Source organism: Mustelus asterias, chromosome 23 (genome assembly GCF_964213995.1).
Source record: "Mustelus asterias chromosome 23, sMusAst1.hap1.1, whole genome shotgun sequence".
In the NCBI taxonomy this organism is placed as follows: domain Eukaryota; kingdom Metazoa; phylum Chordata; class Chondrichthyes; order Carcharhiniformes; family Triakidae; genus Mustelus; species Mustelus asterias.
In genome coordinates, this window is record NC_135823.1 from 40,431,667 (window position 1) to 40,575,845 (window position 144,179).

General features: G+C 41.2%; 2 protein-coding genes across 7 annotated transcripts in view; one reads left to right on the top strand and one right to left on the bottom strand.

Annotated features, from left to right (window-relative positions):
* Positions 1–1,311: 1,311 nt before the first annotated feature.
* On the bottom strand, positions 1,312–112,855 carry unkl (unk like zinc finger). 4 transcript variants are annotated; one of them, XM_078240365.1, is made up of 17 exons: positions 112,768–112,855; positions 112,277–112,486; positions 69,204–69,380; positions 46,368–46,501; positions 39,809–39,944; positions 37,321–37,438; positions 34,802–34,886; positions 29,375–29,556; positions 28,368–28,407; positions 28,219–28,292; positions 26,511–26,576; positions 25,882–26,047; positions 18,665–18,757; positions 15,849–16,067; positions 13,440–13,642; positions 11,618–11,875; positions 8,561–9,351 (listed from the first exon to the last, which is right to left on the bottom strand). In XM_078240365.1, exons 1-17 carry the CDS (start codon positions 112,830–112,832, stop codon positions 9,196–9,198), a joined length of 2,382 nt encoding a protein of 793 aa, XP_078096491.1. In that variant the 5' UTR covers positions 112,833–112,855; the 3' UTR covers positions 8,561–9,195. The 4 variants fall into 4 exon arrangements, 3 of the variants coding, with proteins under 3 accessions (XP_078096491.1, XP_078096490.1, XP_078096492.1); XM_078240364.1 differs by having other exon boundaries at positions 28,219–28,407; positions 112,768–112,853; XR_013500668.1 differs by lacking the exons at positions 25,882–26,047; positions 26,511–26,576; positions 28,219–28,292; ... (7 more) ...; positions 112,277–112,486; positions 112,768–112,855 and adding exons at positions 1,312–3,312; positions 21,367–21,496 and having other exon boundaries at positions 9,087–9,351.
* Positions 112,856–143,476: 30,621 nt separating this feature from the next.
* The window catches only part of h3f3a (H3 histone, family 3A), a 2,363-nt gene continuing 1,660 nt past the window's right edge, over positions 143,477–144,179 (top strand). Inside the window, exons 1-2 of one of the 3 annotated variants that reach the window (XM_078240367.1) lie at positions 143,477–143,528; positions 144,128–144,179. The exon at positions 144,128–144,179 is cut by the window's right edge and continues 91 nt beyond it. In XM_078240367.1, the coding sequence (XP_078096493.1) occupies positions 144,143–144,179 (37 nt within the window). In that variant the 5' untranslated portion in view covers positions 143,477–143,528; positions 144,128–144,142. The remainder of the gene's footprint in view (positions 143,529–144,127) is intronic. The other 2 variants (XM_078240368.1, XM_078240369.1) reach the window with 2 other exon arrangements.

The window sequence follows — 144,179 nt, forward strand, 5'->3', positions numbered from 1 at the left end:
ATATTTTTCATGGCTATGGGGAAAAAGTCATGATGTGGAGATGCCGGCGTTGGACTGGGGTAAACACAGTAAGGAGTCTAACAACACCAGGTTAAAGTCCAACAGATTTATTTACAGAGGGAGTTAAGATGTGGAATGCGCTGTTTGAAAGGGTAGTGCAAACTAATTCAACAGTGACTTTCAGAGGGGGACTGGATAATTACTTGAAGGAATATTGAAAGGCTCCACTCACATTGTCTGTACCCTTAAGACTTGATTAGCTGTAGAGACTCGCATTCCAATCATTATTCAGTAAATTGAGTTTGTGTCTTTATATGCCCTGTTTGCTGTTTATGAGCAGATCTCCCACTCACCTGACGAAGGAGCAGCGCTCCGAAAGCTAGTGGCGTTTGCTACCAAATAAATCTGTTGGACTTTAACCTGGTGTTGTTAGACTCCTTACTATGGGGAAAAAGAGTAGGTACTAACTGGACAGCTGTTTCGAAAAGCTGCCAGGGGCATCCAGTCGCCTCCTGTGTTGCATTATTATGAAATTTCAATTTTTTGGGGTAATAAAGTACTGCTGCCCCCATGTGGGTGGAGTCAAATTGCACTACAGCCCAATTGAAGGTGTGCACAGGAGTAACTTTCAGATGACTCAGGGTCCAGCTGCCAGTTCAGGTGGACATGGAAAATCTCAAAGGCATTATTCAGGAAAGTTCTTCAAGTGTCCCTTAGCTAACACCAAAACATATGATCTATTCATTCATCTTGTGGAAACTGGTTAGGTTGATTTGCTGAATAAGCAGAATGAAAATGTTTTTTATTGATCTGTTGAGGCAGTGATATTTTATGTAAATGCTTCATTCTTTATATTCCTGCAGCACAATCTAGATCAGGAGCTCTCCATGAGGGAAGAGGTTGCAAGCCTGACTGTAACTTACTTCTTAATACTAATGTCTCAAATTTAGAAAAGGAACCTTTACAGCAGGTCCAACTTTTCATAGCAGTCAAGCCAGGTTGAATGAAACCATTAATGTGTGCCATGGTATGGACCATTTTTGAGTTTGATTTGCATCATTGGAGTCAAGAGGACCATTGTTAACACTCAAACTATCCAATCCTCTTGAGTTTCCAGATTTAACAATTAGTACTCATAAAAACTGGGGCAGCTAGGCAAACCCCAAAATCCAATGCAAGAAACGATAGTTAGAAAAGATAGGGAATCAGAAAGTTGAGATGAAGTGGCACCAAGATTCAGTTTTAAAAGGCTGTAGACGGGAAGAAGGGAAGTCTGGGAGAAAAAAGGCAAGCAAGTAATATAATGGAATATTTTGAGGATCAAAAATTATTTTAATTCCCATATTGATAATAAAAATAATTCCATGAATTCTGTAAACCACTGCATAAATGCTATAGTGTAAAAATTTTAAGTGTTAACAATTTAAACAATGAACTAGAGTAAAATGATTATGCATTTATAAATACCTTCTAAAAGAACATTCCATTCAGATCGCCATTCTGTTTGTGTACACTCACCTAGACCGCATACAACAGGCTTTCATAAATTAATACACAAAAATGAAAAAATTCCCATAATATTCAATTAAGGTCTTGCTTTGACCACACAAAAAAATTAATATATCAAGACAATATTTCAGTAATATTTAAACACTAGTTTAGATATGAGCTATTCCACGTCAATACATAAATCACGGAGTCAGGGATATGTTACTATTGTAATACATTTTTTTGCCAGTAATGTCACTGAATTCTTGCACCTCCCATGATTTTTCTTGAATGTCAAAATTCCCAGGAGTACCCAGTGGATAAAATACTTGGTTAGAGATCTGAAGTAACTTTCGCTGGTTTGGCTGTAAGCTACCCGTGCAATGAAATTTGAAATTAGTCAACTCATTATGCCCTGTGATAAAACAATTGCTGCAAGAGACATTATTATTAATAATAAGAGTAAAATGGGCAGGGGCTAATTAGGTTTTTGTTGTATTTGAACAGGTGATATGCACAGAAACTGGCACAACTACCTGGTTGCTGGATTCTTCCAACAGCTCATCTTTACTGTTGCCCAGTCATAACACTATCCCCCATTGTGAGCTTCCTAGATAAACATATAAAATGCAACTTGGCTTCCACAGAATGCTTTACAAACTCTCATTACAGATTGTTCCTTATACCCTGAGAAAAGTGTTTTTCCTCCTGGTTCATTGCTCTTCCCAGGCTGAGGAACTTGCATATAAAGAATCTGAAAGTGTGTTCACATAGAAACCATCCCCATTAAGAAATTAAGATCTTAAAATCACTTCTTGAAAATAAGTCTTCAATAATTTTATTCCATGCTTTTCCATTAGCAATTTTTGTTTAAGTGCTTTGAAGAAGTTTCTCAGACTCAGTGCCTCAGTCATCAGCCATCACACTCCATCCATTTCTGACAATGATGCACCATTACATGCTGAATCCCAGCAGTAAAACATTACAAACAATAAGATTAAATAAATGCAAAGCTAAAATCTTAAATAATTTGCTGTTGCTTCATGAAGTTAAAAATGAGAATTTGCCCAGGTTCCCAATAGAGTACCAGTGTTGGATGGAAAGCACACTGCCAGAAGTTCTTAATTTCTTGCACATGACCAATGGTGAAACTTAGCATTTTAAGTTTATAAATTTGCTCAGATATAACATCTGTAAATGTCTGTTAATTTAAAAGTGGTGTAGGAGACATCTAAAACACCTCTACCTTGTGCAGAATTTTGCTCCACTCTGGAAACAGACATCTAACACTTTAACTGTCATGCAGGGGAATGGCTTGTATACAAACAAGTTTGCCCTATAATTCATATAGGAAGTAGTTTGGTACGGCAACAGCCACAGAAATATAATACTTTGTTGAACACGGTAACAACATATTCCTGTGGTGAAGCTTTAACTGACGTATTGCAGTAAATGTGCCTTGAAGCACACTCACTGATCAACAATAAACCACGTCACTCAACAAGATTTCAGGTTTATTCATACATTGAAGTGCAGCACCTCTGCTGAAGGCTGTTAGGGCAATCTGAGGATAGGCAATGAATTGTCTAGCAGAGATATGTTGAACTGCACCATACTTGTGTAACTACTCACCAAAAAGGTGCACAACAAAGCACTAGACACATGGGAATGAAAAATATCTACAGATAGGGTTGTGGCATTCAGTATAAATTGGAAAGTTTAACTAAGTCCTTTGTCTTGTAGGTCCACTAAATGTGAACAATCAGCTTGCTAGTGGAAATAAAAACAGAAAATGCTGGATAAACTCAGCAAGTCTGGCAGCATCTGTAGAGAGAGAAACAGAGTTAATGTTTCAAGTTTGTTGCTAGTGAAAAAAGTCATCTGGTAAATTGCACCAGTGAGATTTCACTAAAGCATCTGTAAATGTCCGTTGATTTAAAAAAGAGCCAAGTGGTGATGGACACACCTTCTAAAATACTTCTATCTTGTGGAGAGTTTTGCTCCACTCTGGAATCAGACATCTAACGTTTTACTGTCATGCAGGGGAATAGCTTGTATATAAACACACCTTCAGTAACTTCACACACCTGGGAGAGATTAATTTCAACCTGCTGTACAGCAAATGACAAGCTATTCACTATGAGAATTTCAGCAATTCACTCGTTACCACACTGCATGTAACCGCACCACCTTTCTGATTCTGAATGATTGGTTCTAAAATTTTATTTTAGTCTGCTTATAATAAAGGATACCCAGTAATCTTCAGATATCTCCCTTTGAAATATTTTTGTAATATTGTTGGACTGCTATTACTTTTTAGGGAGGGAGGGGGGGGAAGTATTTGGCATCTAATAGTTTTGAATGATTTTAAGGCAGTTTTGGCACTTGTAAGCTGCTTTCTAAATGCTCTTTGCTGACCATTTACAATTTTGTACTGGTTTGGCACCATTCATGATAACCATTCCCATCAAGTTAGTTATGTGCATATTTCACATTTATTATATCTACTAGGGAGCATGTAGGTTAAGACAAATGAAGTATAATCTATAAACAAATTTACTTTTCACTAACAACACAAAAAAGAGAAACACAGGAAAAAGAAAAATCAATAATTGGTTATTCTTACTTAGGAAGGAAGAAGCTGCACAAGTTGTGGTTAATTATTTTGGAATCTTTTCCAGGATTGTCCACTGCATATTTCTGTTAAGTGCTCTGAAATTGCATGGAGTGGGTTTTTGGATTCTCATTTAAACAGAAGTTAAAATGGTGCCAAGCAGTAGGGCGGTCAGAAGTGCAGTGTTCCTGTGGGACATCATGAGGCAGGGGCTCACGGTGCAGGCTTTCACAACCCCAGATCATTCAATGGCTTATACAGCCATTTTTTAAAAGAAAATCTCCAATAGAGATGTCCACATCCTGTTTCAATTTACTTTTGTTTCTGTAGGAAAAAAAAAGTCGGGGGAGAAGAAGAGCACACAAATGCTGAAAGTTCACAAATTGAGCAAACATTCATTTGGACCTGGGTTTCAATTACACAATGTTTTGTTTATGGTGAATCCTCTTCCTTTAATTTTGACTATCTGCTTCAAAGTTTTATCATAAATTATAAGTGTGAGTGAGAGATAGGCAGAATGAGAGATGAATACTTGGTTGTTGATTTTGGGTGTATCTATACTATTGGATGAACAGAACAGGTTTCTTTGAACACGATGTGGGGATTGACTGCGCTGTGGTAAGGAATCTGCAATTTGTATTCAAAAGCTTCAGCAGCTGGGATTTCTCAAGAGTTCTCTACCAGTGCTTGGACAGTCAGACTGAGCGATCAACTGTTTACACCCTAAGTTTATTGCTGCAGTGAAGATGTCAACACTGGAGTAAAAACATCCTTAAAGAACAAAAAAATTGGGAGTCAGGTAGGATGACTAAGGCTTGTGGCTCAGACAACTGCTCTAGTAGGTAACAGCTATCTCAGCAGGAAAGTTCATGCACACTATTAATAGAAATATAGCCATTTCATTTGCTAGCTCAGGCCGTCTGCATTACTTTGAAGCACAGACAAACAAAAACAGATTCGTTTCAGAATTAAAGATTCGGCACCAAAATATTTTAAATAAACTAACTAGGAGACTTATCAGGGATGCTGTGCATGAGCTTATGATCTGTTAGACTAATGAACCCCAATGTTCAAAGTGAGCAGGGGAGGAAAGCAACAAGATTGCAAACTAACTGACATTTTCAGTTCTGCAAAATATTTACAAGACTTTGGTGTTGGGAGCTAAAGGAGCAGTATTTGGAAAAGAGGTTGCAAATTCCCTCTCTATAATTGAGTTGACTAGATTATGATAACTTTGCCCTAAAGTGACATGAATTCTTAACTTTGTTTTAGCTTAGCTCTCATTTCCAAACACTATTGCCTGGCTGGGTTGCCAGGTTTGTGAAAAGGGTGTTGGGCTTTGACTAACTTATCAAATACACATTTAGTTCTGCACATCATTCAATAGTGCCACATCCCAGTCCACAACTGTGAAGATAAAATGGTGGTTTGTTTTTTTCAAAACCAAAGTTTTTCTACGATGAATGTGGCAGAGTACAGTACATGCAGTAACGAACGAGCTAGTTTTGTTACACAGTTCCTCTTGAATGCCAACAGTAGTGCACAAGCATTAATATGTAATAGGCTTACCATTAACGTGACAAATTTCAATCGAACAAAAAAACCTACAAAATTCTTATAAGCAATTTAACTAAGCATTGATGCATATGGCCACTATATTTCTTAAAAAAAAAAACAAAATACCAAGCAAAATTTAACTTCACAATAATCTTGAACAGATGTAAGTAAACCTTGAATTCTGGACTGCTCTTATGTAATGTTGCTGTTTTCCCAATACAATGTACTTAATAACTGTAGAACTTCATACATTCCACATTCTTCTCAAAGTAATGTTAGCAGTCTGTGATCAAAGAGCATTTCATGTAATAAGCTTCATTTTTATACAAAAAAGTGGAATCTCTTTTCCCTTGCTGAGAACACAATACAGAATTAAAATTTCTAATTTTGGTCACTGTTTCAGTAATTCTGCCTATAACTAGCTACCGTTTAGTATTTACATGTCTTGTTAAAACTACAGATAATAATAAATTGCTATACAGAAAAGTTCTTTGGCAAAGACTACATGTGGCTCAGATGTCCATTATAACTCTTCAGCAAAGTGCAGAATGCTTGTTTTCTTGTGTATGCATCTCAGCAACACAGTTAATATCTCACTGCCTCAGAAAGAGGCCCGGGGATCTGTAAATGCAGATGATGCAGTAAGACTGTATTCACCCACAGACATTTTGTTGGGATATTAAAGTTCATGTGCAAAAGGAGATATGACATCCAAAAGCTCGGAATTTAGCACCCAAACTGCCAAACTTTTGCCATGACGAATGCAATCTGTGTACTCACAATGAAATTGAGCAAATTACTTCATTTACTAGTAATCAAAATGTTTCCTTACAGCACTGGACAATGGCAGTGCGTTTCATTCACTTACTGTGAAGTTGGTCCTTAACCGTTAAATTAACTTCATTATCTGCAGAATTATCAGCATTAGACTTCTCAACAACCATGGCCCCAACCTTTATTAGGTGCCCATAAGCTTAAGATATTAAACATTTGAAACATGCATTTAAAACATATCTGAAACAAGAAATCAGTTCAGATCAGACTAGGGGTTTTGAATTGGTTACATTAATCCAGCAACAATTTTTTTAATTCATTCATGGGATTTGGGCATCTCTGGCTGGGCCAGCATTTATTGCTCATTCCAAATGAGTGGCTTGACATACTATTTCAGAGGACATTTAAGAGTCAACCACTTTGTCATGTGTCTGGACTCGCATGGAAATCAGACCACGTAGGGATGGCAGATTTCCTTCCCTAAATGAACCAGATGAATTTTTATGACAAACGACAATGTTTCACGTTTATCATTGGACTTGTAATTCCAGATTTTTATTGAATTCAAATTTTACCATCTGCCATGATGTGATTTGAACCTGGGTCCCCAAAGTATTACCCTAGGTCACTGGTTAACTATTCCAGTGACAATGCCACTGCCTTTCCATAAATAAGATACTTTGATAAAAAAGTCAAATTATATTTTATAGCCTTACTGAAAATCAAACACATTATGATTATTAAGTGTTGCTATGAACAGAATTTTAAAATTCAGTTCTGTTCTTGCATTAGTTTCTGCTGAGGGAGCAAGTTGGGCTGGTGCAAGTTTAAATAGCTAGATTTATTGTGGTTGCACTGTTTGTGAAAATAACAATTGAATTTTATGTTGAACTGGACATTTCTAATGCAAGACCTCAAATGCTATTTGTATCAAAGAAGTGTTCCAGTTAGGACAAACGATCTTCCTTGTTTGCACATGGACTTTGCAATGGTCAGTGCTCACTATAAACCCCATTTAAAAATCTCACAGGTTTGCACTGATTGGCTAATGATATCACTTACATGATCTATTATTAACAGTTTCATGCACTCCAAATACAGTTTGCAACTCTACGTGAACCAGTCTTTTTCAAATAAACTAGCTTCTTTGAACAGCTGGTATCTTCCCATACCAACCAGCAATTCCACACTTTGATGGAAATAATAATGGACTTCTGATACAGAATGACAAGAAGTGAAGACAAATCATTTCAATTAACACAGTAATAGGTCAATTTTTCATTCTTAATTATAACCTGTACATATTATGCTGTTCAGTCAAGTGAACAGCGTATGTAAAAGAGAGCACAGGTTATGCCCTCTGGTGCTAAGCATACTTTAAATCAGACAGAACAAGAAACGGTGGCAATTTCAACATCTATGTTCAATAAGAGTTCATCCTGAATTTTATGCACTAACTTCTTTACAGTTAGAGAAAGCTGGTCTATGGATTTGCATTAATTATATATTTAAATATATAGATATACATATATAATCAGTGCAAAGATTTCGCATCAAAGTACCTTTGCCTGACAGAAGTTGTCGTTGCAATTTAGGTTTAGGCAAGGCAGAAGGCACTTGGTAACAGTGGCCAGAAATTAGACATTGTCATTTAAAATGCTTACAAGGCTAGGAGTTGCACCAACTGAAGACGGAAAAAAAAACAATTTGTTAAAACTTTCATGATACTAGCTACAAAAATCTCCAACCACATGCTGGTCAATGCAGCTTGTTTCAGAGAAGAAACAAAAAAAGACAGGTTCATTTTATTATATAAAATAGCAAACTTCTCTTCAGACTGCTTGTTTGCTCAGATTAGCATTATGTGCCATTATGAAATTGCTGCTGGTTATCCTTTTAAGCATTAAAAGTTTGCACTTAATTTATAAATTGAAAAATGTAAAAATCCTAGCAAGTTGCACAATACTAATATTTATAATAGTACTTAATTAGAATAGGAAATCTAACAATATTCACTGTACTATGATTTAACAGTAAGAATCTGAATACCAAATATCTATTAACAGGTTTCACAGTACACATACAAAGCTTTATATTATCACATGTTCTGGAAAAAAAACTACAAAGCAGCTTGAAAGCAATTTATTATAACCTCTAAACAAAAAAAAACCCAGGTTAACAAAGTGCGTTACAGGAAATTAAACCTCTTCACATAACCTAGTATTTTTTTTCTTTTTAATTTTATATGTAAAATACTAGAACATAAAAATGCTAAAGCTGCAGTGCTCTGCATGCAATATTCATTGGAAATACACAGCAAGTCGATCCTACACTATGAGTCGGTATCTGAAGTGTCATGAAGTTACTTCAATTTTATTTCTGAATGCATGCGGTAAAGAACCAGTTGTAAACACAGGGCATCTGCAAAATTGATGGAAACGCAGCCACATTGTGAAGCACATCAGTCAGACTAAAGCAAACTGTATGGCTAACGTGCTTAAGAATGGACTGAGTAAGTCACTGATTGACTGGTTTACCAGGATGTGTGTTGCAAGTTTTCCCAGGGGAAAGAAGAGCTTATACGTATTAAAAAATAATTCAGTAAAGAAATACAGACACAAATGCCATATTTTATAGGGTAGGATATACTCACTGCATAATTTAAAATATTTCCGACATGAGGGGGGCACTACAGCTTCGAATTGTTAGAATAGTGTAGTCGTTCTTCAAAAGGCTAGTCCCATGTACCTAGAATATATTCATCACCAATTCATTACTTTTGTTTTGCAATAGGGACATTCAATTTTGTTAGGTGCACAGTGCTCACAGAGGACATAATGCTGGCAAGGCTGAAGTAATATAGAACGGTCCCGCTCCTGGCATACAATGCATTTCTTCGACTGGAGCTGATAAATTACCTGTTTTGAATGGAAACATAAAATGTGATCTGCATATAGTGACTTCTTTGGTAAGCTTATAACATTCCCAACATTTTGTAACCAGATACATTTTTCTTTTCAAAACTAGTCAGATTGAACTTAAGTTATGACTTAAGTTTTTGTTCAGTATGTGTTTAGATTTTGATACTTTCAATGAATGGTCTATTCAATTACAGACTCCCAGGGCTGAATTTTCCCAGCCCCCTGCATGCACGGGAATGTGAGGACAGATCCCCAACGCATTCCTGCCTCTGGTAGACTTTCCTAGGAAGGACTGGAAACTGGGTTGGCTGCCCACTCCACAGAGATGATTAACCAATTTGTTCAATTAAGGTCCTAACTTTGTGACCATTTTGCAGTGATGCTGCTGTATTCTTGCTGTTGGAGTGGCCCTCTGCTGTGTGTGGCGGCCACCAGTTCATTCTGGATAGCTTCCCAGTGACAGGCCAGAGGATCATCAAAGTCAGAGGCTCCATGCCCAATGTCACAGCTGCAGGGTGAAAGGAAGCAACCCTGCCATGAATAGGCCTGCATTGCGGTCCTTTCTATCCTGATGTCCCAACTGGCTTCAGCCTCTTTAGTGATCACTTCTATACGGACAATGGAGGGTGCCCCCATTTGCTTGTCTGCCTTGGCAGTGCCTGCATCTCCCGGTAGGGCTGACAACCTGACATCACAACAGGCCCTCTAATTGGGCCTGCAGCCTAGAAAGACTGCTCACCGCCCTTAATAAGTTGGCGAGCGTAGAGGTAGATAATTGGGAGGCTGTATTTGTTGTGCCGATGAATGCTCTGACAATATGATCGTGCTCAAGATGACATCAGGGTCTTGATGTCCCTTGGAAAATTCAGCCCATACCACCTTAACTCCATTCCCCCATCATCAAGGAGAATACTGATAGCCTGACTGTCTGGTCAAATAACATAGCTGGTGTCTATTACACATTACCTTAGAAAATTAGTCTTTTTTTCCTTCAACAGATTGTTTCCACACAAGGGTGGCACAGTGGTCAGCACTGCTGCCTCCCAGCGCCAGGGACCTGGGTTCAATTCTGGCCTCGGGTCACTGTCTGTGGAGTTTGTACACATTTTCCACTAATTGGATCGTGCGAACCCCAGGCTGCATTCCTTCTCTACCTCAGGGATGAGATGATGAACTGAGTGCTCTTATGCAGAGATCAGCCAATTCAATGCAGAACCGCAATGAAACTGGGAATTTTTTTTTAAAACCCCAGTGACAGTAAAGGAATGACAAGTCAGGATGGTGTGTGAATTGGAGGGGAACTTGCAGGTTAGTGTTACCATGCATCTGCTGCTCTTTTCTTTCTAGGTGGTGAAGGTCACAGGATTGGCAGATGTTATTGAAGAGTGGGCTGCTGCAAGGCACCTGGTAGGTGAGACACACTGCTGCCACACTGCGTTGACAGTGGAAGGAGTGAATGTTGAAGATGAGAATAGGGTGCTAATCAAGTTAACTGCTTTGTTTGGATAATGTCAAGCTCAAGTTGTGTTAGTGCCAATCTCTTCCAGGCACATGGAGGGTATTCCATCACACTCCTGACTTGTGCCTTTGGGGAGTTTGTTGGCGAGTTACTCGCTGCAGAATTTCCAGCCTTTGACCTGCTCCTGTAGACAAGGTATTTATGTGGCTGGTCCAGTTATGTTTCTGACCATTGATAACCCCCAGTAGGTTTTTAGTGGGAGATTCACAATGGTAATACCATTGAATGACATGGGGAGATGATTAGATTCTCTTTTACCAGATACAGCCATCGCCTGGCACTTGTGTGGCACAAATGTCACTTGCCACCCATCAGTCCAATGTTGTTCTGACCTTCCTGGCTTGATGTGGAAATGCCGGCGTTGGACTGGGGTAAACACAGTAAGAAGTTTAACAACACCAGGTTAAAGTCCAACAGGTTTATTTGGTAGCAAAAGCCACACAAGCTTTCGGAGCCTTAAGCCCCTTCTTCAGGTGAGTGTTCCCACTCACCTGAAGAAGGGGCTTAAGGCTCCGAAAGCTTGTGTGGCTTTTGCTATCAAATAAACCTGTTGGACTTTAACCTGGTGTTGTTAAACTTCTTACTTCCTGGCTTGTACAGTGGACAGTGTGTATTTGACACACACACACACACACACACACAACTGTCAAATTCAACAGAATTTTTAAATGGAGAGGAATATGGTGATGGAGCCAAAATTCTCTATCTCTATTTCTTATGTATCAAACTCAAGTTCCAACTCACCCCATCTACAAGGTCCAAGTCTGCACGCAATTGACTTTGTATAGAATGAAGCTTTGGTAGTGGAAGCTTGTCTATATCACCGTAGTTTCGCAGATGGGGAAAATTTGGAGATCGGTATAAAGCATCAAAGTCCTCCTGTAGCTTTTTAAGCTGTTTATCCACTTCTTCTTTCTGTTGTAATACTACTTGCCGGTCAGCATCAGCTACTTTTGCTCTTTCTTTAGCCTCTTGAGCTTCCTTCTGCCATGCATCACATGCCTGGTAACAGAAACAGCACTTGTAAACATGCAAAGGAAGAGGCACACAGTTCTTATGGACATTAATTAATTTATTCCCAGAAGTAAAGCGACCACATGCAACTAGTGCATCATTAAAAAAGCTGCATCCATGACCCAATGTACACGCCTGCTACAATCAATCCCGAGTATGAAACACTGCGAGAGTAAGAATATTGACTAATGCAAAGCAATTATAAAGCAAGGAGATACGAGGTGACGTTCAAAAACTAAATATTAGACTGTTTCAGGTTGACACACTTGTGTAATTAATCAGGCTCAAGTTATCAAGTTATATTGTACATAAAATTTAGTGATGAAAAGCCTTAATTTGTATGCATTGTTGGGATGTCATTAAGTCTTTAAATTGGTGCCAAAATACTACATTGTAGCTTTCAGAAAGAACATGTTGAGTTATAGCAAAGGCACATTTGGGCTCCAGAGAGTCTAATATTAGCACCAAGTAGAAGCCAAGACTGTAAAGTTGGCTTGAGGAATGGCCTGATGGCTAGATGTACCAGGGCCTCCAGTCAAAAAGGTACGAGTTAAGGTTAGTTTGTGTAGGGAAGCCAGAAACACTGTTCCCATTGGTCAAGAATTGCAAATATTTAGTTGGAAGTTATTAGTTGTGTTGACACAGTTGCACAAACTTGGTATTACAAAAGCTGTCTGCGAAAGGGTATAAAAATAAGCAAGCATCACTAGGGTCTCTGCATTTGCCAGGGAATAGCTTTTGTCAGAGGACTCTTGTTGGGGGAATTTATCGGAACAGAAAGTTAGGAGTTAGTAGTAGAGCATTTGCCAGGAAGTTAGCATTTGTGTAGTGCATTACCAATAGATGGGTAATTGTCACAGGTTGAGGATTGCCATAAGAATCCAGTATAAAGATAATTAGAATCCTGTACTAGGCATAAATGTGAGAGAAAATCAATAGTCTTTGTTAGTAAGGTGCTTTTAGCTTGAAAAAGAGAGAAACATACAGGAAGCAATAGTGAAATGTGCAGTTTCAGTAGTTAAGATGGATTTGGAAACTAGAATAAAAGGCATACATAAGTGAAATCAATTTATTTTGTGACTGTAATGTTAGTGGAATGTTTTTGTTTAGCCAATGGTCCATCTCTTGATTTGTTTTAACAGTGGAAACTGAATGTGTCACATGTAATTCGTGTGATGTAATAGGAGCAGCATACATCCAAAATCAACTGTTGGTCAACGACTTAACTGGACTAAGAGAAGAGCTCACTCTTTCCATCAACCCAATCATACAAAGCCGATGAATGGCTACTTCAATTATCAGCTGACCCACTCCACCCAGGATTTCTTACCAACTCCCACTCAAGTCAAACTGACCCATCTGCAAGTTTATAGCCTCAATCTGCTTTTTAGATCAGTACTGATCCAATTTCTTTACAAAGGCAGCATCTGATCCAAAACTTACAATTTTTTCCAGTAATCTGTTTCATATGTCCGCAATCCTGCAGGGATGGGGGAAGAGAGAAAGAATGTAAAGTTTTTTAAAACTGCACATACAGTTCTTTCACACTCACCTGCTTCACTTGCTGCCATGAGTCTTCCCACTGTTTGATCTTCCGCTTAGCCTCCTCAAGTTCTCTTCGCACTCTGGAAAGATCACTACTGCTGGAGCCAGCAGTGGTGGTTGTGGCACTACTACTGAATACTGGAGATGGGCTGGGAGAGAAATTTCCACTAACAAAATGATCCCAGATGCTTCCAGAAACACCATTCAAACCTAATGGGAGGAAAACGGATTAGAGCAGAATGTGATTAAACGGGGAAGATGCGCCTCATATTGTGCCCCATCATCGTATGAAATCTGGCTCCTAAAGCATAATCAATGGCAGCAACAGGTTCTAGAATTCCTGAGATTCTTTCCCTCACTTCTTCCCATTCTAAGCACTGTATTTTTTGTCCTGTTTTCTCACTCCAGCTTTTCTCTTTTAACTCAGTTTCCTATACAACTGAGCATAGGGGAGACAAAAAAAAGAGGATAAAACATATGTATGTATGGCTGGAAAGATGGTGCAGGAGGGAGGGTTTTCGATTCCTGCGACACTGGGACCAGCTCTAAGGGAGATGGAACCTGTACAGGCTGTACCTAAACAGAGCTAATGCCATTGGGGAGAGTTTAAATTAATTTGGCAGGGGTGTGGGAACCAAGAGGTACTACTAGAAGGAAATACTAAGATGCACAGAATACTGGGAAAGACAGATGGCACTAAAATAGGAAGTAGTAAGTTATTAGGTGGGTTCAGAGTAAGGGAAAAAGTAAAAATGTCTAAATTAGTGTTACTGTGCATGCAATGACAAACTAGCTCAGAGAGAGGCTGGAATGGATATTAAATATTCCTGGATATAAGGTGTTCAGGAAAGATAGGAGAAAGAGAGGGGGGATATCCCAGAGAGATCAGGGACAGAATCTATCTGGCTAGAGCTGAGGAATAAAACAGGTGCAATTACATTGCATTGCGGGGCGGCATGGTGGCACAGTGGTTAGCACTGCTGCCTCACAGCTCCAGGAACCTGTGTTCGATTCCTGGCTTGGGCCACTGTGTGGAGTATGCACGTTCTCCCCGTGTCTGCATGGGTTTCCTCCAGGTGCTCTGGTTTCCCCCCCTCAGTCTGAAAGATGAGAGGTTAGGTTGATTGTCCATGTTAAATTGCCCCTTAGTGTCAGGGCGATTGGAGGGTAAATATGTGAGGTTATGGGATAGGGCCTGGGTGGGATTGTGGTCAGTGCAGACTCAATGGGCCAAATGGTCTCCTTCTGCACCGCAGGGATTCTATGCTCAGTGTAGTTCAAAGGCCACCAACTGACGAGAAAGACAGAGGAACAAACTTGCAAAGAAATTACAGAGCTGCAAAACATACCGTTCATAGAGTACATAAGGGAGAAGGAAAGGAGAGGGTGTAGAATATAGTGTTGCAGTTACAGATAGGGAGGGTGTAGAGCAAGATCAGCTTAATATACGCCAGGGAGTTAAGGAAGACAATTGCAGGGTGGTGGGTGTCTGGAACTCTCTGCTTGAAAAGAATGGTAGAGGCAGAAACCATCATCACATTTTAAAAATATTTTGAAATGCACTTGACGTGCTATAAACTTTAGGGCTACAGACCAAAAGCTGGTGAGTGGGATTAAGCTTGATGGTTCTTTTCGACCAGCACAGACAAAATGCTAGTGGCATCCTTCTGAGCCATGAATTTCTTATATTTTCCATGTTTGCAATTCTGAGCATTGTATTTTGGCAAGGATGTCAAGAAATTAAAGAAGGTACAGAGGAGATTTACTGAAATAATACCAGGGACCTGAAACTTCAGTTAAAGAGAGAGACTGGATTAGCTGGGACTGTTCTATTTTGAGCAATGAAGGTTAAGGGAAGATTTACTATTGATATTCAAAGTCTTGAAGGGGTTTTCCTCAACTATAGCGAAACTGTCCCAATGGCAGAAGGGTTGGTGTGCAGAGGACACATATTTAAAGCAATTGGTAAAAGGAACCTGAGCTGCAATGAGGAAAAATTCCTTAATCTCCTAGTTATGACCCTGAAATATGGTGGAACCAAATTCAATAATGACTTTTGAAACGGATACAGGTTAACTAACTCCTTGAAAAAGACAACAAAAACGCAGGGCTCTGGGGAGAAAAGAGGGGAATGCAACTAATCATACAGCTCTTTTAAATATCTCGCAAGGAGAACCTTGCAGGGTTAACTGGGCTGGGTGTACCTTTGTCATGTCATGTTACAAATTGTTCAATATGTTACACAAGATAGCATTATTCAAAAGTCCTTGAAAGATGGAATACAATTACACAAATATTACTACAAAATGCAAGGTCCGTCCGTCCTCAGTTCAGCTGCAAACTTTTAAAAATTACAGCGAAAACTATTCAAGTCAAAATGCATAACACAAATCTGGGAAAGGCTACAGTAACTTACCTAAGGAACTGTGAGAGGAAGCTGAAGTGCCCAGGAGGGCATGCTCAGACTTTGACGGCTGCTGAGATTGCTGTTGTGGAGCCATGCTGGATGACAGGAAAGATTGAGAAAGGGAACCAAGTGGAGAGGCAGATAAGGAAGAAGAAGAATGCAAAGACGAAGACCGAGCAAGTGATCCTGGAATATTTACAGGAGCTGAACTTCCCAATAACCTTTGACCTGTGAAAACAAAATAAAATGATTACCGGAAGATATGTGTTGCCCTGCCAGGATGACGTGACGTGCCACAAAGGTTTATGCTTTTAACGGGAATCTACATTTGGTGCTGGGTTGCAAACAGCTTGGAGTTCAGTTGAAGATCTGAAATCTGTAGGCACCACTGCCCTCTTCTGCATTCTGTACTATTTTGCTGTTCTCAACCTAACTTGCTAGAATGTCAATAGGACAGGGTTTCCTGGAGGAAACAAATCTGCTGCTGGAAGAAGGGCATACACCAGTAGGGTGCAGAGAAAAGAAAACACTTCTGAAAATGCACACAAAGTAAATCAAGGCTATGTGACTTCAAAATTTTCTTAAAGATTATCAGTTCAAGATCCATTCCAGAGACTTTAGCATATAATCCAGGCCATCACTCCAGTGCAGTACTGAAGGGGCACTGCATTGTCAAGGGGGCAGTATTAAGGGATGGATTATTACTGTTTGTGGGATCTTGTTTGCAGATTTCCTTCTGCATTTCCCTACAGAACAGTGATTGCACTTCAAAAGTAATGCATTGTTAAGAAGCACTTTGGAACATCCTAAACACCAGAAAGTTACATAAATACAAGCAATTTCTTAAAAGCTCTTGTTTTGGGATTTAAACTTTTAGTTAGAATGCCATTTTAAGTCTCTCAGAATTTACCAAATAGGTGGCAGTGTGGATGCTACAATTAGCCTCTGCATCCTGGGAGAAGACAGTAAGAAATTTAACAACACCAGGTTAAAGTCCAACAGGTTTATTTGGTAGCAAAAGCCACAAACTTTCGGAGCCTTAAGCCCCTTCTTCAGGTGAGTGGGAATTCTGTTCACAAACAGGGCATATAAAGACACAAACTCAATTTACAGAATAATGGCTGGAATGCGAATACTTACAGCTAATCAAGTCTTTAAGATACAAACAATGTGAGTGGAGAGAGCATTAAGACAGGTTAAAGAGATGTGTATTGTCTCCAGACAGGACAGCCAGTGAGACTCTGCAAGTCCAGGCAAGCTGTGGGGATTACAGATAATGTGACATGAACCCAATATCCCGGTTGAGGCCGTCCTCATGTGTGCGGAACTTGATTATCAGTTTCTGCACAGCGACTCTGCGCCGTCGTGTGTCATGAAGGCCGCCTTGGGGAACGTTTACCCGAATATCAGAGGCCGAATGCCCGTGACCGCTGAAGTGCTCCCCAACAGGAAGAGAACAGTCTTGCCTGGTGATTGTCGAGCGGTGTTCATTTATCCATTGTCGTAGCGTCTGCATGGTTTCCCTAATGTACCATGCCTCGGGACATCCTTTCCTGCAACGTATCAGGTAGACAACGTTAGCCGAGTTGCAAGAGTATGTACCGTGTACCTGGTGGATGGTGTTCTCACGTGAGATTATGGCATCTGTGTCGATGATCCGGCACGTCTTGCAGAGGTTGCTGTGGCAGGGTTGTGTGGTGTTGTGGTCACTGTTCTCCTGAAGGCTGGGTAGCTTGCTGCGGACAAACTACCCAGCCTTCAGGAGAACAGTGACCACGACACCACACAACCCTGCCACAGCAACCTCTGCAAGACGTGCCGGATCATCGACACGGATGCCATCATCTCACGTGAGAACACCATCCACCAGGTACACGGTACATACTCTTGCAACTCGGCCAATGTTGTCTACCTGATACGCTGCAGGAAAGGATGTCCTGAGGCATGGTACATTGGGGAAACCATGCAGACGCTGCAACAAAGGATGAATGAACACCGCTCGACAATCACCAGGCAAGACTGTTCTCTTCCTGTTGGGGAGCACTTCAGCGGTCACGGGCATTCGGCCTCTGATATTCGGGTAAGTGTTCTCCAAGGCGGCCTTCACGACACACGACGGCGCAGAGCAGAAACTGATAGCCAAGTTCCGCACACATGAGGACGGCCTCAACCGGGATATTGGGTTCATGTCACATTATCTGTAATCCCCACAGCTTGCCTGGACCTGCAGAGTTTCACTGGCTGTCCTGTCTGGAGACAATACACATCTCTTTAACCTGTCTTGATGCTCTCTCCACTCACATTGTTTGTATCTTAAAGGCTTGATTAGCTGTAAGTATTCGCATTCCAACCATTATTCTGTAAATTGAGTTTGTGTCTTTATATGCCCTGTTTGTGAACAGAATTCCCACTCACCTGAAGAAGGGGCTTAAGGCTCCGAAAGCTTGAGACTTTTGCTACCAAATAAACCTGTTGGACTTTAACCTGGTGTTGTTAAACTTCTTACTGTGTTTACCCCAGTCCAATGCCGACATCTCCACATCCTGGGGGAAGACCAGAGACCCTGCTGGAAGAGCTGGATACGTAACGTAACGAGCTCAAGGTATCATCTCCCTTACAGTCAGTCAAACGACTTGTGAAATTACACTGCCTGCACTCGCAGGTAAATTCAGGCAAAGTAACAACCCTGTTTCATCTGCGAAACGGAAGCTCAACACTAACCAAAGAGAATAGAGGCACTATAGGTAGTGTACTAGCAGTGAGCTTTAGTCCTGGAATTAGATTATTTTCTCCTTATTGCTGAATTCAGTTGTGTTGTTGATTACCTTTTAATCCTATGTCACCGGTATCTTGATCCTCTAATTCTTTATCAAGAGATGCAACATTTACATCACTAAAATGAAGATCTAGAGCAGAACCTAAAGTAGGAAAATAGACTTTGTTATTCAAAGCAAAATCACATGAATATCTTAAACATATTTGATGCTCCTTCCACTGATCATTCATGTGATGAGCTATCAATTTTAGTCATGAGGTTGGGGGGAAAGTGGTTGGTTATAGCAGGCACTACACTGGGTGTTAGCTGTTTACACACCTTTGTTACCAGGATAATGTGTAACACAGCAAGATCAGGAAATGTAGTTTTTACAGCACGAGACGCAACCTCAAAAAGAAAATGTATCTCCTTTATGATATTCACCGTTAAGAGTCTTGGAAAACTGCACAGGCACAAAAATTTAGCAGTGCATCAGTTACCACTGTGTTCTGCAACTCATTGCAAGCTTTTCAGTACACGAGAGCTACATTTGGAAAAACGGTCACTGAATATGATGCCACTTTGTACTTATGACACTAAAAATAATTTTGTAGATCAATTACTGGCAATAAACTTACAACCATTGCTTTTATTTATATTTTCATGTGTACTGTAAATGGATGTTCAAAAAAAAATGTGAATGGGAAACACCAACTAATAAAGCAGGACTATAGTAGGCTTCCTTGATGGTCCAACTCTGCTATGCCAAAGGGTCCCATTCACTGTTTGTGCTGATTTCACTCAAAACAGCAGGAATGACTGTTACAATTGGGCTCTACTCTCGAGAGAATCAGCTCCTTATCACTAGCCAGTGACCTCTGCACAAATGGATGGTGTGAGCAGATAGGACTAAGTTCAGCTTTGATAGCCTCCCTGGTTAAATAGGCTATGGATACACATTAATTCAGCTGAGTTACGAAAAGTGATAACTCTGGCAAAGAAAATGGAACCACAGAAGCAAAACAGTCAATGTCTTCAGAGGGAAGAGAGCATTTGGAAGGAGAGGTTATAACATAGGAATCAGTATCCAAAATAAATACAAGTCTTAATCTACGCTAACCTTCACAAATTCTGTCTCTTGTTGCTAATTTGTCCATTCTGCCCATCTATTATGAAGGCTATGACTCTTTGACAAGGTACAGCTCCACAGGTCATGTTAACAACTCAGAATCATGCCCTTTTTCATGACAAGTCCCATCTTCATTTTACATCCAGTTTCATGCACTGTCAGTCGAGGGGGAGATCATTGCATAGCGAATCAGGAGCAGAAACCCCCAGCTGTTTACCTCTACCTACCTCAGGAGAGCGGAGGCCAATTACATGAACCTACCAAATTCCTGTTTGAAATAATGAGCTCAGCATAGGACAAGGAACAGAACCAGCACCTTTGTACTTAACCAAACAATAATCACTATTCCTAATTGAACCAACTTGGAAAAAAGATAATTGTTTCAATCAAAATCAAATGAAAATCTTTTATCTTGAACACTTGATTTTGAAGGAAACCTCAACTACAAAAATGAGGTGCTTTCACTGCTACCAATATAAAACAAATGAGGCTAACAGCATTAAATTACAATTTATCAGTCTATGCTATGTCGACGCTATAGGTTAAAAATGCACTTCTATAGCAACCATTATCACAGGACACAGCTGGTCTCTTACCAGGTGTTTTATAAACAGGGAGTACACCAAGCCAATTAGTGCAATGAAAATATGTGAGCAGGGGTACAACTAAGAGCATCTGTTCCATTTATAACCAATAAAGCACAAGATCAAGAACACAACCCTGCATGTTACATAATGGATTGAATGGGCATTACTTCTTAAGTTAATGTCAAGTACAATAATTACTTCTGAAGCCCAATGTCAAGTATAATAATAAACTGCCTTCATTAAGTAATGTACGAGCAACCTCAAGGTTGTTAAAAGTCAAATTTCACTAACACCATAATCACAGGGGTACAGATGCTAGGGTGTTGCCAGCCCTCGAGTGCCTTGCCCATGTGACTAATATTCATGCTCAAGCCTCAGCAGCCAGTGTTGCAGGACATCAAACTACTGAGGATGTCAATTGCCTGCCATTTACAGATATATTTCCGGCACAGACTGTTGTACAGTGACCTGGACTGGGCCTTTCCTTTCCTCCAACCGAGGGAGCACTGAGTCCCGTTGTAGCAACCCAGCAGCATCGACAAATTGGCTGACTCAACAGACAGGAACTTTATTGCCAGTCCATCAAGGGAAGCTGTTGACTCAATAACTGTACATATTTTTAGGGTTTAATATGTAAGTTTATATATTCCAACCCCTTTAACAATTTTTTAATTCAACACTACAACATGTCTGAGCAATAAACTGAGCTAATAATTCTTAAATTTGAAGACTGCACTAAACACAAGCAGGCTTGTATAAAACCATTCTAAATATAAACTGCATATAATACAGAACAAGTCACATTCCTTCTCCAGGCAAACACCTATACTCTGACCTGTTCAAATTGCGATACTGTCACTTGCCGACAAACCAAGAAATTCAGACCAACTTGTGGTTATTTTCCCTACTTTGAGTTTTCTTTCATTACTGTGCAGCTCATTAGAAAATCATACAAAGCAATGCTGGGGGTATAATGAAGCGTTACTGCTAAATAGAGCTTTGCAGAAAGAGGACATAACAAGAAGTTGTGAATTCTCACAGTAAATGTGTTCTCACCTTGGTGGAAAGAGCTGTGCAGTTCAGGACTCGTGCTGGCCTTCTGACTGCTGAGTCACTCTGCACCAGCCTCAATTCCACACCCATTTACAGTTGAACACCCACCTCCCTCTTCACAAACTGACTAATCACAGCAATTTACATCACGTGTTTTCAGCAGCCTAACAGCACTGCCAGAGCAATCTGACACCTCAGATGGAAAAGCTGGCTGAGTTAGTCACCCAACTTCGTTTAACACTATAATCACCTAGTCAGCTCAACATTGCAGCATCACTATGATTCTATATATGATCAAACTCAGTAAGCCTGCTCAACATTGCAGGATCACTACAATACTGAATATACTCCGATAATATAATCAAGCCTGCTCAACAATACAGCATCGCTACCTTCCAAATATACTCAAATATTTCCTGAACAGCCTATTTTGGAGCAGAGGAGAAAAATACGATCATCCCTCCAAAAGATACACAACTCTGAGTGAAGAAAATTCTGCTCATCTTAGTCCTAAATGGCTGACTTATTATCTGAAGATTATGTTCTTAATTCTAGACTTTCCATCCAGGGTAAACAGCCTCTCGGCACCTGCCAAGCCTTAATATATTTCACTGAGATCACCCCCCATCCTCTAAACTCAAGAGCGTATAAGCCCATTGTAGTCAATCTCTCAGGCTGGTTTTCATTTCAAATATAAGCAACAAAAACCAGCTAAAATAAAAGCAAAATAGAACCCTATTCTCTCCCCACAGATGCTGTCAGACCTGCTGAGATTTTCCAGCATTTTCTGTTTTTGTTTCACCTTTACAAAGTATTTAAGTATTGCAGTTAGGAGTTTCAATACACAACTCTCCTCCTTAGTGACTGTTTGAAGCTAAACCAGTGTTCACATTTATGTCATATTTAATCAGAGATGAATTTATGCTATCAATAAGATTGACAATTTCTTTACTTTTGTAACATCTCTCAACTCTGTACCTACTTCGGCTCATCTGCTGCTGAAGTCCTCATTCATACCTTTGCTACCTTGAGACTTGACTATTCCAATATGCTTCTGGTCAGCCTTTCCTTTTTTTTGATCCTCTGCAAACCTGGGCTTATCCAAAACTCTGCTGCCCGTGGCTCAACTTGCATTAAGTCCTGTCCACCCCATCAACTCTGTGCTCATCGACTTACAATGGCTCCTGGTTTCACAACACATCAATTTTTAAAGTTCACCTTTTCCTATCTGTGTAATCTCCAAGAGCCCTACAATCTTCCAAGATAGCTGGACTTCAATTCTGGCCTCTTGAGCATGCCTGATTTTAATCCCCCCCCCAAAAGCAGCCCTACCTTCAGCTGCCATGGCAATAAGCTCTTGAATTTTTCTATATCCACCTCGCTGCCTCTTTAAGATACTCCTTAAAACATACCTTTTTGACCATGCTTTTGAGCATCTGTCCTAACATCTCTATGTGGCTACAACACAAAGAGATGAAGAGCCTTGGGTGCATTACATTAACAGGTGCTGTATAAATGTATATTATTTTTGTTTAATCCGTTCCTTATCAATGTCAACAGGTATATTTGAGGATAGAAGAGTCAAAGATTTACTGCAAAAGTTCTTAAATTAATTGGATATTTTATGTTCATCCTCTAATTCTAAGGTCAGTCAAGATAGCTCTTCAGCCTCTGCTTACATTTATTGTTGAACAGACACTGCGTGACAATCACCAGGCAGGAGTGTTCCCTTCCTGTGGGGGAATACTTCAGCAGTCAAGGGCATTCAGCCTCCGATCTTCGGATAAGCGTTCTCCAAGACAGCCTTCAGAACCATTATCTTGCAATTGTGCCTTTGTCTATATATGCCATGTTTGTGAATCCAACTTTCCACTCACCTGATGAAGGAGCCGCGCTTCGAAAGCTTATGATACCAAATAAACCTGTTGGATTTTAACCTGATGTTGTGAGACTTCTTACTGTGCCCACCTCAGTCCAGCGCCGGCATCTCCACATCATACATTTCTTGTATTCTGGGGATTATCCAAATATCTCCCATCCCCATCCTGCTGTAATGGATATCTCTCTGACCCCTCCTGCTGATTTATGCAATAGAAATATTGATACAACAATCTTCCCTGTCCTGTCCCACTGCCTTATACTGCAATGTGGATATCCCCTTGCTCTGCTGCCTTAAGCTGTGATACATATCTCTCCCCTGTCCTGCTGACCAAAGTACCTCTACATTTTTTTCATAGTGTTAGGTTGATTTGTTGAAGTTAGTGCGTTAGTTTTATTTGGCACGGCTGTGATAAATTAAAGGGGTTGATTTGTGTACAGCTTGCATAGGAACTCCTGGGTTGCTGTAGAAGCAAACTTGCTGCAGACCTATTCTGCAAAACAGATTCCTTCCTCTCCTGCTGCCTTATGCTGTGATATTGCTACAGGTGGTAATGGCCTTCAAGTGTCTTGCTCAAGTGGAGATTTTTCTACCTAGACAGTTGAGTATGAGTAGACTGGAGCAGCAAAGAGAAGATGAATAAAAACGACAGGTGACCTTCAAGCTGATCTTGTCCTCAATGAACATGCTTGCAATCAGGAGCAGGACCTGGATCTCATTTACTTGCGCCCCCACTACATGTCACAGACCAATTATAGTGCCCCTTTTGGCAACCTAAATGGCTTCATACAGCTTTTGCCAAATGATTTCTAACCATAGGCAATGACAACCAAAAAATTAATTTACTTGAGCACAAAAGCTAGAATGAAAAAGACTCCTACTGCTCCTATCACATTTGTGTGAAATCTGTATATCTGCTCCACAACACTCAAAGGAATAACTTATTATGGCTTAATTCTACTGAAACTCTGCACAAAAAAACCCATAAGTAAACAAAAAATCTCTGGCACACATACTCAGGAGAGAAACTTTCCAGAGGCTTACAGAAGTCCTCAGGGTTGGTGTAGAGAAGCTAAGAAGCAGATCAGACAGCCCCAGAAACCATCACCAACCTCTTGGGACTCTTAACTCTTCATATGGAAGGCTGGTATAAGACAACAAAGTGGCGCAAACAAAAAAGAAGCAATTACTATGGAAAATTCTTGGTATTTTTGCTTTGGGTAATCAACCTACCTTAGATGACATTTCATGACCAGAATACACATTAGCTCAGTTGCTCCACACTAATGAGTTTTACTACTAAAAACAAAAGTTAAACCATTCTCCTAATTATAGTGCAAAACAAGCATTTTCAACATTCCTGAACTGTTTAGAAGCCACAACTCAAGATTCCTTGCTCATCAAAAACTCAATCCTTCCCCATCCTCAAACATGCTCTTCTAGCATTTAATTCAAGGGGAGCAAGAAATAAAACAGCGATGGCATCCAGTTCCAAACCAATAGTTTAACAAAGAAACAACTGGTAGCGGGTTCCTTCTTATCCTTCTTACTTTAAAAGAACATTTTCTTCTGTAACCTCAATTCTTGACTTTTCCCTGCATTACTCCTTAGGCTGGCAACCTATTCTGATTCCTCTACTAAGTCATATGTAGGTGCACTACAAGAAGACTGACAGTTGAGTATCAGTGAGTTTCCAGCTCCGAGAACTCATCTGTAGTAACACTGAAAAGAAATTCATTATTACCAATACAGCATAATTTCCCTCAAAGTTCGTCCCAACATGCCTCCTCTTCAGAAAACACTGACTCACACAAAGATATAGTTCTATGAACTGCAGTGACACTTGTAACAAGCATGCCCTGCATGAGATTGATGATGATATCCATTAGACATACGCACATGTACTCCTGATCTTGTCTGATCTCTGAAGGTAAGCAATACTTGGATAGGAGACAATCTATATCAGAATATTTGATCACTAGAGACCAAACAGACTCAGTGCTCAACGAATATCCAATGTAATCACACCCAGCAGAGCTCCTAGGAAGATAAATTACTAGCTACAAATGGTAAGATTCACTGTTGCACCTTGCTACCACCCAAGAGCTGTTAATCAAGCACAGGCAATGCTCTAAGCTAGGTACTTTGCTGGTTCATACAGTTTAGTACCATGACACTAAACCACTGCAACTGACATTTTGGATATATAATTTAAAATATCAGATGCTGACCCAATGATGTTGCTGTGGAACAATGAAGTTTAGAGATTCCAACCAAGTCATTGAATTGGAAGAACAGTTCCAAAGCTTTAATGCAGCTGCAAGTTGTTGGTCTCTCTATGCCCTCTTCTAGCCAAGACTGGAAAAAATGTTTGACAATAGGAACCTATCACAGCTGAACCACTGCTATTCTCAGTTAACATCCATCTCCAGCAGAAATCATTGACATGAACTCTGTGCTTTGATGTCAACACTTTTGAAATTCAGTCAACACCACACCATGATCAGGCAGGAGAGTACAATTTAAGCAGTGTAATCAGAACAAAGACTGTTCTCAACCACTGGGAATCATTTTCAATAATCTAAAAACACAAGCTCTAGTGGTGTCCAAATAGGTCACTGAATTAAATTAACACTTACCAATTACTGATTCTACGGTATTGCTAGCAGGGTAAAATGGAACTGCTTTGGCATTCATTGTTGACAAGGTGGAGGGAGATGAAGTATCAGATCCAATACTAGAAGCCAAACTCGATGTTATACTGGAGGCTAGTGGATTTACCACTGAAAACACATTTAAAAGGTTCTGCAAGGAAGAGAATGGATTTGATTAGAACAAGGGTGTGAGCATACTGGCCAACATGAATTCACTTCTTACTGCATTTATTAAATGCAATCATGGTGAAACACCACTCTGTGAAAAACTAATGAAATCTGATAATTACTGCTCATGCTCTCACAAAACCAGCCACTTAAGGCTAAATATTGGATGGTCACAAACCACGGCAGACCTATGTAGCAAAGTGGGGGGGGGGGGGGTCACAAACCACGGCAGACCTATGTAGCAAGGGGGGGCGGGGGGGGGGTCTTGTGCAAACATTCATACCACTGGATTAAAGTGAAACACAGTTCAAACACAGTTCAAATGCTCAGGTAATTATGACAGTCACTTTTCTGCATCATTGAGCAATGTCAGTGAGGCCTAATTTATCACTAAGTGGTAAAACCATTACAATCAAAATTAATTTTAAATTTCTCCTCTCACTCACCTGTTTACTATCGTGTTCATTTAATTTCTGGTTATTCTCTAGTGTTTGGTTCTTATGTTGCTTTGCCTGAAAGTAATTAAACAGTTGTAAGCACTTCAGTTCCAATTCATCCACTCCAAACACAATAACTTCTCCCCTCACCAGTACTCAATACCAGCTGCAGAGTTATGAAGACGTTTGAGCAGTACTAAGCACGTTTGAAAATACTGCACTGATCTTACCACATCCACATATGCGACTCCACACCTGTGATGGTCAAGGAGAAACTGCCAGCTTCTTTCCCAATTTCTGGCACTGGTAAAAACATATTTTGGCTCAAATTACCCAAACAATTAAATTCACTATGGGTACCTGAATTGCCTTTGATCTTCAACATTATCCACTGAACAGATTTATGCAAGATCTTGTTTTTTTCCCCTGCAAGGTGCAATATCCAGTCACATGCTGCCTGATCTGTTACTGTCCAGATAATTCATTCCACATTCAAGCAAAGATTACATCAAGAAAACGTCTTACATTGGTCATCCTTTCTTTGAACACTGCCAGAAGATTGATCACACTGGATCATGTTGACAGCACATAGTTTGCGGTGGTGACATCTTTCCCCTTAAATCCTAATACCACAGAAATATTTAGATATTGAAGACAGCAACAGTTCATTCAGCCCAGCCAGTCTGTGTTAGTGTGCACCCTCCAATAGCACAGTTACCCACTCTGTTTCCCACACCTCTCCTCCTCTTTTCTTTCAATAAATTAATCTGGAATGTTGACAGTTACTGCCTCAATCACTGATCTTGGAAGTGAATTCCAGTTACACAATTGCATGCACATGAAGATGGTCCTTCTGCCCTCCATTCTACAACTCTCACCATCTTGCACTCACAACTCCTTATTCTTGACCCTCAACCATTAATCCATCTACCCAGTTCCAGCCCTTCACAATTTGAAATATTCCAATCATATCATCCTGTAATCTTTGTTATTCTAAATTTGGGAACATGTTAAGCCAATGCACATTACTTCCACAGATTAAATTTAAGAGGCGATGGTGGGTTGGGGGAATGTGGAGTTTGGTGGAGGTGCAGGAGAGACAGCAACAGACAGAACACCAGTCTGACTTGTACCCTTTCTAACGATGAGTTAGAAAGCTCTGGGAAAGACTTGAATATAGGTCAACCTGATGCTCACATGAGAAATACACAAAAGCATGGAAGAGAGAGTTAAAGTCAGTAAACAGAAGAACAGAAGAGCATGACTGCCCTTCCAAAATGTTCAAAAGTAAACTCAAAATCCTTTGTCTTGGTCTCCGTCAAATAGTGCTCTGAAAATGACTGGTTTCAAATTCAAGACGAGTTCCCCTGCACTGACTTGGAAAAACCAGTACCGTAATCCTGGAACTCTTAATTGGCAGATACCTGAGTCTACTCAGAGACATCAATTAACAAAAGCTGACATCCAAAACAAAAGTGGTCACAACTGGTCCAAACTGCCAAATCACATTAGTGTATAGATGAACCTTACACTGCATACAAAACACAAGTTACAAACACTGGAATTCTCCACATAAAGTATAGGAGTGGAATAGGCTTTGGAGTGGAAGACTTCAAACACAGAATGGGAACTATATATACATTATACTTATGTAAAAAGAAAAAAGAAACAAGCTTTCATTCCCAGTTATAATGAGATAGTTTCGTATGCAAGTTACCTGATCTTCTCGTTCAAACCCCGGTGCTTTTGGATACGTGGATGTCGGCGATGAAACACTGGACGTCGCAGGATCTGAACATAAACCACCATTAGTGAAATATTTGGGCCTACTTATTGGTCCAATAGGAGATAATGAACTGTTACTACCTGAACTTGAAGTAACCGTTGGGCTGCTAGAAGATGAAACCTGAAACAGAATCAAATCATACTCACAATTAAAAATCATGACAAATTAACAGTCAGCTAATTATTATCATTTCTGAATTGTGTAAATATTCTGTACAATTTAAACGCCAGACTCATTAGGGAAACAGCATTTCCTTTGAAGAATGTCCCAGTGTCTCTTGCTGGGATATATTTATATGAACTTTGGAGGCCCACTGACCTGGACATCATTCACAGAAGCCTAGATAATAACTGGTGCCCATCTTCCAACTCACACCAAGTCCCATTAATCTATCAGTCCTGGCTTGTTAACCTACATTGTAGGAACCAGTTCACACAGGTCACCCGATTCCCCAGTGGTTAGAGGGCTGGCAAGCCATTACTATCCAATGACTGATGTGCTGGCAGGTCACCCAACTTCCAATGGTTGGTGGGCTGGCAGGCTTCCAGATTCCCTATCACAATGAGTTTCCAGTGTGGCTTGGGCTAATAGCAGCAAGTTGCTTCCTCAACACAGAACTTATTGACCTCTTTAACTCTATACAAAAAAAATCAGTTGGACAGGCTCCTCAGATCTCTTATACAGTACAAAGCTAGAGTATAATTTGCGTAAATAAAGGGAAGCTGCTTCTTTAAAATTAAGATTGCAAATATATGCAGCAATTCTTTTATAAAGGAAGTAAAAGGAGGAAACCAATGAAGGATTCACACCCAGGACAGGAAACAAGTGCTGGCATGCTTGTAGGACAAGACCCATCTATCCATTACAAAGCCAGTTAGATCAACTAGATGTGAAAACAGCAGTGGTCACATAAAAGTTATTTGTAGGTGCCACAGTGTTGTACTTCCAAATATTAAGAACATTAAAACATAAGAATTAACAAGAGTTCTGTCCAGGGTAGTCAGGTTACTAGTACAAGGACAAGCAGCTTGATGGCACTGAAATAGCAACATGTAATTCGGTTGTAACATGCAACAGGTATACTCACATTTCCTATCTGTCCATTATTGCTGCCTGAGTTAATACTCGTGCCCCAGTCATTTGTAGATCCGAGACTTTCTGTAGAATAAAGCCGAGCACCTTGCTTGGGCTGAGCACCTGCCGCAGCCCCTGCCTGCATAATAGATGCTACCTGATTCATAATCTGCACTTCCTCAGTAGAGGGGATTCCTGCAAAAAGAAATCTAAATTCAGAACAGAAAATTCATGCCTTGCTCAACTTGTGTGCTCTACTTAGTTAGCAAAACAAATAGCAACCAATTATTTAAGAGTTAGAATTTTCAAGCATTAAGGAACAACTTAAGACTCAAACAATGGAAAATAGAAGCACTTCACTTTTTAAATCTCAGCAGCTCACAGCTTCACAAGCTTGACTGTACGCATACCACTGTAAACCAGCTGTCCTGTCACTCAAGGATTTCAGCAATATATTTGAAGACCGTACACTTGCACCATCTCTCTAAAACCATTAACTGCATGATGCAGGATACCAAATCTCCAGGTCTGCAACCCAATGAAGGGACAGGAGACAAAGTGGAAGGAAGACTTGGTGCAGTACTGACATTCTGTCACTGGCTCTCTTCAGTAGAAAGGCATGAAAGCTTTCATGACAGTAAGCATGAACTATGCCAGTTCAGTTCTTAGCCAGAACAAAACATAATTAATCTCTTTGCTTTGCTCTTTCCACATATTCTTTATTTTCCCCCTCTTCTAAAATCACTTTCCCAACCCTTCAGTACTCAAGTATTCCTTGATCTTCTAAATCTATAGTTGCCATCCCAGACTTGGCACCCTCTTAGATAAGCCTGGAGCTTCCCTATATGCCTCCCTTAACACTCTTTGAAAGGTTCATCGAGGAACTTAGTGCTCTCTCATTATGAGAAGTAACTCAACTGCGCCACCCCATTCTTTTGCTAACCTTCCTGTCCAATGTGCCTGGTAGGGCCTAATTTTGCTCATTTCCTCACTATCCAACTCATCCCTCTTACTGCCAACCCTGTGGACTGTCTGTCAGCAGATCAGTTATGACTCCACATATCCCTCCAGAGTGTACATTCAATTGTGCACAAGGCCCTGCCATCCATGGACTTAGTGTTGACGACTGCTATCATCATGGCCATGACATTATCCTAGCTGAGGAGTGATGATGGTTCGGGCACAGTTAGACGGTATGCAGTTTTGGGCTCCCGACCAAAGGAGGAACATTAAAGGGAGGATGAGGCCTAGATGAAAAATTCAAGTAGAGAGACTCAAGACACTATGGATAATTTTCACTAACGCAGAAAAGACAAAGAAGGGATCATTAAAATAATCAAATCCTTTTGTAGATTGAGTAAGAAAAGACTGCCCTTACTTTGGGCAGTCAGTTACCAAGGGCCATCAGTTTTTTTAAAAGTTTATTAGTGTCACAAGTAGGCTTACATTAACACTGCAATGCAGTTACTGTGAAAATCCCTTAGTCGCCACACGTTTAAAATTGTCACTAAATGTAAGTAGGCCGAAGTCAGGAAAAATGTTATTTATGCTGAAAATTGTTGCAGTATTGAATGCTTCACTAAAGTGAGCAGCTGAAGCAAAGACCACTGGTCTTTAAGGGACAACTGAATAAATACAAACAACTTACATTTCGAGCTCCATTGACATACTAGAACATCTCCCAAGGCACTTTACAGGAGGTTTATAAAACAAAATGTAACACCAAGCCACAAAGTTTAAACTATTAATTCGTGTCACAAGTACATTAACACTGCAACAACATTATTGAAAATACCCTAGGCGCCACACTCCAGCGCCTGTTTGGGTACACTGAGGGAGATGTTAGCATGGCCAATGCACCCAACCAGCACGTCTTTCGGACTGTGGGAGAAACCGGAGCACCCGAAGGAAACCCATGCAGACACAGGGAGAAAGTGCAGACTCCACACAGACAGTGACCCAAGCCGGAATCGAACCCAGGTCCTTGGTGCTATGAGGCAGCAGTGCTAACCACTGTACCACTAGAGTCAGCCATTAAGTCAGATAACCAAAAGCTTGGTCAGAGGTAGGATTTAAGGAGTGTTTTAAAGGAGCAAAGCGAGGTAGAGGAAAACAAATGTATCATAGACTCATACAGCGCAGAGGAGACTCTTTGGCCCATTGAGTCCGTACCGACAGATCAGAAACACCTTAACTCCCACCTAACCCCATCTGCCAGCACTTGGCCCATAGTCCTGAATGTTATGTGCCAAGTGCTCATCCAGATATTTTTTTTAAAGGATGAGAGGCAACCCACCTCCACTACTCTCCCAGGCAGCACATTCCAGACTGTCACCACCCTCTGGGTAAGAAAGGTTTTCCTCACAGCCCTCCTAAACCTTCTGCCCCTCACCTTGAACATATGTCCCCTCATGACTGACCCGTCAACTAAAAGGAACAGCTGCTCCTTATCCACTCTGTCCATGTCTCTCATAATCTTGTACACCTCAATCAGGTCGCACCTCAGTCTTCTCCACTCCAATGAAAACAACCCAAGCCTACCCAACCTCTCTTCATAACTTAAATGTTCCATCCCAGGCAGCATCCTGGTGAATTGTCTCTGCACCCACTCCAGTGCAATCACATCCTTCTTATAATGTGGTGACCAGAACTACACACAGTACTCCAGCTGTGACCTCACCAAAGTTCTATACAACTCCAACGTGACTTCCCTGCTTTTGTAAGCTGTGCCTCGATTGACAAAGACAAGTGTTCCATATGCCTTTTTCATCACCCTACTAACATGCCCTTCTGCTTTCAGAGATCTGTGGACAAACACGCCAAGGTCCCTTGTTCCACAGAACTTCCTAGGGTTCTACCATTCATTGAGTACTTTCTTGTCAAATTACTCTTTCCAAAGTGTATCACTTCACACTTTTCCGGGTTAAATTCCATGTGCCACTTATCTGCCCATATGACCATTCCGTCAATATCTTCTTGTAGCCCAAGACACTCCGTCTCACTGTTAACCACCTGGTCAATCTTTGTGTCATCTGCAAACTTCTTAATCCTATCCCCCACATAGTCATCAATATCATTTGTATAAATGATGAATGATAGCGGGCCCAACAGATTCCTGTGGTATGCCACTGGACACTGGCTTCCAGTCACTAAAGCAGCCTTCTGTCATCACCCTCTGTCTCCTACAACTGAGTCAATTTTGAATCCACATTATTAAATTGCCTTGTATCTCATGTGAATTTGCTTTCTTTACAAGTCTCCCATATGGGATCTTGTCAAAGGCTTTGCTGAAATCCATGTAAACTACATCGACTGCACTACCCTTGTCTATACACACGGTCACCTCCTCAAAAAATCCAATCAAATTTGTTAGGCATGACCTCCCTCTGACGAAGCCATGCTAACTATCCCTGATCAAGCTTTGCATCTCCAAGTGGAGATCAATGCTTTCCTTCAGAACTTTCTCTAATAATTTCGCTCCCACTGATGTGAGACTTACTGGTCTGTAGTTCCCTGGTTTCTCCCAACAACACTTCTTAAATAGCAGAACCACATTAGTTGTTCTCCAGTCATCTGGCAGCTCCCCCATGGCCAGAGAGGAATGAAAATTTGGGTCAGAGCCCCTGCAATCTTCTCGCTTGCCTCCCACAGCAACCTAGGACACAATTCATCTGGGTGTAGGGAAGATGTTTCAGTACTTAGGGCCAAGGCAACTGAAGGCGTGACCACCAAAAGTGGAGTGATTAAAATCAGGGGTGCTCAAGATCCAGAGTTAGAGGAGCACAGATAACTCAGATGATTGAGAGGCTGGTGAAGATTAAAGATATATGGAGGGGCTAGGCTGTGGATGGATTTGAAAACAAGGATGATAATTTTAAAATCAAGATGTTGCTTGATCAAGGGCAGCATTTGGATGAAAAATAGGAGAAGTGAAGGATGTATCCTTGGGGGACACCAGAAATAATGGTGTCAGAGCAGGAAGAGAAGCCACTGCAAGTAATTCTCTGCCTAAGATTAGGGAAATAAAAATGGAATCAGTTAAGAGCAGTCCAACCCTGCAGGACCAAGTAGAGAGGGAGAGGGGGGTGATATTGTCAACCATCTCAAATGCTGCCAAAATGTCAAAAGGGATGAGGAGGGAAAGCTTACCTTTGTCACTCTCACATAGGATGTCATTCATGGCTTTGGTAAGACCTTTCTCAGTACAGTGGCAGGAACAGAAACTTGATTCAAAAGTGGAGGTTTGGGAAAGATAGACCTGGATTTGACAGGTGACAACACATTCGTGGACTTTGACAAGAAAGGGCAGTTAGAGATGGGACATTAGTTGGGATCTAGGGTGGTTTATTTAATTGGGATGATGAATACAGATTTAAAGGAGGGACAACACCTGAAGGAAGAGAACTGTGAACAACTAATATGGAGATCAGGAGGGGATGTTGGGTGATCAGCAGTTTAGTGGGAATGGTGTTGAGAGAGTAGGAGGCGGGTCTTATGGAAAAGATGAGTTCAGAAGAGAATGCAGAGAGATAGGGGAGAAACTAGAGAAAGGGGCAGCAGTAGAAGTGGGCTAGTAAAAGAGAGGGATGTAGCAGAATAAGCTGATCGGATTGTCTTGATTTCAGCAACAAAGTCCTTAAGTTCCATGTACTCATTATTAGAAGTAAAGCTAGAGGGGTCAGTGGATAGATGTTCAAAACAATAGTTTGCTGTGGAGAAGACAGGAGTTGAATTCCTTCTGAAAACCGTTATACAATGTATTTACAGTATCCCCTTCATTTATTTTAAGAAAACATAAATAGGTGAAATAAAACTTACATTTTAACCAATCCATGCTGACTGTCCTGGTTTCACCCTGAATTTTATCTAAATTAATCTCAAATTATGGATTTGAAGATTTTGTCGACAACTGACATTGGACAAATACATCTACAACTACTCCATTTAACCTTTCTTGATGCAGAAGTGTCATATTGGTTATTCTCCAACACCCACTTCCCCACAAATTTGTATATCTAAGTGAGACTGAAAGATTGTCATGAGCACCTCAGTTATCTCTTCTCCACGGTCCTTCAGCTTGATTTAAAAAACATTATACTCTGAATGTGGGATGGTTGGATTCACAACATATTAAAACAAGCACCTCAACTGAATGCAATATTTAAAGAACATGGAATAGAAGCTTTTGGATATCTTTCCCTGCCAGTGCCCAAACTTTGCCGTACAAAAGAAAAAGATGGAGCAAGAGTACAAATTTTAGTGAATTTGCAGACAATGATAAAAGTGCTTCCCAATGCATTCTTGACATTTTTGATCAATAGCAGTTGTGTTTCAACATTAACTCTGCACCCACTATGTCAACAACAAACCCATGGCAAAACCAAATAACCTCAGAAAATGGAACATCTCCCAATGTGTGAAACATAGAATGATAACTTACGTTCAACATGTGCAAATGCACAAAAAGGCCCGCGTGGGCAGTATCCCGTCTGTCGCATATCATTACATTTTGTAGACTTGTAGATCTAGAAAGGGAGAAAGAGATTAATGCAAAGAAAAACAATCTACATGCTGAAACTCTCATTAATTGCTCTGTTACCTTTTAGACTCAACTAGTCCAAACCTCTCCTGTCTGGCCTCTCATCCTCTACACCTTACAAAGTTTAACTCATCAAAAACTCCGTTACCGATATTCTATCCGATTTCAAAGCCTGCACAAATCATCATTCCTGCTCTTGTTGACTTACATTAGCCTCAGGTCTTCCCACACCTCAAATTTAAAATTCTCATCCTTGTGTTTAAATATCTTCATGGCCTCGCTCCCCATTGCCACTGCAACCTTTTCCAGCCCCAAGCCCTGAGAATGCTCCAGCCTTTGTGCATCATTCCCATTCCATCTGAAGGATTGGAATGTTTTTCTACATTAAAGTTATCTGAAAACAAATTTATATTAAATATGCATATGTAAAAGCACATGTAAAAAACTGGTATATAAGTTATATACAACTTATATACCAGTTGTATATAAAGGCAACTGGTGTATAAATGAGGGTAATCTGATTTGTAGTATGTTAACCCTCCTCTTCCACATCTTAGCAGGGTGGGGGAGGGTTCAGTAAACTTTCCAATAAGTTTTTCAATTCAACAAAGGAATCCCATTATGTGTACCCAAGTCAGGTAATTTTCTGACTAAAGGTAGTCACAGAACATTCTGTTTGTAGACAAATCTGGCCAATGTTGAAAGAACAGAATGCCAAACAATCTTTCTCAATTGTATCAAACTTCTGCACACAATAAAAAAATAGGATAGGTTACAAATTTACAACATATACCAAAAGTCCTTCAATACTTCAAAGGCTCTTGATTGTCCTTCAGTTTGTTTAAATTGTATCTATAGATGTTCACATACTTTTGTAATGATCATTTTAGTTCTAATAAAGTTTAACACCTCTCACCCTTATTCACAGAAATACCCATGTCCATCAAGAATCACTTTGTGATGTAGCATTCATTTTGTATCAGGGTGGGGAGCAGAAGAAAAATTGGCAGTACTGATCCTTGTTCATGAGACAGTGGACCCTCAGGTCCTGTCACAATTTGGATCACAGCAGCAACAATCAACTTGCAATCCTACATGTGATGACTTTGCAACCTCAGTATGTGTCTATAGTGAGATGTCCACCATGAGGCATTTTTCAAGAGCATGGAGGGAAATTCCTGAATCTTCCCTTGCACCGAGAACTTAGTTGACACACCAAAAAGGAAAATCACAAACATAATCCTTAGTCTTTATTTCCTTTAGCCCAAGAACTAGAGGACTCAACAATTAGCTCAAGTGCAGCTAATTTAATGATTGGAAGCCAGCTCGTATCTTACTTTGTGATTCCTGTTGGAATTGTGGATCAAGCTTGGATCTGATGGAAGGAAGGAGAATGTGCATTTATGATGCTATTTTCTTATTTTCAGGGCATCCAAAAGCACTATACAGCCAACAAATTATTTTTGATGTGCAGTCACCATTGTTTTATATGGAAATGACAGCCAATTTGAAACAGCAAAGTCCTACAAACAGCAATGAGATAATGACCAGTAATCTGTTCTTTGGTTGAAGTAGAAGAACCAAAGCAGAAGAATTCCCCAGCTCTCAGCAGAGTATGCTGTGGGATGCTGGACTCCCCAGCCCAGTAGAGTATGCTGTGGGATGCTGGGCTCCCCAGCCCAGTAGAGCATGCTGTGGGATGCTGGGCTCCCCAGCCCAGTAGAGCATGCTGTGGAATCTTTTACGTTCACTTCAAGAGGCAGACAGAAATCGTCCTACTGCAGAAAGCCTGGCAGTAAAGGATAGAAACAGAGCCAATCTTAATATAATTTTCTAAGTTTTTCATTACTGAGATATGCATTACAGAACTTGCATCTCATAACCCAACAACTTGAGTTTCAGTCTGTTCCTGACTACAGAGGCACAAGTAAATCCTCAGCAAATGCCTATCTGCATACAATAAATATACAATTACAGGCCCCATGTCTCATCTGAAACAGGTGCTCCAATGAAGTCAATTAGCTAAATAATTTCCCAAATATGGTTCTATTTGGGGGCTGGTTAACACAATTGGCTAGATGTCTATCATGTGGTCCAGAATAACACTAACAAGTGCAAGTTTGATTCCAGTTCCAGTTGAGGTAGATTTGAGACCTGCCTCCTGCGATTGGAAGGTAATGGCAAATCATCATTACCAAGAAAACAGTTCAGGATGAAGCACTGGCAGACACAAGCCAAGGACCTGCCTTCAGGCAAAGCATGAATGAATACGGTTATATATGAAGAACGGTTCCTGCAGTGACTAAGAAACTTCACCAGGATTTTGCGCAGCAAAGTTATCTTAGGGTTCAAGCCATTATTTAACACCCTTAATCCGATGACTCTGACTTCTCATAAACCTAAATATTATACAGCCTTACCTCTGGATGGAACTGCTGCTCAGTTCGAGAATGACAGTACTGACAGTTATCTCCACTCTCACATTTTGTGGGCTCTCCCCATTCATCTCCATGTTTGACATTAGGACAAGGCGTTGACCTACAGAATGAAACACAAGGGGAAATTATTCTGTGGTGTAGAGTAATTTAACCCACCCTAAAGAGGGGTTTCATACATTGCAACCTGTGCATATATCCCTCATTCGATGAAGGGTTGACAAAACTAATAACACCTCATGCACAAAATACTTCACTGAAGGAGGATTAATTCACACACCGTTACCCATCACATTTCTTTACAGCTTACCATCTTCAACCAGATGTGTTGAGTGATGATCCATTTCAGCCTTCTCCCGAGGTCCCCAGCATCATAAATGCCAATGTTCAGCCAATTCGATTCACTTCATGTGATAGCAAGAAACGACTGAAAGCACTGGATACTGCAAAGGCTCCAAAACTAGCTGCACCCCGAGCCAAGTTGTTCCAATACAGCTACAACATTGGCACTTATGTGGCGATATGGAAAATTGCCCAGCTATGCCACAACCAATTCAACCCGGCCAATTACCACCCCAAGTCTACTCTCAATCATCAGCAAGGTGATAGGAGGGTCATCAACTGTGCTATCAAATGGTACTTACTCAACCTGCTCAGTGACACTTATTGCAGTAGAGGTTTACTATATTACAAGTGTGAAGAAACACTAGTGAAGTGAGCTGTAACTCGCATGGGATTACAGGTTTCAAGGAACTACAGCCTTGTCAATGATGGGTGAGGTTCATCTATGTGTCCTCAGGAGCTAGGCAAAAATGTTAGGAGCATGGAATGCTTCATTACAGAGTGGCTAAAGCAGAAACCAACACATCTTCTAATAGAAAATTAATGCCCAACTATTTCAAGTGCAGGTAAATGAAGTGCTATGTTGAGATAACAGGGAAATGAGATTGCTCAGTGTCGGCAGAAACATGATATGTCCTCCTTGCATTCTGTAACCTTCCAGGATTTTTTAAGGAAATCAATGTTCCCTTTGCTACATAGCCAAGTGTTGCATTGTCTACACCACCGAAGACATTCTTAATGTACTGTTTCAGAAACTTTCCTCATAATCTGACCTCCAAATACATCACATAATAAATTTAGTTATGAACCCAGCCCAACAATAATGCATGGTAGTGGTCCGCTGGGGCAGGGCAGGGCAGCAGCAACAACACAGGGAATAACATTAGTGCTTCATCTAGTAGGCGTATTCATCCAAGTCACATTACTGAAAAGAAAGACATGTATTTATATAGCACTTTTCATGATGACCAGACAACACAAAATGATTTACTGCTAAAGAGGTACTTTTTCAAGTGGAGTCAATTTTGAAGTGTATGAAATACAGCTAATTTTTGCTCAGCAAACTTCAACAAGCAGCAATGTGATATGGCCGGATAATCTGTTTTTGTGATGTTGATTGAGGATAAATATTGGTCAGGACATCAGTATAACTGCTCTTCTTTGAAATAATGCCATGGGATCCTTTACATCACCAGAGCAGGTAGAGGGCAACATTGTTTAATGTCTCATCCGAAAGATGGCATGTCTGATATTGCAGTGATCCCTCAGTATTGCATTGACATGTCAGCCTTTTGTGCTCAAGCCCTTGGAGTGGGACTTAACCTCAGAAGCTTGTGATTCAGAGACGAGCTTCCTATCAAAAACCACAGCTGACATAAAAGAGAGGCTCGCCCAAGTGAAGGGGATAAAATAATGACGGAGAAAACCACATCACTGTGCTGCTTTTGCATACTTTCAGAAAGCAAGATTTGGGGTAGTTGCACCATCACAGCCATCGGAGATCTAAAAGTGAGGAACAAAAGGGAAAGGAGGGATCAGGCATTACTGTACCGGCTTCCAATCCATTCCTAGCACCGAAACTTACTGATTCCACTCTGTTCTCAGTGTTTCCCTCCCTGTACTGTCTACGGACTATTCTAATCCAGCCTGGAAACATTTCAAGTCCTCATTTCTGTCCTACTCTTTTCAACCATGGTGGCAAGTTGCCCTATGAGATTGACTTCACCTTATTTTATACCGTAGAACCACTACTTTATGTAAGGATCAACCAGGAACCTTTCCACTAAAGTTTAAGCCCAGGAAGTGATTTTGCAGAGGTTGTTCAATTGTCATTGAATAGTTTAATTAAATGCGGAACGTGAGGATAGGCAGTAAAGGATTTTTCCAATCTACTGTTGTCTTCTTATCAAGTTCTTGGACCAGTTGCAGAGTACCTGCAGTTGTACTTTATTTTCATGCATATCCACAATTCTGAGCGCAACTTCAAATATCTTAAAAAATAGATAAACCGTGCACCAAAATATTACAAATATGCATATCGTGGCAGGTGGTAGAGAGAGGTTAATGTTCAAGTGTAAGTCCGTGCTACATGAAAGGAAACAACCCTGCGAGAATGGAATAGATTTTTTACCTGTATTTAAATTTCCTAGGGTTCCTTCTTCTGTCCCGGCTGTTATGATAATGAGGGCAGGCATAGCCTTGTCGACAGAGTCTAGGTGGTTTATTACATTGTTCAGTCTTATAATTTGCTAGCACAAAGTTTGTTTCTGCAACACAAATAGATTTTGTCAAGGCTAAAAAATCCAAAATATCTGCAGTGTATTCTGCACTTAGGAAAATTGAATTTTCAGAAAAACACACTTAAAGCCAATGCTCCCAACACAGACTTCCCTCCCACCCCAATCCATACACATGTTGAAATTCACTCACTATATACACAGATTCACCACTACCTCATATTGGCACATTCACTGCAATATACCAAAGGCCTTATTCTCTCTTAAGCACTTCCATCTGGAACTGAATATCAACATAAAAGTGGACCCCTGAAGTGTTAACTTCAGAGCAAACATTGTGACTCCTTTCATTGGCTATTTTGAGAATTACAACTTCAGGAAAATACAAGCATAAGAAACAGTTCCAGCCAATTTATAAAGGTTTAAAATTGCACGGAAAAATCCCACTATATCGGGCAACCTGCCAGCATGATTTTAAATGTTAACTCTTGCAGCTTAAATCTCAGGGTTTGTATGATCTACATACATGCTTGGAGGAGGAAGTGCAGTTAGAGACTTTACTAACGAGCAACGATCATGGTTATGAATTCTGCATGATCAGTCTGACCAACACACAGAACCATAACCAGTAGTTTTAATTTTCATTCTATATAACGCAGCACAATGAACAAAACAACAGAATCAATAAATATTTAATGCGAAAATGATAATGCATAATCATTTAACTGTGCTTAATAAAATGTTTAACCAAATATGTGGGCAAATGAGGTTCTTAATATAGAGCTCAGTTAAGTTATAAACAATTCAAGAGGAAGCAAAAGTGTCATTCTCCAATCGATTTTAAAATTCTCTCGATTTCAAATTCCTTCCAGAGCCTCGTCCCTCCAGATCTCTAATGTAATGCTATAAGATCACCTCACTCTTCAAATTTTGGCATCTTGTGCATCCCTAATTCCACATCATTCCACTGTTGGTGGTTATATCTTCCATTGACTTGACCCTAAATTCTAATTCTTTCCCTTACCTCTCTGCTTCTCTCCTCCTTTTAAAACTCTGCTTAAAATCTCCCTCTTTGATGAAGCTTTACCTATCTCTTGTGGTTAGGTTTGGTTTTGCTGATTAATTCTTCTGTAAAGTGCCGTAGGACATTATACTCCCATAAAGTTGATATAAAATTGCAAATTGCCATTATGAAAAAGATGAGAACTGGAGAAAGCAAGCCATAGAAAAAACATCAGTCTGAAAGAACAAAGAACAATACAGCACAGGAACAGGCCCTTCGGCCCTCCAAGCCCGCGCCGCTCCCTGGTCCAAACTAGACCATTCTTTTGTATCCCTCCATTCCCACTCCGTTCATATGGCTGTCTAGATAAGTCTTAAACGTTCCCAGTGTGTCCGCCTCCACCACCTTGCCTGGCAGCGCATTCCAGGCCCCCACCACCCTCTGTGCAAAATATGTCCTTCTGATATTAATGTTACCAGAGAGGCAGTGCTGGGTAGACTAATGGGACTGAAGGTGGACAAGTCCCCGGGTCCGGATGGAATGCATCCCAGGGTATTGAAAGAAATGTCAGAGGTAATAGTGGATGCGTTAGTGATTATTTATCAAAACTCGTTGCATTCTGGGGTAGTGCCGGTTGATTGGAAAACGGCTAATGTTACGCCGCTGTTTAAAAAAGGAAGGAGACAAAAGGCGGGTAACTATAGGCCGGTCAGCTTAACGTCTGTAGTAGGGAAAATGCTGGAATCCATTATTAAAGAGGAGATAGCAGGGCATCTGGATAGAAATGGTTCGATCAATCAGACGCAGCATGGATTCTTGAGGGGAAAGTCGTGCTTGACGAACATGTTGGATTTTTATGAAGATGTGACTAGGGCGGTTGATGGAGGAGAACCGGTGGATGCGGTGTTTTTGGATTTCCAAAAGGCGTTTGATAAGGTGCCCCATAAAAGGTTGCTGAAGAAGATTAGGGCACACGGAGTTGGGGGTAGTGTGTTAAAGTGGATTGGGGACTGGCTATCCGACAGGAAGCAAAGAGTCGGAATAAATGGGTGTTTTTCCGGTTGGAGGAAGGTAACTAGTGGCGTGCCGCAGGGATCGGTACTCGGGCCGCAACTGTTTACCATTTATATAGATGATCTGGAGGAGGGGACGGAGTGTAGGGTAACGAAGTTTGCAGACGACACAAAGATAAGTGGAAAAGTGAATCGTGTGGAGGACGGAGAAGATCTGCAGAGAGATTTGGACAGGCTGAGTGAGTGGGCGAGGATATGGCAAATGGAGTATAACGTTGAGAAATGCGAGGTTATACACTTTGGAGGAAATAATAACAAATGGGATTACTATCTCAATGGAAACAAATTAAAACATGCTACCGTGCAAAGGGACCTGGGGGTCCTTGTGCATGAGACGCAAAAGCCCAGTCTGCAGGTACAACAGGTGATCAAGAAGGCAAATGGGATGTTGGCCTATATTGCGAGGGGGGTAGAATATAAAAGCAGGGATGTCTTGATGCACCTGTACAGGGCATTGGTGAGGCCGCAGCTGGAATACTGTGTGCAGTATTGGTCCCCTTATATGAGGAAGGATATATTGGCATTGGAGGGAGTGCAGAGAAGGTTCACCAGGTTGATACCGGAGATGAGGGGTTTGGATTATGAGGAGAGGCTGAGGAGATTGGGTTTGTACTCGTTGGAGTTTAGAAGGATGAGGGGGGATCTTATGGAGACTTATAAGATAATGCGGGGGCTGGATAGGGTGGAGGCGGAGAGATTCTTTCCACTTAGTAAGGAAGTTAAAACTAGAGGACACAGCCTCAAAATAAAGGGGGGTCGGTTTAAGACAGAGTTGAGGAGGAACTTCTTCTCCCAGAGGGTGGTGAATCTCTGGAATTCTCTGCCCACTGAGGTGGTGGAGGCTACCTCGCTGAATATGTTTAAAGCGCGGATGGATGGATTCCTGATCGGTAAGGGAATTAAGGGTTATGGGGATCAGGCGGGAAGTGGTACTGATCCACGTCAGATCAGCCATGATCTTATTGAATGGCGGGGCAGGCTCGAGGGGCTAGATGGCCTACTCCTGCTCCTATTTCTTATGTTCTTATGATATCTGTGTTAAACCTCCCCCGCTTCACCTTGAACCTATGACCCCTCGTGAACGTCACCACCGACCAGGGGAAAAGCTTCCCACCGTTCACCCTATCTATGCCTTTCATAATTTTATACACCTCTATTAAGTCTCCCCTCATCCTCCGTCTTTCCAGGGAGAACAACCCCAGTTTACCTAATCTCTCCTCATAACTAAGCCCCTCCATACCAGGTAACATCCTGGTAAACCTCCTCTGTACTCTCTCCAAAGCCTCCACGTCCTTCTGGTAGTGTGGCGACCAGAACTGGACGCAGTATTCCAGATGCGGCCGAACCAACGTTCTATACATCTGCAACATCAGACCCCAACTTTTATACTCTATGCCCTGTCCTATAAAGGCAAGCATGCCATATGTCTACATGAAACAGTCTACATGAAACACACATGGGACTAATTAATTTCATTGAAAAAAATGCCTTTCCATTGTGTTATACAAATTGAATAAACAAAGTTGTTAGATGACAGTGCCCCTCTATATTATGTGCTATATTAGGACTTACATTCTAGCTCAAATGTCTAAACCCAATTATGATTCTGACACTGGGGTAACAGCAGCTTCACTGTATATGCAGGGAGCCAGAGTCCCAAGATCGCATCTCAGCCAACACAAGTGTGCCTAACATTTTGTTTTAGTGAGGAATTAAGTGGATCTTGATTAATTAATACAGTAACATATATCAATACCCAACAGTAAACTCGAATACTTATTTGCTTTAAAATCAAACTTCCATCTACCACTGAAGCACCATAGGGGTATGCTTAAATCCAAGGTTAATAATTTCAACTGGATGTGTATTCTTTTTTGTGCTGTTTAGTGAAGGTTATATATTACTTCCCACTTGCTAACTTGAAAGTAGAAATTGTCCCTTGTCCTTTACTGTCATGTGATAAACCCCCTCTGCATTAGGCTTACAACATCCATATTTCATCTCTATGAGGGTAGCAATCTGCTTCATAATCCTTCACCAATGCGAAAGAAGACTCATGACAGCATCTCGGGGAGACTCATTTGTCCACAACAAACATATTGTTGGGGTTTCATCTCTTCCTCCTCCTGAAGGTGCTACTGCTGCCTACAGTATGATCCATACGTTCACATACTTTAAAGCTGAGACGAATATATGGGGCAACAATCGTGATGGAGTACCTGAGCGAATTTCTCCTCCACACCTCAGGGGCCTAATTTGGCGGTGCCAAGATCAGTGAATCCATCAGAGGCTGGGAATCAAAGATGGTACTTTCTGTTCTACATAAACTTTTTGATGGATCAGTTGATAAAGGGTAACTCAGTGATGAGCGTAAATCAATATTGCACCACTTGGATCAACTGACCTGTAGTAATTCTTAATAACATTGTAAAGATACCAAGTTTGTTTAATACCCAGAAAGGAAATGGGGAAATAAGAATACTGATCCAAACTCGTCTTGTATACCTTAAAATGGAACACCAGTAAACGATGGGAAATAAGAATACTGGTCCGAGCCGTATTTTCCCGACTGGATATGGAACTATGCTGTTTAGCCATGTCAGCATTCTTGCTGTGGAGATGCCGGCGTTGGACTGGGGTAAGCACAGTAAGTAGTCTCACAACACCAGGTTAAAGTCCAACAGGTTTATTTGGTAGCAAATACCATAAGCTTTCGGAGCGCTGCCCCCTATGGTATTTGCTACCAAATAAACCTGTTGGACTTTAACCTGGTGTTGTGAGACTTCTTACTGAGCATTCTTGCTGAACAGAGCTATCCAGCAGATGGCAGTGTTTACTGAATGCACCATTGGGTACGCAAAGACGCAGCCAAAAAACTTCACATCTCCAGTCTCAACAATCTTTGAAAGGAGCAAAACTGTAATATTTCACCCTAAATAAATATTCTATCCATGACATCAAATCTCAAATGAAGTGATACAAAAGCAAAATATTGCAGATGTTAGAAATCTGAAATGAAAACAATAGCAAATCATCAGATCTGGCAGCATCTGTGGAGAGAAAAAAACCCAAATAAGTGACCCATTTTTGATTTGAAAACCATTGCTTTTCTTTCCCTCACCAATTTTCTCTTCTCTCCTGAAAGTGACAAAATCCTTGCTGCATCATTGCACTGCCTCTTCTGCTATCTCCCAAAAGTGGACACGATGCACCTGTGTGCTTCAGTTTGCAAAAAAAAAAATTGTTCAATCTCAGAAATGAGCCTCATCCTTTCCCAGCTCAACATTCACAAATGCCAGTATTTCCAGTAAGGATAGGTATAGAAGTTAGGATTGGCCTCAGCTCCACTATCTGCGTAGTCCCAGCAGAGATTAGGCAACTCGGCAGAGAACTGGAATCAAACCCCAACACCTTTCATCTCAAATAAATTCTGCTTAGCTTTGAGCCATCAGAAAAACTCAAAATTTTCAAGTCATCCTAGGTGGATCTATCCAACACCTTGAAGATTCTCAGAAGAGGCCATAAAGCTGGAGTGATCACCAATTCTGCACTAATTCATTCCAGGCTCATTAAATCAAGGTGGAATTAACTCTTACAATAGTTTTAAGTGAAGATTCAAATTTAATTACTTTTGCCAAATTATTAATTTCACTGTCTTCAAGTGTGGCCCCAAGTAACAGTTTTTAATAATCTCTGTTCCAAGTATTTTTTCTACTCAAATCAGTGATGTCAAATGGATGTAAGCAGGACCTCGCTGCAATAAGACTTTTTCCATTCTCGTGATGTGGGTATTATTGGCAAGGCTGGCATTTCTTTTGCTCATTTCTCATTGTTGCATCACCATCTTGGGACAAAGTGGTTTGCATAGCCACTTCAGAAAGTTAAGAGCCATCTCCTGGTGTGGGATTTGAAGTCACAAATAAGCCACACTGGGTAAGGGAGGCAGAGTTCTTTCCGATAAAGGACATTAGCGAATCGATGCTTTTATAGTAATCTGACAGTTTCATGATCCCTTTTATTGGTGTCAGATTTTTATGCCAGATTTAAAAACTTAATTCAAATTCTCAAAGCATCACAGTGGGATTTAAACTCAAATTCTCTGGGATTATAAATCAAGGTTTCCAGAGTACTCATTCAATGACCTTGCCATTAAGCTATTGTACCCTTATTGTGTAAAGTACTTTTCAGATGTTTTGATGTGATGGGAGCTATACAAAAAGAAGCTTTATGTTGTTATTGTACAAGGAACTGAGCGGATGAATAAACAAAACTACTGAATTAACAAGTAAAAATAATATGGCATATAGTGATGAAAACAAGCTTAAAAAGACATTTCATAAATGCTCCCAATGCAGATGGATCATTCATTTTCCTTACCCTGCCATCTTGGATCTTCAGACAGTGTTTTCTCTATCATAGCTTGACTAGCCAGCACGCCTGGCTGTAGATCAGGAAGGCCCTCTCCTGCCCCGAGCTGACCATTCTGCAATGCTTCCTGTGCTTGGAGTTCTCTAGAAAATAAAAGAGTTCTTTAAACTGTGGGCCATGGGATTGTTAGAAGCTGCTCCAACATAGACACTGGGTTGATCTCATTTGGGACATACTTAATCTATGTGGATTTTTTCTTCATTTCAATGGGCAAAAGAGTGGCAGACACAAAGTGTAATCAATATAAATGTAATCCTGGCATCTCATAATGAACACTGGAACCTTCTCCAAAATACATAAAATTCCACGCAGGAATCTTTTGACACTAAAATGGAGGACTGTTCCAGCAAATAGATTTCCAACTAGAAGCAAAGAATGATTCTCCCATTTCCAAAATATGTCCGTTAAAAAATTAAAGCAAATTATAAGTTAGCTTTCAAGCTTTTCTTGTCGAAACTCTATTCTGCCATATATTTTTCTTTTAACATCCACACACCATTTTACAACCAAGAAAACGGGTTTGCTCCTGGACTCCCTATGGTGGCACAGCGGTTAGCACTGCTGCCTCACAGCGCCAGGGACTCGGGTTCAATTCCATCCTTGGGTGACTGTCTGTGTGGAGTTTGCACGCTCTCAGTGACTGCATGGGTTTCCTTCGGGTGCTCCGGTTTCCTCTGACATGCCAATGGTGTGCAGGTTAGGTGGACTGCCCACGTTAAATTGCCCCTATGTCCGAAGATGTGTAGGTTAGGGGGATTAGCGAGGGAAATACATACGGTTATGGGAAAGGGCTTGGGTGGGATGCTCTGTCAGAGAGTCGGTGTATCCTCGATGGACGGAATGGCCTCCGTCTGCGCTGAAGGGATTCTATGAAAAGCTGCAGGCAAGTGCCCCGAGATAATAGCTCACTGGTCATCCTGCATTTTGAGTAATACCTCTCTTTGATTCAGTCTCTACCAAAATGAAACAGACATCAACAGCACCTGGAGAAATAGTTAACAGAAATTTACTAACCAGGCAACTGCAGACATCAACCCATTTTCTGCCACATTACTGTTCCCCCCCACCCCAAAAAAACACCAAGTTCCTTTGACCTGGATTTTCGCCAATCCAGGATGACTCAGGAGCCCTTTATAAAATGGCAGTCAGGACTCAATTCTGGGATTCTTGACCCCATTCCTGCGGTTTCCGATTTACGGGAGTGTCTTTTAACCATGCAGGCTGGTTCGGATCGCGGGGCTGCACCCTGACTTAGTCAGCTAAGTATACATTGTACAGAACTAATGAACCCTACATTGACATGGACAGTTTTCCACTTTCTTAAAAAAACAAACTCCTTTTTACTACATCCTGATGTGTTAATTATCCAGTCCTTTTAAAGTTTCAACAGCTGAAACCAAAAGCAGTTGAAACCTTTATCCCATATACTACTCAAATGGATGCCTGGATTTGTAGCCAAGAATACACACTGAGGCTTGGCTGAGAACCCAGACATTCATTAGCCTGCTCAAACACCTGAGCCCCAGAAAAAAAACTTTAACTGACCGCTCTGGCTCTCAGATCTATTTTGTTGGTTTCACAATATTTACAAAAGATAAAGAGGTTTCAAGTGTTTGCCATTTCAGTTATTGATGCTTTAAAGGCTCTGGATGATTGACATTTTCATTGGCCTGTGGTAAAGGGTAGCTTTTTTTTTAAGGAAGTGGAAAATTATCAATTTCTTTCCCCAAAGTTTTTACGCACCACACTGACAGTATAGGGTTTATTGATTCTGTAGTGTATAGTGGGTGGGCAGGCCTGGAAGTGCCATTGCTTGGCATAGAGACCATATGAGTTGCTTGGGAGGAAACCTGTGCATTAGAGGCCATAGAAGGGACAAGGGTCGTGAGGGTTGAGCGAGGATCTGTTTTTATTTGAAGGGGGGTGAACTCCCACAGAACCGAGACAGGCCTGTTAACAGCTCACCTTGGCACCCAGCAGCACCTTTGTAGCAGCCTCCAAACTTCTGAGTTGGTAGGCCCAACTGCAGCCCACCCTCCGGTCACCACAATAAGAATCCTGTCCTTGCATGCACTCTCTCCGGAGGTGGGCAAACCAAGCCAGGAATTTTCCCAACTCCCACTGCCTGCCTCAAGGATGAAAATCTAGGCCATTCTTCTAACTGGATAGCCCTTTTCATTAAGTGCTAAGATTCTAGCCAATTGGACTTCATAAAATCTTCAGTAGTCCTCCAATACAAAAATAAATGCTTACTCCTGCAACATATGTTACCTGATAAGTATGTGGACCAAATACCATGGATGACTGCATCCCTTAACAACCACAATAATGACGTTCCTTTGCCAGAATGCACATTGCAGATATTCAAAACTTGAACCAAACGGATTAAAAACTGGTCTATTTTATGATGCAAACAGTTGCATTTAGCTGGATTTCTCCCACATTCCTGACAAAAAAAAACATGGAATAATTTAAAAGTTGGAGTACATCCAACCAGAGTTGGCATTGCTAATACAGATGCATGGGAACAGCAGACGATTCTTCTTCTCCCTAGCTCAGAAATACTGAGACCAACTGTAATGCCCAAGCTTTAAGCCTGGGTGACATCAACTAACAGCTTGGATCCAGGACTGAAGATTGTATCTTCCTTTGCTGCATGGTTGAGGAGTACAGTGGCAGCATTTACCCATAGCATTTGGGAGGAGGGGGAAATATTAGAACTGGAAAAAGGACCATGCTGGTGTATATGTTTCTACAACTCATCAGCTTCCATAATTGATAACTTCATAATCAAAGACGAGACCTTATTGCTGAGTGCTCTGTGCATTCCTCATCTGCAAATGGTGAAATTACCAAGTTTATATATGAAAATAAACAAATATTTTTATGCAAAATGGACAGAGGCAACATTTAAAATATATTCATTTGATATATTTCATGTGGATATTCAAAACTATGACTGGTAAGGTGACTTACTCCAGAGTATTTCTTGAATTTTAGAGAACACGATCAAAAATGTCATAATTTGCTCTGAGTGGTAATTATGCAACCATACCACAATTAGTTCACATTCAGGCTGCAATCAGATTTATAAATTGCGAGTCAATTATCTTCTGCCTAGAGATTCAAATGTAATGATATCTGTGTTGTGCTTGGCCAAGCATTTGCCTACTGGCATATATAAAAGCAAGATCTATCCAAGATAACTGAATACGATTTAGACATGCTCTCAGCTTCCTATAAAGATCAGTGTGGTTTCAGAAAAATCATACGTAGCATTTAACTCCCTTTTAAACATGATTACAGGAAAGGCAGAAGTACATTTTAAAAAGAGGATGAGTTTGTACCTGCAATTCTGCAGAACAAAATCCAATTGTTCAAGGAGAATGAAAGCCTAGATACGAGGGAGTTTGGACTCCCAACCCCAATTACCTTAAGAAAACATATACATTAAAAAAAAATCTTTGACTTATCTAAGAACCTGAAATTCCTTGTCACTGCAAAGACAGGCACAGATTAGTGCTATTTACCTTCAGGACATTAATTATAATGATAGCTGTGACTTCATATCAGCCCCAGAGGCTGTACACAAAATTGGCTTCTGCCTTTGAAGAAACATCAACAGGAACTACACTTCAAAAATGAACTAATTGCCCATGAAGTGAAATGTTCTGAGGATGTGAAATGCACTTTATAAATGCAAGTGCTTACTTTTCAGATGGAGAATTTGCCCATGTGCTCTGGAGCTGCTTAATTAAAAATAACAGAAAACATGACCATCAATTAGTCACTGTGGAAACCTGGAAATACAAGACTCCAGGAAACAATGCCACAGGCTTTAGATGCTACGCATCAGAGGTGAGGGATCACTGTACAAAGGGAGAATATAAACAAGATAATCTGAGGTTGAGAAATATAAAAATTCAATTGAGCCCACGTTACAAATGTCAGAGCAGAACAAAGCATCAAGCATTTTCCATCAGGGATATGATCTTTTGGGTCTCTGAAGATTTTGAGACAAAAAGAGGGTCTTGATCCCAAGATGATGCCTGGCTGCTCACCTGTATTATCTTACCAGAGGTGGCTAATTAAACGACTGCTTTCAGCAGTACCATCCATTTAAGCACAGTGGGTGGAACAGACACTCAGCTGGCCCAATGGAAAATCCATGGCAATGTCCTGCTGGCAGTCCCTCACGGAGAGCTGGACACTAATGCAGAAGGCAGGAAAAGGTGGAGGCCCCTGAAAATGGAGGCATGCTCAGAAGATATGCAAGATTACGAAAAGTATTCATGTTCACAGCTATTGTAATATTTAGGCAGGAAGTGGGGAGACTCCCTCCACAGAATGGTCTGCAGCTACAGCTGTGGCCCTGTGGCAGAAGCTGCTTCAGAGAGGAATGAAAGGAGGCCTCGTTGGCATGGAGCCTGGAGGCCATCTTCAGCAATATGATCACATTGGCAACCCAAAATCAGGTACTAAATGCTCAGCTAATTGCCACTAATTGACTACCTATTACTGACAGGCATGTAGCCGCCTCCATTGCTCACACTCCTCCAGCAGGATCGCCCAGAGGCAGGAAAGCACCAGCCTATCAACTCAATGTGACCTTCCAATTTTCCCCCCGGTCTTGTCTCTAGCCCAGTTTCTGGGGTCTCATTAAGGAGGAGTGAGACAGATTTTTGATTGGTATTGGGTTGATGGGGAGAAGACAGGAAAATGGGGATGAGGAGCATATCAGCCATGATCGAATGGCGGAGCAGACTCGATGGGCCAAATGGCCTAAGTCTCCTCCTATATCTTATGAACTTATGAGATTCCACCCAAGTAGCTGCACTTTGAACATGGAATTACCAGCGCTCATCACAATTATTGTGGAAATATGTTGCATTTGTTTTTTCACCATCAGATCAGCAATATATTTTGGAAATAAAAACACAATAAATTTATAGTCCTGTCCTGGGCAGGTTTAAAATAGCTTGGGCCATGCAAAGTCATTCCTTGTAGGGAAAATCAAGAATATTATTTTATGGAAATTATTCTCAAAGTTGTCAGCCACTGACACAGTACAAGTTTCACACAAATGTTGCAACTCCCTAGAGTTTCTCCTGACAGAAGGAAAGGAAACCATAATTACTGATTCTCCAACGCTTACCTTCACAGGATATCAGGATCCTAAACCTGCCCACTTGCTTCTCATTTTTCAAAAGTTAGGAGAGAATTAGGAGACATCTTAACATAATGCACTGGAGTAGATGGCATTGTAACAATGCCGCAAGATAAATACATTGGAATTTTTTGGAAGGAGAGCAGGCTGGAAATAGCATAATTGTCTGGATTGTTTCTTCACTCTCCTCCAAGTTTCAGCAATTCAAACTATATTCATTCCAAGACATCAATTGTTTCAAGCTTGTTTTTAAGTTCTGAACTTTGACTCAAGTTTGAATCCAGTACAAGCCAACAAAAGAAAGACCTCTCTCTATAGAATTCACACAAAACATTTCGCAGATGTAATGTATTTGCTCTCTTATTGCCCATCATCAGTATATTTTGTGTGGAAAGAGTTGTCTCTCCTCTCCCTTGGAAAGTGTATTCTAATTTAAAAATTTGCAATGAGTTGAAAAATAAAGAAGGTTAATTATTCTTGCACATTAAGTCAGAATTAAAGCAACATTATGCTCTGCCCGATGCATGCACAAGCATACACACAAAGATTAGATACAGGTAAAGATAGGGCACTTCTGCAGATTAACTCAGTCTCTGATTTGCGATTATCAGTCTTCCACCTGGCAGACAAATGATTTTGTGAAAAGATTTGATGATTTAAAGTTGCGATGTTTCCTATCATCAAATATCTAACAGGTTGGTACTAAGGTGAACTTTGAAACTGGAACAGGGCAAGTCATTTGGTTGCCTGTGACTTTCAGCCAGTTTCAGAATCTGGTTTTCAGACTGGCTGATGCCTAATGGATCTGCAAGGCAAAGATCGCATACCCTCTCTCTGCAGCTGTGGTCTTGTCTTCAAGTCTTCCCTGGTCTCTTCTGGATCTTGGAATAAAGGATCTCAGTATCAGAAGCTAGTTTCTGTCGCAAAGTCAACAGCTATAGTCTACCCAGAATGGCTTAAAAATAAGAGGCCATTGATATATAATAGAAAGTAGATAGTGTTATGGTTCAGGTCAGAAGCTCCAAAGTGTTTTATGAAGCCCGCCTGAACTATAAGTTTTGCATCTTGAATTTGGCTAGGATAAGCATGATATGTTTCACTTCGGGTATGATTCAAGTGACCCACTTGGAAGCTTTTATCAAACAAAGTTTATTTAAGAATATAGTTAACATGTATAGTATTAAAATTAGCAAGAACCTTTATCAATTACAAACAAGAAACAAAACAACCACTATAATGTATAACCCTTAACCAATTTATATATCAGATGATCCAATCAAAACCAATATCCAATAAATAAAACCCTTTTAAACAGATTTATCACTGCACAGGCTAAAGTTCACATAATATCAGAATCCAGTTCAGTGGGTTGAATGCTGATTTCAAGTGATCTTGAAAGCTCAGAGCAGCCTGCAATCATATCAACTCACCAAAACACCGATTAATTACTGCAGCATAGCAACAAGCCTCTCTTTCAGCTAACTGGTTAAACTTTCAAAATAAAAACAGACTTCTTTCGGCTATGCTTCTAACACTGCAGCCAAAACGAGACTAAAAACAAACCTTGTCACCTGAGCTGCACAGTTTTTTTAAATTTCTCTTCCCACCAATGACATCACTTAAGGCTGTGAGGTGCAGAGATCAGTTTTTTTTTTAAATCTCTTAAAGGTACACTAACGTCACAATAGTGGTCTTTCATACTTAAACTTGTGGATAACTGGTCTCATCAGCTTTCTTACGTTGAATTGCAAACCTAGAGACACAGTCTAGGAGTCCGTTGACTGTGTTTTGAGTAAGCTTCAAACAGTGACAGGCATTAATTCTACAGATAACATTTGCCTTGATATGTCGATTGGGAAGGAAGTCCCCACCCATGGGTTATTTCATTCAGACCTCTCCAGAAGCTTGACAATCTGTGCTGAATAAACAAAGGTCACCTGACCTTTTGGTAGACATCCTAATAGTTCATTAGTGTCCATTTCAGGTAAATAAAAGGAAGTTCAAAAGTTTCCATACAAGCTCAATCCATAGTTATGAATATGACATGTCATGGACGGCATGGTGGCACAGTGCCAGCACTGCTGCCCCACAGTGCCAGCACTGCTGCCCCACAGTGCCAGCACTGCTGCCCCACAGTGCCAGCACTGCTGCCCCACAGTGCCAGCACTGCTGCCCCACAGTGCCAGCACTGCTGCCCCACAGTGCCAGGGATCTGGGTTCAATTTCTGGCTTGGGTCACTGTGTGGAGTCTGTATGTTCTCCCCATGTCCGCTTGGCTTTCCTCTGGGTGCTCTGGTTTCCTCCCACAGTCCGAAAGACGTGCTGGTTAGATGCATTGGCCATGCTAAATTCTCCCTCAGTGTATCTGAACAGGCGCTGGAGTGTGGTGACTAGGGGATTTTCACAGTATCATTGCAGTGTTAATGTAAGCCTACTTGTGACACTAATAAAGAAATTTTAATATACTTAAACATTACTGGACATGACAAGCCTCTGCCCATGGGGAAAATAAACTATTTTGATTACTTTAAAAGACACTGCTTTCCTGGTAAAACAGGAGAAATAGGATCACGCATTCTGCACTCTTTCTACCATCCACACATTAATCTTACATTTCAATTGGTGTAATAATTTTATTCTCAAGCTTAGGCTCCTCATCATCCTTCAGGGATGAGGCTCAAGTGTAACTGAATTTCTTCAGGTGTTGGGACTGGCTTTAAGAAGCCTTCATTGATCTTTCTTTTCATCCTATCAGTAACTGCAACACTATATTCTGTATCCTACCCTTTCCTTCTCCCCTATGTACTCTAGGAATGGTATGTTTTGTTTGCACAGCTCACAGGAAACAATACTTTTCACTGTACCCCAATACATGTGACAATAATAATTCAATTCAATATTCTCGTGTCTTCTATCCCCTTTTTGCCTTTTCAAAATTCCTAGTTACATTTTGTCTCATGGGCTAGGATTTTTATTAACATTTGGTTGTGGTTCTTTGGAAACTTTATCACCAGCAGACATGGGACTACCAGTAAGCTGGCACGTAAGTGGTGTCCAATTTAATTCTACAGTCCTGGAAAGAATAGAGTTTCGCAGGCTATTAAAGAATGCTTATGCTATGCAAATCTATGTTAATGCACAGCAGCCCTGCCTGCATATGCCTAAACCCTTTGGTGGCTGTTTCAACAACCAATAGGCTAGATGATTCTGTTTTCAGTACTTTGACAAATCTTATTTCTAGGGTGATTGTGGGTGGTTAGCTGGTTTTAGACCCCTGCAAGATATCCAGATTCACCTCTTACACCTCATCTTCAATGGGTTCTAAAGTTAAATAGTTGGGTTTGGATATATTTGAATTTTGAATTTGACCATTAGTTACAGTTGAGCTCAAATACACTAATCTCATGGCTACAGACGCTGTCCTGACTGCACTGTCCCTCTTGATCTCTCTGCATGTCAATCATTTTCTTTAACTAACATGTCCAGGTTCCCACTTTGAAAACACATAGGGTGGCCTCCTGCTGGTTTGCAAGTACTTTCATTTTAAAAGTGGGAGAGTAATCACCTTTTTCTTCCCGGCTCTCCTTTTCTGTGGAACTCATTTCATCTACCTCCACCCTATCCCCCCCCCCCCTAGGTTGTGGGAGTTACTAAATCCAGGTTTATTCTAAGTTAGAGGTTTGTAGGTCAATTCATAGTCTACTATAATAGTTGTGCCTCTGGTTTTGGAAAATCTTTGTTCCTCAACACAAGTTTCAAGATTGTACATGCGGCACTTCCTAACCTCCAACTAAATTATTTCATTTAATCTGTCGTAGGTATGGTCAATTTTTGGGACTCTCATCCACTGATCAAACGTTAACTGCTTAATTCTCCCAAATTTGTGTAAAGTTTGAGCTTTTTACAAGAGTTCCAGAACTGTTGGTGGTACACCTCTGATGAGTTCATAGTAACTTAGGATGGCAGTCTTTGTCTGTTCATAACTTTGGCGTTATCTGCAGACAGCATAGAGTAGACGTCATGGGCTTTTCCTACTAGCTAACCCTGCACTAGGAGAGTCTAAATCTCTGCCAGCCACTTTAACTGATCTGCTAGCTTGTCAAAGGCCGTGAGAAGGTTTAAACATTTTCTGCTTCAAACTTGGGCAGTAGTTCAGGAATATTTCTAAGAAATCAAATCTTGTTTCTAAGCTCGGAGCAATTAAATTACCAGCACAGTTTACAATAGTGTCATAATGGCGGAAATTGTGACTGAGTGAATGCATATTGAACTAGTTAAAAGAGAACCTGTTTAAAAAATACAAGTAAAGGCACTGGCCAAAGATGGCTACAACCAGTCACCCGATGTTGATCAGATTTCTAGGAAGTTACTATATAGATTTCACTGCTGAAATGCTGCTCAGTGAATTCCACATCTGGGTGTCAAGGGCCACTACAAGCAGGGACTCTTGAAAATAAAGTCTTAAAATGCAAAGTGCTGGACTTTAATCAATCATGATTCTGTCAAGACAATTGGAACTACTAATCAGCCAGATACCCCAGCAGACATTCAAAACCCCCTCGTCGAGGACAAAATAATCCATCTCCTGTTGGTTTCTACTACCTTGAAATGTGCCAAAGATTTTTGAAATGACAGCTCAAAATATGATTACTTGTTCAACAACAATGACTGCAAGACATGTTAATCAAATTTTTTCTTGGAATATACAAACAAGATGTTTAAGAACTGGTTTTGCTGAGCCATAAACAGAGATAAAAATCAAAGTCATCTGAAAAAAAAAACTTAAGGAAGCAGTAAAGAGTCTTCCTATTTCTCTCCCTGAAGCTAAAATTACCTTCAGCAAGGTGCAGTTACTGGAACTTCAATTCAACTCCAGGACATAAAGGAAACAAGTTAACTTCAAATGGCTGCAACGTTCAACAATCTATGCCTCAAGGACAACCAAAGACTAATCATAGATTCTTTTTAACTTCTATTTGGACTCTAACTTTTCTTAATTCTGAGATTGGTATTTGTGCTTTGTCATATCTTTTTTAACTTTTTTCTCAGGTTCAGAAGCTAGTAAACCTCTGCTTTCTTTGACTCAAGAAAGCCTGGTATGATTGAAAAGTAAATAGATATGTCCTCCAATTCAAATGCATGAGGAAAATAAATTTAAAACCCTTTATTGCAACCAACCAAAGGATCAGAATATCAGGGAGGCATTTCATTCTTCCTCAACCAGTTGTAACACTAGGTAAATACAAGTTCTGACTAGCTGCTTCATTCTACCCTAGTTCCCAATCCTTCTGTGCTTGTAATTCTTTCTCCAGCTTTAGCAGACAGAATTCTCTATATTGTTCCTTCTCCCTTGCCCGAAATTCTAATTCTAGCCTCTGATCTTCGAGGTGACTTTTGGCTACGATAACCTGGTCTGCTTCAAGTTCCATATCTTTTGTCTGTTCTATGTAGGGTTGAGGGTACCATGCTCAACCAGCATCTTTTAATATTTCAGGCTTCCATGTTTTATGATGTACATGAAGTTCTACCTGCGTAGCTATAGCTTTTAGTGGTTCTATGGTTCGGGGTACGAATTTAGCCCAAGTTAAGTCCTGCTGTTGCGCAAATGCTTTTACATAAAGTTAGCCATTTTACTTTCTACCGTCAGTATTCACGAAACTTACTACTGTAATCGATTTTAGTTTTGTTTCAAACATTTTCCCTTCTAATTCCAACCCTTTAAGTCCAATTTGGCCGATTTGCTCCGAAAGATATAAATCACAGATGCAGCCCCAATTCTGTCACAGTCAGAATTTATTTGCATTCTTGCTGCCTACAATCGGTATGTTTTCTATGGAAAGAGGTGTGTCTTTTCTTACCCTTGGACCAGCATGCCAATTAAATAATTCAGCAGCAATTTTGTGCTGGCTTATAAATAGGTGACCATTTATCACACTTGCCCTGAATGAACGCAACTTCAACACTTGATCTCACAAATGCACAAAGATTGGATACAGAGAAAGATAGTACACGTTTACTGATTATAGTGAAGTTACGATTTACGGGTACAATTTCCAGTCTGACATGTGACAGACATATGGTTTCTTGAATGGATTCAGTAATTTAAAGTTGCAGTGAGGGTCTTGTAAAACAGAGAATTCACAGCAGGTTTCAGTTGAATATCTAGGCGGTTGCTTCTCAGCTGAACTTTGAAACTGGAGCATGTTAAGTCGTTTGGCTGTTTGATTACTTGCAGTTAGCTTGAGTCTGGTTCTCAGACCAGCTGACAACTGATGAATCTGAGAGATGGCACAGCCTTTATCTGCAGCTGTTTTGTCGGTGTTCCTCTGCAGTGTGCCCCAGTGTCTTCTGGTTCTTGGATAATGCAGGGTCTCCATTTTGGGTTACACGGTCAATGGCCATTTTCCACCTGGAATGGTTTAAAGCTAAAAGCCCACTGATATATAAAAGAGTTAAGTGGTGTCCTTTCACACTTAACTTGTGGGTAACTGGTCTCGACAGCTTTCTTTTGTTAAATTGCAAACCTATAGACAAAGAATTCAGGTGTCCACTGACCCTGTTTTGAATAAGCTTTGAACAGGCAGCAATTCCATAGATAACATTCACCTTGCTAAGTCCATTTCAGGGAGAATCTCTCATCCATGGTTATTCAATTTGGAACTTTCTGGAAGCTTGATAGTCGCTGTTGAAGGGTCATCTGACCCTTTTGACAGCCATCTTAACAGTACATCGGTGTCCATTTTAAATAAATAAAACAGTTCCAGAAGTTTCGGTACAAGCTCAGACCATGTAGAAAGTTATGAAAATAACATGCCTTTATTGAGCAATTCCAAGAAAATAACAAAACTCAAAATGGGAACATCGGGGTTGGTGCAGTGGAAGACTCGTAGAATTAAGGCACATGGCTGTGGCAGATTATAGGGAGTTGTAATTCAAATGCAGCTGGTGCTATTTATAGCCTGTGAGTGCTCAATACATTTCTAGATGGGAGTGGGGTGGGAGTGCCAGCATTCTTCACATTGATGAGTAGAAATTGTGTAAGAAATATCCGGACGCTACTTGGGACAAGGGTGAATGGACTGCAGGGTCCTTCCAGATGGAGTAATTAAGATAAACCAAATAGCATACCACATCTTGTGAATAACCATTTTTTTAAAAAACCTATAAATCAGTTGTGAATCTTCTCATTCTATTGAAACCTTTTAGTGCCGCAGAGACTCAAGGAAATTTAGAAAAAATCCCAAGTCAATTCTGCATCCCTTGATTGCCCAACTAAACCAGCTCTAGTGCAGTGGGTTATCATAGACACAGGTAGAGTTAACACAACTTTATAAAACATCTGTCAAATATGTCAGCTTGAATATACAAGACACATTTCACTTCAATGACGTTTGATGCAGAACATGCAGCCTGCTCACTACAATGGAAACTGCATGCAGTTAATGAGCGCAAAAATATGTATTCATGTGCACAATACGATGCTGCATATAAAAACCTACAACCTATTTTTCACAATATAGATTTGCGAACATCCATACAGGTGCAACACACACTGCACTGAAAATGTTCTACTTGAAGACGTTGTGGCGTAGCCCACTGATGAATCCATATACTCAGATCCAGACAGTGATTATGGCTCATTAAGACAATTAATTCTGTTCCAACCAGGTGAAAAGGTGCAAACTGACTCCCCTTTATTAAATCTCCTTGGTAGGTCAAATCAAGGGGGTTAAGTTTCTTTTTATAAGGATATGTAAGCAAGTCTGGGTACTAGATTGTAGTGCAACCCAACCATTTTCAGGTAATTAAAGTTATATTCATTGTAATGAAAGATTAAACTTTTTGACCTAACACTGAGGTAAAAAGTCAATTTGATACGGTTATCCTTTTACAACAAACTAATCCTAAACTATTACTAAGCAATCACTGACTAACAACAGACAATTTCACTGAAAGTATCTCAGTTACTCTGGTAATTGAAGGATAAGTAGGTAATAATCAGTAACTAATTAGAAGTCATTTCATGTTATTTCTGCATTTCTCCATTAGCTTTTCTCATGAGTGAATTAAGTACTGTAACAGCTGGGAAAAAAATGACATAAGCTTTGGACTCCTTCCCCATCAGGAACACACACCGTACGACATAGGAGTAGAACTAGGCCATTCGGCCCATTGGGTCTGCTCCGCCATTCAATCATGGCTGATATTTTTCTCATCCCCAAATTAATCAAGAACCTACCTATCTCGGTCTTAAAGACACTCAATCACGGTAGCACAGTGGTTAGCACTGCTGCTTCACAGCTCCAGGGACCTGGGTTCGATTCCCGGCTTGGGTCACTGTCTGTGTGGAGTTTGCACATTCTCCTCATGTCTGCGTGGGTTTCCTCCGGGTGCTCCGGTTTCCTCCCACAGTCCAAAGATGTGCGGGTCAGGTTGATTGGCCATGCTAAAAAATTGCCCTTAGTGTCCTGAGATGTGTAGGTTAGAGGGATTAGTGGGTAAATATGTAGGGATAGGGGGGTGGGGCCTGGGTGGGATTGTGGTCGGTGCAGACTCGATGGGCCGAAGGGCCTCTTTCTGTACTGTAGGGTTTCTATGATGATTTCAATGACCTGGCCTCCACAGACTTCTGCGGCAAAGAGTTACACAGATTCATCACTCTCTGGCTGAAGAAATTCCACCTCATCTCTGTTTTAAAGGATCGTCCCTTTAGCCTGAGGTTGTGCCCTCTGGTTCTAGTTTTTCCTATTAGTGGAAACATCCTCTCCACGTCCACTCTATCCAGACCTCGCAGTATCCTGTAAGTTTCAATAAGATCCCCCTTCATCCTTCTAAACTCCAACGAGTACAGACCCAGAGTCCTCAACCGTTCCTCATACGTCAAGCTCTTCATTCCAGGGATCATTCTTGTGAACCTCCTCTGGACCCTTTCCAAGGCCAGCACATCCTTCCTTAAATATGGGGCCCAAAACTGCTCAATACTCCAAATAGGGTCTGACCAGAGCCTTATGCAGCCTCAGAAGTACATCCCTGCTCTTGTACTCTAGCCCTCTTGACATGAATGCTAACATTGTATTTGCCTTCCTAACTGCCAACTGAACCTGCACGTTAACCTTAAGATAATCTTGAACAAGGACTCCCAAGTCCCTTTGTGCTTCTGATTTCCAAAGCATTTTCCCATTTAGAAAATAGTCTAAGCCTTCATTCCTACTTCCAAAGTGCATAACGTCCCACTTTTCCACATTGTATTCCATCTGCCATTTCTTTGCCCACTCTCCTAGCCTGTCCAAATCCTTCTGCAGCCACCCTGCTTCCTCAATACTACCTGGCCCTTTGTATCATCTGCAAACTTAGCAACAGTGCCTTCAGTTCCTTCTTCCAAATCGTTTATATATATAATTTTATATAGTGAAAAGTTGTGGTCCCAGCACCGACCCGAGACATACCACTAGTCACCAGCTGCCATCCTGAAAAAGACCCCTTTATCCCCACTCTCTGCCTTCTGCCAGTCAGCCAATCCTCTATCCATGCCAGGATCTTACCCTTAACACCATGGGCTCTTAACTTATTTAACAGTCTCCTATGCGGCACCTTGCCAAAGGCCTTTTGGAAATCTAAATAAATCGTGTCCACTGGTTCTCCCTTATCTAACTTCCTTATTACCTCCTCAAAGAACTCTAACAGATTTTTCAGACATGACCTCCCCTTGACAAAGCCGTGCTGACTCAACCCTACTTTATCCTGCACTTCCAAGTACTCCGCGATCTCATCTTTAATAATGGACTCTAAAATCTTGCCAATGACTGAAGTCAGGCTAACCGGCCTAGAATTTCCCGTCTGCTGCCTCCCTCCCTTCTTAAACAGCAGTGTTACATTAGCTACTTCCCGGAGGACTGGAAAGTAGCTAATGTGTAGCTAACACAGATTCTCATTGTTAAGTTTACCTTAATGAAAGGGACTCTTGTAAAGATATCATGATAAAAGCCATAGCTTGATAAAGTCTCACATAAAAACTGAGCGGCATGGACAAGTTGGGCCGAAGGGCCTGTTTCCATGCTGTAAACCTCGATGACTCTAAAAGAGGTTAGTGTGCAAAATTAAAGCATATGGGATTGGGGATAATATATTGGCATGGATTGAGAATTGGTTAGCAGACAGGAAAGAGAAGGATTAAATGGGTCTTTTTCAAAGTAGTAGGCAGTGACTAGTGGGTAGGGATCAGAGCTTGGGCCCCAGTTATTCACCATTTACATCAACGATTTGGATAAGGGAACCAAAAGTAATATTTCCAAGTTTGCTGATGACACAAACCTTGGTGGGAATGTGAGTGGTGAAGAAGATGTTAAGAGGCTTCAAGGTGATTTAGACAAGTTGAGTGAACAGGCAAATACATGGCAGGTGCAGTATTAAGTGGATAAATGCAACGGTATGCACTTCAGATGGAGAAACAAAATGGCAGAATATTATTTAAGTAGTGGTGAATTGGGAAATGTTGACATACATAGGGACCTAGGTGTCCTAGTACACCAGTCACTTAAAGCAAGCATGCAGGTATAGCAAGCAGTTGTTGCAAGAGGACTAGCATACAGGAGCCACAATCTTGGTAAGATCACACCAGGAATATTACATGCTGTTTTGGTCTCATTATGAAAGGAGGATATACTTGTCATTGAAACAGTGCAGCTAAGGTTCACCAGACTGATTGTTGGAATGGCAGGATTGTCACACAAGGAGTGATTAGGTCAATTGGGATTGTATTCACAGGAATTTAGAAGAATGAGAGGGGATCTAATTGAAATGTCTGACAGGGCTTGACAGACTGGATGCAGAAATGTTGTTTCTTCTGACTGGAAAGTCTAGAACAAGGGATCACAGTCTCAACTTACAGGGTAGGCCATTTAGGACTAAGATGAGGAGAAATGTCTTCATTCAGAGAGTGTTGAATCTATGGAATTTACAGAAGGCTCTGAAGGCCAAATCACTGAATATGTTTAAGAAGGAAGTAGATAGATTTCTAGACTCTTAAGATCTGGGGAGTGTGCTTGAGTATGGTGCTGAGGTAGAGGATCAGTCATGATCATGTTAATTGTCAGAGGAAGCTCAGAGGCCGAATGCCCTACTCCTGCTCCTAATTTCTATGTTTCTATGTTAAAGGAAGGTCTATCCAAGTTTAAGACAATGTGCATAATTAGCTGGAGCCAATGGCATTAACTCTCATCATCTTATTGACAAGGCACAGACCAATTAATTATTTCCAACAATTTGGCTGAGGTGGGCTACAACATCTTGAATATAAAAAAAGTGTTTTTGGGGAACTATCTTTGATCTGGTTTAGATCTTCAGGGGTAGTTGAGCATCCTATCAGCGTGAAGGTAGTTTCTAATAAACTTCAGGGCAGGTGAGTATTGAGTGCAGTTACTACTGAGACTGGTTCGGTGACTGATTCACTGCCAGTCGAAATCCCAGGAAGGTGTAGTGTTTCTCAGGAGCAGTGCTCTGTTGGCACGAGGAGTTCAAGTTGTTGTCCACTTCTCATGGATTCATTACTCATTTGAAAGTATGGAGTTGGTGCAGTTTCACTGACAAGTATAGTTTACTTATATTCGGCCTCTATTAGTTAGTTGCTAAGTTTCTAAAACTTACTTAAAAGCAATAAACTTCGATATTATTTACTGATTTGTTGTCTGCATCTTTGCCTCTGTCAAACTCAAACAATTGAAATGGGCAATTTGCGTTGGGTTCCAGCAGTATGCCTTGTGCATCTAAATTTGAACAGTTTAAAATATCAAACCACCTTTGTCTTGGACATGCTTTTTTGCAGGGCACATGCATGCACACATGCGCTTATTACGAGGCCTCAGTGCATTGGTAGGTTTCTGCTAGAGCTGGCTTTCCGAACCAGGCAACACGCTAATTCCAAAAAAAGGGGGGGAGTGCGTGCAGCCCTTGCCTTGATTCCTCTGCTGAATGTTTCCGGACATAGCCTGGGCAAGTCATCCTTGCCTTGAAATACTTTACCCATTGTGCATTCCCAAGAGGTTTTGGGTGAGCCGGTCTGTGGCAGCCACTGTTTCAATATCTCGAGTGCTTAGGCATTTTTAATATCCCTTCCTGAGTTTCAATGGGTGTTTGGAAATGTCGCTCTCTTCACACTCCCAAGGGTGATGAATTTGTTTCTCATATCGATTTTGCAATGTAGCCTTGCATTTTTAAGCTGTTTTCTCTGGCTCAGTTCAAATTGCAAAATTTCCTGTCAGTTGAAAGTTGAAAAATTATATTTCCAAAAATAAAGGCCTCATAACAATTCTTAGAAGACAGACCGGAAAGCTGCAATGCCATTCATGGTAGTGACAAAGTAGTAATGTTCCTGGATTAGCAATCCAGAGGCCCAACTTAATGCTCTGGAGACATGCATTCAAATCCCATCATAGGTAGCTGGTGGAATTTGAATTCAATTAATTAAAAAAATCTGGAATTGAAAGCTAGTCTCAGTAATGGTGACCATCAATTGCCACAAAACCCATTTGATTCATTAGATAAGGAAATTGCCATCCTCACCTGATGTGCCTTATATGTGACTATAGATCGATAGAAATGAGGTTGACACCTAAATGCCCTCTCAAAAGGCCTAATAAGCCGCTCAGTTCGAGGCAATTAGAGATGGAACTACAGATCTTATAAGACCATAAGACATGGGAGCAGAATTAGGCCGCTCGGCCCATCGAGTTTGCTCCGCCATTCAATCATGGCTGATATTTTTCTCATCCCCATTCTCCTGCCTTTTCCCCATAACCCCTCATTTCCTTATTAATCAAGAACCTATCTAGCTCTGTCTTAAAGACACTCAATGACCTGGCCTCCACAGTCTTCTGCAGCAAAGAGTTACACAGATTCACCACTCTCTAGCTGAAGAAATTCCTCCTCATCGGTTTTAAATGATCGTCCCTTTAGCCTGAGGTTCCTACGAGTGGAAACATCCTCTCCATGTCCACTTTATCCAGGCTTCGCAGTATCCTGTAAGTTTCAATAAGATCCAGCCTCATCCTTCTAAACTCCAACGAGTACAGACCCAGAGCCCTCAACTGTTCCTCATACGACAAGCTCCTCATTCCAGGGATCATTCTTGTGAACCTCCTCTGGACCCCTTCCAAGACCAGCACATCCTTCCTTAGATATGGGGCCCAAAACTGCTCACAATACTCCAAATGGGGTCTGACCAGAGCCTTTTATACAGCCTCAGGTGAGTGCTGCCTAACTGTGAGGAGTGCTTTTGCAGTTGGATGAAAATAGGGAGTTCAAGTGGTAAGTTATGAGGAGGTAAGTAATCATTAAACTTGCTTTCAGGGCGAGTTAAATTAGTTCTTATTTGGGAAGTTAAAAGCTGCACTTTAGTGCATTCCTGCAATAGCAATCAGCTAAGTCAGCTCTCAACTGAACTTGGCTGGTTGTTTGTACAGATAGTTAAAACCAGTTCCAGGACTTTGTAAGTTGTCCCTATAAAAACAAGGCCTCACAGTGCTGCCCTGACTGCACGGTGAGTGCTGCCTGACTGTGTGGAGTGCTTTTGGAGTTGGGTGAACACAGGGAGTTAGGTGAAACAGGCAGCAGAGGCTACAAGGGAGAGTGCTGATTGGTCAGTAAGTGCTATTCTTGATTCTCTGAAACTGACAGAGAGTTCGGACTAAAAAAAACTTAAAAGTGACATCACAGGAAAGCTGTGATTTGCTTGGCTAACAGGGCGCTGTACTAAATTTGAAAACCCATTTAAATTACTGGCTGGACATTGCGTTGAGACTGAGGTAATAAGGAGATATATAATTAAAATAAAAATTTTAAACCAAATTTAAAACTAATTAAATAAAATTGAGATGGAGGGTCAGGTGATGTGTTGTTCACGCATGATGTGGGAGCTGGTGGACCCCACTGTGGTTCCCAATGAGCATGTCTGTACTAAGTGTTGGTTGATTGAGGAACTCCAGCTCAGAGTGGATGAGCTGGATTCTGAGCTTCGGATGCTGTGACATATCAGGGAGAGGGAGAGATACCTGGACACTGTGTTTCAGGAGGCAGTCACACCCCTTAGATTAAATGCCTTGAATTTGGCCAATGGGTACATTGGGACAGGAGGGTGTGGCTGCGAGTGAGGCAGGTAGAAGGATCCAGGAGGTAGGGTTGCAGGAGCCTCAGACCCTGAATTTGTTCAACAGGTTCGAGATTCTTGCTCCCTGTGTGAACGGGAACGGGTACTGCGGGGAGGATGAGCAAACTGACCACGGCACCGTGGTACAGGGAGCCGTGCAAGTGGGGAGAGAAAAAAGAAATGTAGTCATAATTGGGGAGAGTATAGTTAGGGGCATTGACACTGTTCTCTGTGACCAGGATTGAGAATCCCGAAGGCTGTGTTGCCTGCCTGGTGCTCAGGTTCAGGATATCTTATCTGGGCTGCAGAGGAACTTGGAGTGGGAGGGTAAAGATCCAGTTGTTGTGGTCCACGTAACTACCAATGACATAGGTAGAACAGGAATAAAGGTTCTGCTAAGGGAGTATGAACAGCTAGGAGCTAAATTAAAAAGCAGAACCAAAAAGATAATATTCTCTGGATTATTACCTGAGCCATGAGCTAATTGGCACCAGGTCAATAAGATTGAGGAGGTAAATGCGTGGCTCAAAGATTGGTGTGGGAGGAATGGGTTTGAATTCATGGGACATTGGCACCAGTACTGAGGAAGAGGGGACCTGTTCCGATGGGACGGTCTTCATCTGAATCATGCTGGGACCAGAGTCCTGGCGAATTGTACAACTAGGGCTGTAGATAGGGTTTTAAACTAAATAGTGGGGGAGGGGGAAGGGTTCAGTTGTATGGAGAATTAGAAAATCCAAGTTAAAGGAAAGGGTTGAAGTGCAGGTTAATGGAGCTGAGGGCTCAGGAGAGGTTAGTAAAGTTTCCAGACCACGTAATAGGAGAGAGTATAGAAGGTGGCAGGAATGTAACCTCAGGCAGAGCAAAAAAGGTGACAAGTATGAGAAGGGAGGTGGTCAATGCAGGACTGAGGGTGTTGTACCTAAATGAGCGCAGTATACGGAACAAGATAAATGAGCTTGTTGCAGACATTGAAATTGGACGGTATGATGTTGTGGGCATCACAGAAACATGGCTGCAAGGGGATGAAGGCTGGGATCTAAATATCCAAGGATATGTGTTCTATCGGAAGGACAGGCAGATGGGTAAAGAGGGCGGGGTTGCATTGTTAGTAAGGAACGAACTTAAATCAATAGCAAGAAGTGATATAGGATCAGAAGGCATAGAATCTCTGTGGGTAGAGTTGAGGAATTGCAAAGGTAAAAAGATCCTGATGGGAGTACAGGCCACCTAGCAATAGTCAGGATGTGGGGCAGAAAATAAATCAGGAGATAAAAAAGGCAATATTACAATAATCATGGGGGACTTCAATATGCAGGTGGACTGGGAAAATCAGGTAGGTAGTGGATCCCAAGAAAAGGAATTTGTGGAATGTCTAAGAGATGGTTTTTTTGGAGCAGCTTGTGACAGAGCCTACTAGGGAACAGGCTACTCTGGATTTGGTAATGTGCAATGAGGCAGACTTGATTAGGGAACCCAAGGTGAAGGAACCCTTAGGGAGCAGTGACCACAACATGATAGAATTCACCCTGCAGTTTGAAAGGGAGAAGCTGGAATCAGATGTGACGGTATTGCAATTAAATAAAGGTAACTACAAAGACATGAGGGAGGAGCTAGCCCAGAGTTGATTGGAAAGGGAGCCTAGCACGGAAGACAGTGGAACAGCAATGGCAGGAGTTTTTGAGAGTTATTCGGGAAGCACAACAGAAATTCATCCCAAGGAGGAGGAAACATGCTAAGGGGAGGACGAGGCATCCATGGCTAATGAGGGAAGTCAAGGACAGCATAAAAGCACAAGAAAAAGCATATAAAGTGGCAAGGATTAGTGGGAAGCCAGAGGATTGGGGAGGCTTTAAAAGTGAGCAGATGACAACTAAAAAAGCAATAAGGGGGGAGAAGATGAAATATGAGTGTAAGCTAGCTAGTAATATAAAAGAAGATAGGAAGAGTTTTTTTTCAATATATTAAAGGTAAGAGGCGCAAAAATAGCCATTGGACCACTGGAAAATGAGACAGGACAAGAAATAATAGAAAACAAAGCAATGACAGAGGAACTGAATAGTTACTTTGCATCAGTCTTCATGGTGGAAGACACCAGTGGGATGCCAGAGCTCCAGGAGAGTCGGGGGCACAGGTGAGTGTAGTGGCCATCACTAAGGAGAAGGTTCTGGGGAAACTGAAAGGTCTGAAGGTGGATAAATCAGCTGGACCGGATGGACTACATCCCAGGGTTCTAAAAGAGATAGCTGTGGAAATTGTGGAGGCATTGGTGGTAATCTTTCAGGAATCACTGGAGGCAGGGAGGGTCATGATGTGGAGATGCCGGCGTAGGACTGGGGTAAACACAGTAAGAAGTTTAATAACACCAGGTTAAAGTCCAACCAGGCAGGGAGGGTACCAGAGAACTGGAAAGTAGCTAATGTTACACTGCTGTTTAAGATGGGAGGGAGGCAACAGATGGGAAATTACAGGCCGGTTAGCCTGACTTTGGTCATTGGCAAGATTTTAGAGTCCGTTATTAAAGATGAGATCGTAGAGTACTTGGAAGTGCATGATAAAGTAGGACTGAGTCAGCACGGCTTTGTCAAGGGGAGGTCTTGTCTGAAAAATCTGTTAGAGATCTTTGAGCAGGTAACAAGGAAGTTAGATAAAGGAGAATCAGTGGACGTGATTTATTTAGATTTCCAGAAGGCATTTGACAAGGTGCTGCATAGGATACTGTTAAATAAGTTAAGTGCCCATGATGTTAAGGGTAAGATCCTGGCATGGATAGATTGGCTGACTGGCAGAAGGCATAGAGTGGGATAAAGGAGTCTTTCTCAGGATGGCAGCCGGTGACTAGTGGTATGCCTCAGGGGTCGGTGCTGGGACCACAACTTTTCACACTATACAAGTAACCATTTGGAAGAAGGAACTGAAGGCACTGTTGCTAAGTTTGCAGATGATACAAAGATATGTCGAGGGACAGGTAGTATTGAGGAAGCAGGAGGGCTGCAGAAGGACTTGGACAGGTTAGGAGAATGGGCAAAGAAGTGGCGAATGGAATACAATGTGGAAAAGCATGAGGTTATGCACTTTGGAAGGAGGAATGGAGGCATAGACTATTTTCTAAATGGGGAAATGTTTAGGAAATCAGAAACACAAAAGGGACTTGGGAGTCCTTGTTCAAAATTCTCTTAAGGTTAACGTGCAGGTTCAGTCAGCAGTTAAGGCGGCAAATGCAAAGTTAGCATTAAAATGTTGGACTTGCCCTCTACAGCCACATTCCAATTAAAAAGCAGTCGGAAATAAAAATCAGAGAGTTCAAAGAGCAATGCAGTTAAAATCAGAGTGACAGTTTCATTATGGGTGGATTGAGAGGAGCAGCACCTGCTAGAGACAGTTGGAAAACATATTGCAAGCGGCACAAGTGCAAGAGTTAACAGGTAGCCTGAAAATTATATACATAACATGTTATCATTACATTAACTAAGAGTACCTTATGTCATATACTGGAGGGCGAAGATCATGTGGACCATGAGCAAATGCACAGTGAAGTCCATTTTTCACACAGTGCCCACGAGCATCTGTTTCATGGATGCATGTACCAGTCTTATAATAACGTAGATGATACTTCCTCTCTGTGTCCCCAGTTGTTCGATGAAGATATGGACAACTACAAAAGAAATAAAATTTGTTTATGTCATTAACTGCAACTCAATCACTCCTATTTTTCATTCCAGATTTGAAACACTATACAATATTTATTTGACATATTGTCGGAGGAAAAATTACATTTATTTTTTTCTGACAATTTAAAACAATAATATCTCTTCAGTTTCCAGTGCAACTCATTAGCAAAGACAATTTCATGATCATGTGGAAGTATATATCTGGAATTAATGATCTCAGCGCAATTATCAGTCAAAGGGGTTTCTTCAGTTGGTTGGACATTTGGACATGCATGAAAAGCATTAAAAATTTAAACCAGAGGGTCATTCCACTGAAACCACAGATCAAGAGTATAAGGAGGGTAAGGACAAAGAGCCGATTTGGCCTTTTGTATAACTGTATTATGGAGGAAAGATGAAATTAACCTCAAATAAAAGAGAATAATGCAACTGTCTGTTAAGAGAAGGAAAGTTGCAGTATTGTCCATTACTCAACAAGGTGGCATTCTCACATGTACCCACACCCAAGCTTTACTCCCATTTATAGGAAAATAGGTCTTTCAAGGTTAAGAGCAATTACATTGGCCCTCTGTTTTGTCATCAGATACAAGCACCACACACATTAAGTCGCTTCCCTCTATCTGCAAAGGGCTTTGTAAACTTTTGGATTAGTTTCGATTATTTATTGAAAATGCCAATTTCCAAGGCCTAAACTCTTTGGGGATAACCAACATGATTTACAGGCTTCCAATGGCATTTGAAAAGATGCAACTCTGACAAGCTATTTTTGAAGCAGTTTTATAAAGACACTAAAATTAATATGTAAATTGAAGTGTTATACATTGATGCAAAGTTGCAGTAGAGGGCATATGCTGATGTCCTTCCCAGAAGGTTATGCCATTAGCCTAAAATACTTTATCATTCTAATCAGTAACTATGGAAAAAAGATAAACTGGCAGCAAGCCTCTGATCAATCACATTCCATGACAGCCTAACAAAGTTAAGGAGTTCAATGTTTTTGATAAATCCCAAAGTAGTTTTTCATCTTTTTGCCCCATAAGTACACACATTAGCTATAGTCAAATTGTTCCAAGGCTCCAATACTCTCCAAGATATTCCTCAAAGTTTTCCCTTCTCATTTTAGGGGTATATAGGTCTCCTCAGCAGGAGAAGGATGAAAGGTAAAAATCAAAACCTTGCTCAGTGTCATAGCACTTCCCATTGGAACAGACTACTTTGACAAGACAAATTTAACTCGAGAAACTCAAATGTTGAATGCATATTCCACAATGAAGAAGATCTAAACAGAAGATCACAATTAAAGAACTCAACAGTGATCAAAATTTAACTAGTAAGTTCCCAGAAGTCCAATGTAGGAAACATTTAGTTGGAGGAAACAAGTTTCCTAATGGACTTGACAGCCAGATTTGTCAGCTAATCGCTAATATAAATCCACAATGCAATCATGCTTTTCTGCAATATCTCAAAAAAGCTGCAATATGTGCATTTGTTTAAAAATGTTGATTCTACTACAATCCTTCTGTCACTCCTATTTAAGTTTCTGGTTTTGAGATTAGATAAAGACCACAAAAGCTTAATTCTAAACTCTAAATACAATAGCTGATGCAAAGTACCCAACAATAATTTGCAAATTGCACAAAAAGTGAATTGTAAGAAAAGTTTATGAGTACAAAGTTCGGAACCCATGGCCCTTTTGGGACTAATAAATAATTCAAGGAAATGTACAATAATTAAGACAAATGCAAAAGAAACATTAACCCAGTGTCAATACAAATAACCAGCTGGTTATTTGAATTGGCTATCTTGCAACCTCCTAATTGCTCTTTCCCATAATGCTGCAAATTAAGGAAAAAATATCACCTATGTTAACTGTTCATATACAATGAATTCTATTTAACTTGCATTGTTGAAATTTTATAATGAGGGAAAGGAGAACATTATTAATACATTTTTTTTTAAACTGCATGAAAGAATACTTCCATTCTTAAAATGAAATTAAACTGCTTCAAGGTACAAAATGTTAGTTAAAATCAGGTTGCAATTTTATTAAACTTGAAAGACGGGTGCTTAGTTGACCAAGGACAGCATTAACAGAAGCTTTCAACAGTTCCGATACTTTATTAGTTAAGGTGAATGAGCCGATTGCTTGACATTCTTGTCTTGATCTACTCATACAATACAGAATCTATACTCTAAGGACCAGTCAAATAATACCAAAAGGCAATGCTGTAATACTTCAATGCTCATCACATACAGCTTTCCATGGACTATTTTCTATGCACAACTGTTTGGCCACCAGTCTTTGGTTGACATAAGCTACCAACTTTTTCACATTCCATACAAGCAGCAGTGGTAAATAATTGACAACACCAGCTGTGTGCTGCAATCCTGTAGGAATTCCTGTCTCGGTGGCTAAAAAACAAGTTAACTGGGGCCAGCAACAAGTTCTATCACTGCTAGGTCATATTCAACTTGGCCATGAAAATTCATTTCTAGAAATCGTGTGTTTTGATACTTGCGGCCTTGGAAACATCAAATAGATTTGATTTATTGTCGCATGTATTGGTATACAGTGAAAAATATTGTTTCTCGCACGCTATACAGACAAAGCATACAGTACATAGAGAAGGAGAGAGTGCAGAATGTAGTGTTACAGTCATAGCTAGGATGCAGAGAAAGAATGGGTGTAGAAATAGAGTAGAATGTGTGCATTAGAGCTCAATGAAGTCTGCAATGAGGACTCTTGCCTGAGTCAGGAGTTTGTGAGTTTTAGTCCCATTCCAGAGCCTTGAGCACATAATCTAGGCTGACACTCAATACAACACCGAAATCTTTCGGATGAAGTGTTAAACTGAAAGCTCGTCCTGTCAGGTGGACAGAAAAGATCTCACTGCATAATTTGAAAGGAAGCCAGGGAGTGCTTTCCAGTGTTTTAAAACATTTCAAACTGATTAGCTGGTCATTATCACATTGCTGTTTGTGGGAGCTTGCGGTGCACAAATTTGCTGCCATGTTTTCGACATTACAACTGTAGCTACATTTCAAAAAGTACCTTGTAACCTGTAAAGCCCTCTGGGACACTGAGGTTGAGAAAAGTGCTATACAAATGCAAGACATTCCTTTTGACGCTAAACAAATTATCAAAGTACTGAGCATGCCAAATACTGAACGAAATCAGAAATCACTTCTACATTTCAGGGGCAAGGAGCAGAAGGAAAGACACAAAGAAAGATAACTCGCAGCATGAGACACGCAATTTTTTTTGGGGGGGGGGGTGGGAGATGTGTGGTAGTGACAGCAAACAAAACTTTTAATGAAGAGACTGTGAAATATCAACGTACATGTATGCCCATCTGGGGAATTTTGCTCATGGCAGTATAATAATTGAAGTACAGGTGATAAACACATTTTGAATGACCATTCCACATTTGTAAACATGATCATCTCTATTCAGACTGAGCATATGTATTCATTGTGAATGTCAAAAATAAGGAAACTAACAACTACTCACGTACATATGAATGATCCATTATAGCATTTCAGCTGTAATATTTATAGGAATAATAACTAGTCTTCAGGCAAGTGAATGACATTTAAAATTATTTTCCAGGAGGAATTTTGAATTTCCCAGATTGATGGTTCAACACCAAGCAGGTTTAAAAAAAGAGAGACAACTAAACTCAACAGATTTCCCAGTATGAGTTATGTATCTCACAGTTCAATGTCACATTCATACCAAACGTGGTAAAAGACAGCCCAAACGTATAATCCATAGAATCCCTACAGTGCAGAAAGAAGCCATTTGGCCCATCAAGACTGCACTGACTTTCTGAAAGAGCTTCCCACCCAGGTCCCCTCCTCCACCCTACCCCCACGCTTTTACCATGGCTAATCCACCTAACCTCCACATCTTTGGACTATGGGAGGAAACTGGAACATCCAGAGGGAACCCACACAGACACAGGGAGAACGTGTGCCAAGTCCACACAGAGTCACCCCAGGCTGGAGTCTAACCCGGTCCCTGGCGCTGTGAGGTAGCAGTGCGAACCACTGTGCCACCATGCTGCTCAACTTGCTGAATTAAGCTTGGCAGCAGCAACAACTACTTGCAAAATGGAAACAAAAATATTCCATTTAGTCAAAGGAAGTCAAAGGGTAATTAAGGAATCATGGTCCAGGCTAGTCATATTTGTACTTGACAATGGTCTTTTGCATTCAGACTTTCATGCAATTGCAAAATGGGTTTGCTTTATCCTGAAAAACAATCTTAAAATAATATCCACCTATCAAGCATGTGCAGCACAGCCCATATATTTAATCCAGTTTGCAGATTTCTCAAAACAAGCTGTTATTCTGTCAGTCATGCAATTCACCAAGACAAATTAGGGACAAAAACAGGGTTCTGGATTACAGGCACATGGCCTATTACATAAATAATGTTCAACTGTTGAGAAAAGGCAGAATCTAAAAGTTTACAAAGTACCTACTTGTATTTATTATGTGCCCAACAAAACTGGACATGTGAAGAGCCTAATGAGTTAAGCACAATCGATTGCCTCGCAGATTCAATTCTGTGTCACCTCAAATCCAATTACAACAATTATAAACATTAAATCAAAATAGACAAAAATTACAGAGCAAAATTGAACAAATTAAAAATTATGCAATTATGCATTCTTCATGTGGTGACAAAAAGTAGGTGACATTTCAAAAGTAATTTGTGGATCAAAGTGCATATTTTGAACTTGGCGACCCCATCACCAGTGAGATTAGCTGAATGAAAATTGCAGCAACACTGCACACTATTAGAAAACTGAAATACCCACTGGAGCCATTTAGCATCTGAGGTCACCATCAATGTGAGCATATCCCTCACGTTTAACTGGAAACCTTTTAAATGAAAATGTTATAAGTCTTCACATCGACAAAGGAATAATCTTGTTCATAAAACACCAGTTTCCAATCCAACTAACTTTGGTTTCATCGAACCCAGAGATCTACTCAAGTAATTCACTCAATATCTAAATGTGGACATACAGCAAGAAATTTTTTCAACCTTTCCATGTGTTATACTACATAACCATATCATTATTACAACAATTTTTTTGCAAATTTCTGTTTATTTCCAATGTAATTTAATAAATTGTGGGATTAGTCAAATACCTGCCTTTCTCCAATTCCATCAGAACCTACACATATTATGGCAAACTAACCAACTTCCAGACAAATACAATCACATGAAAAAGACTCCATTGCATACTACAAGTGATAAATGTTACAATCCCAGTTGGTGATATAACAAAAAAAGATGATCCCAGAATGGAACCCTGGCTCAAAAGACCGTAGCTTTAACTTTTTTTCAGAAAACATGGAGAAACAGTCACCAGGACTGATGAGTAGTTTTAGCAACAAGAAAAAAAATATTGAACACAAAATATTGGATTATACAATACTCCTTTAATCCTCCACTTAGCTCAACAAATACAAACAGATTTTAAGATGAACACAGACTCCAGTGTACATTTTAAACTACAATGGTCTCAGTAACACTAAATCCCTTTAAGAACACAGATTGGCTGTGGTCAAATACACACACACTGCTCTGAACCTCAAATGATGTCCTCAGAATCTTCCAGATGATTGTCATAAGAGAGCTTCCAAACTCCACTCCCAAAAAACATGCTTTAAAATCTTCATTCACAATAATAAGACCATAAGATATAGGAGCAGAATTAGGCCATTTGGCCCATCAAGTCTGCTTCGCCATTCAATCATGACTGATATGTTTCTCATCCCCATTCTCGAGCCTTCTCCTTGTAACCCTTGATCCCCTTAATGATCAAGAACCTATCCATCTCTGTCTTAAAGACACTCAATGACCTGGCCTCCACAGCCCTCTGTGGCAATGAGTTCCACAGATTCTGGCTGAAGAAATTCCTCCTCATCTCAGTTTTAAAGGAGCATCCCTTCACTCTGAGGTTGTGCCCTCAAGTTTTAGTCTCTCCCACTAGTGGAAACATCCCCTCCACATCCACTCTATCTAGACCTCTCAGTATTTGTAAGTTTCAATTAGACCCCCAACCCCATCCTTGTAAACTCCATCAAGTATAGACCCAGACTTCTCAACCATTCCTCATACGACAAACCCTTCATTCCTGGGGTCATTCTTGTGAAACTCCTCTGGACCCCCTCCAAGGCCAGCACATCCTTCCTTTGATATGGGGTCCAAAACTGATCACAATACTCCAAATGGGGTCTGACCAGAGCCTTAGACTGCCTCAGCAGTACATCCCTGCTCTTGCATTCTAGCCCTCTAGAAATGAATGCTAACGTTGAATTTACCTTCCGAACTGCCAATGGAACCTGCATGTTAACATTAAGGGAGTTCTGAACCAGGACTCCCAAGTCCTTTCGTGCTTCACATTTCCGAAGCCTCGCCCCATTTAGAAAATAGTCTACGCCTCTTTCTAACCGAGGGGTGCCCCAGTTGCTAAGCAACAGCCTACTTTTTCTTTAAACCCGGTTTCTTTTGTAAACCCCTTGGTTACAATGCAGGAACAGTTTAAAGTGACCAAAGCCCACAGACACCTTTGTTCAACATGATGCTAACTGAAGTTTCAACACTTTCTTACACAGAAAAACAAAATTAAACTTAAAGCTGGACCTTGTTTCTCGTACCCACAAATACAAATATAGATTACTTAAAACTACCTGTTTCCTGGCAAATCCAACTTATCTCAGTGCCAATTTCCTGGAACATCCTCAGATGTCTCTGGCATTACCTCTTGGACTGGATATAGTTTGTTCTTGTCCCCTGGATACACTGTCACACTGAAGACGTCCATGGATGTCAGCATCCCCCTCTGGTGCTGCCTGTTGTTGGCCTTGCAGCCTCCATTGTTAAAAAGCAAGAAGCTCTCTTTCTTCACATTCTCTCCTCCTGCTCCTAGAGTTGCAAGAATATCAGGTGAATGTGATCCATGGTTATGGCAGGAATTGCATAAGGGCAGAGACATACGTGAGAGAGCATGGTCGCCTATGGGTCTCTCCCATTTAATTAATTGAGTCCCTTTATTCAGCCAACATTAACTCCACCCACCCCAAAACAACACACCTTCCCTCTTCAATCCATCTTAGTTCAATTTTATTTTCAGAAAGGCTGCACTTGAAGAAACATTAAAATTATAGTGCATGCTACATTCCAATCCTGATCCTGTACTTTCTACCTTCTCCCCAGCACAACACTTCCTCTCCTCTCCATTACCTTTGAACATTTGTTCCGCCATTACACTGGACCCTATTATTGCCTCCCTGCACATGGTGCCTGGGACTACCCCAAAGCCCACTCTTTGACGCTACTGACCTTTAAGAAACGTATTGTAATCATGTTTCTCGGCAGTTCTTTTAAGAGGGTCTGGTCTTTTGTGTTTGTTTGCATATTATCTGTACCGGTATCTCTTAAGGTTGCTGAAGCAGGATAATTGTAGCAATGTTTATTTTTAATCTGGGCCTAATGCAATGTCCCTGGAGTGTTACGACCATTTTGAATTGTCAGAGGAAGGTTGATTGACAGGTCAAGGGAAATCCAGAGTTACTTTAAGTTTGACGAGTTAGAAGCCATTGGACTCCAGACTGAAAACAGTGTTTGTGTGTCTCTCCCTGGTATGGAAATTCTGCTGGCTACTGAGAAGCTGTTTGGACTGCAGACTGGAAGCAGTTTTTTCTTGCCTCCCTGAAGTGAAAATTTTGCTGTCAGTGGTTTGTTGGCTGGAGGCAAGCAGTGGCTCTATCTCTACCTCGAGATATGCTGGGAGCTCCAGGACAGGGAAGTCAGAGTTTCAGTTCTCCATCCAAAGGACTGATTCACAGCAGGTATTACAAAGCTGCAAAGTCCAGCATCATGTGAGCATACTTATTTTCTGTTTTAAATTGAAACCGGGATGCGTGTTTGTGAGATTTGTTTGGTTGGAACAGTACGTTGAGCTTTTAAGGTATAAACAATATCATGATTTTTTTTCCTTGTTTGTAATTGGTAAAAGTTATTGCTAATTGTCTTATTATATGTTAACTTGTATTCTTAAATAAAGTTTGTTTGATAGAAACTTTCTCGTGAGCCGTTTGAATCATAACTGGAGTGAAACATCTTATGCCCATCCGTGTCAAAATTCAAAGTGCAAAACTCATGGTCTCGGCTGAATTCATAAAACCCCTTGGAGTTTCTGACCTGAATTATAACAACTCTGACACTGAACTCTCCCGTTATTCTCTATGCTTATGTTCGCTCCCATAAGGCGCCTCATGAGACATTCCAACACCCAACCCTGAGCCTGGGCCTGCCCCACACACCAAGTATTATTGATTGTGACTGTTCCTCTGTCACCCAGAACCCTTAGTTCAGCCCTGGAGGACCCCAATCTTATCCTTCAGGCCCTTCATCTTTCAATCCCTGCATTGAGCCACCAACCCACACATCTTATAGGACCACCACTCCAAGAATGCTAAGCTCTTCTCTCCAAAGCACCTCCTTGCACCCAAACACCAACCTCTGTCTACTCTCCCAGCTCTCCATCGCAATACCAAGGCAAACACCAAACTTTCCAAGAATATAACCAGAATTCCCAACATAATAGAGGTTATGCCACAAATAATTCTGGAACTCTAAAAGCTGGGGTTCATGTCTTAAATTGGCTTTCAGTTAACACAGAAAACAACATCACATTTATGTAAACATGCTTATACTATATTTGGCTTCTGATGCCAGGAGATACACTTGTCCAGGGCAATCACATATGCAACGTGTAACTATCTAGTTTTACTTACAGCAGTCATCAGCCATGCAAGGTGATTGCTGGAAGCTTTCTGGCACTTCAATACTAAACAAACATTTAAATGCTACTCAGTTATAGCAGTATCATCAATTGGTAATAGTTAACTTCCATCACGATTGTATTACAATGTGGATAGCTTTGATAAGATAAATTTAATACATACCAGCTAAACATACCAGATTAATTCTTAAAAAAACAATGTACTATTGCCATTCAAAGTGTCAAAGTCAACACTCCCTTATTGTCTTTCCCAAAAACTGGTATAGCCATCACGGGTTGTGGTCATCACAAGGATAGTATTTATTACTCAATCCTAATTACCCTCAAGATGATGGCACTGAGCTTCTCTCTTTAATTGCTACAGTCCATATGGAGTAGGCATACTCAGATTACCTAATAGCAAAGAGTTCCAAAATCTTGATCCAACGACAATGAAGGAAGATTATCTATTTCGAAGTGAGGATGCTGTATGTCTTGTCCTTGAGGGGAGGTTGCAGATGATTCACACACATTTACTGCTCTTGTTCTTCTGGACAGTAGAGATCTTGGGTTTTGAAAATGCTGTGGAAGAAGCCTCGGCAAGTTGCTGAAGTCTATTTTATAAATTACATACATTGTGGCTTTGTAGTGCCAGTGGTAGAGTGAATGTTTAAGATGGTGGATGGGGTACCAATCAACCAGGCTGCTTTGCCATGGATGATACTGAGTTTCTTGAGATTTTTTGGAGCTGCACTCATCCAGGCTAGAGAAGAATATTCCATCAGACACCTGATTTGCACCCTCTAGATGGTAAACAGGTTTTGAGGAATCGAGTATGTTCTTTACTGTAGCATGTCCAGTCTCTGATCTGCTCTTGTAGCCATTTATATGACTAGCCCAGTTCAGTTTCAGATCAATGGCAAATACCCATCCCCCTCCATTTGCCAGAGTTAAGCCCATTAATTTTATCTATTGATATCTCTTTGCAATTTTAGGATTCCATTTACACTGCTGACCGTCTGTATTGTTACCGTGTTATAGTACCAAGGCAGATAATTTGAGTCAAGATACAGTTGTGCCCTGAAAATTAAATTGCCTCTTGCTGTTCCCACGTAGAAGAGCTCACACTCTGAAAACTGGCAGGTAGATGGACAAGTGAGCTTACACTTACATTTGCTATTCTCATTGCTTCCTCATCCCAGGCACAGTGGCAAACTAAATAAACAGTTTAACAGTTATCCATTGTTGCCAAATTCCCCACTGTATAAAAAGGGCAAACGGCAGTGTGGAGAACTCTTCTAACAGGAACAATTCTGTATCAAAGGTTATTGCAAATGGAAGAAGAGGGTACTAACCCACTGTGCTGCCCAATCCTCCACAATTGATCTTTCCAAAAGAAAAGACTGACATATCCCTCATGCGTTTGTTCCTTTAGAAACGTAAAGACTTTCATCTATGTAGCACCATTTGCAATCACTGGTTGTCTCAAACTCTTTCCAGTCAACAAAATACTGTTCAAGTGTAGTCACTGTTGTAATGTAAGAAATGTGGCAGCCAATTTACACACAGTAAGCTCTCACAAACAACAATGTGATAATGACTAGATAATCTGTTTTTGTGAAGTTGTGACTCCCCTACTCTTCATCAAAATAGTGCTATGAGATTTTCTATACCAAGCTGGGAGGGCAATTGAGACCATGGTTTAGTATCTCATCCGAAAGACAGCATCTCCAATAGCGCAGTACTCCATCAGCACCGCACTAAAGTCTATTTGTTGACTTTTGTACTCAAGTCCCGGAATGTGACTTGAACCCACAATATTTTAACTCAGAAGTGAGCACGAGCAACACATGAACCCTAGCTGAGACTTTCACCTGGCCCTGCCATAATGTAGTATTTCAGTTAACTATTAATTATTCTGAAAAAGAAAATGTAATAAAGACAATAAACTTGGCTATTATTTAATGTTTTCATCAAGGAACGGGATTGTTTGGAACCTTCTTTCACCACTGCTTATTGTGTCAGCATTTGAACTTTCACACTTTATATGGACTGACTATGCCTGTTGGCTGCAAATTGGTGGTGGAGTGGGGTGTGGGGGTGGGTTACTGTTATTCACACACTATGGCTACTAGGAAAGTTTAGGCGGTCTCGAAATGCTTCGCAAGAGTGATTGATAGATTACAGACTGCAAACTAATTTATCTACGGCAAAGCTAACCAGATAGCTTTGAATGTGATTCATTTCTTGGGTTTTATACATAATACAACTATATCACAGAAAAGGAAGAATGACAGGGTAATCCTGCAAATTTTCTCTCCTCTCAATTTCAAGTCAGTTCTTCCTTTACTTCTGTAGACTAACTTCAGGATTAGAGCACATAAATGTTGCATTCAGAGTTCCCATCTTTCAATGGGACATCAGCTTAATGGACCAGTGACATTATTCAAAGAGTAAAGTATCCTGGACAAGATTTCTCTCTGAACCACCACCACCAGCAGAAACAAACCTACTGGCTATTTGTTCATTTAATTTTAGGAGATTTTCCTTCCGCAAACTTGACTGCTGATTTTGTCAACGTAAGTAATTGCACTCCAAATGTAATTCATTGATTGCCATGTACTTTGGTTCATCGGAGGTCACGAAAGGCACTATATAATTTCCACGTTCCTTCTTTGCGACTGTCCATTATAGCACTTGCTCTCACTATAAACCTACCTTTGCATACTGTCAAAATGAGGTTTCCTTAACAAAAAAGATCAAGATTTATAATGTATTACATACCAGCCCTTAATCCACTTAGAATAAACATTAATTCTATTGACAATTTGCTTCTAGGAAATCCTAATTCAATTTCCAATTCTTGGTTTAGCAAAAAAGACACCTATTTAAATTAATAATTCAATACAAAAAAGCATCAGGGAATTTACAACACATCAATTAAACTTCAAAACTTAAAATCCTCTAGATAAAATGTCAACAGTTTGGCAGTTGGTGCATCAGCCATTAAAAGGAAAACAAGTAATTTAAAAAACTGTGTTCCAAGTTGGAAGAATAATTTCATACAGTACATAGAATAAACAACACAGAAACATCCTATTTGGCCCACTCAGTCCATACTTTGTTTATGCTCCACTCGAGTCTCCCTCAATCCTTTCACATCTCCCTCATATGCTTCGCTAGCTTCCTCATAAATACATTTTTATATTATTCATCTCAACTACTCCATGTGATAGCAAGTTTCAAATTCTTGCCACTTTATGGAAAAAAAAGTGGCTTCTGAATTCCCTATTTGATTTCTTGGTGACCAACTATTTGATGGTTTCTAGCTTTGTTCTTGCCCACAAGTGGAAAAGTTCTGGCTTTACTATTATCAAATCCTTTCATCATTTCAAAAATCTCTGACAGGTCACCACTCATCTTTCTCTTTCAAGAGAACAGATATCCATTTTGTTCATTACATCCTGATAGATATAACTTCAAGGTTTTTTTTTGCATCCTCTGCAGCACCTGTGTATCCTTTTAATTATATGGTAACCAGAACGCTTCACAGTACCTGAAGTGTGATCTAACCAAGGTCACAAACAGAAAATTCCTCACACAGGCCATACAACCCATCACAAGCTATACTGACCATAAATCCCCCTTTTCAGCTCTTGGATCCAGAGCCCTATCATTTTCCAAATGGCCATAGTCCATGGAGGACCATAGGCATTCTCTCCATTGGACAGACACAACTGGTTATGTAGCTTTAGGAGCACCACTTTACATTAAGCTAGGCAGGACAAGGTAAAGAGGCTGGCCTCTATGAACGACACCAAATGCAAGTCAAGATTTTTCCACAACCATATTTTCAGACAATGGGTTCCTGACCTTGCCACCCTCATGGCTACTAGTACTTAAAGTTGATAAGTCATCAAGATCTGAAGAGATGCACCCGAGGATGCAGAGTATTAAGGATAAAAATTGTAAAACTGGTCATAATCTTCCAATTGAGATACAGAGAGATGCCAGAGAAGTGCAAAACTACAAATGTTACCTTCTTATTCAAACAAGGTTGCAAGAATAAACCCAGTGATGACAGACCAGTCAGTTTAACCTAGGTGGTAGGAAAGCTTTTCGAAATGATAATCCAGAATAGTCAGTAGGCAAAGGAGAATCCAAAGAGCTTTCACAAATACATAAAGGGCAAAAGAGTAACAAGGGAGAGAGTAGGGCCTCTTGAGGATCAAAAAGGTCATCTATGTGCAGATCCACAAGAGATGGGCGAGATCCTAAATGAATATTTCTCATCAGTATTTACTTTTGAGAAAAGCATGGATGTTAGGGAACTTGGGGAAGTAAATAGTGATGTCTTGAGGAGTGTACACATTACAGAGAAGGAGGTGCTGGAAGTCTTATAGCGCATCAAGGTAGATAAATCCCCGGGACCTGATGAAGTGTATTCCAGGACATTGTTGGAGGCGAGGGAGGAAATTGCGGGTCCCCTAGCCGAGATATTTGAATAATCGATAGCCACGGGTGAGGTGCCTGAAGATTGGAGAATGGCAAATGTTGTGCCTTTGTTTAAAAAGGGCTGCAGGGAAAAGCCTGGGAACTACAGGCCAGTGAGCCTCACATCTGTGGTGGGTAAATTGATGGAAGGTATTTTGAGAGACAGGATCTACAGGCATTTAGAGACGCAAGTACTGATTAGGGACAGACAGCATGGCTTTGTGAGTGGAAAATCATGTCTCACAAATTTGATTTGAGTTTTTTGAAGGGGTAACCAAGAAGGTAGATGAGGGCAGTGCAGTTGATATTGTCTACATGGACTTTAGCAAGGTCTTTGACAAGGTATCGCATGTTCGGTTGTTGCACAAGGTTAAATCTCACGGGATCCAGGGTGAGGTATCTAAATGGATACAAAATTGGCTTCTTGACAGAAGCCAGAGGGTGGTTGTAGAGAATTGTTTTTCAAACTGGAAGCCTGCGACCAGCAGTGTGCCGAAAGGATCAGTGCTGGGTCCACTGTTATTTGTCATTTATATTAATGATTTGGATGAGAATATAGGAGGCATGGTTAGTAAGTTTGCAGATGACACTAAGATTGGTGGCATAGTGGACAGGGAAGAAAGTTATCTCCAATTGCAACAGGATCTTCATCAATTGGGCCAGTGGGCTGACGAATGGCAGATGGAGTTTAATTTAGACAAATGCGAGGTGATGCATTTTGGTAGATTGAACCAGGGCAGGACTTCCTCAGTTAATGGTAGGGCATTGGGGAGAGTTACAGAACAAAGAGATCTAGGAGTACATGTTCATAGCTCCTTGAAAGGAGTTGGGACATCTTGTTGAAGTTGTACAAGACACTGGTAAGGTCACACTTGGAATACTGTGTGCAATTCTTGTCCCCTATTAGAGAAAGGATATTATCAAACTAGAAAGAGTGCAGAAAAGATTTACTAGGATGCTACCAGGACTTGATGGATTGAGTTATAAAGAGAGGTTGGATAGACTGGGACTTTTTTCTCTGCAGCGCAAGAGGCTGAGGGGTGATCTTATAGAGATCTATAAAATAATGAGGGGCATAGATCAGATAGATAGTCATTATCTTTTCCATGCTGTAAACCTCTATGACTTGGACAAGTATGGACTGCTCAAGGGAAGAGAGCGCAGATTTATTGAGGGCATAACATGCTTAACTAAGTTGACAGTTTTTAAAGGAAATAAGAGGGGGTTGATGAGGGTAATGTGGTTGATGATGTACATGGACAAACATGTTTGATAAAGTGCCACATTATACGACTTGTGAGCAAAGTTAAAGCCCATGAAATAAAAAAGGTCAGTGGCAGCATGGGGGTAATTTTGGCTGAGTGACAGGAAATAGAGTAGTTGTGAATGGCTGTTATCCTGGACTGGAGAAAGGTGTGTAATGGGGTTCTCCAGAGGTTGATATTAGGGCCATTGCTTTGCTTGATCTATATTAATTACCTATACCCTGGAAGAATGCAAAACGAGCATTAGCGAATATGTTATTGCTGACTAAGTGCCACTTGATTAAGAGTAGACTGATGGGTGGTAATTAAGGACTTGTTGAGGGCATGCTCCATTGTGTTGCATGGTACTATCACTGTCCTAAATGAAATAGTACGAAGTCTCACAACATCAGGTTAAAGTCCAACAGGTTTATTTAGAATCACAAGCTTTCAGAGTGCCTTTTTTTTTGTGGTCAGGACATACCTGGGGAGTTTTCCCGTATTGTTGGTTAGATGCTAGTATTGTAGCTGTTCTGGAACAGCTTGCCATGGGACCACAGCTACTTATGGAGCACAAGTCTTCAGTATTACAGCCCTGATGTTGTCAAAGCCTTTGTTGCATCCAGTGCCTTCAGCTGTTTCTTGATTTCTTGTAGGGTGAACTGTATTGGCTGAAGACTGGTATATGTGATGCAGGGGGCCTCAGAGCAGACCAAGATGGATGAATCACTTGGCACTTCTGGCAGAAAATGATTGCAAATGCTTCAGCCGTGTCTTCTGCTCCCCATTACTAAGGACAAGGATGTTTGTGGAACCTCCTCCTCTGGTTGGTAAATTGTCCACCACCATTCATGACTGGATGAGGGAGAACCGCATAGTTTTCTCATCTGTTGGCTGTGGGATGGCTTTGCTCTGTTCATCACATTAGGTTTCTGCTAATTAGCATGTATTCTGTCCAGTATTGTACCTTAACCAAATTGGCACCTCATCTTTGGATATGCCTAGTGCTGCTCCTGGCATGCCCTCCTGTACTCTTCAATGAACTAGGGTTTATCCCCGGCCTTGATGGTAATAGTAGAGGGAGATACAAACCAGGCCATGAGGTTACAAATTATGTTTGAATAAAATTCTGCTGCTGCTGAAGGCCGACAATGCCTCAGGGATGCAGTTTTGAAGTGCCATATCTATTTCATTTAGCCATGATGTGGAGATGCCGGCATTGGATGGGGCGGGCACAGTAAGAAGTCTCAAAACGCCAGGTTAAAGTCCAACAGGTTTATTTGGAATCACGGGCTTTCAGAGCGCTGCTCCTTCATCAGGCACTCTGAAAGCTTGTGATTCTAAATAAACCTGTGGGACTTTAACCTGATGTTGTGAGACTTCGTACTATTTCATTTAGGACAGTGATAGTACCATGCAACACAATGGAGCATGCCCTCAACAAGTCCTTAAGTCTCCACAAAGGACTGTGTGTGGTTACCTCTAACAATACGGTCATGGACAGATGCATCTGAGACAGGTAGATTGGTGAGGATGTCATCAAAAAGTTCTCACCCAGTGGTTTCCTTGCCCTTGTGCCAATGGGTCTGTCCAGACACCTCAAATTTGAATATCTGTACCAAATTTTCTCCAATCTTCTTTGCTCTGAGGAAAACAATCCCAAGTTCTCCAAATTATCCATATAACTGAAGCCTCTTATCCCTGGAACCATTCTCGTAATTTTTTCTCTGTATTCTTATGTCTTCATATCCTTCTCCTCCCTAAGTTTATTTTTGACTACAGGTACAGGGGATGACATGTTACCCAAGATTCGCTGTCTTTAACTTCAACATGACTGAAAATTCTAGTATAAAAATTAAGATCCATGTGGACCGAGTTGGTCAGAGACAAGGACGAACACATGCTGGGAAGAGAAGCAAAATAAATCTCCAAAATGGCAATTCTGCAAGCTTACAACAGATCTCAACTTAAGATCAGAATTGGACAGAAAATTCCAATTGAGGTGAAACCATTGCTTTAAAAAAAGATTTGTCAGAACTTCCATGCTTTTGTGCTCTTATATGCCTCACACTTATCCAAGCTTCGATTAATTTGCCAATCATTTGTCCATTTTGCAACTATCCCACCCCAACTTAGTTGTATTGGCAAATTTAGAAATTTTCTTTTTAATTCCAAAGTTGATACAACTTTTTAATCATGGTTCCAACACTATTTCTTCTGGGACTCCACTTCCCAACTTTTGCCACTTGAACAACTATGTTTCACCATTACTCAGTTTTCTGCCTTGCAGCTAACTAGCTATTCATTCTGATGCTTGTGCCTGACTCTGTATGTTTTGACCTTATTCAGCACTCGATTATGTAGTTCCCTATCAAAGACCTTTTGGAAATAAACATCTACTCAATCACCATTGTCTAATCTCGCTGTAACTTTTTCATAAAGTGTTCAACCAGGTTGGTCAAGCAAACCTTTCCCTTTTGAAATAAGAGTGAAGATAAAAGTCCTCCAGTGCATGAAATAAGAAATATGCTTTGATCTGGTATGTGTGTATGTAGAGTCATTTGTGCCAGATCAACACTGCAAATCAAACACTGGATCTCATGGGATAAAGGGGGAGGTGGCTAGATGGGTGGAGAACTGGCTTGGTCACAGAAGACAGAGGGTGGTAGTGGAAGGGTCTTTTTCCGGCTGGAGGCCTGTGACTAGTGGTGTTCCGCAGGGCTCTGTATTGGGACCTCTGCTGTTTTTGATTTATATAAATGATCTGGAAGAAGGTGTAACTGGGGTGATCAGTAAGTTTGCGGACGACACAAAATTGGCAGGACTTGCAGATAGTGAGGAGCATTGTCAGAAGCTACAGAAGGATATAGATAGGCTGGAAATTTGGGCAAAGAAATGGCAGATGGAGTTCAATCCTGATAAATGCGAAGTGATGCATTTTGGTAGAAATAATGTAGGGAGGAGCTATACGATAAATGGCAGAACCATAAAGGGTGTAGAGACGCAGAGGGACCTGGGTGTGCAAGTCCACAGATCCTTGAAGGTGACGTCACAGGTGGAGAAGGTGGTGAAGAAGGCATATGGCATGCTTGCCTTTATAGCTCGGGGCATAGAGTATAAAAGTTGGGGTCTGATGTTGCAGATGTATAGAACGTTGGTTCGGCCGCATTTGGAATACTGCGTCCAGTTCTGGTCGCCACACTACCAGAAGGACGTGGAGGCTTTGGAGAGAGTACAGAGGAGGTTTACCAGGATGTTGCCTGGTATGGAGGGGCTTAGTTATGAGGAGAGATTGGGTAAACTGGGGTTGTTCTCCCTGGAAAGACGGAGGATGAGGGGAGACTTAATAGAGGTGTATAAAATTATGAAAGGCATAGATAGGGTGAATGGTGGGAAGCTTTTCCCCAGGTTGGTGGTGACGTTCACGAGGGGTCATAGGTTCAAGGTGAAGTGGGGGAGGTTTAACACAGATATCAGAAGGACATATTTTACACAGAGGGTGGTGGGGGCCTGGAATGCGCTGCCAGGCAAGGTGGTGGAGGCGGACACACTGGGAACGTTTAAGACTTATCTAGATAGCCATATAAACGGAGTGGGAATGGAGGGATACAAAAAAATGGTCTAGTTTGGACCAGGGAGCGGCGCGGGCTTGGAGGGTCGAAGGGCCTGTTCCTGTGCTGTATTGTTCTTTGTTCAAATTGGGCATTATAACTTTGGAATGGGTCAACACTTTTCAGAAACAAACTTGCAATATTCTTTTAAAACCACTGAGCCTATACATTTTAACATGAGACAATATCCTGTAAATTCCAGAATATGATAAAACAGCCACATTATGTAAAAAAATAATCTTCCATTTGTCCATCCCTATCTTAAACTTATTTTTGACTACATGTACAGAGGATGACATCTTACCCAGTCTTTAACTTCAACATTACTGAAAATTCCAGTATAAAAATGAGTTAAGTGGACAGTTGGTCGGAGACACAGACCAACGTGCTGGTGGTGGTGTGGAAGGGGAAAGAGGAGTAAAATAAATCTCAAAAATGGCAATTCTGCAGACCTCCAACCGATCTAAACATCAACCAGCACATCAAGAGACCAAAAACAAAACGTTATATATTTGTAGTTCTTCATAGTGCCCAAGAGCTTCGAGACATGTATTTTCTCAACTTGCATGTGCCAACAACACGAGTCTATAAGTTTGTTATTCGGGCTAAAGCCTCTTCACATTCAGTCTAATTTTTGCCTTCAGAGTTAAAGAATTTCTAGCTTTCCTGCAAACTTGCACTTGCATTGTTTAATATTTTTTAAAAATCAGGCAGGACAGAGAGAGAATAAAGCAAGCAAAGGAAAATCCATGGTCCCAATGAACTATGCCATGGATGGTTCTTCGTAAATCAATTATTATACTATTCTCTGGCTAATAACTGCTCCTTGGCATAAAACAAACATTATGGAAATATTGAGATGAGAGACAAAGATAGTTGGAATAAATTGGAGCCCAGCATCCATTTCCTCGCTCATTTCTTTTCTGTAAAGCACTGTTGCGAAGTTGAGTAGAGTAATTGTAGATTGGTGTTCGTAAAACTATAAAATGCTAGGGAAAGAGCACTGCATGGTCCCTTGAAAAGGTGGTGCTTTTTCTGTGCTTTGAAAGTTTAAAAAATGCAAGTACATATAGAGGGCCCAAAATGAAACATTTGGATTGAAAGGCCAAGCAGCAATGTTACCAAGGCAACAAGCTTTTGAATTTTTTTGAATTCAGCCAATCAATTTGAATTAGGCATTCAGATATCAAGAACCTATTAAATTTAACTCTGATGGTTTTGGCAACCTCAAACCAATCCTATTGTGGGGGATATTGATATGTCATCACAGATATAAAAAGAAGGCAGTGGGACAAAATACAGAGAGCAACTGCCAGAATAACAGCTCTTAGCTCGAGAGGGAGAGAGAGAGAGAGAAATGCTGGCTCTCATAGCCTCATTTATGTCTTAAGAGAAAGCACCATCTCTATAGCGAAGGTACCAAAGAAGACAAAGTTCCAGACAGAAGAATAGAAAAGGCCCATAATATTCCGGAAGATGCCAAATCTGGTTATAATTGAGAGAGTGACTAAATTTTATTTTTGTTAATGAGTGGGAATTGTATTTATCTGAACAGCATTCCATTAGAACCGTGTTTTATTCGGTTTGTTAATAGTTTAGTTAACCTGTTCACTGTTAGTTGGATAACTAAATTGTTATTTGTTGATTTTAGAGAGTGTCAGGGAGTTATTTTGATTTAACCACTAAAAGATGCTGAAGAGCAAATCATACCACTTCACACTCACTTTTTACAGGTTATAGAGTGAGGTATTCCTCTTTGAGTGGTTAGGTGTTAGTTCTCAGAGGGGGGATCCACCTCAGCTTCATAACAAGCACCTTGGACTTGTGAAAACAACAAAGGCATATCAATGCAAATTGCAGTTATAGAAAGTTAACTTTTTCATTCAATTTTAAAGGAAAACATTCATAACGAATACACATTAAATATGCAGCTTTTCCCCCCTTGCATTCACTCTGCAGAAATATATTATATTGCTTTAATTTTCACAAAAAATGTTTTAAGCATATAGCTTTAAATTTTACAAAAAAGGTTTTTTAAAAAATGATTTGGGAAATGAAAACAGCCAGATCTGAAAGAGAAAAGACAGGTCTGTTTTGAAACTTAGCTTCATCAGTTCTGATGTTAAATACTGTATCTTCCATTTTTTTAATTCTAAATTTAACAAGTTTTGCAGGTCTTAGCTCGAACATCAGTTTTCCTTCTTTCATCACAATGCAGGTTGAAGTGGGCCAGGGCATCTACAGAAGCTGCAACAGGACGAAAAGTAAGAAACAAACTATTTTGAAACAAGGTATTTCAGATCATTGCTCACTTCCTTGTTGCAAAAAGGAAACTGAATAGTTCTCTGCAATGGCTAACGTTTGTCAGGTAGTCTGGCTCATAAAATCTTCACTGCTATACTCAACGTTGCTTCTTACCAACCAGCAGGATAGCATCTTCTCTTTATTGCTGCATTTCATATTAAATTATGCTCACGTTCTGTAATGTCAGCAGTTACTCCAGCCATTGTTTCAACAGTTTAGGCGTATAAGATCAATTTGTGATAATGGCTAGGCAGAAGCAACAGGCTGAGAACTGCACTACCTGGTTTCAGCTTTCTCTGTATATCTTTCTGTGATTCTTCTTTCCTTTCTCGTATATTTTGAATTGCTTTCATCTCTCCTCACTTTCTTGCTACGCCTTTCCTTTAACTGAAAGAAGGATAACAGCAACATTAGTTTCTTTGTGAATACACAAATCTTTCCATATCTTATTCTGAAGCAGTCACTCACTGTTAACTTCACTATCCCAATAAATTCATCCCATCAATTTTTCCCCCATCATACAGGTTTTGCCTCCTTCCTGGTTACTGACGTGCATTTTGCTTTCACTTGCTCAGAATTTCCTGTAAAGACCAGTAGACACTAATGTCGAAAACCTCCGTCCTCGTCCGTGGCTGTGATTCTCCAGTGCCACAGAAAGCGAATGGAGTTTTGGCTGGAACGCCAAATTCTCCGGTTTCACTTGCAGTGAGGCAGCATGGATGAGATCAGAGAAACCCACCCTAAAGCATAAAAAGAATGGCTATTACTACTCTATTCAGTTGGTCAACAATCTCAGCAAGTAGGAAAAAGACAATTACGCCTATTAGCAAAATACTTGGGAGTAACCAAAACTTAAAATACAATAAAATTTTAATACCTATAACATTTATTAAGGCATGAATACAGAGCCAACTTACATACGAGATAGGGGAGTAGGCCATTCAGCTCAAGCTTGTTCCGCCATTTCATAAGAACATAGAGTCATAGAGGTTTACAGCATAGAAACAGGCCCTTCGGCCCAACTTGTCCATGCCACCCTTTTTTTAAAAAAAACCCAAGCTAATCCCAATTGCCCACATTTGGCCTATATCCCTCTATACCCATCGTACCCATGTAACTATCTAAATGCTTTTTAAAAGACAAAAATTGTACCCGCCTCTACTACTACCTCTGGCAGCTTGTTCCAGACACTCACCACCCTCTGTGAAAAAATTGCCCCTTTGGACACTTTTGTATCTCTCCCCTTAAACCTATGCCCTCTAGTTTTAGACTCCCCTACATTTGGGAAAAGATAATGACTATCTATCTGATCTATGCCCCTCATTATTTTATAGACCTCTATAAGATCACCCCTCAGCCTCCTACGCTCCAGAGAAAAATGGCTAATTTGATTGTGGCCTCAACTCTACATTCCTGACTACCTCATACCCTTTGGCTCCCTTGTTAATCAAGAATCTGTCTTACTCAGCTTTAAGAATATTCAATAACCCTGCCTCTACTGCTCTCTAGGGAAGAGGGTCCCACAGACTAATGACTTATTGTCACAAGTAGGCTTACATTAACACTGCAATGAAGTTACTGTGAAAATCCCCTAGTCGTTACACTCCGGCGCCTGTTCGGGTACATTGAGGGAGAATTTAGCATAGCCAATGCACCTAACCAGCAGCACGTCTTTCGGACTGTGGGAGGAAACGGGGAGAATGTGCAAACTCCACACAGGCAATGACCCAAGCTGGGAACTGAACCCGGGTCTTTGGCAGTGCAAACCACTGTAGCACCATGCCTGCCTTCTGTATACTGTAACTGCATAGTAACTTTTTGTGATTCATGTACCAGGACACCCAGATCCCTCTGTACTGCAGAGTTCTGCAATCTCTATTTAAATATCTGTTCAGCACTTCTGCCATTGCCTTATTTCCCCTTATTAATTCCCCAGGCATCACAGCTTTGATTCAGAGTTCCAGGAACCCTATATTTATGAGTCGGTCTGCTTTTACACTGCTAAATCCAGCAGTAGAGTCATGAACCTTCACAAAAAATCATCTATGATCCTGCACCAGGAGAGAGCAAGATTTAAAAGTGCAAGCAATAGGAGATGGTCCATGGGCATTGATATTCCAGAATCAAAAAAAGGATGTATTATGTGAAAAATCTTAGGATTCTTACATGCAGTCACCATTTAAACAAACATAAAACATTAAACACTGTTGAACTTGCTGTTCATTATATTTCAAGCTAAAATTTCTTTAGCACCTCAACTAACTGTGAAACAAGAACCCAAAATCCCAGTGACATAATTTGTTTGTGGTTGAGGTGGCAATTTGCACATTTTTATCGTTGCACCAGTTTGAACAGAAATTGAGAAACAGAATCAGTTCTGATTTCTGGTTGTATTATGAAAGGTATCTGTAACCAATCAGGTTATCCAAGAAACTGCAACAAGGTGACTTTCATCAAATTGCAGATTAAGATTAGGTGACTTTTCCATATTGTTGATTGATTTAGCATTCCTTAGGAGTAGAAATACAAATATTTTGAAATGCAGATGTTTGTTTGGCACAGCAAGGCAACCTATAATTTTCATATTCGTCGTTTATCCTTATCAAATTATTTTTCAACAGCAATACTCTCAAAGAAAATCAAAACATTGGCCTATTTATGGTTCTACATTACACTAATTCAATGGTTCCAGCTGGTATATTTGTAATTCCACAACCACCATCATATTGGCTGCCAATGTCTCCCAGAATTTCCATCTAAAATCCTTTGTTCATGCAAGCTAACTCATTATCTGCAATATATGATGTCTTTGCCCAACAGCTTCTAAATTATTTTCCCATACTGTCAATGCTGAAGATTAGAATTAGACATTGAAAATAATAAAAAAATATATAAACAATTAAGGGGACATTTCAATGTATCTTGTAATCTAGACGAATGGAGTCAACAATCTGTACACTGCATTACTTACATCACATTAAAAAATACATAGTGATCAGCAATGGGATTCAATAAACATCTCCAGTCAGAGGACAGATGGCATTACAGCTCAGGAATATTTTTCTTTATAGGGTATACAAGCCTGAAGCAATATGTGCACACAAATAACATAAGGTAACACTGAAGTAATTAGGTGTCTGCAATATGAAATTTTAAGGAAGGAAACGGGGGTGGAGGGGGAGGGGAGGGGCTTGCAATCCCCTTCCAAATAAAAATAACCACTGGTAGAGCATTGTACCATACACAGCTGAGTATAGCAAGTTTAATGATCGTCTGTAATATATTTGTTAATCCCAGTCAAGGTAGCATTTGAAGGCCTAAACTGAGTTTAACCACAACCAAAAATAAAAGGTATAAACCAGTCATGTTGAACAGGAAAATTTTCCAAGTGACATTTCATATATAAACAAAAAATGAACAGAAATGGGTCAATATTTATTTGACTTCCAGAAAACAGTTCACCAAGTATTATGAATTAGCAATGTACAGTAGTAATTCATTCAAGTGTATGGGGGGATTACAGAAAATCCAGGTTATTAATACAACCTCCTAAACTACTTGAGTTGCAATCGGATGTTTCATCAGATCATCTTGATCCATTGCTCATTGCACAGTTCTATTTTCATTAATTATTGAAAGAAGAGGTGACTGCCCTGAAAATAGGGCAATAAACTTTATAGGACAGTACACATCTTTTCATCCAAATGAATCAATCGGTGTTGCCATAAAGTACAGATGGAAGTCAAAATACATGGGTTACCTTCTCTTCCTTCTCCCATAACTAAGTAATAAAATATACCAGAGTTAAAACTATCAACAATTTGTGACTGGAAGAATGAATAAAACTCCTGAAGACTAAAATTAAAGCAAAATACCACAGATGCTGGAATTCTGAAATAAAACCAGAAAATGTTGGGAAAACTCAGCAGGCCTGGCTGCATCTGTGGCGAGAGAAACAGTAACATGCCAAGTTAGCATGACGCTTCTCCAGACCAGCTCTGATGAAGAGTCATAGAGACTCTAAGTATTAACTGTTTTTCTCTCCACAGATGCTGCTAAGCCTGTTGAGTTTTCCACACGTTTTCTATTTTTATCCCCAAAACTACACTTGTGCAGTTTACTACCAATTGGCCTCAGTTAACTCAGTCCAAAGATGTGCGGGTTAGGTTGATTGGCCATGCTAAAAAAATTGCCCCTTAGTGTCCTGAGATGCATAGGCTAGAGGGATTAGCGGGTAAATACATAGAGATATGGGGGTAGGGCCTGGGTGGGATTGTGGTCGGTGCAGACTCGATGGGCTAGATGGCCTCTTTCTGCAATGTAGGGTTTCTATGATTCTATGAACTACAATATTACATGTCAACAATAATCAGGTTCAGTTCGCGATGGTGGTGACCAAGTTTTCCTGGATCTCTGCCACCTGGAAACTCACTCAACTGTCCTGTAAATACAGGGAGCTATTTTAATTCAGCATTTACACATTAGAGCACAATTTAAGAAACAGGAATGCTTTTGTGCAGATCAGTTAGGACACCAATGACGGATATGCAATAGTTCTAAAACTGTTCAAAGGCACTTCACTCTAATGAACCAAATTGTGACATACAAGAGGAAATACCATATTCCTACAGTTTGCTGCTTCAAAATATTTAAGCTTAAAAATTAATCAATGAGTAAGCTGGTTTTCAAATTATTTCATTTATATTTTGATTCCTCAACATTCCACCCTACAAGTTCCTACTAACCTAAAAATTCCAATACATTAAAGCTCAAAAAAGAAATCTATTTGGGTTTCCAGGTTTTAGACCTATTCTATGACTTTGAGCACCAATGTTTGAGTTAAAGAATGAGAGCAAGGCTAAAGTGGAACAATATAGTTTTTCAGGTACATTCATGCACACTTTTATCCCTCTGGGGGAAAATTCCTGAGCTGATTATTAGCCTGTCGAACTGCACCATGAAGACCTCCATGTAAAACATTGACGTACAAGGAAACTTAGCTGAACAAACTCTAGAAACTGACTACTGAAGATCAGCATATCCTTCTGGCATATCATTGAGACAGCAACTGTTCATGCTGGAGTCTGAACAGCAAGCATTGTATTCGATCAAAGGTCCTGACCTTATCATATATTCACATTTCCATCAGATAAATTTTAATTCCAATAACCAAGGAATGCTCATATCAAAGTGTCCTGACCACAGTTGCAGCTAAGGATCAGCATACACTGGGATTAAACATAGCTTGCTAGGTAAACATTAATACATTTTTGGGGGGAATGGAGAAGAGGGAAACAAAAATTCCATCTTGGTTGTTAGTTGATCTGGATAAAAGTTAGGTCATCATAAATAGATTTGAATGCAACAGAAGAACATGCAACTTACTTGTTTAAATTTGAGCTGTGTATCTTGAGGGGCATTTTGAGGAGCCATAATCTTAAACATCATTGGTCAACCACATCACAAGCCCAAAACATCTATTCTGGTTTGCTTTACATGCACATTTTCTGTCTTCTTTTTCCTCCATAGATATCTATAGTACACAGTCATGTTTACTCAGGTATTCTTCTGCTGCAGTTAAACCTAATGATTTATGACAATCTAATACCCTTTTTTCAGATCAAGCAACAAATAAGGTTAAATTAATGTGGTCCGGGCTTCTTTTCCTCTTCCCCTTCCATCAAATCCTCTGATTTTAAAAAAAAGTGGCAGCTCATACTGAGGTACATATTCAAAGGCAGTCCTTCCAATATTTCTGGTCTGAATGACATCAGTTTACTTGGACATGTGGAAACTTCCCAGTTCGGCTATACTTTCACCCATAATCCACGAAGGTGCATTTTCCAGCAGGGGTTATTATAACTAAAAAGGGCAATGAGGTCATTGATTTTTCTCATCTTCCGAATCTATGGATATTTGCTTCAAAGAATATGGAGATATTGGAGGGCCAACAGGAGCAGCCTTGTTTACAAACTCTCCCATGATCTAACAGCTGGGAGATATACACCATCTAGGCTCACACTGAAAAAAACACTTCTGATCCTAGCCCAACAGTTACCTCAATTGAGCAAGTCAGCACAAACCAAGCATTAAACCCAGGATTTTTCTCACCATATGCATGCTCATTAGTAACCTTAAACTAATTGAGCTAATTGAGGGCATACTACAAAAAATGGCCTGCCAAATGTGACAGGTCGTTGCTGGCTGGTTTAGAAGTCACTTGGCAACAGTTGAGTACCTGCATGAGCAAATCCTATCTAACCCATATACATTGCTTTCTCAACTCCCAAATCTAACTGGGATTTAAGTCGCAATTTTTGATGAATCAATTCAATATTGCTAAGTTTTAAGAGCTGTTGATTGAGCAGAGTGGGAACCCTCTTCAGAAGCATTCCTGTCAAATCTCATTCTGATATTGGACCTTATATGTGGCCTCCTTCCCTCCCCACCCACTCCCCCAATATTCCAGCAGTCCCTCTACCAGCCCACAAAAATAAATTTTCCATTAGTGCAGGGTAACAGCTGCTAATATGATTCCCCTGGGAGCAATGCAAAGGCATAGCAATGCCATTTTGTTAAGTAATATGCTGAAACTCATACACCTTTCTGTAGAATGCAGGCCATGAACCAATGCTTCCTGTTGCAGCACAGCAACTTGATCACAATTTACTGCGATTTCAATCATAGGTCAGAGATCAAACGGAGCTGAACATAAACCACAAGACATGATGTTAGAAACAAGAATGATTACAAAGCTGCAAGATTTCTTGCTCCAGTCGGAAATCTCAGTGAATCGTACTGCTGGTTGCAGTGGCATTTCATGCTGGGGAGAGTGTAAAACCACATCAAACCAAGGACAAGTCACATAAAATTAACTATAGGATGATGAATATGATAGTGACCTTATGTAACATTCTTTTAACTGGAAGTTGGGGGGGTTACTCATGAAAGTGTATAGTGTTATCATACAAAACAAATTACTTGAAGTAATCCAAAAGCAAAATATTTAACATAAAACAGCCAAAAGGGAAAGTTTTTTCAACTTATGGCAAACATAAGTAGCTATATTAAGTTCTTCAAAATCAATAGTTCAAACATCAGGTCCTGTCCTCTTCAATCCCTACTTCCCAGTTCATAATGAACTCTCTTTGTTCAGGCTAAAAATCTTCTGCTGATAATTTTTAAGGGGGAGGCAAAAATTACTTCAAAGAAGAGGAATTCTCCCATCAGCACAGTTTTACTGTCTTGAGAAAAATGTTACTTTTTGCATTGCTAAAAAAAACATGCTAGCAAGCTTTTTGTCTTGCACTCATCAGGATCACTTGCAAGAAATTACCAACAGTTACAAGGGGAACAGCACTGTGAATTAAGAAATTTCTCTTCATCTCGGTCAGAAACTATCGAGCCCTTTTCCTGAAACTACGCCCAGATTCCCCAGTCAGGGGAAAATAACCTCTCAGTATCTATCCTGTCAAGTCCTTTCAGAATTGGGGTTTCAGTTAGATCACCTCTCATTCTTCTGAGACCCAAAGAACGTCAGCTCATTGTGCTGAACTTCTCATCACAGGGCAATCCTCTCATCCCAGGAACCAATCTAGCGAACCTTCCTGTGCAGCCTCTGGGGCAAGTATATACTTCCTTAGATGTGGAGAGTCAAACTATGACAGTACTCCAGGCATGGTCTCATGAATATCTTATACAATTGCAACATATTCTTCGACTCTAATGCCCTTGCAATATAGGCTAACATGCCATTTACCTTCCTAATCGCTTGCTGTACCTTGATGCTAACTTTGTGTTCCCTGAATTTGGAGAGAGCAGTTAATAAAGCATATAGTATTCTAGGCTCTATTAAACGGGTCATAGAGTACAAGAGCAAGGAAGTTATACTGAATGTATACAAGACACTAATAAGACCTCAGTTGGAACATTGTGTACAATTCTGTGTACCACAGTATAGGAAGGATATGAATGCATTTGAGAGAGTGCAGAAGAGGTTTATAAGGTTGGCTCAAAAAATTAGAAAGTTCGGTTAGGAAAGAGAGCACGAGACAGAGAGGGAGGGAGGGAGGGAATACCATTCCGGGCTTGCTAAATCGGATGGAAATTCTAATCAACCGCGCACTCATTTTTGGCGAGAGGCTCATTATGTTGTAAAAAAATTGGCCTAGAAGAGTCATGATCAGCTGGATGCCAGTCATGACTCCTCCTACAGGCTCTCCCCGCTACTCAAGCAGTGCAACGGGCTGGAAAAATCACGCCCAATGAGTGTGCATTGACAATCTTTTCTCTTTGGAGAACAACCTGATTCTTACTCAGAGTGTATTCCCTCCTTTGTTTAATCCAAATTTAAACTGTTTTTATATTGTGAACACTCACTCTAGCTCACAATCTTACACAACCAGCAGTCAATTCAGCTTGTGGGGTTCACATTTGTTGATGATCAGGGAGTCTGTTAATGGTCAGGGATGGAGGGAGGGAGAAAAAGCAAAGAGTATACGTAAGTATGAGCCTTAGCAAATGCAGCAAGTTGACTCTGAGCTAATGTATACATCAGAAGCCAGCAATACTCAACCCCACATAAGAACAACTTTACAATTTTTGTTCCCTTGGGGAATATGTATGAAGCACATAAGCAGCTTTATGTATTAGGATGCTGACCCAGTTATTCACATTTATTTATTCCCTTTCTAGTTGTCAGATACCAACAACAGTAACTTATGCTTAGATAGCACCTTTAATGTAATAAAACATTTCAAAGCGCTTCATAGAAGCATTAAAAAATAAAGTATGACAACAAGCCACCTATGGCAATATTAACTCAGATGACCAATAGCCTGGGCAAAGAGATAGGTTTTAAGGAATGCTTTAAAGGAGGAAAGTGAGCTGGAGAGGCAGATGTGTAAGAAGGATTTACCAAAGCTTGCGACTCAGACAACTGAAAGCACAATGATGGAACAATTAAAATAAGGGATGAACAAAAGGAGCAGAAGATGGTGCACAAAGCTGTGGGGCTGAAGGTGACTGAAGGGAGGAGCAAAGCCATGGAGGATCTGAAAACAAGGACGAGAATTTTAAGATGAAGATGTTGCGTGACCAGGTGCCAATATAGACCTGTCAGTACAGGGAAATTAGGGGAATGGGACTTGCTGAGAGTTAAGGCAGGGGCAGCAGAGTTTTGGATGATCTCAAGTTTATGGAGGGCAGACTATGGGAGGCCAGCCAGGAGTGTGTTTGAACAGTCGAATCCAGAGTCAACAAATGTGCGAACAAGGGTTTCAGCAGCAGATATGCTGAGAAAGGTTTACAATGGTACAGAGGTGGAAACGTGATACAAATCATGGTATGAATATTAGATCAAAAACTCATTCTGGGATCAAATGCAACACCAAGGTTACAAATAGACCAGACTAATCTCAGATTTTTGCCAGGGAGGGGAATGAATTCTGTAGCTAGGGAATGGAGCTTGGAGTGGAGACCAAAAACAATGGCTTCAGTCTTCCTAATATTTAATTGGAGGAAATTTCTGCTCATGCATGTCTGATAATTTAGCAAATATGGAGGAATAGAGACATGGTGGTGTGCGGCTGGGTGTCATCAGCCATACATGAGAGAACTAACACTGCCTTTAGATGATGTTGTCAAGGGGCAGCATGTAGATGAGGAATAGAAAGGAAGAAGAAGATACCAAGCGACAAGCATGAAGATTAGTAACGAACACAGAAGGGGCATGTTTACAGATATTTAAAACTCAGTCAAAAAATCAAGTCTCGAGTTCCTACAAATGAAGCAAGTTCGACCATGCGGCATTACAAGTTTAATTTACGTGATACTTCTGTCTTCTCAGGAAGGCAGTTTTTTTCCTATGTTACCATCTATATCTAAAAAAGTGGGCTGAGATAGCCCAACTAATTTGGCTTAAAACTGTCAAAAGCATTCAATCCACCAGTTCTACAAGTTAAAAAGGATCCAGTACTATTGAACTTGTATCAGTGCATGTACATTTTTCCACTGTTTAATACATTAATTAGATGAAATTGGGCAATGAATTAATTGCACGTGTCACAAAAGGTAAAAGAAGAATTTTGGCAAGAATCACCCATATAATTCCCATCTTTGCTGCACTAAGGCAATCATTCAGCGCAAACTAGATTTAAAAATCCAGCAAGGAAGCGGAAGGTATCTACAGTATATTAAACATCTTGCCTTAAACACACATGAATTCTATTAAGCCCCACTTATTTTCATTGTTTTCTTCACACTTTTAGGCCAGTTTCCCATCGCCATCCCCCCACCATTATGAATTCCTGTGACCATATTTATAATGGAAATCCCCTATGTAACCAAGCATATAATGACACAATCAGTTCAAAAGACTTTTCCACAAAATTCATTTGGAACGTTTTCTGAAAGTTTGATCCAAATATTTTACTTGTTCAGTAAATACAACTTCTGACGCCCAGGTTTAACTAAAATTTAAAACATGCAAAACATTGTATATTCCACAATAACAATTAAATGTGTACATTCAAGCATTTTCTAATGGCTTTATTAGTTCAAGGCCTCAGCTTTTATCAAAAGCCTGGGCTTTGACTTATTTTTGCCGAAAGCTGATGTGTAGTGTGAGCATGTGCAGCTTATCTAATTTCTCAGGATACAATACCAGTCACCTGTATTGATTAAATATTTTGCTTCACTTTTTTCTGTTTCTAGCCAGCTATTTTTAAAAATGATATTTGAAGAACGCTAGGAAAACAAATTTCAAAAAAGGTGGCAGCCTTGGAACCTGGATTGGTTGAGAAAAATGATACAACTTACAATATATAAAGCACCTCCAATGTCATAAAAGGACAGTCCTAAGTCACTTCACATGAGTACAATCAGATAAAAGAAATTGACAGATTAGAGATAAAGAAAAAAGTACCCAATTTTGCAGGATGTGGAAAGTGATGTTCTCCAAGCATTTGAACAGGGCTTTAGCTCTTCACCATTTCCTTCATCCAAGTCATTGATAGAGAAGAGTTAAATATCCAAGTTGAGAGATGACATTAAATTTGGAAGCAGAACAGGTTGCAGAAACAGGAGCAGGAGTTACAGAGGGGCTCTGGCAGATTATGCAAGTGGGAAACAATGCATCGGACAGAGTTCAAATGTGGGGAAGTGCAAAATCATTAACTTCAGATCCAAGTCAGATAAACTGAAACTTTCTAAATGGACTAGAAACTGTGAAAGAGCAAAGGGATTTGGATGTCCAAGTACACAAATCAATAAAGACGAGTGCACAGGTACAAATCTATCAAAAAAAAGCTAATGGTATGTTGGCCTTTTTACTTCAGTGGCTGGAATACAGGAGAAAAAGAACCTGTATTTATCTAGCAAATCTCATCGGGAAAACAGCATTCAGCAAACTGCATGCTGCAGCTCAGAAAAGGATATACTGGCCTTGGGGGAGAGGAGGGGAAATAAAAAAGATGAACTTATGTTCATATCGCATCTCTCATGATCTCTGGACATCTCAAAAGTTCTTCACAGCCGATGAAACACTTTTGAAGTGTAGTACAGGAGGAAATGCAGCAATTTGAGCACAGTGAGTTCCCACAAACAGAAATACAAAAACGGGAAAAGACAGGAGAGGGAAACCACTCAAATTGCTCTTACAGAAAACCGGCACAGACATAATGGACCAAATAGACACAACAGCACTAGAGAAAGGAGCAACTGTCAGCCATTTGGCCCCTCAAGTCTGCATCACCATTCAAAAAGATCAATGATGATCTGAATTTGGGCTTAACTCCCATTTTCTGTGCAATAATCATTCTATGATTATATGAATGATCAGATCATCTGTTACATTTGTGGTCCTGACATACATATTGACCAGGACACCTGCTCTTCTTTGAAACAATGCCATGGGATCTTTTATGTTCATCTCAAAAAGTAGACAGGGCCATTGCAACTTCCTCAGTACCACACTGCAGTGTCAACCTAGCTTTTTGTGCTCAAGTGTCTGGAGTGACACTTGAATCCACAACCTTGTAGTTCAGAAGGAAAAGTGCTACAAACTGAGCTATGGCTGAAGGAAAGAGATGATGTGGAGATGCCAGCGTTGGACTGGGGTAAACACAGTAAGAGTTTTAACAACACCAGGCTAAAGTCCAACAGGTTTATTTGCTAGCAAATGCCATTAGCTTTCGGAGCGCTGCTCCTTCGTCAGATGGAGTGGATATCCACTCTGGAAGCTAATGGCATTTGCTACCAAATAAACCTGTTGGACTTTAACCTGGTGTTGTTAAAACTCTTACTGAAGGAAAGAGAGCAGAGATTTGCCAGAATGGTAGTGGAGCTTAAAGGGTTAAACTGAAGACAGGGTGAATGATGGGGTTAATCCCCTTGTGTTTAGAAGATCGAGAGTTGATCTCAATATGGTGTAAAAAAAATGATTAAAGGATCTAATAGAACAGATAAATTATTTCCTTTAGGTGAGGAAATCCAGAAGAAGAGGACACAATCTTAAAATTAGAGTTAAGCAACTTGGGTGTTGCGATATCATGCTCTAATCACATGCGGCACTGGACATGCCTTCATGCTCTTTGGGCATGCATCCGGCTTCAGCCGTAGGCTCACTTTCACCACTTTCATTTCACCCTGGGTTTCATTAAACACTTTCTTGGATCTCTCCAAAATATCGTTCAGACTCAAACGAGATTCTGTTAGTCTGTTCACCACTTCAATTTCAGTTGTTTCAGTCAGGATCGTCCGAACAATGTGGTATAATTACCCTTAATGACATATGAAGGTGGATGCGCACATTGGTCCCTCAACTGTACATTGGCTGAGGCATAGCCCTTAAGAGGAACCAACTCTTTAGTGCATGTCCTCAGAATGTTGTTCGCAGGCTTCAGGGAAAAGTGATTCAACTTTTCCTTATATATTGATTCTGGGATCAACAACACTGCCACCCCCATGTCCACCTTCATCTTCACTAGTTTCCCTTCGACTTTGCCCAGAACTGCTCTGCTTCACCGCACACAGACAAAAGGTATTTAGTTTTAACAGTGTCTTCTCCATCTGCTCTGTTTCATCAGCAGATCCATTGGACTCCTTTTCCTCACTTCCTCCGCAGTTTGAACCCTGATCACTTTAGCTTCGCGCTCTCCTGGGACACTGGTGCTCTGCAGTTTCGGGCAATGGGGCCGGTCTTCCGACAGTTCCAGCAATTACCTCTCCTTATCCAGCAATTGGATTCCGTGTGACCGACTCGGCCACACTGGTGGCATTCCTCGGGCCGTGACTGACTCTTCAGCGTTTCGGCCACCTTGTGCACCCTCACACTAGCACCGAAGTGCGCTGCCTCCCTGGCAGCCCATTCCATGGAGAGCACAATCTCAAAAGCCTTCTTAAACTCAAGTTGCAGCTCTGCCAGTAGTTTTCACTGAAGTGCTTCCTGTTGGAAGCCACATACAAGCCAGTGTCGTAGCGCGTCCTGCAAGAAAGCCCCAAAATCACAATGCTCCATGAGGCTTTTGATGGTAGCCACAAATTTGGTGATGATCTCGCCCTCCATTTGGTCCCACTTGTAAAACCGGAAACCCTCTGCAATCAGCAGTGGTTTTGGCGCTAAGTGCCCCTCCAAAACTGTACACAACTCCTGGAATGGCTTCTCAGAATCATAGAATCATAGAATCCCTACAGTGCAGAAGGAGGCCATTCGGCCCATCGAGTCTGCACCGACCACAATCCCACCCAGGCCCTACCCCCACATATTTTACCCGCTAATCCCTCTAACCTACGCATCTCTGGACTCTAAGGGGCAATTTTTCACCTGGCCAATCAACCTAACCCGCACATCTTTGGACTGTGGGAGGAAACCGGAGCACCCGGAGGAAACCCACGCAGACACGAGGAGAATGTGCAAACTCCACACAGACAGTGACCCGAGCCGGGAATCGAACCCGGGACCCTGGAGCTGTGAAGCAGCAGTGCTAACCACTGTGCTACCGTGCAGCTGATTTCTCCAACTGCAGTAAATTCCTCATGATACCAAATGTTTTACTTCCACCCGTGCTAAGACAGACCGGCACAACGAGGTCGTCCATCACCCAATTCGCTGCCACAAAAATACTGAACCGCTTGAGGTAGGTCATCCACGACTCAACTTCCTCATCGAACGCACCTATCATAGCACATTTTCCCGCCATTTCTCATCACCGGTGGCAGGGGATTCCCACCTCTGAACCTAGGCCCAAAGCCTGTTTTTCCAACGCTGGCTTCTCCGAGCGCTCAGTATTCTCAGTCACCCGACAACCAAGTCTTCTCTGGTTGCCCTTCAACAACCGACACCAGTCTATCCAGCTCGATGTTTCTCATGACGCCTTATCACCTCCGTGGTCCTACCCATCCTCTGAGGGTTTTCTTTACACTCTGTGGATCCCAGCAGACAGTCCGTGTTGAAAGCCCTGATCCTTCACCTTATGGGCTGCCGGTCATCCCATCCTTGTTGCCAGCGTTAAATTCAATACTACTGAGGGGTATCCTCCAGAATTCTCTCCATATGTCAGGGAACATAGGTATTTATTGCAGTCTTATGCGATCCACACTCCAAACAACAACTGCCCTCTCAGGGTGGTTCCCAGCTAGGTCACCCCACACCCAGGGTCACCTGACCTGTTCCCTACACTCCGACATATATAACAGAACTAAGCAGCTTTTGAGTGAAGATAACAAAATGTCTGGTTGCTAAGTCTGCTTCAGGTCAGCAGTCAAGGAGCAGGGCTTGTGGTGGAGTAGGGGAAAATGCACATCATCCAAGATTGAATGCCCAGAAGCAGCCTGGAAACACAGCAATAATTTTCAGACACCACTTAAAAAGGTGAAGCTAGATGTTATTGGCACAGCTGACCCCATGTTTGCAGATGATGTTGTTGCAAACAAGTGAATAAGGATTCAAAACGGATTTCTCTGGGCATTTGGAGATGATTTAGAGAGGGTGCAGGGGAGAAAGATATTGGAGAAACAGGGGCTTATGGCCGACAGGGTGAAGAGATGGCTGGGTGCGGGAACCAGGATACAGGGAAGGAGAAAGCAACACAAGTAGTTGGACACATTGGTGAATCGACACTCTTAACAAAATCCACAATATTGACAGTGTGTCTGAAGTTAGGAGAGCATGATTGGGGAAAGGGATTTGAGGAAGTTAGTCACACAGGGTCAAGATTGAGAGGTCAAATACAAAATTTTAACAGAACTGGTCTCCAGGATAAGCTAAATAATCATTGCATAAAGTTTAGACTTTTTCCCCGTCCTTAGGAAACAGTATCCATTTTTATGTCAACTTGACAGCACTGGCAGTTGTCCCATTATGGAACAGCTAAGCCACACAGACCACAAACATCCCAGATCTCATCTCAAGCCGGTGCTATTTTAGTCATGGCATACTTACACGAAGATTCTCCCCTCACTATTCCTACTTTTTCCCCCTTTGGCTGCTCGATTTCCTCCACTGCCCGCTGATCCTTTCAGAGACAAAAATAGACCAGCTTTGGCTTATTAGAATGCACTCTTGCCTCTGAGTCAGTTTGTGCTGAATCCCACTTCAGAGACATAAGCACATAATCTAGGCTGGCAATTCAGTGCAATCACGGGTGTGTGGTATATTTGGAGTGGCCACCTGAAATGTTAAACCAGGACCCCACCTACTCATTCAGATGGAGGAAAAGATTTCATGCTATTACTTTGAAGAGCAAGAGAACCCTGCCCACTGCCTCAACCAATAACTCTAAAACAGATGATTTGTTCATTATCACATCGCTATTTGCTGTCTTTGGATCTTGTTCTGCAAACACTGACTGCCACATTCCTTATAATGACAACAGTGGTACCACTTCAAAAGTGCTCTATTGCTTGTAAAGCATTTTGGCATATCGAGGTTCTGAAAGACACTATGCAAATGCAAGTTATTTCTTCCCAAAATGTACAGCAACTTTAAATTAGGGAGAAGAAAAATAATAAGCCAAGACTCAGGCACCTAACCACCAGATAGGTGACATCCACTGCAAAGTGCTTGCAAGGACAGTATCCAGTTCAGGTGCAGTAAAGAAGTCTGCCAACACCAAGAAATGAACAATGTACTGAAAGACAGTCAATGCTAAAGCAAGGGAGCAAAACAAAATTGGCAAGAGGTGCAGAAAAATAACAAAAGCTTTAACTTTTGCTAAATATTACTGCTTCAAAATTCCAACAACTGAATTACAATGACCATGTTGTCAACTGTTTCAGACAGTAATTTTGAGTCACACTCATCAATCAAATCTACAAACCATTCCAGTCTTTCCATTTCTGCTGGCCGAAAACAAAAAAAATACAAGAATCAAAATTTCCCTATTTTATTTTACTTGTGCAACTGAAAGGATTTCTGCTTAAACTTCACTTTTTCCACCCACTCACCATACATAAATATCAAATTACCAGTCACAAACTTCCTCCAGTTACAAAAAAGATTGGAGTTACTGTTTGTTTAATAATATATTCAACACATTTTCAGTTTAAAAAATTAAAATTAAAGCGAGACCTTACTATTTTTGTTCATTCATGGGACGTGAGCACCAGTGGCAAAGCCAGCAACTGTTGCCTATACCTTCCAATCCTGAAACTATGGAAGTCTGTCTGACAAAGCAACTAAGTTTAGCTCATTTGATCTTCAAAGAACTTAAGTCTTTATTCATGATTTACGATATTGCAAAACAGTGCGGCAGACAGATCACCATCACTAGTTCACTTTGCAATTTGTGTGTAAATTACCCTCTTCAAATAAATATACATTTATAGATCAGCACCTGGAAATATTAACACTGAAGGGCCCCAGACACATAATGTTTCATTAACTTTGGCAACTGTAATAATGAATTGCAATAGAAAAATCAATAGATGCAGAAAAATATAGAATTTGAGACACTCCAGACAAACAAACCAGATGACTTCACCAATCCATTGTAAATCCTGCTTGGATTCCCTGGGATCAATTTTTTTTTTAAATTGGGTCTAGGCCCAAGCTGAGATCAAACAAAAAAAGCCTAATTTATTCTAAAGTAATAGTTAAATTGTCTTGTTTATGTTGAGGGCAGATTTAGCAATAGAACTACAAAAGGCCTCCACGTGTACAATTAGTTACAACCATTAACGCACTTTACAGCAGCTGTGGATTGGGCAACTGGCTAACAAAACAGAAGTGCAATTCTGAGGAAGATGCAGAGGACAGCAATGGATAAAATAAACTACTGGCACACACAGAAAGTCAACACAATACACCTGCAACCAGACCAAGATGATAAAACTGATGCCAGTTTACTGGTGGCACCAGTTAATCTTTACTATTAATAATAACTGACTTTCGCATCCCTGAACTGTGGAAGAGAGAGGAGATGCAGAAAAGGAAAGATACTGTGTTAGCCAAAGTTCCCACTATATAGCACTCCTACTGGATAGTGGGCATTTTTGAGAATGTAACAGACATGGTAGATGGGAGAAATGCAATGCAAAAAACATATATATGTGAACATGTGGATAGACTTGGAGAAGATGCTTGGGAGATTACTAGGTGATGAAGTGGAATTTCAGGAGGATAAGAAATGGGATTAAAAATTGATTATAAAAGGAAGAAATTAGAGATAAGCGCAGTAGCAGCAGCCCCCCTCCCCCCCAGTCTAATTTCATAGAATATTAAAGGTAGCACCTCAGATTAATACGGTCATTAAAAAGTCAAATGGTTCTATTAAGTTCTAATTTTAGGTTTTATCCCAAGAGATATTAAATGAGTCGAGTAATAACAATGAGTCTGTATAAAACCTCAGCAAGACAGTACTGTATGCAGTTTTTGGCTGCACACTGTAGAAAGAATATTGAGATATTGGAGAATGCAATGAAGATTCACTGAGATATCACAGCCTGATTTGAGGAAGTACAAATATAAACAACATATGGGGAAAAAAGGTTTTTTCCATCATAAAAATGTAAATTGGGGGCCATATTATTTAAGTGTTTTTCATTATGTAGGTTTGGATCAAAGTATATAGAAGCAGACTAGTCTCACTGTTGCAGGGTCAAGGATGAGGGACTATTGCTATAATCCCTGTACAGACTTGACAACTTTTTGTTTTAAAAAGGAGCATTTCATTATTGACCAATGGAAATACAACGACGAACAACATTTTTTACACTTTTATTGTGACAATCTAAAATCAACAGTTTAAACATTGATGTATCAGTTCCCTGTTAATTAAACGAAAGAAAAGAGTAACTTTTGCATGAACTACCATAGCTGAATTAGGTCTGAGGAAATGTTTTTACTTCATGCCATGCTTTTGGCAGATATGTAGCATTCAAGGAATAGTCACAAAGTCATTTCCCAGCAGACGTTCACCTCTTCCTGCCACACCAAGTTGAAACTTTCATTGTCCTTTGACAATTATTCATTCAACCTGAATTTTCCCAGATACAATTATCACCAGCAAGGTACATCTCAACGATTCCCCTTCCACAGGTCATAACCGCCCCAACAATTCCAAATTCTATAGTTTCCTGTGTCCAACCTCTTAACCATTTTAATCTGCTCTAGTAAAACAGTTTTCCTCAGACAGCTTCACCAATGTGCTCCATAATTTCTCACATGACAGTGAGGACCTGTTCCTGAGAAAGTTACAATTCTTTTGCCTGCATCTCAGCAGCAACTATTCTTTGCTCTGTCATAAAGGTGCTACAACTGCCACTTGACACAACATTGAGTTTCTACTTTCTAATTGAATTTTTCTCTCTCAAGGCCTGAAATCACATGGACATTTTTCAGGAATTCATCATCTCCTTTTCAGGACATTTGTTTCACTTCAAGTTAAAGGAACATTTTAAAACAAAGATCTTGTGAAGTGTTTATGACATTATTGATACAAGATTAAAGCAAGAAACTTTGAACAGAGGGCAAGAAAAACTTATTCACAGTTAAAAGGCTGGAATTAAGTTTAAAGTTTATTTGTGTCACAAGTAGGCTTACATTAACACTGCAATGAAGTTATTGTGAAAATCCCCTAGTCGCCACACCCCAGTGCCTGTTTGGGTATACTGAGGGAGAACTTAGCATGGCCAATGCACCCAACCAGCACGTCATTCGAACTGTGGGAGGGAACCCGCGCAGACACGGGGAGAACATGCAGACTGTCTCCACACAGATAGTGACCCACCGACCCGGGAATCGAACCCAGGTCCCAGGGCTGTGAGGCAGCAGTGCTAACCACTGTGCCACCCTTCACTTCCAGGGTAAATTATTACGGTAGAAACAGTCAATATTCATGTTACTTTGGATGGGCGTGTGAAGGGATGTGGGAACAGGGCAGATAAATGCGATTAGAACTATTTAAGTGGAGAGTAAACACATGTTGGGTTGAATGGTCCGCATTTAATTCCTCCTCCATTGATGGCAATCCCTTCAGCTAGCAGGGAGCTGAGTTCTGAAATTCCCTTCTATTAAAGTACAATGATATAATCCATAATTCACCCAATGGTAAACTTTTAAAGGATTATTTCACAAAGGATGCAAACAGGTAGTGTACTAAAATATTAGACCAAAAAGCAGTAATTTTAGCATTGCATTTATAAATTAAAGCAGATTGTGTAGCTGTTGTCTATTATTTTAAAAACCTTCTACGTGTGAATCATAAAAAAATGGCAGTGTTATTTTAGGCCAAAGCACAAGTTCAGTGGCACACAATATTTTGACTTTACACAGATTTTCATCTAACTGTTTTTGCTATCAAAAGTATTAACAGCCCTAGCAAGAGAGAGCCCAACCCAAATAAATTTATAATTGCATCACCATAAAAGCAATGAAAGGAAACAAACTTTAAATAAAATAAAAACATCGTGCATCATGCCAATAGCACCTGATGCGATTGTTTTGTAGGCAATGGCAAGTTATTAATTAACAAGTCATTGCATTTGAACAAGCTATTAAGTATTTGCTCAAATTAAAAATGTGAACCTCCCAATATCCTACCCTCTATAAACTTGATGTCATCCAGAACTATACTGCTCATGCCTTACTTGCACCAAGCCTCTTTCGCCCACTGATTGGTTCCTGGTCAAGCAATTTTAAAATTCTCATTTATTTTCAAATCACTCCATGGCCGTCCTCCTCCAGTCTCACAATGCTCATACATACCTCTGCCCCTCAAAATTTGGTTTCTACAACAACCCCAGTTTTAAATGCTCCTTCATTTGGCAGCTGTGTCTTGAGTTGCCAAGGCCCTAAGCTATGGAATTCCCTCTCTCCACTTCACCTTCCTCCTTGAAATTTACCTATTTGATCACGTTTTTGATCATTTGCCCCAATATCTCATGCAGCTCAGTGTGAAATATTGCTTTGAAAAACTTCAGGTGAAGGGCCTTTCAAAATTTTATTATGTTGAATATACCATATAATGCAAGTTTTGTTGGTGGTAGCCTATGTCAAGGACAAAACTTATAGATAATGAACACTAAGTGTCACATTTTAAAAAAAATCTAATGCTCTGTAAAATTAATGTTCAATGGGTTCATAAAGCTCATGCGTAAAACTTAAATCAGCGTCAAAGTTATAAAGTTTGTTTTACTTGAACACAAGTATTTTGTAAAATATTTTGCAGACAGGCAGTTTATTATACGCTGTTCACTATGAATTTGTGACAAAATTTTAAGTATTACCGTGTAAAATTTCCAGTTAACTTTCATGAAATGGTAAATGTGACATCTTTAAATGTTTACTCTGACCATGAAACTAGCCTTCTATTGAGCAGATCTAGTTTAATCTATTTTAGAGAAAATATCATTAGCAAAATTTAACAAAATACACCAGCATATTACTAGAAATTATTCAAACAACAATTTCAAGCAATAGTTACCTGTGGTTTGCCACGAACAGTGCAAATGAACCACAATTACAATAGCGATAACACTTCAAAATTACTGAACTGATTGTGAAGCAATTTAGAACATCCCAAGATTGAGAGAATAACTGCATATATTTCCCTCTTTTACATTTCCAAAAAGTCAAGCTTCGAAGCACTACAAGTAAAAAAAAAAATTAACCTCACTACAAAGAAACACTCAAAAGTTTCAATCTACTTACTGATTCATATTAATTGTGGTTTAGACACTATTATGTTAAAAGCTTGAACTTTGGAAAAGGCTCTTCATTTTCCAATTTGCATGGTTGAAATGCAGGTTCCACTTTAAAATTGGTTCTTAACTATAAAAACATAATTAAATGCTACAACTTCATCAAACCTGAATGGCTATCAGGAAGCCAAGTCCACTATTCGACATTAAAAAAAAATTCAAGAACTCCAAAAGCAGCATATATTTATGCTGATGTGAAAAAAAAAAGAGGCTTTAGAGATGTACGATGGGGGGGAAAAAAGAGATTAGGTAGGGTTGCCCAATACATTGAACAGAATCACACGTGCACAAGAAAACTAGTGTGCTTCCCTTATGCCCATATTGCCAAGGAAAGAAAAACTGACTTGATCACCTTTCAGGTCTTTAACCACATGACATAAATTGTTTTGAAAGGTAGTGATATATAGACAAGATGCAAAATCGTAAATAATCTTAAATATAAAATGTTACCCAAAACCAAAGTTTAAAACAAGTCCTCAGAAACAAAATAAACGTTCGACCACAGATCATTTACAAGCAAGAGTTCTTTTTGAAACTAATGTATGCATAACTTCTGAAATATCAACGTGGTGCCAGACATACCAACACAAAATAGGGAAACTGAAACTATAAAATATTTCACATTATTCTATGTGATTACCATAAAATTACACCCATGCTGAATAACTTTCAAACATTAAATTCGATACCAAGTTGAGAAAAAAACACAAGTCCCACATCTCACGCTAGCCTTAAAGTTTGCTATTTTGCAAGCTTCCTTCCATTCAAACTGCACCAAAGATCGCTGTCAATTAATGCGAAACAGTATTTTTTGTTCATTATCTGTAAGTACCATACAATTTTTAAACGAAATTAATTTCCCAAATATGCTAACCCACTTTCCCGCAACTCCTGCATTTAATACAACTCCACGTACATGAAGACTTCAGGCAGGTTATGTGCAGCCCAGCCGCCACAGGAGTTAACATTCAACACAAATGTACAAACGCTGCTGGTCTCCCGCTCGAATACAGCGGCCCATGGTCCACTGTAAACAGCCGTGACTGGAGTGAGTGATCCTCAGCCACAAACACTGCCCGCCAACACAAACACCCCACAGCCCGTGGCCGACAGGAACACAACAACCGAGCGAGGCGGACCAAGATTCATCACTCCCCCCTGCCCGAAAACACAACCCGAGACCCCGCTAAAAAAAAATAAAACCCGCGCCCGATCAACTCACTCATCTCCGTCCGGGCAAATCCCCGTCGTCTCGTCGTATTTGGTGCAATAGACGTCCGGGCTGTAGTTGAAGGTACCGTCCCGCCTCCTGATGGGCCTCCTCCGCCGCTGATTGAGGAAATGCCAGTGGAAGCAGGTGAAGGGCCTGTGCTGGGCGCACTTGTGCTGCAGGAAGAGCGGGCATTGCTCCGTCCGAAACTCCTTCAGATACCTGCCACAAAAAAGCCCCGAGATTAGCGGCTGCTGATGGACGGGGGGTTTGCGGGGGGGGGGGAGAGCAGGGAGGTATGCTGGGCCTGACGGGCCCGGGGCCTGGGCTCCGCTCCGTGCGGGGGAGGGTCGCTGCTCTGGGGCTAAATTAGATGGGGGGGGCGGGGAGGGGGGGAAATCTTAGATGCACTTTTGTCCCGTTATCTTTTTGGCGGCGGGCAAGTCCCGCCGTGCGCCGGGTGCAGTCGCGGCGGGGCTGCTGCAGGCGGGATCGGTACTTACGTGTAATGAGACGGTTTCTCCGTCTGAGGAGAAGCGCTCGTCGCAGCTTTCGAAACCGACGGCATTTTTAGTCAAAACAATGGACTGCGCGTGCGCGGCGCCAAGCACGCTGGGTAATTGGCGGGATGGTTCAAATGTTGGTCCAGGGACATGTGGCTCTGGCCAGGAGCAGATCCACACAGCTCACCGGGCTGAGCCCCACTGTCACAGACATCCCAGAATCTTCACTCAAATCACTTCTCATGCAGAGTCCAGACAACACACACAGCCAGGAAGGCGGCACGGTAGCACAGTGGTTAGCACTGCTGCTTCACAGCTCCAGGGACCTGGGTTCGATTCCCGGCTTGGGTCACTGTCTGTGCGGAGTTTGCACATTCTCCTCGTGTCTGCGTGGGTTTCCTCCGGGTGCTCCGGTTTCCTCCCACAGTCCAAAGATGTGCAGGTTAGGTTGATTGGCTATGCTAAAATTGCCCCTTAGTGTCCTGAGATGTGTAGGTTAGAGGGATTAGCGGGTAAATAGGGCCTGGGTGGGATTGTGGTCGGTGCAGACTCGATGGGCCAAATGGCCTCTTTCTGCACTGTAGGGCTTCTATGATTCTATGAAAACAGAAAATACTGGAAAAATCTCAGCCGGCCTGACAACATCTGTGGAGAGAGAAAACTCTATTCTCTCCCCACATATGCTGTCAGATCTGCTGAGATTTTTCCAGCATTTTCTGTTTTTGTTTCAGATTCCAGCATCCCCAGTATTTTGCTTTTATGTATTATTGAGACAGGAGGAGCTGGCCACCCAACCCCTCGAGCTTGTTACACCGCGTAGTTGGATCATAACTAATAATCAACTCCATTTTACCGGCCTTGGTCAAGGGTAGGAAAGGCTACAGAAGCAACATACACTAGCAATCTTAGTTTGGACATGTCAACCACCGACCCCATTCCACCCCCACCCCGCACACGCACCAAAATAAGGTGAGAAACGAAGAACGAAGATTTGTATACCCTTTTTATGTGAATTAGTGCTTTCTGGCTTCGTTACTGAATAGCTTATATCTATTTTTAAAGTATTATTTTGAGATGACAAGGCCAACATTCTCTACCCATCCTAGGCCATTTCAAGGGGTAGTTACGAGTTAACCACATTGGTGTGGGCTTGTAAGTCAAACCAATATGAAAGCACAGATTTAAACTGAAATCAGATTTAGGACTGATGCAAGGACGTTGTTCACATTAAAAATTCCTTGCCTCACAACAGTGAGTAGACCTCTAAAGTACGCCATTAACTGTAAGATGCTCTGAGCTGGTAACATGAAAGACGCTGTGGAAATGCAAGTCTTGGAACGATGGTGGATCCTTGGGTCGCGCAGTGACGACAACTCGTTGCGTCGGGTGGAGGGCTTTGTACTTTTCGAAGAAGATGAACTTGAATGGGCCAAATATTTTTCCACATCGATCTTCAGCTTTATTAGCCATTTTCTTCGAAAGTTAGCAGAGGATGTTAACATCCTCCTGACCAACTGGAATGGGCAGACATCACATCTCGTCAAGGCACGATATCCTGAACAGTACAGCAGTGACCCAGTGCTGGACGAGAAGCCCAGCATCTCAGCCTCTACAAACCTCTGCAGCAAGATTCAGAGTGTTCAGTCAAATACAAACGGAACATATCAACGAATTTACTCGTTTCAATTTTGTGCATTAGCATCTGTTACCATGGAAGCTAAAAGTTAACCGCAGGGAGTTATATCAGGAACGGACCAGTGCAAAACCCTGGCTCCGGCAATAACTCCCTGTACAAAGACCGACTTTTAACATGACAACCGCTGAACCAAACTGTAATTTCGACCAGGCTAGTTAACTCTGATCTCATTGCTTGTGTCCTATACCACGTCTCCGTGTACGGTTATCAGACCGTGCGCTCGGTGATAATCTTCCCTGTAAACAACAGCAACAGCAGATTTTAATCACGGACCTTGGGAACGAGTGAGAACACAAAAGCTCTTTGTAGGTGATATGGGCTGAATCGAAGTTCTTTTACTTGACACTTACACAATTCTGCAACTTGCTGAGACATAAAATCAGCCTCCTGAGCAGATTACATCTCGCTAGACAGCTAACAGTCGACATTTCTGGAAATGTCTCAGCCGCATGGTCCGGCGCTCTACCCAACACAGGGCGTCTCTGGCCAAGGACTCCTTCGGAACATTTGCTATCGGTCTCACTTATTCGATGGTGTTCGCCAGGGTTGTAGGCGCCCTGCAGCTTTGATGCCGTTTACAAGTTCACTCAAATCTTGACATCTCTCACATTCCGGCCGTTGGAAGTCCTGGACAAATATATCCCTGTTCGGAATATCCATGACCCAGAGACACGATTAATATATTCCCCGAGATTATCGTGTCTCTTAGAATTAAATCACTCTTTCACGTCCCAACAGGACTCGATTTTACCTTGGGATCTCGAACAAACACCAATCTCTCCTTCAGGGAAATGATCTAAGTGACGTTTGGATTCCGCTATTTTTGGCAATGTACAACACTTGCTGACATCGATTTCAACCCACACGTGTAGAAGGAATTACTTTTAAACTGACACATCCCACTCTCTAGGTGAGTCAGCGAGTTGCGAAATATTAACAATGTATCAAATCCCTTCATACAAACTTTGAAACGAAATGGTGATCTTTGCTGTGAGCGGCTGTGCCATACCATTCCCCAAAGCCCAACGTCTGGTTCAGAATAAGGAACCGACCTCTCTTCATTCTTCGACAAGAACAGCATCATGGGGACCTGGATTAAAGTTTCAAACATAAAGTAAATGTCTTAAATTAACAATGACAAATATTTACAGTAACATCTCTTTTCTCTAACTCCTTTTTAAAATCTAAAGTATACTTCATTCATAACATTACAAACATTCCAAAATGGCCATCACACAAAAAGCAATACTATTCATGTTCCTTATATACATCGTGATATTCCGAGATGCTTCAATGCACTGAAGGACACGTTTAAGACATTTTACAATGGTCTTACAAATATTGCCAAGTTATTTTAAAGGTTGTCTACATAGAATAAGTTGCACTCCGAAGTGATTCAGTACCACTGGGATACGTGTCATGTTCACTGTTTGCATTCAGTGAGTCATTCGGCTCAAGGGGGTCCTACTCCCCTCAGTTCATTGTAGTTGAAAGGTCTTAAACCTGACCCATTGCGCCTCTGTAGCAGCTATCCCAAGCTTTCAGCTCGTAATCCTGGGCTTTGGAATGGATGAGTGATAAAGCATCAGATGACGAATCTTGAACTTTTTTGTTGTTAGATAACTTTTAAACACACACTGTATTTCTCTTCACGGTTTGTCGAGCTGTTCCTGATGAGAATATTAAGAGTCTTGAAATGTTTTGTAAATGTCTGGTCTGAAATTCTTTTGTGCTGCTCAACGTTGCTCAGAGAAGGGATACAGATCTACGGCCCTCCGTTCAAATTCAAAAATAAATTACCACCTGATTACAAAGTGAGCAATCACCAGGCCTGTCTATGTTTGAATATTGTGTTCAACTGGCCCCGACTCCACCCCCAGCGTTCGTTTCGACAGCAAGAAACCTTGCGATAATGAGGGTCTGACAAAGATCTTTTGCCACTGGCTGAATCTTCTGCTCATTGTTCAATGACGAAGCTTTAAAGGGACACCCTGAAATCAGACATTTAAAACGATAGTTATTTTTGCGAGATGTTAGCCATCGGGGGTTAAAGGTTGAAGAGGTTGTATGGGATTGTGGTCTCATGGTTGGACAGCACCGCTCCACGTTCTTGGAGCAAAGTCATGTGCGTCTGACCAAATTCTGCTCTCCATACTATTCCCCTACTTCCACAGCTGCTCATCATTCTCTGTCTCTCTCTCTTGTCCAGCTCTCAGTGTACAGTGAGTGAAAGGTCCTGTGCATTTTGGAACCTTTCTTCTGCTCTGATTGTTGGGGGTGTCTTTAACAAATGTGTACAGAAAAAGGAAAAACTTGATCTGTGCCAAAGGAAACTTTATCTTACATGTAAACACAGCCGTGATGTATACTCATTAGCTCACCCGGCTGCTCGCGACAAAATTAAAACCCTTTTCTGTCTGTTGGTTTGTATGTTTGTCTAATATATCGAAAACATTAAAAAGGAACAGAAGATCGAACAATTTTACAAGAAAAAACTAAGTAATGATATAAAACCCTGGGCGAAAAGAAAATACAAGGGGAGGGGGGTGTTGAAGGGTATAGAAGAGCAAAAAGGGTTCTCATCTAAAAAGGAAATTGTTATCCAAGTCGTTGACTTAACGACATAACAGTTGCTGAATTTCAAAGTAATTTGCTATGCACAAGGTGTTGGATTGCTTGAGAGAGAGGTGGCATGAAGCCTCCTGCACTATCTATCTGGCTATGTATGCCTCTGTATTAAGCAGCGATACTAAAGCAAACCTTTCTTGTTGTTTCTGTAATCTGACCTCTTCATTAGCGATTGCTGCCTTTTATTCACTAGCTAGATCCCGTCATCTTATCAATTGTACATTTGGTTACTGACCCATAATATATCAGATAGTGAACCCGTGCAGCAATGAGGTACCTCAGTACAGTGAGTACAGGTTCATTTACATGCTTTCTTGCTCGTTAAGATCCTGACATCAGCAATCTATTTGCCATTTAAATATAGTTTTACACATGGATTTGCGTTCAGTAAAAAAAAACATTGCGCACAATTTTAGGAGGTTCCATTGTTTGAAGGAGATAAAATCACGGAAGAAGGTGCAGTATAGATGCTATCAGAAATATAAGCATTAAGAAGTGAGAAATTTGGGGTTTTCCATTGCAGCCGAGAAGGTCAAGAGGTTACGGCCAAATAGTGGTGTTCTGTTTCCAATAGTTGGTGAGAAGGTAACAAAAAGAACAGGTCTTTCGTATGCTCCCAAGGCAATCACAACACTGTGGTGAGAGGATACGTGATGTGGAGATGCCGGCGTTGGATTGGGGTAAGCACAGTAAGAAGTCTCACAACGGTAGGTTAAAGTGTTGGACTTTAACCTGGTGTTGTGAGACTTCTTACTGTGAGAGTATACTACAAATCCCCAAACAGTCAGAGGGAGAAAGATCAAATATGGAGGCAAATTGTTGAAGAGTGCATAAATACCAGGGCAGAAATAGAAAAGTATTTCAATTAGCCTAATAATAACTGCGATAACGCACACCTAGATAAACATCAATTACTGCTGGAGGATCGTCAACTTGGTGAAAGTCCCCCTTTGGTCTGCCTGAAACTTGTTGGTCTTGCAGTAAAGAGATGTCTCCAACCCAGTACTGTGGCAAACTGTGCAGTTCAAAACTCCAGGACTACGTGCTTGATGGGTGCACTGCAGCTTGGAGCAGCAGCTGCAGAGGGGCAATGGGGCAAGGTCACGGTCTAAAACCTTTCACAGTAAGAAGTCTCACAACACCAGGTTAAAGTCCAACAGGTTTATTTGGTAGCAAATACCATAAGCTTTGCTATGTCACCAAATATGGTATTTGCTACCAAATAAACCTGTTGGACTTTAACCTGGTGTTGTGAGACTTCTTACTGTGTTCACCCCAGTCCAACACCGGCATCTCCACATCATAAAACCTTTCAGCCATAGTACACCAAAGGGAGGAGGAATTGTATAGAATCCCCTTGGGTTGTATGTCTTACATTGAATATACACAGTGAATATTACATGTATCACAATTGTACTGAAGCTCCTCAGAGTGCAACTTGATCTATGTATCAGTCATAGAATCATACATTGCAGAAGAAGCCCATCCAGTCTGCAACTGTAGAGAACTTAAATACCATTGCATCTTTTATAATGGCCATTTTGATATTTATAAAGTATATTTTTGCAAAAGAAACTGGGATAACATTAGTTTAAAAGGTATAAGGTACAGAATTCTTAAAAAAACAAGATTTTTGGACAATATGTAAAAGTAAAGTTTATTTATTAGTCACAAGTAAAGCTTACATTAACACTGCAATGAAGTTACTGTGAAATTCCCCTTGCAAGCTTAGCAAGAGGAGGGGCAGCTCTTGTTAAGTTGTAGGAAATGAAGTTGGGCAGGATATCAATGGAAAAGCATTTTGGCGGCAGTGATCATAATTCAGTTACATTTAACACAAGTCATGAAATAGGACAAAGGTGGGCAAAGTAAAAGTTTCATTTGGGGAAGACCAATTTTACTAAGTTGAGATGTGTTTTGGCAAAAGTGGACTAGAAACAGCTACTTGAAGACGTAGTAGCGTCAGAGCTGTGAGAGGTGTTCAAAGAGAAAATAGAGAAGGTTTGGAGAGAAGACAGAAGCTGAGTCTCCAAAATCTAGACATTCCTGGATACCAAAGAGATACTGAGTAAGTAGGATAAAGAAAAAGAGAAGCTGAGAGGTCCATAGACAATGCAGTGGTGACATTAAAAAAAGGAAATTAGGAAACTAAGAGCGGGGATGAATTCAACAAGTAATATCAAACAAAACCTCAAAATGGTTTATAAATACACTAGGAAATATTTAATAAAGCTCAGCAAAAGATTATCCTAGTGAGAAAGAAAGACTGAAGATGTATCATCTGTGACTGAATAAGGAAGTTAAGGATTGTATTGAAAGAAACACTGTACAAATCTGCAAGGATTAGTGGCAGGTCAGAAGATTGGTCAAATTTTAAGAACCAGCTAAAGGATGACTAAAAATTATAACGAGGAGAAAGCAGAGTATGAGAGAGAGATAATCTGTAAAAGAGTTTCTACAATTATTTAACAGGAAAATAGTAACTAAAGTTAGGATTGGTTCTCTAGAATGTGTGTTTGGAGAATTGATAATGAAAAAGGAGGAAATGGCAGAGGCGTTGTACAGGTATGTTATGCTGCCTTCACTGTAGAAGACTGAGAAAATTTCCCAAAGACATTTTAATATCAAAAGGAGGAGTTTAAAACAATACACAGTTACTAGACAAAAGATGCTGGGAAAACTAGTGGACCTAAAGGCTGACAATTTCTAGTGGACCTGGTGGCCTTCATCCTAGGGTGATAAAAGGAGGGGCTGCAGAGTTAGTAAATGCATTGGTTATAAACTTCCAAAATTCCTTAGATTCAGGAAGGGCCCCAGTGGATTGGAAAGTAGCTAATGTAACACCTATATTTTAAAAGCAGAGAGGCAGAAAGCAGGAAACTGCAGGTCAGTCAGCCTAATATCTTCATAGGGAAATTGCTAGAATCCATAATTAAGGAGGTCATAGCAGGATACTTAGAATATCATAATGTGATCAAGCAGAGTCAACATGGACTTGTGAAAGAGAAATTCACAGCATGGTGGCACAGTGGTTAGCACTGCTGCCTCACAGTGCCAGGGACCCAGGTTCGAATCCAGCCTCGGATGACTGTGTGTGTGGAGTTTGTACAAACCCGTGTCTGCATGGGTTTCCTCCAGGTGCTCCGGTTTTCTCCCACAGTTCAAAGATGAGAAGGTTAGGTGGATTGGCTATGCTAAATGTGTGCGAATAGGGCAGGGGGTGGGCCTGGGTCAGATGCTCTTTCACTGAGTCAGTGTGCAGACCTGATGGGCTGAATGGCCCCCTTCTGCATGGCAAGGATTCTATGGAAATTATGTTTAACTAATTTACTGAAGTTTTTGAAAAAGTAACAAGGTGGACAGAGGGAAACCTGTAGATGGGGTGTATTTTGATTTCCAGAAGACATCTATTAAGGTTCCATATCAAAGGTTGCTGCATAAAACAAGATCACATGGTTTAGGGAGTAAAACATTGGCATGGATAAAGGATTGGTTAGTTAACATGATGTGGAGATGCATGGTGTGGAGATGCAATGGTAACATGAAGCAGAGAGCAGGGATAAATGGGTCTTTTTCAGATTGGCCAAGCTGTGAAAAGTGGAATGAAAAGGAATCGGTGCTGGGGCCTCAACCTATTCACAATCTACACTAATGATTTGGATGAAGGGACCAAATGTACGCCAGCCGCATTTGTTGATAACACCAAGATAGGTAGGAAAGCGAGTTGTCCAGAGGATGTAGAGAGTCTGAAAGGGGATATAGACAAGTTAATTGAGTGGACAAAAATTTGGCAAATTGAGTATAATGTGGGAAAATGTGGACTTGTTCACTTCAGCAGAAGAATAAAAAAGCAGTATGCTATTTAAATGGAGAGAGATCGCAGAACTCTGTAATACAGAGGGATCTGGGTGCCTTGGTACATGAATCACAAAATATTTGTGTGCAGACACAGCAAGTAATTTTGAAGGCAAATGGAATGTTGACATTTATTGCAACGTTTTCTGGTTCAATAATGTACTTTAGGGAAGAAAATCTGCTGTCCTTACCTGGTCTGATCTACATGTGACCTTAGAGCCACAGCAATGTGGTTGACTCTCAACTGTCCTCCAAGGGCAACTAGGAATGTGCAATAAATGCTGGCCAGTCAGTGATGCCCATGTCCTACTAATGAATTTTTAAAAAGCTTTACCACAGCTGTACAGGGCATTAGTGAGACCACATCTGGAAAAAAATGTATATAGTTTTGGTCTCCTTATTTGAAAGGGGCTTATCTCATGAAGACAGGTTTGGTCTATACCCATTGGAGTTTAGAAGAACACGAGTTGATCTTACTGAAATGTACAAGATCCTGAGGGGAGTTGATAGGATAGATACTGGGAGGGCCACTTGGCCTATCGAGCCGGCTCCAACATTCAATAAGATCATAGCTGATCTGATTGTAACTTCAACCCCACATTCTCATCTACCCCCAATAACCTGTCACCCCTTTGGTAATAAGAATCTATGTAGCTCAGCCTTAAAAGTATTCAAAGACTCTGCTTCCACTGTCTTTGGAGAAAGAGTTCTAGAGAATCACATCCATCTGGGAGAAAAAGATTCTCCTCATTTCTGTCTTAAATGAGCCACCCTTTATTTTTAAACAGTGACCCCTCATTCTAAACTTTCCCACAAGGGAAAACGTCCTCTTCACATCCACTCTTTCGATCAAGTCACCTCTTACTCTTCTAAACACCAATGGATTCAAACTAAACCTGTCCAACCTTTCCTCAGAAGACATACCTTCCATTCCTGATAGTAGTCTGATAAACCTTCTCTGTACTGCTTCTAACACACGTATATCTTTCCTGATGTGGTCTCACCAACGCCCTGTACAACTGAAGCACAACCTTTCTACTTCTGTAATCAATTTCCTTCACAATAAATAATAACAATCTATTAGCTTTCCTAATTTCTTGCTGTACCTGTGTTGTGGGAAAATTGCCACTTCGGAGTCAGACTTGGAGGTTTCAACAATACAGTTTTATTTAATGAAGCTACATGGAGAAAAGGCACTGGCACTCCGCAGTACTTTAGGCAGCTACCTTCTCTCAATGATACAATAGGAGTGGTTCATTTTTATACTTTTCAGACAATGGATAGTCTGGACATTAGCCATTTAACACATCGTTACAGTGGAGTAGGATCGACAGTTAACACATTGTTACAGCCAGACACATACAGACATTGGCTTCTAACATCGCATTGTTTCACAGAATGGATACATTTCCTCCTTCAGTGACTTATCAATGACTTAGTTTCGGTCTATACATACAGTAATTGGTTTTCCTGCATTTATGTATTCCTGTTTCCATTTGTGGCTAATCTCTTTATCAGTCCTTATTGTCTTAGGTCTGTCCTTATCTCAAAAGTGCCTCGAACCCATACTGGTTTCCTGTAGTATCTGATTCCTGCATTTTTAACTTTAAATAACTGTCTGTCCTGCATGTTTTAATGTCAAGTAGCTGTCTGCACTAAAAGTCAGTGCCTGCTTAATGTCTCTTTCCCAGGTAACCTTTTTATGTGCCAGGCAGCCATTTTATGTGTTAGGTATCCATCTTTATGTTTTTCCCCACTTCAACCTGTATACTAGCCTTTTGTGATTCATGCACTAGGACACCCAGATCCCCCTGCACCTCAGAGCTTTGCAATCTCTCACTATTTAGATAACATGCTTCTTTTTAATTCTTCCTGCCAAAGTGGACAATTCACATTTGCCCACATTATAATCCATTTGCCAGAGATTTACCCACTCACTTAACCTATCTATATCCCTTTGCTGCCTCCTTACATCCTCTTCACAATTTACATTCCTACCTATCTTTGTGTTGTCAGCAAATTTTGCAACCATCCCTTCAGAACATTCATCCAAGTAATTTATATAAATTGTAAATGGTTGAAGTCCCAGCACTGATCCCTATGGCACACCACTCATCACATCTTGCCAATGAGTCCATATGATCCTTCTTCAGATCAAAGGGTTGACAAGTTCAGAAATTGATAGTTGGTGGTAAATGTCGATTATTTAGAATTAAATGTAGGAATCAAGTATTAGAGTTTAGAGATGAAACAAAAATGGGTCATTTGGTTAACAGCAATGTGGGTGTCGTTGCTAGGCTGGTGTTTAATGCCTGCCCTAATTATCCTTGAGAAAGTCCTGATAAGCTGCCTTCTTGAACCGCTGCAGTCCATGTAGTGTAGGTACACCTATAGTGCTGTTAGGGAGGAAGTTCCAGGGTTTTGATTCAGCCACAATCAAAGAACGGTGATTTATTTCCAAATCGGGATGCTGTGCTGCTTGGAAGGGAACCTACAGGTGGCGATGTTCTCATGTGTCTGCTGCCGTTGTCCTTCTAGGTAGGACTGCAGGAAGATATCAATAGATTGGTCAGTTAGGTGGGAAAGTGGCAAATGGAATTCAATTTAGAGAAGTGCAAGGTAATATATTTGGGGAGGACAAACAAGGCATGGGACTACGCAATAAGTAGTAGGCTGTGTCCTCAGCTCCTTACTATACTCCATATACGCCTATGACTATGTGGCCAAATTCCCCTCCAACTCGATTTTTAAGTTTGCTAATGACACCACTGTAGTGGGTCGGCTCTCAAACAATGATGAGATGGAGTATAGGAAAGAGATAGAGAATCTGTTGCAATGACAATCTCTCCCTCAATGTCAACAAAACAAAAGAGATAATCACCAACTTCAGGAAGAATAGTGGAGGACATGCCCCTGTCTACATCAACAGGGATGAAGAGGAAATGGTTGAAAGCTTCAAGTTTTTAGGTGTCCAGATCTCCAACAACTTGTCTTAGCATGCCGATGCTATAGTGAAGAAAGCCCACCAATGCCTCTACTTTCTGAGGAGGCTAAGGAAATTTGGCATGTCCGCTACAACTCTCACCAACATTTACAGATGCACCATAGAAAGCATTCTTTCTGGTTGTATCACAGCTTGGTATGGCTCCTGCTCTGTCCAAGACCGCAAGAAACTACAAAGGGTTATAAACGAAGACTAGTCCATCACACAAACCAACCTCCCATCCACTGACTTTGTCTACACTTCCTGCTGCCTCGAAAAAGCAGCCAACATAATCAAGGACCCGATGACCCCAGACATACTCTCTTCCACCTTCTACCGTCAGGAAAAAGATACAAAAATCTGAGGACATGTACCAACTGACTCAAGAGCAACTTCTTCCCTGCTGCCATCAGACTCTTGAATGGACCTACTTTGCATTAAGTTGATTTTTCTCTACACCCTAGCTATGACTGTAACACTACATTCTGCACCCTCTCTTTTCCTTCTCTATCAATTATATGCTTTTTCTGTATAGCATGAAAGAAACAATACTTTTCACTGTATACTAATACATGTGACAATAAATTAAATCAAAATCAAGGATATTGAGGTGTAACGGAACAAAGGCATTTGGAGCAAGTGCACATGTGCCCATGTCATAAAGGTAACAGGCTGGGTTAGATAAAGGTGGTTAAGCAGGTATACACAATCTCTTCCTTTACTGGCTGAGGAATGGAAGAGCAGGAGTATTATGTTGGAACTGCATAAAACACTAGTTGGGTCACAGCTAGAGTACTGTGTACAATTATGGTTACTGCATCACAGGAAAGATGTGATTGTACTATAAAGGATAGAGACAATTTAAGGTGGTGTTGCTGGGAGTTGAGAATTTTAGCTTTGAGGAAAGAATAAATAGGTGGGGATGGTTTTCTCCGAAATTGAGAAGGCTGAGGGGAAATTTAACTGAAGCATTTAAAATCATAATGGGCCTAGGAATGTATAGAAATGATTTATCCCCCCTAGCAGGGAAGTCAATAACTAGGGGCCATAAATTTTAAGGTAGTTGGCAGAAGGCGGAGAGGGGAGTTGAGGAGAAATTATTTTCACCCAGAGCATGTTGTGGGTCTGGAACTCACTGCCTGAAAAATACTTGGATATGCACGTGAAGTACTATAACCTTCAGGTCTACAGACCAAGAGCTGGCAAGTAAGGTTAGGCTGGATTTTCTTTCTGGGTGGCCCTGACACAAAGGGTTGAATGACCTCTTTCTTTTGATTTGATTTATTGTCACATGTGTTAACATACAGTGAAAAGTATTGTTTCTTGTGCGCAATACAAAGCATACCGTTCATAGAGAAGGAAACGAGAGAGTGCAGAATGTAGTGTTACAGTCATAAGATATGTCGAGGGACAGGTAGTATTGAGGAAGCAGGGGGGCTGCAGAAGGACTTGGACAGGTTAGGAAAGTGGGCAAAGTGGCGGCAAATAGAGTACAATGTGGAAAAGTGTGAGGTTATGCACTTTGGAAGGAGGAATGGAGGCATAGACTATTTTCTAAATGGGGAAATGCTTAGGAAATCAGAATCACAAAGGGACTTGGGAGTCCTTGTTCAAGAGTCTCTTAAGGTTAACCTGCAGGTTTAGTCGGCAGTTAGGAAGACAAATGCAATGTTAGCATTCACGTCGAAAGGGCTAGAATACAAGAGCAGGGATGTAGTTCTGAAGCTGTACAAGGCTCTGGTCACATCCCATTTGGAGTATTGCGAGCAGTTTTGGGCCCCATATCTAAGGAAGGATGTGCTGGCCTTGGAAAGGATCCAGAGGAGGTTCACAAGAATGATCCCTGGAATGAAGAGCTTGTTGTATGAGGAACTGTTGAGGACTCTAGGTCTGTACTCGTTGGAGTTTAGAAGGATGGGGGGCGGGGGAGATCTTATTGAAACTTATAGGATACTGCAAGGCCTGGATAGAGTGGACGTGGAGAGGATGTTTCCAATGGTAGGAAAAACTAGAACCAGAGGGCACAACCTCAGGCCAAAGGGATGATCCTTTAATGTGGAGATGCCAACGTTGGACTGGGGTAAACACAGTAAGAAGTTTAACAACACCAGGTTAAAGTCCAACAGGTTTATTTGGTAGCAAAAGCCACACAAGCTTTCGGAGCTCCAAGCCCCTTCTTCAGGTGAGAAAGGGCTTCACCTGAAGAAGGGGCTTGGAGGTCCGAAAGCTTGTGTGGCTTTTGCTACCAAATAAACCTGTTGGACTTTAACCTGGTGTTGTAAAACTTCTTACTATGATCCTTTAAAACAGAGATGAGAGTGGTGAGTCTGTGGAACTCTTTGCCGCAGAAGGCTGTAGAGGCCAGGTCATTGAGTGTCTTTAAGACAGAGATAGATAGGTTCTTTATGAATAAGGGGGTCAGGGGTTATGAGGAAAAGGCAGGAGAATGGGGATGAGAAAAATATCAGCCATGATTGAATGGCGGAGCAGACTCGATGGGCCGAGTGGCCTAATTCTGCTCCCATATCTTATGATTTTATAGATCGCCCTCCTCCCACACCCCTGGGTTATCAATCTCAAACTATTAGACCTGTCTGCTCACAAATAGATAATCAATATAAACATTTCTGTCACATCTGTGAACTTGCCAACACTCTTTAAGCTGTCTACCTAGACAGAGATGATTCATCTAACTATTCCTTTTAAGTGGTTTTGGCAAAAGTCAAACAATTTGTATTTCAGATACTCAGAGATAAGCTATTTGCAGGAAGCAGCCATCAAATTCCAGCTCCTCGAATTCCAGAGTGAAGTGTAATAATGTCGAGTCTCTTATGAGTTGATTCATCATATCTCATGCTACTGAGAACTAGATTAGGAAACACCATCACATTCACTGACAACCATATTCCCTTTCCAAACATGTATTTAATCATACAAAAAACAAAATACTGTGACTGCTGAGGAACCAAAATAAAAACAAAGTGCTGGAAATACTCAGCGAGGCAAACAGCATCAGTGGAGGGAGAATCAGAGTTATCAAGGTCAACAACCTTTCATTAGAATTGGAAAAAGTTAGAGATGTAACAAGTTTTAAGCAGGTACAAAGGCAAACAAAGATGGGGAAGGGTTGGGAGAGCCTGCGACAGAATGGAAGGCAGGAGAAATTAATGGTATTGAGACAAGAAAAGATGAGTCTAGAGGAGGGTAAATGGCAACAGCAGAATCAAAGTGATTCAATTATTTTCATTTGTTTATTTCATTCGCAGGCCCAACATTACTTGTGGTCCTCTCCCTGTTTCTTCGCCTAATAAAACAATTATCCCTTTTTCCTGAAGGTTTTGCTCTGTATCATGCTTTATAATCCACGTGGAAAAAATTAGAAGTTACAACATGGAAACAGGCTATTTTATCCAACCAGTATGTGTCAGTGTTTACCTGTCGCAGGAGCAAATAGTTCTAATCACATTCACCCATCCTGTTCCTGTGTCCATAGCACCATAAGGAATGTATGCTGGCTTTCTGTGTTTCATGAGTAAGAACCCCAAGTTCCTTTGTGCTACAACTTTCTGCAGTCTCTTGCCATTTAAATAATAATCCACCTTCAAAGCAATCTCACATTTTCCCACATTGAATTCCATTTGGTAATTTTCTGCCCATTCACTTGACTTGTCAATATCTCTCTGTAAACTATATCAGCTTTACAACCTGCTTGCCCTCCCACCTTTGCATCATCCACAAATTTGGCTACAGTACCATCTGTTGCTTCCTCCAAATTATTAATATATATTAAGAGCTGCAGTCCCAGCACTGATCCCTGTGGCGCTCCACTGGTTACTGCCCTCCGACCTGACAAAGACCCCCTTATCGCTACTTGTTGCTTCCTGTTAGTTAGCCAATCCTCCATCCCCAGAATATTATCTCTGATCTTGAGTAGTAGCCTTTTCTGTGGCACCTTATCAAATGCCTTTTAAAAAAAAATGTACAACATCAACTGGTTCTCCTTTATCTACTCTCGCTGATATCTCCTCAAAGAACTCTAGTAAACTTGTCAGACATGATTTCCCATTCATGAAAGCTTGCTGATCTACTTGGTCAGATTATGACTTTCCAAATGCACTGCTATTCTCTCCTTAATAAATAATTGTAATAACTGAAGTTAGGCTAACTGGTCTGTAGTTTCTTGAATTTTACCTTCTTCCCTTTTTGAACAAAGGTACAACATTGGTTGTTTTCCAATCCTCCAATGCCTCAGAATCTAAGGATTTTTAGAAAATGACGACGAATGCATCTATGATCTCTGTCACTACCCCATTTAACCTGGCTGCAAGCCATCAGGACTAGGGGACCTATCAGCCTTTAACCCCATTAGTTTGCCTAAAACTAATCCTCTGGTGATGATGACTGTATCTAATTCCTCCCCCATATTTTATACTATTTCTGGAATGCTTGTAGTATCCTCTACAGTAAACATTTGCAAAATATGTTTAACTCCTCTGCCATTTCCTTGTTCTCCATAATTACTTCCCTAGTTTCATTCTCTAAGGGGCCAATGCTTTATTTTATTTATCTCTTCCTTTTAATGTACTTGACAATGGGTTTTTTTAGTTTCTCGCTAGCTTGCCCTCAGAGTTAATTTTCTCCTTTCTGATTATTTTCTAGTCCAACTCTGCTGCATTCTGAATCTATCCCACTCCACTGGCCTACCACTAATCTTTGCCATCTTATATGTTTCCAGTTTCAATTTAATACACTCCTTAACTTCCTTGGTTATCCATGGTAGTTCTTCTTCCCCTTAGGGTCTTTCCTCCTCATTGGGATGTATTTCGCTGTGTCCGAATAATCTCCCTCAACGTCTGCCACTGATCATCTATTGTCTTACCAAATAATCTATATGACCAATCCACTTTGACCAATTCCATCCTCATATCTTCGTAATTACGCTTCTTGTCCCCTCAAGTCCCAATTTTCTCTCACTTGAGCTGAATGCTAAATTCTATCGCAATGAGATCACTACTTCCTCGTGGATCCTTAACCTTGGAGATCATTTATTAAACCTACCTCATTACCCATTACTAGATCCAAAATAGCCTGATCCCTAGTTGGCTCCATAACATATTGCTCCAAGAAACCATCCCGAAGGCACTCTATGAATTCATACTCCTGGCTGTCATTTCAAATTTGATTTGCCCAATCTATATGAAAATTAAAGTTGCCCATGATTAATGCAGTGCTCTTTCTACATGCATTTGGTACTTCTTGCTTTAAACTCTTTCCTACAGTGTGGCTACACTTTGGGGGTCTGTATAATACTCCTTACCATTCTCTTCCTTACTTTATCATTTTCACCCAAATTGATTCCACATCCTCTTAGTCTAGATCATCCCTCAGAGTTGTACTTATTTCCTCTCTTAATAGCAGAGTTACCCCATCTTTTCCTTCCACCTGTCCTTCCTAAATAACCCCGAATATTGATTTCCTGAGTTTGATCTCCTTGCAATCATGTCTCAGCAATGGCTATCACATCATACCCCTTTAATTCAATTTGTGCCATCAGTTCATTTATCTTGCTTTTTATGCTGGGTGCATTAAAGTACAGAACTCTTAATTTTGTTTTTCCTACCACTTTTCCTTGCATGCAGCTCAATTCTCGAGACAACTGATTGTTCATCCCTCCTCCCCTGTCCATCTATTCAATCTGGTTTGGAATGTTAACATTTTCTGAACTCCACAGTTTCATAACTCTGAACAAGTTTCTCCTGTCCTCCATCCTAAGTATTTGACAGGGTTAAAGCGAACAGATTGGCAAAAGAATCAGCAGTAATTTGAGGAAAAGCTCATTTATGGATCAAATTAGGATTTGGAATACATTGCCTGGTAAGGTGATGGAAACAAATTCGATTGTAACTGTCAAAAAGGAACTGGATAACTACTCCAATGAGGAAATATTGTAGGGATATGTGGACAGAGTGGGATGTGGAATGATTTTGAAAGAGTCAGTGCTGTCTCGATAAGCAGATAGCCTCTTTCTGCGCTGTATAATTCTATGATTGCATGATTCTGTTTAATCCTCAATCAATTGCCCCTCATTACAGACCCTCAACCACCAAACACAGTCTGCTGTCTGTGGGTGGAAACTGAGTGAGGCATATTGTCTCTGGATGGAGTTTTTCCTTGTAGTCCCAAGTTTTTCCCCCAGGGCAGCTCCCTCTGCTGGTCCAGACTTGCATTTACATTGTACATCTTCCAGCAATATCTCAAATCACTCAATGGGAAGTTCATTGGGGGGGGGGGGGGGGGGGGGTGGAGGGGGGGGCGGGGAGAAGGGGTAGAAACAGATGGTGTGGCATAGCAGCACTGTTACTGCACTAATAATCCAGAGGCTCAGGTTGATACCCTGACGATAGAAGTTCAAATCCCACCACAGCACCTGGTGGAATTTAAAATATAATTTAAAGCTAATCTCAGTTATGCTAATGATGACTGCCATAAAGACCTATCTATTAATGCCCTTTACTAGGGAAGGAAATCTGCCACCTTTACTAGGTCCGGCCTACATCTGACCCCATGTCCACACCAATGTCCTCCCGAAATGGCCGAACAAGCCAACCAGTTCAAGGGCAACTCGGGATGGGTAACAAATGTTGGCCTTGCCAGAGACACCCACATTCTTAGAAAGAATACATATTTTTAAAAAGCTTTTTATATCTATCACGGTCACATTAGTGAATGTGCACAATGAGTGTTCACACATAAGGGGGTGATAACATTTAAATGACTGTTTAGCTTGCATTGCTAGTCTTCACTGAGTAAGGAATGTTGGCTTAACACACCTGGGAGCAGTCCTCAGCTTTTCATTGGGTACTCTGAACAGCAACATTCACCTGAGTCACAGATGGGGCATTGGTTTAACATCCCAGCACTTCCACAGGTTCTACAAAAGTTAAGTCAGTTACAGAGAGAATTACAAATAAACTCTCAGAATTTAGAATGAGGTGCTATGACCGGTCAGAGATGTGATCTAAGAAGATACATCGAAGATGCCAAAAGACAGTACCGGACCAAGCTAGAGTCCCAGGCTAGCCACACGGACCCCCGCCGACTATGGCAAGGTCTGCAAGACATAACAGGCTACAAGATGAAGGCATATAAAATCACCGGCTCCAATGCACCCCTCCCTGATGAGCTCAATGCATTCTATGCCTGTTCTGAGCAAGAGGTCAGTGAGAGCACGCCCTCCACCCCTGAAGTCTCGGATAAACCTGTATCTGGGGTCACCATTGCAGATGTTAGAGCAGTTTTCTCGAAGGTCAACCCACAGAAAACAACTGGCCCGGATGGGGTAACTGGACGAGCACTTAGAACCTGTGTGGATCAGCTGGCAGGAGTATTCACTGACATCTTCAACCTCTCTTTAGAACAACCCGAGGTCCCTATCTGCTTCAAGAAGATGACGATCATCCCAGTACCAAAGAAAAGCCAAGCAGCGTGCCTTAATGACTATCGTCCGGTGGCTCTGATATCCATCATTATGAAGTGCTTTGAAGGGTTAGTCATGGCATGAATCAGTTCCAGCCTCCCGAATTGCTGGATCCACTACAGTTTGCCTACCGCCACAACAGGTCCACAGCAGATGCCATCTCCCTGGCCTTGCACTTAACCCTGGAACACCTAGAATAACAAAAGACACCTATGTCAGACTCCTATTTATTGACTACAGCTCAGCCTTCAACACCATTATTCCTACGAAACTCATCTCCAAACTCCGTGGCCTGGGCCTTGGCTCCTCCATTTCCAACTGGATCCTGAACTTCCTAACTCACTGATCACAGTCAGTAAGGGTAGGCAACAACACCTCCTCCACGATCATCCTCAACACCGATGCCCCACAAGGCTGTGTTCTCAGCCCCCTACTATACTCCTTATCCACCTCTGACTGTGGCCAAATTCCCCTCCATCTCGATTTTCAAGTTTGCTGATGACATCACCATAATGGGTCGGATCTCAAACAAATAAGAGACAGAGTACAGGAATGAGAGAGAGAGAGAGAGAATCTGGTGAACTGGTGCGACGACAATAATCTCTCCCTCAATGTCAACAAAATGAAGGAGACTGTCATCGACTTCAGAAAGCGTAGAGGAGAACATGCCCCTGTCTACATCAATAGGGACGAAGTAGAAATGGTCATGAGCTTAAAGTGTATACGTTTCCAACAACCTGTCCCGGTCCCCCCCATGCCGACACTATAGTTAAGAAAGCCCATCAACGCCTCTACTTTCTCAGAAGACTAAGGAAATTTGGCATGTCAGCTATGACTCTCACCAACTTTTACAGACACACCATAGAAAACATTCTTTCTGGCTGTATCACAGTTTGGTATGGCTCTTGCTCTGCCCAAGACTGCAAGAAGCTACAAAAGGTCATGAATGTAGTCCAATCCATCACCAGCAAACCAGCCTCCCATCCACTGTCTCTGTCTACACTTCCCGCTGCCTCGGAAAAGCAGCCAGCATAATTAAGCACCCCACGCACCCCGGACATTCTCTCTTCCACCTTCTTCCCTAAGGAAAAAGATACAAAAGTCTGAGGTCACGTACCAACCGACAGCTTTTTCCCTGCTGCTATCAGACTTTTGAATGGACCTACCTCGCACTAAGTTGATCTTTCTCTACACCCTAGCTATGACTGTAACACTACATTCTGCACTCTCCCCTTTCCTTCTCAATGAACTTTGCCTGTATCGCACGCAAGAAACAATACTTCTCACTCTATACTAATACATGTGACAATAAATCAAATCAAAAAGATCAAAATGTGGGGAGGGGGCATCAGAAGAGGCATGATGGGACAAATGGTCTTTTTCAGTGCTGTCATTTCTCTAATACTATTGTTCTAACTATATCACTTCCAACAAGCTTGCTTAAATTTCCTTGTCACAGTGACAAGACATTGAAATTCCTTCCCAATCAGGATGTATTGTACTCCACAGGAATCTCACCATAGGGAGCCAGAGTTAAAATTTCACTTTTTGAAACTTATTTTCCATTCTGTACCTCCTCGGCCTCATTTACAAAACATTTAGTCGCGTTTGGATCATTTACTTCCCCTTTTCCATCGCACCCTTTCTCTTTCCCCTCCCCTCTAACTCCTCTTCCTCCAACTCTCTGCAGAAACTCCATCGCCCTTTCCCTGCTCCATATCTCTCCCATAAGTCTATCATTAAAATCACGATAGCCATACTGACATCCCAATACAGCCCAAAGGACTCGGTTATTAATTTGCTGTCAACTTATCGGAACATGGTTGTTAAGTTTAAAAAAGTGATTTTTTAAAACTCACTTGAACACAAACTTGAATTTATCCAGCGTCCGTCACAATCTCAGGATGTTCCAAAGAATTTTTCAACAGTGACTACATTTTAGAAGTATTTTATTATCTGTAATGCAGAAAAGGGGCAGACAATTTGCACAAAGAAAACTTCCACAAACAGCAGTGAGATGGTGACCAGAGAACTTGTTTCAATGATGTTTGATTATGGGATTATCATTTGGAACGCTCTTGAGAACTCCACCAAGCTTCTTCAAAATTGTGTAATGACATCTCTTATAATGACATCTCTTATAACCACCGGAGAGAAAGAAGGTCGCATCAGAGAATGTCTCATCTGGACCTTGCCATTCTGTGATTGTGACAATTGTCTGGGCTGGACCCTCTGTTGTAGGTGGAAACCCTGCTTCTGCCTGTCAGACTGCTCTCTTGCTGAGAGTCCTTGGTGTTTATTGTATGGACCCCCTCTTTCAGCTTCTTACATTTACTGTTGGTGTCTCGGGGAACTGGTTTGGTGACGAAAGCCAGATGTGGTGGTGAAGTACTCATTTTAAAATTGTGGGCCATTATTAGACATGATCTCATACAGGATTCCGTGGGGCACTAGCATCTCTTTCAGTGTCTTAATTACTGCCTAAGTTGCTTCACTTCAACCCATCTGGAAAAGTAGCCCACCACAATAAATGATTTGCTTTTGAAGAGAACAGATCAACACACAGGCCCTCTCATGGCCTGGGAGGGAATTGTGTGGGATTGAGGGGCTCTCTTTGGTTCTGCCTGTGCAATTCATACACCTGGCAATTTGCAATGGTGTCTGCAATCGACTTGGAAATACCAGGCCACCAGACAAAGGATTGGGCCCCTACTCTGCAATGTACCATGCCCAAGTGCTTCCAGGAGTATTGAAGGATCTCTGGCTGCAGGGGATCAGGATTATGCCCACACAATGATGTAAGAGAGCACATGACCTGTACTTTGCCTACAATTACTGACATCGGTTTCCTTTAATGAAATTCTAATTGTTCTGTTGCAAGATTAAAACCATTCTTTTTCTATTAGCTGGTGATTTGACTCCTAGATTTTTGCTTCGCATTGCATTGTCCATGATACCACCTTCCAGATGAGACAACGGATGACACAAGCATTCTACTCCAATCTCGACCAATTGTTGTCCTGCATCCCAAAGGAAGACAAGCCGATTCTCCCAAGCGACTTTAATACTAGAAATAGGGAGGGACGCAAACCTTTGTAAAGGTGTGTTAGGCAGGAAAGGCGTGGGGAAAACAAACACCAATGGAGTCCTCCTGGCAAAATGTCTAGAACATAACCTGGTCATGATGAACACCCTGTTTCACCACAGGGGCAAGTAGAAGATCTCATGGCAACATCCCGCTCCAAACACTGGCACCTAGTAGACCATATCATCCTGCAGGAAAGGGACCGCAAAGATGTCAGCACCTAATATCCTTTAGTGAAAGAAATCTGCCATCCTTACCTGGTCTAGCCTACATGCGACTCCAGAGCCACAGCAATGTGGTTGACTCTCAACTGCCATCAGGTAACTAGGGATGGGCAATAAATGCTGGCCAGCCAGTGATGCCCATGTCCCACGAATGAATAAAAAAATAATTACCCACTCCACGACTGCAGCCAATGAGTGCTGGACTGACCATCCATCCGATCATCTCAGTTACCTGGCCCCAAACCGGCAGAGGCAGAAGACACTCTGCTGCAGGAGACTCAATGTCGCTGGACTCAAAGACCCTGAGTAGAGCAAGCTGTTCAGTTGGCGCTTCACAGCTAACCTGACAACCAACAAGCCAGGGCCAGAGTGTCCACAGCGCCTGGCCTGCCTTAAAAGGCCACCATAGTCAGCACCTGTGAGGAGCTGCTCGGGCTCTTGACCAGGAAACACCAGGACTGGTTCGATGGGAACGAACACGAGATCCAGGATCTCCCCAACTGCAAACACAAGGCGGTTCCTGAACTGGCAGCTCCATCAAAACCCTTGAGAGAGGAAACAAGCCAACAGGTAACTGAAGATCGAGATGAAACAAAGAAGCTGTGACCTAAATAACAGATGGTGGGTGGAAAGAGAGCAGGAGTCTCAGTAACTCGTCGACAACCATGATGGGCACGGCTTCTTCAGCTTAATTAAAACCATCTATGATCTGAGTACCCAGGGACCCTCCTCACCGGAGAGACACACACCAGAGAGGCGCTCTTCAAAGGCAGGCAGGCAGTCAATGCCCGCTGGAGAGAGCACTTTGGAGGACCTCCTCAGCCAAGACACTGACATCGACACAAGTGCCCTCAACACCATCCCACAACGCTACTTGCGACCATCTCAGTGCAACCTTAACTCGCCATGAAAAGCCATCTGACAGCTGAAAAACAACATAGCCTCTTGACAAAAATTCACCAATTGATCACCCTTGTCTGGAAGGAAAAGAGTATGCCAGGAGATCTCAGAGATGCCTTAATTGCAACCATCTTCAAGAAAGGAGTCCGGTCAGTCTGTGGAAATTACAGAGAGATTTCCCTACTCTCTGTCATGAGAAAGGTCTTCATAAGAAACCTCCTCAAACCTCTCCTCACAATGGCTGAAGAGCTCCTTCCTGAGTCTCATTGCGGCTTCTGCCCAGCAACAGGCACAATGGACATGATCTTCAGCACGTGACAAATCCAGGAACAGTGCAGGGAGCAGCATCAACCTCTGTACATGGCCTCCTTCGATCCCGCAAAGGCCTTCGTCTCGGTCAACAGCGAGGGATTGTGGAACATCCTTCTCAAATTGGGCTGCCTGCAGAAATTCGTCCCCATTCTCCGCATGCTCCACGATGACATGCAAACCGTGATCCTCACCAACAGAACCAATAGGTGTGCAAACTGGGGTCAGACAGGGTTGCGTCATCGCACCAACACTTTTCTCCATCTTCCTTGCAGCAACACTCCAGCCCATCACTCTGAAGCTCCCTGCTGGAGTGCAGCTAACCTACCGGACAAGTGGGAAGCTGTTTATCCTCCGACACCTCCAGGCCAGAACCAAGACCACCCCAACCTCTGTCATCGAGCTGCAGTGCACAGATGATGCCTGGGTGTTTGCACACTCAGAGGCCAAGCTGCAAACCATCGTTGACGCATTCACCATGGCATATGGGATAATGGGCCTCAGACCAAACATCCAGAAAACAAAGATTCTCTACCAGCCCGCTCCTGCCACACAAAACTGCCCCCCTCTCATCCCCACTGACCATCGAGATTCACGGTGAGCCCCTGGACAATGTGGATCACTTCTTATACCCCGGGAGTCTCCTCTTGGTGTGAGCAGACATGGACAATAAAATCCAACATTGACTCCAATGTGCCAGTGCAGTCTTCTGACGCCGGAGGAACAGAATGGTTGAAGCCCGAGACCTCAAATCCAGCACCAAGCTCATGGTCTACAGAGCAGCAATGGCCCTACCCTCCTGTATGCATCAGAAACATAGACAATGTCCAGCAGACACCTCAAATCCCTGGAGAGTCCCTGGACAACCAATATTGTCTCCGCAAAATCCTGCAAATCCACTGGAATAATAGGCACACCAACAAGACTGTCCTCTCCCAGGCCAATAACCCAAGTATCCAGGCACTGGTCACGCTTGACCAGCTGCAATGGGAGGCCACATTGTCCCATGCCCACTACATGACTCCAGAACCAAGTGCTCTACTCGGAGCTCTGCAATGGCAAGTGATCACTTGGAAGGCAGAGGAAATACTACAAGGGCATTCTGAAATACTCTCTAAATAAATCCAACATTCCCATCGATACATGGGAATCACTTGCCTTAGAATGCACAACTGGAGAAGAAACATTTGCGAATGCACCAATCACCTCAAGCGTCACCGGGTGGAGCGCGCGGAGGCCAAGTGTAAAAAGGGCACAGAATTCAGAGCATCCCACCCACTCATCTCATCAAACACCTCCTGTCAAACCTGTGGCAGAGTCTGCGGCTCCAGGATTGGACTATTCAGTCACCCGAGAACCCACCTCCCCAGAGTGGAAGCAAGTCATCCTCGACCCTGAGGGACTGCCAAAGAAGAGAAGAAGGTACATGGTTTAGCATCCTCCCTCAGTGTGATCCTGTAAGTGCTTTTCAGTCACTCTAGTCCTGTGAAGTTTTGTGAACTCACATCTGTACTTGGAGTGTGGCCCTTGCTGACTAACCTCATTAATTTTCTGGGACAGGTTAAAGTTCAACACAGGCTTTGCAGCTTTGTAATGAACAGTCCTGGTTGTGGATCACAAAGAAGCTCTCAGATTGCAGTCTCAATCTCATTGATCCTTTTGGGCCTTTTGTGCATTTCAGAGTTTTTGCCCTACACAGTTTGCAGTAGTGTCCAATCCTGTTACAATGAAAGCATTGGGTGCAAATTGTGGGGCATTGATCTTGCAGCCGCACTCTCGGCAAGGTCACTCTGGTAGCCAGTTTGGGTATTGCTTTCCCTAGCCTAGAGTTTCCTTGTCTTTGTTGCTTAACTTGCTGAATGGTGGGTTGGCTTCCACTGTTTATTTTCTCCCCTTAAAATGGTTCTGTGCCTCTCAGAGTTCTGACTGTTTAACCATCTGGATTGCCTTTTCCAAGGTTGGACCTTCCTTTCCTTGCATGACGTCAGAGAGCGAGTTGTCCACTATTCTACCTCCGATGAATTCTGATTTTAAGTCTTCATATTCGCAAACTTCTACCATCCTGTATAGATTATAGAATCCCTACAGTGCAGAAAGAGGCCATTTGGCCCATCCAGCCTGCACCGATCACAATCCCTCCCGGGCCTATCTCCATAACCCCACTTATTTACCCTGCTAACCCCCTTAACACAAAGGGGCAATTTAGCATAGTCAATCAACCTAACCCATACATCTTTGGAGTGTGGTCGGAAACCGGAGCACCCGGAGGAAACCCATACAGACATGGGGAGGATGTGCAAACACCACACAGTCACCCAAGCCGGGAATCAAACCGGGCCAGACAGCAGTGCTAACCACTGTGCCGCCCCATTGATGAATGAATCTATAGGTTCTTCTGGCTGCTGGACTTGCTTATTAAATTTAGTTCTTTCGTATAATTTGTTTATTGGATTGAAATAAATGTCAAAAGATTTTAGCCTTCTTCAAAATTTAGCAGGTGACTTATTGATTCTCTGTCTTGCCATAATGTTGTTTGCAATCGAATAAACCAAGTAAAGCAATGTGTTAACCTGCTCTGTTTCTGACTTTTAAATCTAAACCTGAAACTATGCTGTATCATAGGAATCTTTTCCTCCAAAGTCCCCAATCATGTGATTGATCTGGGCCTTGGATTAGTCCAGATTGATTTGCAAGTGTGGAATTCTGATCCACAGTTAATTATTTTTAAAGTTCTGCTTTACGAGCTTTCTGAATTTCAAGATGGCATTGGCATTCATTTGGAGACAAAGGGATTTCTCATGCTTGAGAGATTTGACAGGTTCCGTTACAATAGCACATGTGTCCAGCTAGAAACATTTCTCAACAATGACTGCATGGAACAATTGTCTGCAGAGTTATCTGGCTGAGTATTTATGTTTAAAGTTGTGAATTCTGACTTTTGAGTGTCTTTAACTGGGTTTAAATAGTTGTGATTATCCTGGAGTATTAATTAGTTATATATTTTTTCCAGAACGGGCTTGGACACCACGTGTTGAGGCACCAATTGGGGATCAGACTTTTTAGCTATGGCTTTTTTTCAAAACTGCACTTCTGACTCTGAAATGTTCAAAGATTTCTCAGGATTTGTCGGAGCCTGAAACTTTAAAAGTATTAGCTCACTCATGCTAGGTCTGATGATTCTGTGCTCAAGTTGGACTTCCAAAGGAGATGCAATGGAGTGTTTTGCTGCAGTAAGGAATTTTAAAATCACATTCTTTGGAACTTTTTATTGATGGGTTTTCCTCTGCACCTGTGTTGCTGGAATTTATCTTCAGGTCAGACTGCTTTGCTGAATTTTTACTCAATTGTCCAGCCTTTTAATTTTTCTCAGCCTTTTCTGCAACGTTGTGTGTGTTTTTCCCACAAGCTGCCACCATGTCGTAGGCTGCTGATTACAATTCTGTGGGTGGGATTTTTCAGCCTTGCGCAAGCGAGACCGGAAATTCCTGCCCAAGGTCAACGGACATTTCCGTTGTCTGCCCCTCACCCGCTCTAATTCCATGGCGGGCAGGGTAGTAGAATTCCGGCAAGGAAGTCTGAAGAAGTCTTTATAGTCACATGTATGTGATCTGTATGCATTATTGACTTTTAGTTCTAATTACAAATATGCAGTTAAGAGTGCAAGGTCGGTGTTGTCTCCATGCTTGCTGATACACATGGCTCTGTCCAACTGTACACTCTTGCATCACTGTCTGGGTAGTACTGTACTCAGTCCCACATTAACCCTGTATGTGCCAGATCCTTATACTACAATGCAGTCATATGGTGTGCAAGCCTTCCATCTTTGCCTACATAACAACAATAACTGGAGTTCGAAAGTAATTAATTGACTATATACTAGGTGGTATCTGAGGAAAAATGAAGCCCTATAGAAATTATTTTTGATTTCAAATGGTTGGATTGGCAAATGGTTTGTGCAGGGTCATCAAGTAAGCTTTGTTGGGTTGGTAGGGAAGAGGCAGGAAGAGAAACAGCAACCAGAGTGAGAGGGAGCAGCAACTTGGGGAGCACAGACTGTGGAGCAAGTGGTGATTCGCGTAGCAGTGACTGTGGAAAACACTGACCAGTGAGAGTGCACTGATGTGCTAGACACAGAAGGTTGTTAGGGAGGAAATAAATTGGAGGCAGAGAACAGGACTGTAACTTCAGTATTACACCATTCTGAGCATTGGTTTCTTGATCCCACTGTCCCCTCAGCCAGCACATTCTCTCTGCTCTTACCTTCCAAGTAGTTTCCACCATATAAAGTTGCAAAAGGAGCCTTCAGCTTCTCAGCGTATGATTAGAGTCTTCTCACGAAAATAGACCAATCCTTTCCTTAGTGTTGGTAACTCTGTCCTTCTGAAGAATCTTGCCTATTCTCCTGTTCTTTCATCAGGCTCTACCTCTTAGCTCCATCTTGAGTGTTGCCTATAAACTGGCAACACACAAAAATCAGAAGCTGCTCACCACTCATGATAGCCTCGTCAGAGAAGGCTTGCCAAGCTCTACAGGGTGTGATGAATGGTAGAATTGAGTTTCTTCTTTCATCTTCTGCTGTTGATCTCATGTAACACAAGATGGAGTGAGATAGAGCTATAGTTACAAGCCGCCCAGGCATTGTGAATGATTGATGTTCACGTATATCATTGGTTCTCAGTACATCTGCAATTACAGCATAGAATTGCTGGAGACAGGGCAGCATCCAGTGCAGAGGGTTACTGAGTTCATCCTGGGTGCAGAGGGTTTGAGATTTGGCACTGGCTGGTGTGAAACTCGGTCATACAGATCATTCCCCTGATTCAGCCAGTGACTCCCTGGGAAGACAAAATGATGGAATAACTGGCTGGAATCACTGTTGTGGTTTGTATATAAAACATGGTCACTCCACTTCAGTGTTAGGCCCGTCACTGACCCATACCAACCCAAGGAAACACTAGTCAGCACCGGAGGACAAAATTAGTCTGCAACATCCTCAAACATTACAGTCCAAATCCTCCTCATCTCCCTGCCTCAGTCTGAGCCTATCATCATCGTCTTATCTAAATTGGGATCTCCCATTTCAGTAGTGTCAAATTTCTGATCTAGCACCTGGGCTGCATAGCTCAATTCCACATTAAAAAGTTAACTAGATTTATATTGCATCTTATCACATCCTCAGGACATCCCAAAGCACTTCAGAAAAAATAATTGACTTGAAACATTAACTTTGCATCTTTCTCCACAGATGCTACCCAACCTGCATTCCAGCATTGGATGGGTTTTACTTCAGATTTCTAGCATCCACAGTGTTTTGCTTTTGAATCAATCGTGACACTTTTATATATAGTGGGGTTGAGTCAGCATCAATAAAGAAGAATCAAGGCACTTTAAGGAATTACTAATATATAATCCAATTAAACTAATTCTCTTAAAATAAAGCAAAAATAAAAATAAAATTCATCACACAAAATAAATTAAAATGTCATTACACATTTATGTATAAGATATACAATCTCCTGTAATGACCACTGATTGCACAAGGCCCCAAACATACCGGTGGGCACCACATGTTCACTTTTTAAGGCCACCCTGGCACTGAGCAAACCTCTGATGTACCCATCCTCTCTCTACAGCACCTAGCTGAAGATCAATAGCCAGATGTGGAGAAACAGCCCCTCAAATAGGTGAATAAAGGCTTTACCTTTCCAGGGGTTTTGGGACCAATTGCCTCCATCTATTCCTTTAATTGGACAACAAGGAGATCAATGTCATAAAATGGATGTAATCTAACAAAAAATGCTGTCTTTTTAAAGGAGGCATATCTTACTATATCGTAAAATCCCACGAGTAATTTAAATTCAATGTGCTACATTCCATGTATTTCGAAAAAGTCTGCATTTTTTTCTGACATTAGAAGTATTACCTTTTTGTATATTCAAAGCAGTACCGCATCCTGCTCCACAACTCATTAGGGATTTCTTTTTGTTTATTACAAATACGTTAATACAAAACAATTACAAATACACAAAGAACAAATGTGAAAAAAAATTCATTACCAATGGCTAACGCCATCCATTTATCAGTTACTTCCTTCCATTTCGGAAGGGTTCATCGTCAATTACAGTTTTCCAGGGCATTGCCCTCAAAATACACCTCCATTTACAAATCATAATCTACAAATCTACAAACATTAACAACACTACAACTATACACAACAGAAAAATAAACACTGAAGCATAAGGGCACCGTCCCCTGGGTTTGTCCACCTGCCGGGGGATGCAACCCTCCAGTGGTACTCATATCCGGGGGTTACACCTTACGGATGTTCAGCCGGAGGGGGGGGAAATGGGGGAAACCACCCCGCCTACTCAATCCGGGACCCCTTCCGGAATTTCAGCCGGGGCGGTGGGAGAGTCTCTCCAGGGTACTCAGTTCGGGCCTTCCTTCCCAATTTTTCTCCCGGAGAATAAAAATCCCTCTGGTGTTACTATGTCCGGGGCTTCACCACCCAGAACTTTCCCCAAGTGGATGTCACACCCCCCGGGGGTGACTTTATCCAGGGGGGGGTGCCCCCCAGGCCACAAATAACGCAAGAAAATAGACGGGGGCCGGAACAAACCACCAACTATCATAACAGAAAAACCACATATTACAATATCAAACAATTCATGAAAAATACATTACCGATGGCTAACACCATCCATTTATCAATTACTACCTTCCATTTCGGAAGGGTTCATCATCAATTACAGTTTTCCAGGGCATTGCCCTACAACTCATTAGGGAGTTCGCTGAGCTAACCAAACATTAAATCTCTTAAAAATAACACGTTTTAAAATAGTCACGTTTCACACAAATAGGTCCAAGTGAGAGAATCTTAAGGTGTCTGAAAATAAACCATGCGTGCTGTTCGTCATCGTTCGTGCTAACGATATTCACGAGTTTCATGGCAGCTTCCGCTTGGTAGTAAATGTGTAAACCACCTAAAGCTGACGAAAATGTGTGCAGGAGATTGATTGAAAACACGCAGAGGACTCAAACTGGTTGGGGAGCTGAATGAAAACACACAGTGGGAGGAAAATGAGTGAGAGGTGCTTTGGGGGACAAGTGCTGAGCGCTTACGTGCAATTAAACACTGCCTCCCCGCCATGGTCAAAAAAAAGTCCCCCATTAGACAAGGGGGAAGTAATAGGTAAATATGTTTCAATTTTACATGGGATTTTAACATATCCTGGTTTTTTGAATGTGTTTTATTTAATTTAAAAACTGAGAAACGGGTGAGGTTTTGGGAAGAGGTGTTTGCGTTGGGCAGGTTAAATTACACCAACGTCAGTCAGCTCTGGACTTGCAGCAATAATTTTCCTCTTGTTTATGTGCATGAAGGTGAAGGGGGGACTAGGCAAAATCCGAGAGAGAGCGGAGGGGGCGGGGCCACGCGCGGCTCATTAGAATACTACAATGGCTACAAGGAGTGCTGGCCAATGAGCTTCAAGGACAGTCTGTTGTGGAACGTTGACCCTGGAATGACGTCAGGCAGGTTATAAATAGCGGCACCGAAGCGGCAGGAGCTTATAGTCGGGCTCTTGTTGCGGACGGTGAGGTTGGTGAGTGAGTGGCGGAGCGCCGGCAGCCACTTTTGTTATTGTCTGAATTCCGCCCGCCTGGGATTTGATTGCTATCTGTCGGCTTTCGCTTACATTTCCCCTTCGGATCGGCCGCCGGTTTGCGGATACCTTCTGTCGATGAATGATTGGGTGGGGGGGAAGATTTGGAGAGGGTCGGGATTCCGGGCTTGGCGGCCTCGGCCTGTGTTTTTTTTTCTCTCCAGTTTGGGGTTTGGCTCTGGGCGGAAATGAAAGCGGATTAAATAATTCCCCACTTATCGGGATCTCTGTCGCTTCTCACGGTCGTTTACTGGGGACAGGATTATAATGGGTCGGGCTGGGGTGATTAAATTTGCCCGTCTGGTCGGTGGGGCACCCCCCCTCCAGGGGTGATTTCCCAGCCTGGGGTGTCCATCCAGTAAGTTGCCGTACCGGCCGCCATTTCGCTGCGAGTATTCGGCTTGGTGTAGATCCCGCCTTCCGCCTTACCATGATTGGAGTGGGCGCCGTCACTCAATGCAGGGCGGCGGGGGGGGGGGGGGAGAGAAGAAGCTGGCGGGAGAGTGGCCTCTTCTCTGATCTTCCTCTTGTCTGTGTAGACCCTGTGAGCAGAGATGGCTCGTACCAAGCAGACTGCCCGTAAATCCACCG

Excerpts from the sequence above, each read along its gene's own strand:
- unkl (XM_078240364.1), bottom strand. The coding sequence starts at position 112,832 with ATGCCGTCGGTTTCGAAAGCTGCGACGAGCGCTTCTCCTCAGACGGAG. Across the intron at positions 34,887-37,320 it reads AGCAGCAGTTCCATCCAGAG|ATCTACAAGTCTACAAAATG; the intron begins GTAAGGCTGTAT and ends CTCCCTTTCTAG. Across the intron at positions 18,758-25,881 it reads TACCGTAGAATCAGTAATTG|GTTCTGCTCTAGATCTTCAT; the intron begins GTAAGTGTTAAT and ends TTCCTACTTTAG.